The 142,242-nt window shown below is 40.7% G+C and overlaps 2 protein-coding genes across 2 annotated transcripts; one reads left to right on the top strand and one right to left on the bottom strand.

Moving 5' to 3' along the window:
* Window positions 1-35,070: 35,070 nt before the first annotated feature.
* LOC124622890 lies at window positions 35,071-131,348 on the top strand. Its single transcript, XM_047148679.1, has 6 exons — window positions 35,071-35,253; window positions 87,832-87,937; window positions 100,976-101,160; window positions 102,040-102,150; window positions 108,967-109,151; window positions 131,070-131,348. Exons 1-6 carry the CDS (start codon window positions 35,071-35,073, stop codon window positions 131,185-131,187), a joined length of 888 nt encoding a protein of 295 aa, XP_047004635.1. The 3' UTR covers window positions 131,188-131,348.
* A 3,615-nt stretch (window positions 131,349-134,963) lies between these two features.
* On the bottom strand, window positions 134,964-135,485 carry LOC124622889. The gene has a single exon (XM_047148678.1). The coding sequence runs from the start codon at window positions 135,483-135,485 to the stop codon at window positions 134,964-134,966; it is 522 nt and encodes a 173-aa protein (XP_047004634.1).
* Between the last annotated feature and the right edge of the window lie 6,757 nt (window positions 135,486-142,242).

Below are 142,242 nucleotides of genomic sequence, written 5' to 3'. Positions count from 1 at the left end.
TAATATACGGAATATCTTATTTTTGTTATTGTTTGTGTGGCTGGAAATTTAAAGTGACAACATATCATGCGTCCTTGAAGAGGTATTTAGACCTAAAAGACCTTTCAAGTCAGTTAACAATATGGGCACTCAAATTGAGTGAGTTTGATTATGAATTCAGATACCCGAAGTGGAAAGTAGTGGTATTATGGGCATTAGATAGGAGTCAAGCAGATTGGAGAAAAGCACAGGCAGCTGACAGAGAATGTCAACTGTTTAAAACACATCCTCAGTTTGTAAGACAATTGATAAACAAGTAACAGAAAAGCTTTGGCAGAAAACACAGTGTAGTGATGTAGAGAAGTACATCAAAAACTGCATCTTGTGTGCACAAAGAACAGATTTAAGTCATCAACAAATATTGTTACAAATGTTACCAGAAGCTGGAAAACCATATCAGATGTTCTGAGACCTTTCAACAGAACTGCAGCTGCTAACAAATATGTATCATAATGATATATGTCTTTTTAAGATATCTAATAATGGCCACAGTTCTAATCAGGAACCTAATAAGTCACATAGGCAATGGTAAACAACTTGTTACTAAAATTTGGCGTACTAGAGTTCATAATCACAGGTCAGGGGACTAACTTTGTGTCTGATTTGATGAAACAGTTATGCCATTCACTGTGAATCAATGAGTTACATACCGTACACAAGCAAATGGATGAAAGGAAAGAGTTCACTGCACGGTATTCAAAATGCTAACCTATTACATGAATAGCCAGCATGTAGACTGGGTTGCCTGTTTAAATTTTGCAGTGAGTGCACATAATTTGAAAGTTCACACAGGAACAGGTCTTTCACCATGCAAAGTAGTGTATGGGTGGAAAACACCATCACCTTTTGATGTGATTCAATCAAAATGAGAGGCAAAAGATGAACCAGTAAAACAGCTTGCTAAACGGTTAAGAGCAGTTTGGCAAAGAGGAAATTATGCAACCACTAAGGATTTGGAAGATCAAGAATTTTGATGGACCAAGTGTTTGTAAACTACTGCAGTACAGGATAGAGCAGTGGGTATTGTTAGCAAGCCCTTACACCCCAAAGGGCAAAACAAAAATGTTTTTAATGAAGTATCAGGGCCCATACCAGTATGCTGAAATGATTTTGCCAGTAAATCTACAGGGTGATTGTCGTTAAAGTTAAACTTTCAAACTGCTGTAGAAATAACACCACTGGTCAGAATGACGTCAAATTGCAACAGAATATTATCCAAGAAGTGGGAAAATGTATGGCAGGAGAAAAATAAATAGTTACAAAATGTAGCAATAGATAACACTGTAAGCATCACAGTTTAATAGTGATAGACTAGAAATGACAAATGACTCATACAACAGTGCCTAAGGTGTTCGTTTGATGTTGAACAAACTGTACTACTCAGTGTGTGTGGGTGTACAGGTGTGATACTGTTAGTTGCTTAAGCCCATCCACCACAGCAAGGCAGTGGCGGATTTACATACAGGCCTATTACGCACAGACCTCGGGGCGGCACCTTAAGGGGAGTGGCGTTTTTTGCTCTGTACTCATTTTAACCTTTTACGTTTTGAAATAATCGCGCTTACAAACGACAAAAAATTTTAATATTGTTAAGCAACTTGCTAGTTAAAATAAGCCTTAAGAACAAAGTCTGACAATACAAGCTTGGAAATGCACTTAGTTTACTTGGTGACTGAATAGAAATTTAACATTGGGTTTTTGTCTGGTATAATCTTCACGATTGTTCAAAATATTTTGCAGTAAGCTGTCAGAACGGCAATCTACAATACAATGTTTGAAACGTTATTACTCCGAGAATGTTGTCGGCTTCTACTTAACCATACCATATTTTCCCCATGAAAATACTGGGACCCCTGAAAAGCTGGATAAACCAATCAGCTGTTTCTTATATACTGTCATATGTGTGTACAGTATATAAAACTCGAGTCTACTTAAATTTCTTGTAGAAATTACGGGGAGTATCAAGACAAACCTCCATTACTGTAATTAATGTGAAAGCTCTGTAATCTTCAATATCTGAGCTTTGGTTTAATGAATGACACCCGTTTAACAAAACGTGTTGATACTGGGAATGTTTTAAACACATGCTTCTACGAAAACAACATAAGAAGAGTATCTAATAATGTGTGAAACACACTTCACAACAGTTTAAAAATTTTATTTATTTATTTACTTAGTTACTTTTTGGCGAAAAAAGAAGAAGAAACCAACTTTCGCTTGTCTCATGTCTTGCGCTGCAGTATGCACGATACCAAAGTTCCCATTCTGTGCAACCGAATAGTACGTGGCACTGCAAATTTTATATTAAACTTCTTAAATAAGCTTTTTTTTCGAGGAAAGGTTATTTTTATGTTATGTTGGAAGAAAAGATGCATTTGAGTGCAGACATAAGACCAGTGATCACACAAACGACAACGCACCACATCAACTTCCAACACTACTTACACTCTGTAGTCTGTCTTCTCTGCCCACAGAAACCGCTAAAATGTTATAAGAATAAGTGGAATAAGAGTCGCTCCAGCACACCTCTCTACAAGGAATTGCAAAAATTATTTGCTTTTTGAATTAGTAAGACAGTGTCGAGAATATTCAGAATACATTTGCGTCCGGCGACGCGGGAAACAGAAGCCAAGAAAGGGACTGTCCCGTTCTCTTTAAGAGACGAATTCCGGCCGGCAGGTGTGCTTCTACTGTTCACTGACAACAGAGAAACAGGCATCAACGAAATTAAATTATTCTGCAGTGTCGTTCTTACATAGCACAGCTACGTCGGGTAATCCGAGTTGTCTTATTTATTATTTATTGATTTTATTTATCCATCCGTTGACAACAAATATTGTATGGATGTTGTCAAGGGTACATGTAAGCCATTTCAAAGAAATGGAACACAAACAATATATACGTAAAAAAGTAAAAAACAAAATAATACAATGAAATTAATAATAATACAATGAAATTAATATAGCTTATATACATCCCTACTTGTTAATTTCAATGCATAGTCCGTTTTTCATAAGGCTTTAGTTTTGTCCTCCCTAAACGGCAAGTCCTTATATACACAACACTGCTTAACTATATATTTACATCACACAACAGCTGTCCTTTAAGTATGTAAATGTAATGAATGATTAGGTACAGATAGAGTATTTTCAATTTTGCCTTTATAAATATCATCAGAAAAAATTTATTGACCTACATATTCATTTACAGAATAAAAACATTGTTCTACTAGAAATTTTTTAAATTCTGTTTTAAATTTGTTATCATCTTCTAACTCTCTGATGTTGACTGGCAGTGCGTTGTACAGTTTTGCACGGTATGGCTCACATGCCTTTGTGTATCCGTTCTTTTTGTTCGCTGAGTAAGGAGTGCTGCGCTAATACGGGTATTGTAGTTATGAAAGTCGGCATTTGTCTGAAAATCTGCAATGTTGGTCCTGACATGCAATACACATTTGTATATGTATAATGATGGGATAGTAAGTATTCTAAGCTTTTTGAATACGGGTTTGCAGTGTGTCTGTGGATGACTGTGAGTTATTATTCGGATGGCCCTCTTCTGCAACAAAAAAATTTGTTTTAGGCGCCCTGTTGTGGAACTCCAAAATATTATTCCTTTTGTGGCAGTTCATTGCTCCGTGTTTAAAGGAAAAATCTTTGTGCTCGTGCGCTGTGTTTAAAGTAAAAAGCTTTGTGCTCATGTGCGGTGTGGTACGATTGGAACTGGATACGGTCTTTCTTTCTTCCCTTTTACAATTTTTTTCTTTTGTTTTGACTAGTGGTTGACAATTTTGTAAGTGCCTTAACATGAATAACAGTGAAAAAAGCAAACATGCAAAATGAAGTGGGACGGCATTTCGGAAATTATCGAAGGAAAGGCGACAACGAGAAGCCAATGTTCTAAAAACGCTTGGCAGAGTAAATAAAGTTTTCGCAAAAATGTAGCTGGTTCGAAATTGGAAATTTGTGGCAAGTTCTATGGGACCAAACTGCTGAGGTCATCGGTCCGTAGGCTTACACACTACTTAATCTAACTTAGACTAACACACACACACACATGCCCAAGGGAGGACTCGAACCACCGACGGGGGGAAGCCGCACGAACCGTGGCAAGGCGCCTAGACCGGATGGCTACCCCGGGCGGCTTGTTGGTTCGACTTCAAGTAGTAGGGATGATATTTCTGGCACTGCGGCCGCTGTGACCAAGCGATTCTAATCGCGTCAGTCCGGAACTGCGCTGCTGCTACAGTCGCAGGCTCGAATCGTGCCTCGGGCATGGATGTGTGTGGTGTCCTTAGGTTAGTTAGGTTTAAGCAGTTCTAAGTCTAGGGGACTGATAACCGCAGATGTTAAGTCTAATAGTGCTTAGAGCCATTTGAACCATCTGGCACTGCAGCTGATGTAAAAGAAATAAATACAGACGAAACAAAAGTTAAAAACGAAGAAAAGCAAGTTGTTCCTAATTTCGAGTTTCACGAAAAACTAAGTGTCGAGTCAGACATTACATTAGTGATGATCCCGCAGAATGGTGTGTCAATGAATCAGCAATCGACATTCTCTTACAACGTTGCATTAATCAGAATTGTAATGGCGATTTCCTCTAATTCAAGAAGATCAATAGGAGATGAAACCAGATATTTGAACAAAAATTTATTTTACCGTAAACTTTTAAATGGTGAATCAACTTTGTGATTTTCTAGTATACTCCTGTAGCACTAGTGCTGTTTTTTGTGCACCAAGTAAACTTTTTGGAGGTAAGGCCACGGTTGCTACTAATGGTATTGCAGATTGGAAAAATATCTCTAATATTTTATCCCATCATGAGAATTCACTTGAACACAAAAATTCTGAGTTATCAATCTTAACAACAAAAAAGTCACTTGGAACAATAGATAACCGTTTCAAGTCATATGTTGAGACAGAGAAAATGTACTGGCGCAGTGTGTTAAAACGGTGTTTGCAGTAGTGAAGAAGCTAACAAGTCGTGGACCTTCCCCACGTGGACACACTGAAAGAGTCCATTCATTACATAATTTATGATATATCTTGAACTTATTGCCGAGTTTGATCCTTTTCTCGCAGAGCACATTGAACAATATGGAAATCCAGGGCAGGGACATACAAGTTATCTTTCTTCAACAATCTGTGATGAAATAATAGAGCTTCTTTCTGAACGGATAAAAAGAATTATCATCAAATAAAACAGGCCAAATATTTCTCTAAAATAGTATATTCTACTGTGGACATTTCACTTGCTGATAAATTATCTTTCGTATTAAGAACGAGAATGGTAAACCTGTTGAATGTTTCTTCTGTTTTTACCAAACCTGAGCCCGTACTAAAAGTCGTGTCTACGAATTCCACTGATGTTACCGACTGTAGAGGCCAGTCACATGACAACGCGAGCAATATCTCAGGAACCTACACTGTTTTGCAGGCACGTATTAGAGAACAAAACCCGAAAGCGCATTATGTGCCTTGTGCAGCACATTCGTTGAATTGCAGTAGTGCTGCAAGCTGTTGTCGGGAAGCATGTTCAATTATCAATGTAGTGCAAAAGCTTTATAATTTTTCTCTGCTTCTACACAGTTCTAGGATAAACTTCTTTTTTTTTTCAACCAGGAAGCAAAATGGTAAATTTTTTATCAAAAACACGTTGGTCAGCAAGAGAGAAAGCATGTGTAAGTCTACATGAAAATTGTGAGGGCTTTATCAGTGCCTTCACACATATTACCAATAATACGTTTGAAAAAGCACTTGTGCGAAATGAGGCTTCAGCTTTAATGAATCAATTCAGCAGACTAGAAACAGTATTCATGATGACAGTTATAAGGACCTACTCCAGAGATTAATAGTGTAAATCTGAAACTGCAAAGTGTAAATATTGATACTGAAATAGTGCATGAATTATATGAATCACTTGTTTTGTTTATTTAGGCCACAATTAATCGGCAACAAAGGTCACGATAATTATAATTTATAGGCAATATGGCGCCCTTGGTTTATGTTTACTCAGCTGTTCAATGCTTTTAGCTTATAATGCCACTGTCATTTTTAGTCATGGTAATTTATGACCCAAAATAATGACCCCCCCCCCCCTCTGTGCTAATATTGGTTGTTCCCCTACGAATGCCTCGCTGCTCCTTAGCGTCCCCGAGATTGTAATTCTTAATGTGAACCTTCTTCGAGCGATATTATCACCACCAAGACGTATCAGTAAACTCAGGTGATACTGCAAATTTCCAACATAATATAGCACAGTCTTGGCCTAGTTTTCGTGAATATTCGGCACCCAATGCTACACTACTGGCCATTAAAATTGATACACCAAGAAGAAATGCAGATGTTAAACGGGTGTTCATTGGACAAATATGTTATACTAGAACTGACATGTGACAACATTTTCACGCAATTTGGGTGCATAGACCCTGAGAAATCAGTACCCAGAACAATCACCTCTGGCCGTAATAACGCCCTTGATACGCCTGGGCATTGAGTCAAACAGAGCTTGGATGGCGTCTACAGGTACAGCTGCCCATGCAGCTTCAACACGTTACCACAGTTCATCAAGAGTAGTGACTGGCGTATTGTGACGAGCCAGTTGCTCGACCACCATTGACCAGACGTTTTCAATTGGTGAGAGATCTGGAGAATGTGCTGGCCAGGGCAGCAGTAGAACATTTTCTGTATCCACAAAGGCCCTTACAGGACCTGCAACATGCGGTCGTGCATTATCCTGCTGAAATGTAGGGTTTCGCAGTGATCGAATGAAGGGTACAGCCACGGGTCGTAACACATCTGAAATGTAACTTGCACTGTTCAAAGTACCGTCAATGCGAACAAGAGGTGACCAGGACGTGTAACCAATGGCACCCTATACCATCACGCCGGGTGATACGCCAGTATGGCGACTATGAATACACGGAAATGTGCGTTCACCGAGATGTCGCCAAACACGGATGCGACCATCATGATGCCGTAAACAGAACCTGGATTCGTCCGAAAAATAACGTTTTGCCATAAGTGCACCCAGGTTCGTCATTGAGTACACCATCGCAGGCACTCCTGTCTGTGATGCAGCGTCAAGGGTAACCGCAGCCATGGTCTCCGAGCTGATAGTCCATGCTGCTGCAAACGTCGTCGAACTGTTCGTGCAGATGGTTGTTGTCTTGCAAACGTCCCCATCTGTTGACTCAGGGATCGAGACGTGGTTGCACGATCCGTTACAGCCATGTGGGTATGATGCCTGTCATCTCGACTGCTAGTGATACGAGGCCGTTGGGATCCAGCACGGCGTTCCGTATTACGCTCGTGAACCCATCTATTCCATATTCTGTTAACAGCCATTGGATCTCGACCAAAGCGAGAAGCAATGTCGCGATACGATGAATATGCAATCGCGAGAGGCTACAATCCGAACTTTATCAAAGTCGGAAACGTGATGGTACGTATTTCTCCTCCTTACACGGGGCATCACAACAACGTTTCACCAGGCAACGCCGGTCAACTGCTGTTTGTGTATGAGAAATCGGTTGGAAACTTTCCTCGTGTCAGCACGTTGTAGGTGTCGCCACCGGCGCCAACCTTATGTGAATGCTCTGAAAAGATAATCATTTGCATATCACAGCATCTTCTTACTGTTGATTTTTTAAGAAAATGCACATTTCATTGCCATTTTAATGATTTCCCCCCGTTTGTACAGAAAATACACGTAAATATGGGTTTCATTGCTATTTTCTTTCACTTTAGGAGGAGATACACATAAATATTGATTTCGTGACGGTTTCCATCGATTTCTTAAGAAGTCCCTCCTTTCATTGCTACTGTACAGATTTTTCCCCGCTTTTTAAGTTGGTGCATGTAAATATGCCTTTCGTGACTAATTTGGCCGATTTATCAAGAAAATGAACGCAACTGCTTGTTTTGTGGATATTTTACCGATTTTTTACGAAGACATATAAATATGAGTTTGCAAATGCCACCACAATTCATGCCCCAAAAGCAACTGGGTGTGTTTGGTAATGTTTACCGTTTTGAGGTAATTTTACCTACTCTTCGAGAAGACGCACGGTTTTAAAGTTTTTTTCCCAGTGTTCCACAAATAGCGACCTCCTTGAGGAAGACACACGTAAAATTATCAGTCTAACAACCACCACACTGTGGTAATCTAACAAGTTACACGGGTATTAGCCTTAGAAACATTTTTATTTAACAATAAAATACGAAAAGATGCACCAGGATTATTTTCACTTGAAACAAACTATCCACCACACTAGCGGCTTCCCTAACGCTATATGATTATACTGGACTTGTGAAAATGCAATGGCTGGAACGCTTCTACAGAGAAAGGTAGATGCAGCTGCACAGTGATCCCTATCGTACTGCAGAACTGTATCTTCACCGCACTGCACATCCCAGAGTACCACGAACAGATGTGGACTCACATGAGTGATTGACAGCGACTACATAGTATTGAGCTGTTGAGTTGATGTTACTGTTCAGTAGTAGGTTTCGTTTGACCATATACGGGTGTATGAGGGTTAATGTCGGGACAGCAGATGGGAGGCGGTGACCGCAAAGTTACAGTGGAGATTGAGAATGTGCGGTGAGATATGAAGGTTGGGTTCGTTCAGTTAGAGTGGAAGTATGTCGAGGGGCAGCTGACGGATGAGTACAGCTCATTCTGTTTCGGGATTCCTGTCTTCGACAGCAGCACTGTTATTGTATCAATACTCATAGTGCTTGGTGTTGCTACGTTAAAATTAACAGCTCGAGAGCCATCGCAGAGCATATTCCTAAAGCTTCAAAGTGTCATGCACATACATACAGCAGTATGTGCTGCAGTTTAGCGAGAGTAGATCTGTGGTACTGTCTTGCTTGAGACAGCGGGAGGATTGAGATGGAGATATGTTATTTGTGATTTCGGTCGCTCAATCAGTCTAAGATCAACTTAAGTTCAATGCAAAGTGATATACCTACCCAACATGTTTTGTATGCAATAAATGTAGAATTCAAAGTAAACAAAAACATTTATTATCGGCCGGCCGGAGTGGCCGTGCGGTTCTAGGTGCTACAGTCTGTAGCCGAGCGAATTCTGCCTCGGGCATGGATGTGTGTGATGTCCTTAGGTTAGTTAGGTTTAATTAGTTCTAAGTTCTAGGCGACTGATGACCTCAGAAGTTAAGTCGCATAGTGCTCAGAGCCACTTGAACCAGTTATTAAGGAAATACTGTCGTATAGTTGCCAAGCATCTGTCAGGCTCCAAGCACTATGGGACTTAACATCTGAGGTCATCAGTCCCCTAGACTTGGAACTACTTAAACCTATCTAACCTAAGGGCATCACACACATCCACGCCCGAGGCAGGATTCGAACTTGCGACCGTGGCAGCAGCAGCACGGTTCCGGACTGAAGCGCCTAGAACCGCTCGGTCACACCGGACGGCCGCCTGATACTGTGTAGAATACTGCTTGCCTTCAGTAACAAATGTTCCATTAAGACCAGAGTCTTCCAGAACGGTGCTATTATTGTCAGTTCTATATTTCGACTCTAAAAAAAAAAAAAAAGAATCACGGTTGTTCAACGCAGGTCAAGATTTGTTAAGATCACAATGTTATCACAGCTGTCATCCAGTTACGGCAAAAAATCGCAGCACCAAAAAATAATTAAATTACAAATGTAATGTATTGCGAATACATAGAAAGAAGGATCCTTTATTGTATGATTATATGATAGCGGAACAAACACTGGTAGCAGTTACTTCTGTAAAATATATGGGAGTATGCGTGCGGAACGATTTGAAGTGGAATGATCATGTAAAATTAATTGTTGGTAAGGCGGGTACCAGGTTGAGATTCATTTGGAGAGTCCTTAGAAAATGTAGTCCATCAACAAAGGAGGTGGCTTACAAAACACTCATTCGGCGTATACTTGAGTATTGCTCATCAGTGTGGAATCCGTACCAGGTAGGGTTGACGGAGGAGATAGAGAAGATCCAAAGAAGAGCGGCGCGTTTCGTCACAGGGTTATTTGGTAACCGTGATAGCGTTACAGAGATGTTTAACAAACTCAAGTGGCAGACTCTGCAAGAGAGGCGCTCTGCATCGCGGTGTAGCTTGCTCTCCAGGTTTCGAGAGGGTGCGTTTCTAGATGAGGTATCGAAATTATTCCTTTCCCCTACTTATACCTCCCGAGGAGATCACGAATGTAAAATTAGCGATATTAGAGCGCGCACGAAGGCTTTCAGACAGTCGTTCTTCCCGCGAACCGTACGCGACTGGAACAGAAAAGGGAGGTAATGACAGTGGCACGTAAAGTGCCCTCCGCCACACACCGTTGGGTGTAGAATTAATGTAGAATAAATGAAATTTCTGGAATACATTTGTCTAGGTAACATAATTCAATGATTAACATTGTAAGATCACAGGATAAAGTCAGTGCGAGATAAGCCATTGCAAATGTGAAATGCTGGTACATTAACAACCGGAGTAACCGCCGGAATGTTGAATGCAAGCAAGCAAACGTGCTATGCCTGTTGCACTTGGTCGGTCAGTACAGGGTCAGTTAACGCGGTTTGCGGATGATGCTGGAGTTGTCCGATGGTGTTCCATATGTGCTCGATTGGAGGCATATCTGGTGACTGAGAAGGCCAAGGCAACATGTCGACACACTGTAGAGCATGTTGGCTTACAGCAGCGGTATGTGAGCGAACGTTATCCAGTTGAAAAACAACCCCTGGAATGTAGTCCATGAATGGCAGCACAGCAGGTCGAGTCATCAGATTGGCGTACAAATTTGCAGTCAGTGTGTATGGGATGACCGCGATAGTCCTCCTGCTATCATACGAAATCGTACGACAGACCATAATTCAGATGCAGATCCAGTGTGTCTAGCACACAGGTTGGTTGCAGGCCCTCAACTGGCCTCCTACTAACCAACACACGGCCATCACTGTACCAAGGCAGAACCAGCTTTCATCAGAAAACACGTCCGCCCCGGTAGCTGAATGGCCGCCGGCACGGTAGCTCAGCGTGTTCAGTCAGAGGGTAATGTGCCCTATGTAATAAAAAAACTGAGTTAATGGATCAACAACGAACTTAAACGGATGCCTGACGACTTCCACCCCGAGCAGATGCAACGAAAAAAAAAAAAAAAAAAAAAAGTGGTCAGCGCGACAGAATGTCAATCCTAAGGGCTTGGGTTCGACTCCTGGCTGGGTAGGAGGTTTTCTCCGCTCAGGAGCTGAGTGTTGTGTTATCCTAATCATCATCATTTCATCCCCATCGACGTGCAAGTCGCCGACGTGGCATCAAATCGAAAGACTTGCACCCGGCGAACGGTGTACACGACGGGCGGCCCTAGTCACACGACATTTATTTATTTTTATCAGAAAACACAACAGACCTCCAACCTGCCCTCCAGTGAGCTCTCGCTTGGCACCAATGAAATCGAAAAAGACGGTGGTACTGGGCAGGGCCGGCGCAAGGCACGTGCGAAACGTGCGGCCGCAAGGGGCGACACTTTCCGAGGAGCGGCAAATCTGCCGCCCCCCCCCCCCCCCTCCTTATTTTTTTTTTCTTTTAAGGACATACTCAACATTCATGCCAAAGAGGGGGATTCGAAACCAGACTTCCGAGGGAGCGGCTTCGGGAACTGTGGCATTGCGCCACGACTACCTGCCGGCCGCCCCTGTTGAACAAGTGAGGGAGGAGGACTAATTTCTTCCTCGCCACTGTGGCAGCAACGTCGTGTTTCAACCGGAGGAACAGAGAGGGGGAAGCAGTCTGGCTTACACGCTAGTATTCTTATGAGTGAGCGCTGCTAGCCTGTTACGCGCCGTACGTTTACTAACAAATAATTTTGCAGAAGATGAAATCTAATTTGGAAATTCGAATGTAATGTTCCATACTGCGGTTATATATTAAGCCTGAAGCAATTTTGCTAAGCCCTTCAATTGCAAGTGTTTTATTCTTCCCGCATTATGGAAAAAATGGTTGAACATTACTACATACAATCAAACATGTCCAACACCTACAATGGCTAGAAGTATTCCGAGTGGGTAAATACGCTGCGAGTAATTACAAGGGATAAAGACATTGGTAATAAGCCTGGCATAAGTTGACTTTAGACGTATTTTTGAATATTTTTGCTATCCGTTTCTGAGTGATAGTCTGACGTTTTGGTTTTTGAGCCATGAAACACCTATCTCCGCCTGCATGATCAACAATTAAACTCCGACCGGCACTTTTGTTTGAAAATACTACTCGCACACTATCACTTAGCCAACATTTATTTACTGTATAATGCGTGTGAATCCATGTTTCATCTCAGTAAACTACTGGTCGCTTTGATTTTGATGAAAACCTGAGAAAGTATGGTCTTTTAGCAACAATGCCCTCTCGTCTGCACAAAACAAAACGTTAATTTTGACACCTTCTAAAACGAAAATCCATAGACAGAACATTGCTTCTAAGCGTTTCCTTGCTAACTTTGAAGCTCATTTCTGTCTGACAAAAGTTGTGCAGTTCTCGCAAAGTTCGTATTTCTTTCTATTGTTCGTAATGCCATAGAAATTGGTGCCTGATAATACATTTATCCATATCATCGGTCACATACTTATTTGTGAGCTTCTTGCTTCTTCTTCTTGGGCGCCAGTTTAACCGAAGCCTCGCTGTACCTCGTCACGTGACCTAGTTCCAGGCAATACGTATTGTTGCGTTCTCTACAGCGAAAACTACAGAATTCGTTTGGGTAGTTGGCCGAGGGAGTCAGGACTGGTCACAAGCACTTCCATTGCGTTTCGTAAGAACAGAAGAATTGGTGTGTCCGAATTTCTTGCAACCTGGGATGTAATAGGTAAGTGCTTTACATATAACATACAATTAGTATTGCTCATGCACGTTACTCATAAGTTAGAATTTTTCTCCTTCAAGATTGCAGAATAGGAAAATTTACTTTTCTTATGATCTGTTACTTCAAAATTGGCAAGTCGGAAAATAAGCACCCGTCGTCCCAATAGCTAGAATGAAAATAAAGCAAAGGAAAGTGAAGTGATACGGTGATGACTAATTTGTTACCCCTTATTCCCTAATCAGACAGGAAAGAAATGACACATGGAAATTACGACAGATGTCGAGTGTCAGTTCTTTGAAATGAACAGCCACAGTGCGGTGAGTTAATATATTTCGACTAGCATTAGTACCTGTCGATGTCCGGGTGTGTATTTATTGCATTTTATGTTACTCCATCTCCTTATTCTTCCTCTCTCCAATGTCTTCCGCCCTACTCTTTGACCTTTTTACCTGCGTCTGTATTGAAATTCGGCCTGAAATTCAATTTCACACGGCTCAATTCTTATGACGTCATCTCCTGAATTGTGTATACTACAGGTACATAAAAAAATGTTTGTGAAATCTTATGGGACTTAACTGCTAAGGTCATCAGTCCCTAAGCTAACTCACTACTTAACATAAATTATCCTAAGGACAAACACAAACACCCATGCCCGAGGGAGGACTCGAACCTCCGCCGGGAGCAGCTGCACATGACTGCAGGACCCTAGACTGCTCGGCTAAACCCGCGCGGCACAGTAATATAATTTTCCGTTTACGTGCAGTGGAATATCAGGAAATTGTCTGTGAAGTGTGATACAAATAATGTTAGTATACTGACACAAACAGTTAGTTTCACGTAATCGTTCTTTGCAGGCTTGATCGAAACATGTCTGAAGGTAGAAAAAGACTGTCTGGCAGTGAATATAGCAAAAGACGGGCGCTGAAGGGAGATGACTATAAGAAGCAAAAGGATGCACTGCAACGATATTTCAAGCCAAAGAGAGAACGACCTAGCAGCGGCGAGGGTGGAAAATAGATCCTGAAAGTACAGAAACTAGTGGAGCTACTGCAGCTACATCTTTATCTTCAGGACATGACCAGAAAGTTGACCAACACAGTACTGCGACCACGGTATACAGTAGCAATGCTGACGGTGGGCCACCCTCAACATGTTCAACAGACCTCGTCTGGGCTCAAGACCTGCTTTGTGACGAAAGCTCCGAGATTAAAACATCAGGCAGAACTGTAATTAGGCGACCCGATCCGGAAGATACCGGAGGAATATCAGCCGAGGTACTCACGACCGGAGAAGGGATTGAAGGCGAGCCTAAACTGGAAGACACAATTGACTCAGATCCTGGAAGATGGCCAGAAATTATTACCGACTGCATTCGAACGACTTTGGTCATGCGATGTCCTACAACCGGCGTTTCAGCCCTGTGCACTACAGCTATTCTTTGAAGAATTTAGAAGAAGCAGATAGACGTTGGTTGGTGTACTCAAAGAGTGTGTTCTGCTTTTGTTGCAAACTTTTTTCGTCGTCTACAGTAAAAATTGCAAAGAACGGTATAAGCGACTGGCGGCATCTTTCTTCGTATCCCGAAAGTCACGGGAAGTCTACCGAGCATTTGAATTCACATAAAAAGTGGATCGTGTTTTCCGAGGGACTGAAAAAGTCACGAACTGTCGACGCCCATCATCAAAGGCTTCTGAATACTGAAAACGAACATGGGGAAAATGCGCTTAATAGCAATAATTCATTTCCTTGGTCGGCAAAGTCTGCCTTTTAGAGGAAGTGAAGATACACTCTTTCAGCCTGACAACGGAAACTTCTTGAAACTCGTTGAATTATTCGGAAAATTCGACACTGTGATGATGGAGCACCTGCGCAGAACCAAGCAAGGTGAGAACAAGGATCATCATTATCTTGGAAAAGAAACACAGAATGAACTAATTATATAACCAACAACATTTTATTAATGATGAAATCTGCAAAGTATTACAGTATAATTCTGGACTGCACACCAGATATTTCAAAGGTTGAGCAGATGACAGTTGTGGTACGTTTCGTCCAGGAGACACGACTCGACGGGGTATACGATGTCTGAATTCTGGAGCATTTCATGGGATTTCTTCCAGTGCCCGATTCTTCAAGCTCCACTTTGACGCAGGCCGTACTCAAGTTCTTGCAAGATAAAAAAATCCTATTGTGTAATATGAGAGGGCAAGGATACGACAATGGAGCAAACATGAAAGGAAAGAAGTCTGGTCTCTAGAAAAGAATTTAAGATATGAACAAGAGAGCATTTTATGTACCATGTAGCAGTCAAACATTGAATCTTGTTGTAAACGATGCCGCTATGTCTTCCAAATATGCTGTTTCCGTGAAAAGCTTGTATGACGTCTTCTCGTCCTCCGTTCGACGTTGGGATGTCTTGAAGAAGTATCTGCCTAACCTGTCGCTGAAGCCACTGAGCGATACTAGGTGGGAAGTCGCATCGATGCACTTACCTGAGGTTTCAAATTGGAGGCGGTTATGATGCACTGGTTCAGATATCAGAAGAATTCAATGGCATGACCGCTCACGAACCAACGTCACTTGCGAATCAAATAAAAAATTACACCTTTCTCACTTCTCTGGTGCCCGCATCTCGTGGTCGTGCGGTAGCGTTCTCGCTTCCCACGCCCGGGTTCCCGGGTTCGATTCCCGGCGGGGTCAGGGATTTTCTCTGCCTCGTGATGGCTGGGTGTTGTGTGCTGTCCTTAGGTTAGTTAGGTTTAAGTAGTTCTAAGTTCTAGGGGACTGATGACCATAGATGTTAAGTCCCATAGTGCTCAGAGCCATTATTTCACTTCTCTGGTAATCTGCTTCACGTCAGTGTAGACAGTAAGACCCTCCTGACCATTGGCATAAATGTTTCTGAGGCCGTGGAAATGCTTGAAAGTACGAAAGCATATTTTGAGACCTGCAGAACAGAAGAAAAGTTTGTGTCTTTCTTGACGGATTCCAAAGAATTGGCTACAGAATTAAAGCTAGATGATCTAACTTTACCACGGATAAGTGTTTCCTGGCGACGAAGTAAGAAGCCAATACACTTTACCTATGAAGGAAGGGATGAGACAATAGATGACCCAACAAAACGTTACAAGACTAAATTCTACTATTATCTTTTTGATATAGTAACCACATCTTTGGATGAGAGATTCAATCAACTGAAATCTCATTGTGATTATTTTGATTTTCTCTACGGCGAGCTGAAGAATGCACTTCCTGACAGCCTGGACACAAAGTGTAGAAACCTCGCAGCGATTTTGCAAGATCATGAGTCAAGCGACGTTGATGCACTGGAGTTAAGGGAAGAACTAAATGTGCTTTCAACATTGCTGAAACCTGGAATAAGTCCTAAAGAGACTCTGAAGTGTATAGGAAGACATAATTTTTGCCCTAATGTTAACATTGCTCTGAGAATTCTCCTAACACTCCCAGTGACAGTTACGAGTGGAGAGAGGAGTTTCCCAAAACTGAAATTGATAAAGACATACCTCCGATCAACGATGAGCCAAACTCGTTTGAATGATCTTGCAACAGTATCGATAGAGCACGAGCTTGCAGAGGACTTACATTACACAGATCCTGTGAAAGAGTTTGCACAAGCAAAAGCCAGGAAGGTTCGATTTGTCTAGCTTATTTTTTAAATTTTATGTTATGATCAGTGTCTTGGTTATTTACTGTGTTGTTTCTTATTTTGTTCAACATTAAATACTTATTGTAAATATTATTGTTCAAACCAAATTATCGTTAAATTGTAAATATATTTTGTTTTCCGTTGAATATATTATCTGTTCACAACCATTGAAAAATGTTTATTAACGTTAACTGTAAGTTCATGCCGCCCGGGATTAGCTGAGCGGTCTCAGGCGCTGCAGTCAAGGACTGTGGTGCTGGTCCCGGCGGAGGTTCGAGTCCTCCCTCGGGCATGGGTGTGTGTGTTTGTCCTTAGGATAATTTAGGTTAAGTAGTGTGTAAGTTTAGGGACTGATGACCTTAGCAGTTAAGTCCCATAAGATTTCACAAAGATTTGAACATTTTTGTAAATTCACAAGGCTACATTTATTCAATCGGGTTTGACTCCATTTTTGAGCTGGTGCCCGGCGACTGTTCTGTACAAATCTGTAGAGAATGTCACCAATCAGTCGCAATTTTTGTTTTTATTTTCCAGATATACGTAGTTTTCGGGCACAGTGTGGCTATTCTCAATGCTTTGAGTTATGTTTACATTCATACCGTCATGCTGAACGTAACTGTCAACATGACGATTTAGATGTAAGCACATATTAAGAGCTTTGAGACTGGCCACTCAGTGGCCGAAACCTATATAGATCTGGAAAGTAAAAACAAAAATTGCTATTGATTGCTGACATTTCCTATAGATTTGTTTAAATAAAATTCCACAAACGTTTTGTAAAAAAAAAAAAAAAAAAAAAAATTGCGCCGGCCCTGGAATTGGGTCAGTGGGATGCACGCTACAGAGCATCTGTCTCGGAGCTGTCCTTGAAGTAACCGCTTGTAACAGTTCGTAGAGTCACTATGGTGCCAACTGCTGCACAGATTGTTGTTGCAGATGCAGTACTATGCACCAGAGGCATACACCAAACACGATGGTCTTCCTTCTCAGAAGTACCTCGTGCCTGTCCTGAGCCCGTTCTTCTTGCACTGTACATTCTCATAACCACCACTGCCAGCTATCACGGACAGTGGTTACATTCCTGCCAAGTCTTTCTGCAGTATCGCAGAAGGAACATCCAGCTTCTACTAGCCCTATTACACGACCACGTTCAAACTCAGTGACATGCTGATAATGGTGTCTTTGTCGCCTTAAAGGCATTCTTGACTTATATCAATTCACCACGTCCAGTCACATACTAATGCTCACGACCGTTACAGCATGTATTTAAAGCAAACCGAATTTTCCCTCCTCATAGCGCCACTCTCATGAGGCTGGCGCCAAATTTGAATAGACATCATCTTTCAGATGTAGACACCTACCAACTTTCGTTTACGTCCCTCAATTCCTTCTTGGTGTTACGATTTTTTTCCGCCATTGTATTAATGTGCTTGATGTAGGAAAAGACAAGAAAATAATGTATTTTAACGACAATGCTTTATTCTTCACCATATGGGTTACCAATGTATAATAAATATATCATAAAATAATAGTATCTCTTAAAACAATGTTGGTTTCGTCAAAAATGCTCTTCTTGTGGCTAAAACAGGTCTCTGGCATACAGAACACGAGGAAAGGGTATGTATACATTAAACACAAGCAGCAGTATGTCTGCAGGGAGAGTAACACTCCCATTACTTCCTGGAATCAGATTTTACACAGGTGAGCATTATCAGAAGCTCTCATAGTCACACGGTGTTCTGGAGTTGATGGAGTTTTAACATGAACTGTACCCTCTGCAGTAATTTTTTGCATCATTATTCTGTCAGATCTTATTCACAAAATCATTACCCTTCGCAAGAGTCACATACAAGAACTTCGAAAACCACGCAGCATGTTCAGCCCATTTGTTGTTTGTCTCTTCTGAATATTTCAACCCTCCTCAACAATGGAAACACACGTTTTCATATCAGTCACCGGTATAAAAGAATCCAGCTTCGCTTTTTTTGTCAGGACGTTGCTTAAAAGTTTGAAAGATTATAGCCTTGCATTGGATGTCCTGTATTTAGGGTAAGCTAATATACTCCACTTGACATGTTGAACTGCATAATGATGTTGATTTACGAGATGAATGTGGGAGTATCTACATTCTACATAGGTAACAAGTATCGTGCAAAAGAAGTAGTTTGACTTGCCACAGATACGACTTCACAAAAACAACGCTACTGCAGTGCATGTATTGTTCAGAAGTACACTGCAATGTTCCTTTGTTCATGTATAGATGTCCAAAGGAACGGGCACTGTGGCGATATAGCTGTCATGAAATACATGAAATGTATTCACAGCTGTTAATATGGAAAACTATCAGCTGCATAATGGAACGATGACAATGAAAATTTTGTGTTAGACCAGGACTTGAACCAGGATTTCTTGCTTATCGTGAGCCGTCACCTTACCATTTTTTTTTGTTATAATTTTGTTTAGTATTGTCCGTTTCGTTTGTTCTGGGTGGATGTCATATCACATCCGTTCAAGTTGTACGTTGATTCCTTTACTCAGTTTTCTTTATTACAGAGGACTATCGGCCCTCTGGCCGAGCACATCGAGCTACCGTGCCGGCATTATCAGGCTATTCTAGTACGCTTCACAGGCGGACCCAAGCTCCCACATGTCGACAACCATGAGTATACAACCTGCACTCGTACATTCATTATGTACTTGCCGGAACAACATTGTGTCATAATTCTGAACGACACAGGCATTGCAATATCGTATTTATTCGCCAACATCTGGTAAGTGACTTTCAATTAAAAAATGTCCCCCCTGCACAGGAATATACATAGTGGATGGACAAGTGGAGGTTGTAAACACACGATTGATGACATATAGAAGTTTGGGGCTGGACGTGAATGTGTTCAGATACCCTAATGATCGCACTCGCTACTTCAGTACACAACTAAAACTGGGACGACATAGAGAAGATTATAGCCGGCACAGTAGCTCAGCGTCTTTGGTCAGAAGCCTGGTTGTCCTCTGTAACGACGGATTTGAATGAGTGTCATGTGACGCTCGCCCCGTCTAAATGCAAAGAAAAAAATGGTAATAATGCGACCTCCCGCAGTAAGCAGGATATCGAGGTTCGAGTCTCAGTCCGGCACAAATTCTCATTGTTGTCATTCCATTATACAGATGATGATTGTTGTTCACATTCGTAACTGTGAATACGTTTTACTTTATTTTACAATTATTCAGGTATTACATTATGGTCTCCTTCAAAGTAACCGCCCTGAGACGCGATACACTTCTGCCAACGCCGTTTCTACTGTTGATAACATTGCTGAAAGTCTTCAGTTGTGATGTTGTTCAGTTGCCGTGTCGTTTCCGCCTTGATGGCTTTCACATCTCCCAAGCGCCGCCCCCGAAGCACCATTTTGCATTTCGGGAACATGAAGAAGCCACACGGGGCTAAATCGGGTGAATAAGGCGGGTGGTCTGTCACGGCGATTGAGCTTCTGGCCAAAAACTCGCGCACAACGAGCGACGTTGAGCGCGCGCATTGTCGTGATGAAGGATCCACCTGCCCCCTTTTGCCAACTCCGGTCGAACTCGGGCCACACGAGCTCTGAGACGTGTCAGTACTTCAACGTAAAAATTTCCGTTCACTCTCTGGCCGGGAGGGACAAATTCCTTGTGAACAATGCCCTTAGAATCAAAGAAAACAATCAACATTGTCTTCACATTGGACCTTGATTTTCGCGACTTTTTTGTTCTCGGTTCTCCTGCTAGTTTCCATTCCTTGCTTTGAGATTTGAGCTCCACATCGAATTCGTAAAACCAGCACTCGTCTTCAGTGATGACTCGGTTGAGAAAGTCGCCTCGTTCCTCTGCTTCCAACCAATCCTCAGAGCACTCAACCCTCTTTGCTTTCTGTTCTGGCGTCAAGAGCTTCGGTACGATTTTCGCACACAATTTCTTCATTTCAAGTTTTTGTGTCAGGATTTCGTAAACGATTGTTTTGGGGATTGACAGCTCGTCAGCAATCATTCTGACTGTCAATCTACGGTCTTTAAGTACACAAGCCCGAATTCGTTCAACATTTGCATCGGAACTCGATGTTGACGGGCGTCCTGGGCGAGGGTCATCGTTCACTTCTTCTCAGTCATCCCGAAACCTTTTTAACCACTTTTTCACGGTTGGTTCCTTCAGAGAATTGTCTCCGTAAACCTGTTTCAAACACTCAAAAATCTCACAGCCATTCTTGCCTAGCTTTGCAAGAAACTTGATGTTGACGCCCTGTCCTGGATGTAACACGTGGTGGATATACCTTTGAGTTGTATCCCAGACTTTCCCTGCACTAGCTCCCCCCCCCCCCCCCCCCCGCCCCCGCTCCCCTACCCATCAGCCCCCACCCACCCTGGGAAACCGATGCACGCACATACATAACAATAACGCGTTTGCGCTAGGTATTTACCGTTACAAGCAAATTTAGTGTGACTCACTAAACTCAGCTGGCGGCTACACGGGTAGCGGAGGCTGTGTGGCGTGGACTGGGCGGTTTTTTAGTTTAGAAGGCCTCGGGAAAGTACAGGGTGGGCTGCAATCTCAAAGGGTGCATGGCAAATACAGGACGTGCTTGGATCAAGGAACAGTCGGAATTGTAGCTGTAAATTGTTGTAGTTGTGCTGGGAAAGTCCCTGAGCTTCAAGCGCTAATAGAAAGCACAGAAGCTGAAATCGTTATAGGCGCAGAAAGCTGGCTAAAGCCTGAAATAAGTTCTGCAGAAATTTTTACGAAGTCTCAGACGGTGTTCAGGAAAGATAGATTAGGCAGAATTGGTGGTGGAGTGTTTGTGTCTGTCAGTAGTGGTTTATCTTGTAGTGAAGTCGAAGTAGATACTCCGTGCGAATTGGTATGGGTGGAGGTTATACTTAACAGCCGAACTAAGTTAATAATTGGCTCCTTCTGCCGACCCCCAGACTCCGATGATATAGTCGCGGAACAGTTCAGAGAAAATTTGAATCTCGTAACAAATAAATACCCCACTCATACGGTTAAAGTTGGTGGGGACTTCAACCTTCCCTCGATATGTTGGCAAAAATACTTGTTCAAAACCGATGGTAGGCCGAAAACATCTTCCGAGATTGTCCTAAATGCTTTATCCGAAAATTATTTCGAGCAGTTAGTCCACGAACCCACGCGAATTGTAAATGGTTGCGAAAACACACTTGACCTCTTAGCCACAAACAATCCAGAGCTGATAGAGAGCATCATGACTGATACAGGGATTAGTGATCACAAGGTCGTTGTAGCTAGGCTCAATACCGTTTCTTCCAAATCCACCAGAAACAAGCGCAAAATAATTTTATTTAAAAAAGCGGATAAAGTGTCACTAGAAGCCTTCCTAAGAGACAATCTCCATTCCTTCCGAACTGACTTTGCAAATGTAGACGAGATGTGCTCAAATTCAAAGAAATAGTAGCAACAGCAATTGAGAGATTCATACCTCATAAATTGGTAAGAGATGGAACTGATCCCCCGTGGTACACAAAACAGGTCCGAACTCTGTTGCAGAGGCAACGGAAAAAGCATGCGAAGTTCAGAAGAACGCGAAATCCCGAAGATTGGCTAAAATTTACAGACGCGCGAAATTTGGCACAGACTTCAATGCGAGATGCCTTTAACAGGTTCCACAACGAAACATTGTCTCGAAATTTGGTAGAAAATCCTAAGAAATTCTGGTCGTATGTAAAGTACACAAGCGGCAAGACGCAGTGAATACCTACGCTGCGCAGTGCCAATGGTACTGTTACCGACGACTGTGCCGCTAAAGCGGAGTTATTGAACGCAGTTTTCCTTCACCAGGGAAGATGAATAGAATATTCCAGAATTTGAAACACGAACAGCTGCTAGGATGAGTTTCTTAGAAGTAGATATCTTAGGGGTTTCGAAGCAACTCAAATCGGTTGATACGGGCAAGTCTTTAGGTCCAGATTGTACACCGATTAGGTTTCTTTCAGATTACGCTGATACAATAGCTCCCTACTTAGCATTCATATACAGCCGCTCGCTCACCGATAGATCTGTACCTACAGATTGGAAAATTGCTCAAGTCGCACCAGTGTTTAAGAAGGGTAGTAGGAGTAATCCATCTAACTACAGACCTATATCATTGATGTCGGTTTGCAGTAGGGTTTTGGAGCATATACTGTATTCAAACATTATGAATCACATCAAAGGGAACGATCTATTGATACGTAATTAGCATGGTTTCAGAAAACATTGTTCTTGTGCAACGCACGAAGTAATGGCCGCTATCGACAGGGGATCTCAAGTTGGTTCCGTATTTCTAGATTTCCGGAAAGCTTTTGACACCGTTCCTCACAAGCGACTTCTAATCAAGCTGCGGGCCTATGGGGTATCGTCTCAGTTGTGCGACTGGATTCGTGATTTCCTGTCAGGAAGGTCGCAGTTCGTAGTAATAGACGGCAAATCATCGAGTAAAACTGAAGTGATATCAGGTGTTCCCCAGGGAAGCATCCTGGGACCTCTGCTGTTCCTGATCTGTATAAATGACCTGGGTGACAATCTGAGCAGTTCTCTTAGGCTGTTCGCAGATGATGCTGTAATTTACCGTCTAGTAAGGTCATACGAAGACCAGTATCAGTTGCAAAGCGATTTAGAAAGATTGCTGTATGGTGTGGTAGGTGGCTGTTGACGCTAAATAACGAAAAGTGTGAGGTGATCCACATGAGTTCCAAAAGAAATCCGTTGGAATTCGATTACTCGATAAATAGTACAATTCTCAAGGCTGTCAATTCAACTAAGTACCTGGGTGTTAAAATTACGAACAACTTCAGTTGGAAAGACCACGTAGATAATATTGTGGGGAAGGCGAGCCAAAGGTTGCGTTTCATTGGCAGGACACTTAGAAGATGCAACAAGTCCACTAAAGAGACAGCTTACACTACACTCGTTCGTCCTCTGTTAGAATATTGCTGCGCGGTGTGGGATCCTTACCAGGTGGGATTGACGGAGGACATCGAAAGGGTGCAAAAAAGGGCAGTTCGTTTTGTATTATCACGTAGTAGGGGAGAGAGTGTGGCAGATATGATACGCGAATTGGGATGGAAGTCATTACAGCAAAGACGTTTTTCGTCACGGCGAGATCTATTTTGTTGAGCCCAACCTACATAGGTAGGAATGATCATCAAAATAAAATAAGAGAAATCAGAGCTCGAACAGAAAGGTTTAGGTGTTCGTTTTTCCCGCGCGCTGTTCGGGAGTGGAATGGTAGAGAGATAGTATGATTGTGGTTCGACGAACCCTCTGCCAAGCACTTAAATGTGAATTGCAGAGTAGTCATGTAGATGTAGATGTAGTGTACGTGACCAGAAGTGACGTCATGGTCACATGAGCAGTATCGGCATCTTGGACCTTTAGGGTGGCCTATATATAAAGGGAGCTTTGACAGCAGGTCGCTCTGTAACATAGTGGATGTCTGACGGTGTTGGGGAGGTGAAATTGTATCTGTGGTGGGTCGAACTGTTTCTTTTGTACAATACTTGTAACCTGTGCAGGGTGGAGATACTCTCGTATACATCTCTTGAATCAGCGTCGTTATGCAGTTCAGCATGTGATGTGCGGGAGATTAGGTTAGCTCGCCCTAAGTATAGAACATAACGATGCGAGGCTGGCATCTTCCAAAGGTTGGCCCTTAGCTTTTAAGCCACGTCCTGGCTAACTAAGTGAGCTGAACTCTTCTGCACTGGTGACAGAGATGAAACCGTGTGTGGTCAGTTTGGAGGAGGGTTCAAACGAACAACCCATGGGTTGAACACGCTCTGTGATTTTCCAAGTTCTTGTTTGTGCTTCTTGCTAAGGGCAAGTGTGTGTGTGTAACATCTGTCAGAATGCAGATGCAAAAAGTACTTCAAAGGATGCAACTAATATTAAATCTACATGAAACCTTCTGAAAGCAGCAACAGAACACCAAGCAGTGGCATCTCCTAATTTGTATCTTAAGACGTTGGAAAACAAAAAAATTCTCCATTATGCTTTACACATTAGCCCTCTTTTTGTGAAAATCAGAGGAAACTCATTTGTGAGGCCAAATGACGTTAAATGCTGGGAAGCTCCCAGTGCTGTGTCGGTAAGCGCAATACTTGTTCCCGAGTCATGACCCAGCGTAGGTCACGGAAGGGAGGACATGTTTATAACTAAATTAAATGGACGCGGTGGTGTTTCGATCCTTGGAGGCATGTATAAAGAACAATGAGTTTAACTAAGAAATCCATATGTCAGGCCCTTTTAATGCCGTAATGCAGATCGTCACTGTATAATTAATAAAATAAAACAAAGAAAACGGTTTCCAAGAGAGTTGAACATACAGGATGGGCTCTATATGTATCGAGGACATACTCTCAGAACAAATAAATAAATAAAATGAAATAAATGCATAGAAACAACCAAACCCTTATAGACAACAAATTTCGCAACACTGGAACAAAATGGCTCTGAGCACTATGGGACTTAACATCTATGGTCATCAGTCCCCTAGAACTTAGAACTACTTAAACCTAACTAACCTAAGGACAGCACACAACACCCAGCCATCACGAAGCAGAGAAAATCCCTGACCCCGCCGGGAATCGAACCCGGGAACCCGGGCGTGGGAAGCGAGAACGCTACCGCACGACCACGAGATGCGGGCGCAACACTGGAACGCAAGATTATTGTTCTTAGGTCTAAACTTACGCCTACAGTAAGACTACAAAAATTAATTATGTTTGGTGGGAGACAACAATAACGTGTGGACATCGATGCTCTCTCTCTCTTTCTCTTGCGATAAATAAATATTGAAAACAGTTGAACTCCCAAAAAATTATTATTTAAAAAAGATGATTTTACATAACTGAGAGAATTATTTAAATGAACTGAGGACATAGCTGTGAAGCTTTTTGGTGAATGTGAGTTGTCAGCTCTACAATCAAGCCAAAATACGATATAACACGTGTCAGCAGTCTTCTTAGTCAGGTGAAGGCGACGCAGCGAGGGAGGAACCTGCAGCAACTGTACCGCGGCGTGTAACGAGATGTCGACGATGAGTGTGCGAATGGGTGCTGCTAAGTGTCGTATTCTTCCTACAGCAACAGCTAAGTACACAGCTCTCAGGATTGGCTATAACGAACATCGGCTGGTCAGTTGGCGTCGCTATTGGGCCGCCCACCATCTTTTCATTGGAAGTGCCATTGTGAGCGTGTGTCCATCTCCGCAGTTGAGGTGAACGTCACCAGAATTTTATTTTGATGCTGGATACCACATCGACTACAGAATGTGTGTCACCTTGTCCAGTGGGTGTGTTGACTGCAGGGGTGGACGGGCAAACCAAGGGTGTATAGTGGTGCCATGTGTGTCCCATAGCTAGCGGCATATAAAACATATATGTGGAGGTCTTACAGTGTTCGTAATAATTTTGAAATATTATCAATGAAGAAGAATTAAACCAAAAAAGTCGATGTAATTTTAACAGCTAAAATAAATGAAGAAACCAAAAGCACTGAAGAAGTCTAAATGACGTTATTTGAGTCCGCAGCTCGTGGTCGTGCGGTAGCGTTCTCGCTTCCCGCGCCCGGGTTCCCGGGTTCGATTGCCGGCGGGGTCAGGGATTTTCTCTGCCTCGTGATGACTGGGTGTTGTGTGATGTCCTTAGGTTAGTTGGGTTTAAGTAATTCTAAGTTCTAGGGGACTGATGACCATAGATGTTAAGTCCCGTAGTGCTCAGAGCCATTTGAACCATTTTTTAACATTATTTGAACTCAAAATCCATCCATCTTTCCTTCTGCATAAATTTCTTAGGTACTGCTTCACGGAAGCTGGATTTGTCCTCACGTAAGTTGGCAAATAATTATTTCTCGTTGGACATAAGACTTAAGTTATTCATCCGGTTCTGTGTTTGAGAAGATTGGCAGTGGGTGTGTACCCTCTTCACTGATGAGAATGATCTCTCGACAGATGATGCTGTGGAAGGAATTGTTGAGACAATCAATACTCATTTGTATATTTCTGTAAATTCACTCATTAAATTAATCTCCAATAGATAATTTACAATCGGAATTGGTGTTTTGTCGAACTCTTCGTTAGAAACATACCATACACGAAGTTCGTTCTGGAGATTGAAAACACTGCCATAAATATTGTTCACTTTATACAATAACTCGTTGGACAATTCTCTCTTTTTTCAATGCATTTATCCAATTGAGATACTCCAGCTTTCCAAACTCTGCAAATCTAATCTTTAATTGATTGTTGGTGTTATCAATAATTTCGTAATAAATTCACCTGAAATTACAATGAAATGAACGCCCTTAGCTGCTTACAGGCATTGACACACGTCAACGGGGACAGATGAAAATGTGTGCTCCAACCGGGATTCGAAGCCGGGATCTCTTGCTTACATGTCAGGCGCTCTATCCATCTGAGCCACCGAGGACACAGAGAATAGCGCGACTGCAGGGATTTATCTCTAGCACGCCTCCCGCGAAACCAACATTCTCAACGTATTGTCCCGCGCTACATTCGTAGTGCCCCCGCCCATTATACTCATTACTCGCGGCGCGTTGCCGATTCCCGTGAGTGTTCGGGCACTGTTTGTGCATTCGCACAGAAGTAGAAGATGGTCAAGTGGCCGGTGAGCCTTAACTATATATATACTAAGATGGTATCTGTTCTTTCGGACATGTCCGGAAGAACAGATACCATCTTAGTATAAATTCACCTGAAATTAGCTTGCTGTGCTTCAATGTTCAGTTTTCTCTTTTTTATTTGAATCACCTCATTTTCCACAGTTAACATACGAGGACCACACTGCTTCGAAATTCTTTCTTGCCTTTTGCATTTCCTTTTGAAATTCTGTAATTTCGTAGTGGCATACAAAATGTGAATGCTTTTGGATTGAAATCTACTAAACGAAACATCTGAATGAACAAGTAAGTTGGATAAAACCTATATTAGAAATATGTTCTGGAAATCCTTCAGGAAGCTACAAAATCCATTTGTGGTCATTGCAATAACATGGCCAAACTTTCTACTTTCATTAACATATTCTAAGAACATTATCAATGCTCCTCTGTTTTCGTAGACTGTATGGATAAGTCTAGAGATGGACAATGATGGTAGTCTTCGGGACATGAACGTTGAAATCTCATGTAACCTCTTAGAAGAACGAGGAAAAATGTAGGCAGTGATTTAAGACCACAAAAAATGCCTTGAGGTCCTTCGTACATTCTTATGATTTTTGAAGTACCAGGTTCATTACATGAGAATAGTAGTGCATAAACAGAGCCGCAGGATCTTTTTCCAAAACTTTACTTTGGGGTCCATCGAGGTGGCTATTCATGATAGCAGCGTCATCATAGGTTCGGGCAATTAGTTTATCCCTACAGTTATATTGTTCCATTATTGTGCACTACTTTTTTCTGTGAAACTGAAAGATAACTGAACGCAATTAATAACTGTGATTTTTATTGCTTCCATCTGGTGTTTGATGAAGCATAATAGCCACAAAATCCGTATTTTTAATTTGGTTACGGATTTCATCTCTCAAAACATCAACTACTTCATTTATTAAATAATTTTGAATGCTTGTCTATGTGCCATGGAAAACCGTAGACGTTACTAAATAATCTTTCAGTGAAGGATGAAACTCGACATTTTCAAGAAGAATTTCCATGTAATTTCAAGAAATTCCATGTAATTTCCTTTGTTCGTACATTGTAAATTTTCATCATGGCCTCGAAAGGGTAGTTTCTGTTCCGCTAAATAGCAAACAACGTTAATTAATCTGTTCAGAATTACCCTGTTCTTTCTTACTTTCTCATTGTGCAGTTCTACTTCTATCCTTCGTTGAGATGGTCAGATCTAAGAGGGGGTGCAATAAAAAAGTGGAAAGATGAAATTCAGGCTCATCACGTTTTGCAGTGTTAAGATTTAAATCAGAATACCCTTGATTATTGCAAATAGATTTCTTTGTAGCAAATAACAGACAGGTCCAATAACGAAATCCCTCGAAACCAGTCTGATAACTCGTACAACTCCTTACGAAAATGATTCGCAGATCCCTTTCCAGTGAAACTATATTTTGCCTGTACACGCGTTGATACTGTCAAGTTAGGTCATGGTCTGCCGTTGTCAATAACTTGTTTCTTCTCTGTGTAAGGTAGTAATGGAGAAGGACTGAGTAATAGTTTTTGCAGAATTTTTCACAAAGTGTATCAAAACTACAGCAATCTACACGTACGCAAGAAACACAAGACGTACACAACACAACGTCCTGGCTGCGGAGTGGGGAACCAGTGGACGGAGCTAACGCATGCGCAGGGATATAGCGGCGAAGCCGTGCTAACGTCTTAGCTCATGTTTTAGCGTGTAGCACACTGCCAGGGGCTTTGCAGGCGATGGACAGCTGAGTTGAAGTGTTATCCAGCAAAATCACAGACATAGCTCGTAGTCTTGCGATGGCGTTCTCGCATCTCGCGCACGGCTTCTCGGGTTCGATTCCCAGCAGCGTCATGAATTTTCCCTGCCTCATGATAACTGGGTATTGTGTGTTCTTCATCATCATTGACTCGCAAGTCGCCAAAGTGGCGTCAAATAAATAGGACTTGTAATACGGCGGTCGAACTTCCCGTCATGGGGCCTCCCGGCCAACAATGCTATACGATCATTTCATTTCACAGACGTAATGTACTTTATACTAGATAAAAATAATATCATAATTTCTTAAGTTTATTCAGACGTTGACGCACGAACCTCTCACCTACAGGAGACGCCACGGAAGCAAATACCAGTTAATGGTACAAATGGAACAAAAGCCTTCAGTACGTCGTAATATCAGTAATAATGGTGATCGTGGCATGTGGTCATTACGACCGTGTCAATAAAGATGTCGAGTTACAGTACCAAAGAAAACAAGTTCGCGTCCAGCTGCATGCTTTTTTTTTTGTCGCCTTTTGTAACATATTGTGGGACCAACAACCACATTGTATTCGTCTTTGTGCTAAGCTAACACACCATATTTGTTGAATTACGTATTACGAAAATACGCAGTTTCAGTGATACACCACATTATAGATCTCTCCAAAACGCGTCATTTTTAGTACGATTTGATCTACAAAAGTGAAGGGAAATGCACGTAAACGTGAGAGGTGTGGAGGTAGTGCACTGAGCAGTGAATTGAAGTTAGAGCTTGGCATTCGACTATTTAGTTTGACATTTTTTGCTGTCATCTCATTACAAGGAGGAAATTTGAGAGCAGCAACTGGCGACATTTAACGATGTGACTGTTTTGCATTTCAGTAGCTGCTATATATGAGGTAGCGTCTGATGTCTGCAGAGACATATGCGAAGCAATTCAAAGATTTTATGTAAGTAACTTATATATCAAGAAGATAAGGTCAATAAAATATGATTAATCAAATGTGAAACAGACATACAACCCAACACATAGGTTACATGATAAAATCTGTTGTATACTTTTGTGAGGCGGCGGCCTGTTTCAGGCCCTTCTCCTCACGTTTTATCCTATTTGCATAATGAATTTGCATAGGAGACTCTCTTGCTTCATTTACTTTCTGAGTCAGTTTTACTTGTCGACATTCCAACTGTATTGCGTGTTGTTTACATGAGTGGCTAGGAGGTAGCTTTTGGAAATGTAGGTAACCCAAGCCTCTAACATTTCGTTCTTGCAGTAGTTTCTTACATTAAATCGATGTGGTCTTGACCAGGGAATCTCCTTTTCGCTGGGACAGAAACAGGAGAGCGGCCGGGCATTTAAAGTGCAGTTTCCCACGCTGATGTACCACATGCGCAGTCGGATGAGTCTTTGCAGGGATTATCCTTTGTCTAACAATAAGTTTCTGCGAACAATGAGTGGAGAAATGGAAGAATGGTGTCCTCAACAGCTAAACGGGAAACCGGTGGTGGAAGGGGTGAGAACCTAGTTAGTAAACTTCGGGTACGGTCCTCAGATGTCCACATGCTGTTATGCTGCTGTGTGTCATCTCCAGGCACGTTTCATCAAGCAAAATATATAGTCACTAGTGTGCCTGAAATTTTCCGGACTTTTCCCTTCCCATGGGAACGGTGTGGGAGCCCAAAGAATTTCCAACAAACAAGCCTGGACGTGGGAACGGAGCGACACTCATCTCCCATTTCCATATAAACGTATCTCATTGGCAGATAAATTTTAACCTCATGGTGGAAGCTAGGGAACGGACTTACACATCCCTGGTTGGAAGAGCACTTAGGCCTTTTCTGGGACTGGCTAGAAAACACCTAATAGTGCTTTCCGAAGTCTGAAGGAAGGCTACCATAAACTGGGAGGCACTCATAGTCGTGTTAGGATTCGTACGGATATTCTCATTCGAACTTCTGCTTGCTGATGCTACCCTGGACTCTGCGCTCGTATGTCTTTTTCTTGACTTTAGCCCTCTGCCAAGTCTTCGATGTTTCACTTTGAACTTACGTGCGTCCGCGAGTGATTATGAGATACGCGATTCGCAACCTCATCGCATCGGCTCGGCCTAGCGACGGTTTGGTTAGTAGCGGTCGCAGTTTAGCGCAACCCGACCTTTGGGCAACAATCTCTCTGGCAATCACGGTAAATAGCATTTGCAGTGCACACTCCAGACTTCGGATATCGCGATGTATTGAGGGAAGATAAGTTAATTCCTGATTTCCATTTTTTTAGCCTCCCTAACTTGATCAACGCGCTTCAGAGCCCGGTGTGCAAGTTTTTATGCAATCTAATTCTAGCTGCAAAGGTAATTTTTATCGTAACCACTCACGTTTGTTTCGCTCTCGAGTTAACTCATTGAAGCTCTCCTGCCAAGTGATGTTTCTGATTCTTCCTTTGTTCATTAATATGTTATATGCTCTACTCGTGCTCATACATTTTTTGGGTAATTGTAAGGTTTTTCAATCATAGTTGAAAGCATGAAGCATGATTCGTGTCCTTTATGCCATCATGCTGGTGGCGACCCTAGCAAACATTCTTTTTTTTATCATTGTTCAATTTTAATTATGTAAGTTCATCCTCAATTTGCTTTATAACTTGGAAATTTGTATCTTATGTGTAATTTTTACCTACTATTTGAATAAATATTATTTTACTAGATAAAACTCTTATCATTCAGACACCATCAAAGTAAATTATTCAACTGAAATTCCTGAGTCCTCCAACCATAAGCAATAGGCGAGGCCCCTGATGAATTCAGAAACTATCGAAATAACGCTTTCCGATGTGCGCGGCAGCTGATTTTTCAAGTAGCCTATTAGCTTCATGGGGGCTATCTACCATTTTATATGACCTGGGGTAACAGATTCAACATCAGTCTGAACTGCATACCCATGGAGCAAGAGTTCGTGCTGTAGCGGTACCTGGTCATGACATCAAATAAAGTGAACATTTTTATTCGCTGAAATATTTGTGAATATACCCAAAGAGGCGTGCGTAAAAAAAAATGAACTAAAATTAATTTCAGAATATTGTCGATAAGTTCGGCATAGAAATTGTTTAACAATAAAGACACTATTTGTTCTGTGTTTTCAGAAATTTTATTTTTTAATTATTTTACAAGACAAAGAATTTGCTATTATGTTTCTGTTGCTCTGAAATGCGGACAACGGTCGGCCATTGAACATTGTATGTCTGCAATAATTTAAAAGTGTTAAAATATATAACAGAAAGAGCTATTATGTTTCATTAAAGTAACAGTCCTTTATCGTGCAGGAAGTTGTAACTTTTTTAATTTTCAGTGACTGTAGCAGCGTGGGAAGATCGCGCCAATGAAAGTCATTATTGGCCGCCATTGCCAGCAGTAACATCTCTTTTAATATTTTCACAGCTTCTCTCAGACATAAACGCCTGAGCGTGTAAAATAGTTTTCTTTGACAGGCTTAATGTGAATATATTAGTAACCTTAAAGCATTTGCAGTATTTATCGTAACTTGTGGACTATCAGTTCTGTGATTCACATAAGCTGCTTCACGGGATCGATTACCATTTCGCCGACCGCGGTGGTCTAGCGGTTCTAGGCGCGCAGTCGGGAACCGCGCGGCTGCTACGGTCGCAGGTTCGAATCCTGCCTCGGGCATGGATGTGTGTGATGTCCTTAGGTTAGTTAGGTGTAAGTAGTTCTAAGTTCTAGAGGACTGATGACCACAGATGTTAAGTCCCATAGTGCTCAGAGCCATTTTTTGATTACCATTTCAAAAACAATATTTTTAGGTAAAAAATAATAAATAATTTAGGTTTCCTCCCGAAGAGACAACATTTCGCCACGCGACATCCACGAATAACAACATTTCCCATGCTTAAGTTTATCAAAAATATCCTGAGCGTTTAGCTTTTCGATACATCACGCAAACGTTTTATGTGTAATATTTTAAGGTGCTTCACATCCGTAACAAGGCTGTGCGCCGTTATTTAAAACAGAAGTTATTTTAATTAAAGAATCATGCAGATTTCAGTATATCGTCGCCCTTTTGTAACTGGAATTCTATCGTTTCCTGTAGAATATATTTCACTACAGTACTTTTCAGTATAATTCCCCCCCCCCCCCCCCCTTAGGATAGATGCCAGAAAATCAGTACATTTTAGCACCAGTACAGTGTCCACAGCACACCAGTTTCTGACAGTTTGTAAACTACTTTTATTTCTCTTCAAAAATCTGTAACATAACAGTGACATATCAGCCCTATTATTACAGATAGCATGAACGTACGAAACAAGAATGATCAGGTCATTCGCTTATTTTTAGTTGTAATCACCATAATAGATTCATATTCTCGGGGAAATTTGATTTGCTTTTCCTTCTTAAGAAAAGCTTGTGGTTATATACTTCGTTTCTGCCTAATGCAAGCATCTATAACGATATATATGGTCTTCCTGACATCCCCAACTGGACTAAATTGCTGCGAGCGAAATATTTAGAAGTTGTTTCTGCGATTTGCGGAGATCACTCTCGCAAGGGACAAGGTGCTCGCGGTGTCAGTGCCAAGCTTAGCTTAGGCTGCAGTCACTGTGGCACAGTGGATTCCGCCGATTACCGACATCGGCCGAAGACGGCAGATCTTGTCAAATCAGTACGCTACTACGTGCGTGGACACATTGTAGCCGATTTCATCGTCCGAACTTCGACACTTCGTTCGGACAACAATCGATGAAATTCAAATCAGTTTATTTTCTTTAGTCAAATCGACCGACGTTCTTACACAGTAAGTATGCACTGTGAGAAGCTGACAAGTTTATCACAAGAAAGAGTGAGTTTGTGGCATCCTGAGGATGAAAAATATCATAATCAGGATATAGTTCGGAATCTATGGACTGAAATCGCAGGGTTATTGGGAACCACAAATACGCAAAATCTAAGTAATTATAGCCCCAAAAATAATTCGTTCAAGTGAGAAGCGTGGCGCACCGCTTTAGTTAATGTGGTGTATCTTCTTTGGGCTGTAGTAGGTGCGCAATAGCTGTCTACAGATTATTACTTCTGCTTCTCAGCGTTTTAATACCAGTAAAGTGGTGACTGTTATACGACGTGATTTGCATACATGGTGTTTGTGTTTCCACATTTCAGTGCTTCAGATGTTCTGAGTATCTTATTCTAAATTTTATGCTTGTCTTCCATACGTTGTGGAATGGCAGTGAAGGTTAATTGAAGTACATCTGCACAATTTCAAATAAATACAGCAAAACCTTGCTTTTCAAAGGTCATCATGAATCGTCTCGAATATGTAACGGAACTCTATGCGCTACAGTCCGGAACCGCGCGACCGCTACGGTCGCAGGTTCGAATCCTGCCTCGGGCATGGATGTTTGCGATGTCCTTGGGTTAGTTAAGTTTAAGTAGTTCTAAGTTCTAGGGGACTGATGACCTCAGCTGTTAAGTCCTATAGTGCTCAGAGCCATTTGAATCATTTTTGTAATGCAACGTTTCTCCCTTAATCTCATGTATTCGAAACGCTTGTCTGTTTTTTATTCCAATAACTGAGGGCAGAGTGTACGCTACTTGTCACTTCATTTTCGAGACAGATGTAGCAAAGTAAGGTGCATTCGGTGTCTTTTTAATAGCAAAAACTCGGATGCAAAAGCAGCAATTAAGCGCTCTTCTCCAACCACAGAGGTGTCGTGGTACCCATACCACCCATGGACGGTAGACCCTAACCTAATTTTTACAGAAAATGGATTCTAACCTAATCCAACCTAATGTCCTTGATACCGCCAGAAACTGGCGTAAGGGATCGGATGTACTGTCGGCCGATGACAGCGGACGACCTCTGGTGACAGCGTCCAGCAACTGTAATCGGAGCCACTGTAAACTCAGCCGTACTCAAAATGCGCTGTTGGACACGTACACGTCATTTTGACGTCACTTCCGGGTCTCCAGAGTCTCGCAAGCTCTGAGGTCATGTCTGTTTGTTTGCTGGTGCGCCGTGGCTGATGTTCAGTAGCTCTCCGACAGTCGGCCAGTGAAGATGGTGGCAGCTGAGTCCAGGGCAGCGTTCTGCGTGGCGACGGCGCTGCTATTGCTGATGCAGATGGTGGACGCGGCAGAGTTCGCCAGGCAGGGCTACAGCAGACGGCGCGGAATCAAGATACCGCGCATCGCCACCACGTCGACGACGAACACCCAGGCTCCAGAACACCCGCCAATGCAGGTATGCAAGCGCTAAAGGCCGCGCCCATCAGTATATGCGTTGACCTGTCAGAAAATTATGACCACCGACCTATTATCGATACAAACCGGTCCAGGCGATAGCAGCGTCACCTTCCGCGTAATGAGTGCCACTGAGATACACGTACGATGCATGTAATACACTACTGGCCATTAAAATTGCTACACCAAGAATAAATGCAGATGACAAACGTATTCATTGGACAAATATATTATACTAGAACTGACATGTGACTACATTTTCACGCAATTTGGTTGCATAGATCCTGACAAATCAGTACCCAGAACAACCACCTCTGGCCGTAATAACGCCCTTGATACGTCCGGGCATTGAGTCAAACAGAGCTTGGTTGGCGTGTACAGGTACAGCTGCCCATGCAGCTTCAACACGATACCACAGTTAATCAAGAGTAGTGACTGGTGTATTGTGACGAGCCAGTTGCTCTGCCACCATTGACCAGACGTTTTCAATTGGTGAGATATCTAGAGTATGTGCTGGCCAAGGCAGCAGTCGATCATTTTCTGTATCCAGAAAGGCCCGTACATGACCTGCAACATGCGGTCGTGTATTATCCTGCTGCAATGTAGGGTTTCGCAGTGATCGAATGAAGGGTAGAGCCACGGATAGTAAAACATCTGAAATGCATCGTCCACTGTTCAAAGTGTCGTCAATGCGAAAAAGAGATGACCGAGACTTGTAACCAATGGCACGGCATAATAACATGCCGGGTGATACGCCAGTATGGCGATGACTAATACAGGCTTCCAATGTCCGTTCACCGCGATGTCGCCAAACACGGATGCGACCATCACGATGCTGTAAACAGAACCTAGATTCATCTGAAAAAATGACGTTTTGGCATTCGTGCACCCAGGTTCGTCGTTGAGTACACCACCGCAGGCGCACCTGTCTGTGATGCAGCGTCAAGGCTAACCGCAGCCATGGTCTCCGAGCTGATAGTCCATGCTACTGCAAACGTCGTCGAACTGTTCGTGCACATGGTCGTTGTCTTGCAAACGTCCCCATTTGTTGACTCGGGGATCGAGACGTGGCTGCACGATCCGTTACAGTCGTGCGGACAAAATGCCTGTCATCTCGACTGCTAGTGATACGAGGCCGTTGGGATCCAGCACGGCGTTCCGTATTACCCTCCTGAACCCAACGATTCCATATTCTGCTAACAGTCATTGGATCTCGACCAACGCGAGCAGGAATGTCGCGATACGATAAATCGCAACCGCGATAGTCTACAATCCCACCTTTATCAAAGTCGGAAACGTGATGGTACGCATTTCTCTTCCTTACACGAGGTATCACAACAACGTTTCACCATGCAACGCCGGTCAACTGCTGTTTGTGTATGAGAAATTGGTTGGAAACTTTCCTCGTGTCAGCACGTTGTAGGTGTACAGGTGTGTCTGAACACACAGTGCACCTAACACTCCTAACGACGGGCCTGCGGCGCCGGTGACTCACGCATGTGCCTATGTTGACACCACGACATATCGGTAACTACGACTGAATGGGAACGTGGCCATCGGCACTGGATGTTGGCGCAGTGGTGGAGCGTTGCATGGTATGATTAATCCCGATACCTTCTTCGTCTTGCCACGGGACGGGGCGAATCCGTCGTCTTCTAGGGGAACAGCTGCTTGACACCTGTTCTGCGGGACGGAGACAAACCGGCGGCGTCTCCTTTATGCTCTGTGGAACCATCAAGTGGCCAGCCATGGGTTCAGCGGAGCTCGTGCAAGGCACCATGACGGCCAAGGAGATCGCGCTTTGGTTGCAGACCACGTACACCCCTTCATGGCGATCATGTTTCCCGACGGTAGTGGCATTTTTCAACATGATAGTGCTTTCTGTCACAAGGCAAGGAGTGTGATGGAGTGGTTCGAGGAACACATTGACGAGTTCCAGTTGATATGCTGCCCCCCCCCCCCCCCCCACCCAGCCCCAAACTCGAGGGATCTGAACCCGATCGAACACATTTGGGATGGAACTGAAAGTGGTGTCGGAGCTCATTGTCCCCCTTCCAGAAATGTACAGGAATTGAGTGACTTGTGTGTTCAGATGTGGTGCCGACTCCCTCCAGCGACCTACTAAGGCCTCACTGCTTCCATACCGCGACGCTGCTGTTACCGCGCCAAAGGTGGACATACTGTTGTTAGGAGTGTATTTTCTGCTCCATTTCCACTCGATTGCCGCATTCGAAAGCGGCGCTTCGACAGATGCGGTTACTGTCGTGGTTATCGTTCACGCTTTTCGGTTAGGCCTACGTCCTTCACGTTTACAGCTGTTTACATTACGCTGGCCCCCTCCCTCTAAAGTCTTAGTTGTGGTGACGGAGAGGCCTGTTAACTCAAGGTCTAGGCTAGGCTGAAATGGGACATAAAACACGAGTGGATAAAAATTCTATGTCGAGTCCGTAAATTTTCTTTACTGATTGTCTGTGTCGGCTATTGCCGTTTTCGGCTTATTACCAACCCATCTTCAGATCTAAAAGTACACAAAATTGTGCATAAAAATGTTCAATAAAAATACCTTCAGCACTCGAATTTCCATTTGCAACACATACAAATCTAAAATGTGACATTCATTACACAACCTCGTATTTTTAGAGTTATGTCGCCCTACTTAAATAAAAAATCCTATAGGCATAACGGGAAAATATTAAAACGTGACACAATAGAAATGGAAAATTATGTGGTGAGTAATATAATGTACCTTACCCAAAGTGGAAATCTTAGTTGCTTAATTAAACTGACAACGTTAATCACCAGCACATTTCTAATAAATAAATACTCAAATCACTGAAAAGTGATAATTTTGTTGATGAGTTGGCAAAGCCGACAAATGTGACTTTGAAGTGAAGATTGTGCTAGCGGATTGATCTATAGTTTAAGATGTCAAATTCCGCTCTGACATTTGTAGAAGGTATTTAAAATCTGTGCATACAAATACTAAAAAATTTACTTATGTTTTCATACATGTTTCATTTTGCTGACTTAAAACGTTGTCAGTGGTAGAATTTTTGTCACATTTCCGCTTACTTCCGGAAGTGTCGTCTGTCTGCATATTTTCTAAGTATTTCTGCTTTTGTCAAGGCTGTTTTTGGTAAATATCACGTACGCCAGCACTACAAATTTCATGATATTCTTGTACTACAAAATATAGCGCCAATGGTGTTTACGTTCTCCTTGCTAAACGTATGTCTGTGTGTTTAGTCTTGCCAACTTAATAGCTAGTTTTTGGCCACTATAATCACGCAAATGAAGAAATCACTGTGACATGTTTACCTCAGCTGTCGCTTTAAAAACTGAACCGCAACACAAATTTAGAAAGGCTGTATTACACATACGCAAATCTCAGAGTATTTTGGTGGGTCTTATGTAGATACACCGTACGTAAACGATGAAAATTTGCAAGATTGGAGGAGAGCTATGTAGCTTCTATCTTCATAAGTTGTTTCGAGAGCGTGTGTTGAACTTGACTTGAGAAAGTAGTGACAGTTTAGGCAGATTCATTTACAAAAGCACTGTTTCATGAATCTTTCATGCGGAAACAAACAGGGTAATTTGGGAAAACTCTTGTAATCGATATAATTATATCGAAGGTTCTCGAGATATCGATTGTAAGAATCACAAATAATGTGCGGCGAAGCGAGCGGCTTTCGCAATACGAGATGATGGTAGTATCTTGTGTTAATATCGAAAGACAATAATAATTGCGTAGGTCTGATATATTTAAAGTAGACATGGCTTTTATAATGTTCGAGTATTTTTAATTATTTTTACAAAGTATCCGAGCGGTCTAAGACGCTGCAGTCATGGACTGTGCGGTTGGTCCCGGCGGAGGTTCGAGTCCTCCCTCGGGCATGGGTGTGTGTATTTGTCTTTAGGATAATTTAGGTTAAGTAGTGTGTAAGCTTAGGGACTGATGACCTTAGCAGTTAAGTCCCATTAGATTTCACACACCTTTGAACATTTTTTTACAAAGTACGGCGGCATAATTAACTCCGGCCGGCCGGAGTTGCCGAGCGGTTCTAGGCGCTACAGTCTGGAACCGCGCGACCGCTACAGTCGCGGGTTCGAACCCTGCCTCGGGCATGGATGTGTGTGATGTCCTTAGGTTAGTTAGGTTTAAGTAGTTCTAAGTTCTAGGGACTGATGACCTCAGATGTTAAGTCCCATAGTGCTCAGAGCCATTTGAACGAACTCCGAAAGACAAGCACTTGTGCATTTGTAATAAACTTCTATACTCCATACGTACAATGAAGACCACGCGGCTCTCTATCACGCAGTCTTTATTTCCAGTGATCAATGTTTCAGATGATTCTGTAGGTGGCGGAGTGAAGGTAAGTGGATCAGTTTTTACTGACAAAAGAAATAATACATCCGTAGGAGAAGCAATACTGTAAATATGATTACTGATCGTTTCAGTGGCAGCAATTAAAGCTGTGCTATAAGGTTCCTGCCTAACCGCTTCCTCGTAAATCATGGCATACTGCTGCAACTGAAAATCATATTTACATAGTTTTGCTTCTGCTCTTAATTTGCTATTACTTTTGACTAAAACTGATCCACTTACCCTCAGTCATCCACCCACTTATCCCTATGATTTAATTTTAAAAAATAACAAAATCATCCGAAACGTTTATCATTTGTAATGGAGATTGCTAGGAAGCTATACACAAAATCCATATCATTCATCTTTTCTCGCTGTAGTTGTCATCGCTGTGAAATCGATATCTGGCTCCGTGACAGCCGCCTCTTCGATATAATTTTTTATTCTATGTTCAAAATGTTTCAAATGGCTCTGAGCACTATGGGACTTAACTTCTGAGGTCATCAGTCCCCTAGAACTTAGAACTATTTAAACCTAACTAACTTCAGGACATCACACACATCCATGCCCGAGGTAGGATTCGAACCTGCGACCTTACCGGTCGCGCGGCAGACATCACACACATCCATGCCCGAGGCAGGATGCGAACCTGCGACCGTACCGGTCGCGCGGTTCCAGACTGTAGCGCCTAGAACTGCTCGGACACCCCGGCCGGCTGTTCTATGTTCCTTGGATATAATTATATCACTTACAAGAGTTCTTCCGAATTACCACAGATAGATTGATGGAATATATTTTTACTTTTTTCGTGGGCGTCAAAGGCATAGCGCTCTTAGTCGAAAATTCTTGGTGTATGAATGAGTGAAAGAGTTCTCACTCCACATTGATTAGAATGAGTCGAGCATACAAAGAACACACGTAACGTCATCACTAATGGCAAGTGATTCGCTATCGCTAGCTATAAAAATGGAAACAAGTTTTACTAAATGTAGTGTGAGTATAGGTAATCGTTTAAAAAAGCTATGTACCGGGACGGGACTTGAACCAATAAAAGCTGCCTCTCCCCGAGTATTCTACTGCAAACCTACCACGGTCCGCAAAAACTAGGTTTTGAGCTGCCTGATTTGGCCCTTTTTTTTGTTGTCGCATAAAATAAGCGCTTCCTAGGAGTAAAAGGAAAGTGTCAGCATTTATTTTCAAAACTGATCAATAGATACAAATAAACATGAGTGCGTTGCAATGCATCTCTTAATATGGATGATGTGTATTTTGGTAAATAACTTGGAAAATTCATTATCACAATATTGTGTTAAATGTGCTTAGAATGTAAACGTAAGTTCTAGCCACAAATAGGTGAAATAATTTACTTTTCGCACTACTGGAGTAGTGTGCTTCACGGTGCCGGCTCCACAAGGTACACTGTCTCCCGTCACCCAACCCCCTCCCTTCGACCCACGAAAAAAGATCAGTCTAACAATTCACACCTTCTGCCCAAAACAAAGCTCTAAACTCTAATATTACTCGTATACTAATCGGAAGAAATTACAACATAATACATGATAAGTTAATTCGGTGACAGGAAGTGAGATTTAATTATAAAAAAGAACAGTAAAAAAATAACTATGTTAGAACCACGAAAAGTCAAGAAACAATCATACAAGAAATTAATTAATTCGAACCGGGTACCGTGTGAAGATACAGTGGTCATTTTCTCAGAATTTTAATTTTGACTCTGTGCCACTAGTTATACTGCCGGCCTGAGTGGACGAGCGGTTCTAGGCGCTACAGTCTGGAACCGCGCAACCGCTACGGTCGCAGGTTCGAATCCTGCCTCGCGCATGGATGGGTGTGATGTCCTTAGGTTAGTTAGGACTAAGTAGTTCTAAGTTCTAGGGGACTGATGACCTCAGAAGTTAAGTCCCATAGTGCTCAGAGCCATTTTTTGAACTAGTTATACTGTAAGTTCGGCTGCGAAATCTGAGGTTTTATGCTTTTCTGGAGACATTTTTTGTGTGGCATGGCGTGCGAAGGATTTCGAGTTCGAAGAAAAATGTATTGGTGCTAGACGTCAATTGGGCTTTAACAACTGAACTTAGATACCAGAGGCCGACACTCGGACAACTCATCCAACAGTACCAGGGGAGAAGCAGATAACAACGTAAGTTTACAAAGCAATCTGCAGTAATTTCCCCAATTTCTGCCTGAATTTCGGTGCCCTACGCGGCTGGCTAACTGCAAACTACATATAAAGCGTTCGTGTGGAATCAGTGCTCGAGTTAGGTATGTTGAATTTGCAGCTCAAATTTTTTTCTGTGTTCCACATGATTATTTTTGATTATGCTAAGTTTATTTGCAACAATACACATGGGCGAACCAGAACAGCATATTTGACAACCTTTGTGTGCGTTTTAAGGCGGATAAATAATGTGAACTTGTGTTTCCATAAGGGTCTGATTTGACTATTTGTTTTAGCGTATCTTTTCCACTGTCAGCAACATGTTTAAGACTCGTATGACAATAACTTTTTCTATAGTGTTTTGATCTTACAATCCAAACAGTCTCAGAATCGATGGAATCTTGTTGTCAATGATGTACACCCATCCTAAATATCAAAATGTCCTCTAGGGCCGACATTCGATTATGTGCTTCTGCAAACTGGAGATGTGATGAGAAATGTGCGCTTATCCTGTGGGCAAATTCAGCTGTCGAATGTTTAAACAGAAGCATCACTCTCTTCTACATCGTCGAAGCACTATTAGTCTGAATTGTATGTGACAGATCGTTGGTAGCGATCGTCCTAAAGCGTTTCTTTTGCCGTAATGATTTTGTACATAGAATCTGTTACTCTGCTCCAAGCTGGCCTCAGGACAATCTTAATTCAGACAACGCTTATTTATTTAAGTTTTTAATTTCATTGGACCTAGGTCAACAACACATGAGGATCAAACGTCATTACACGTCCAGAATTTTAAAACTGAATGACCAGAACAATAAAACGATGGAGAACCTCTTGTCGAAACGAAAATAGCATTGTACTAACAAACACAACAGCAACGATAATGTTTGAAATGATTAGGGAAAATCTCAGTTGAGGGTGAGTGGATCAAGTAAGCAATTTTTAATTCGCTTTGCCTTTTTCCCTCTGCTTTTCATTTTCTATTCAGCATAACGCAATCAGATAGACGTAAGTTGCCTACATCGTTTGTGTCCTAAACCGTACATCCCTATAAATATTGATATTTTATCACACGTTATCAACATTACACTTTCAACATCATCGTGGGCTACGGCGAATACGTGATTTCTACGCTCCTCCTACAGCAATGAACTCTTTGTCACCAATGAAGTAACATTTTATTTCTCAGTTTTTGTTCTGTCTCCGCAGAAGCGAAGGAGGAATGTAAAAGTTAATGTAAGAATGGGTAGCCATTATACAGTCTTCTTGAAATGCGGTCTCGGAATGTACTATTATCTGCTTCCGTTGCAACATTGGGACCTTCATGGAAATATTTATCCGATCTGTATCGTATACAGTGATCGGCTCTTACTAGTCACGCCGGGCGCCTGAAATCTGGTCCTCAACTGTTTGTAGTCCCTATCTTCTGTCGATATTTGCTGTGTCTGAGTCATTCCTCTGAACTGGGCGAGAGGGGCTAAGCAGCACCGGTTTACTGACCTCGTGGTGTACTCCACTCAAATTTAAGCCTAAATTGCAGCCTTTGATAATGAGTTACAGTTACGAAAACAAATAAATGCGTTTTTGCGGAAACAGGCGAAATACACCAATTTTCACCTAGCGGTCGACCCCCAACGTTCGCTGGAAGGAAAAATCCTAAATAGTGAAATTTGTAGGAAATTTTATGAACTTTCAGTTTGAATGGGGAGTTATTTATGACAAGCTGATCGATTTCGAGTTGTAAACAGAAAAAAGATAAAAATGGCAATATTAGTAGGGACGACCCTCATTATAATTCCAAGATCATTCGACGAAAATTCTACGTAAGCAGTCTCTTGTCCTTATCAAACTGAAAGAAGCAAGGAAAGCTAAACTCACTGCCGTAAGGAAATCATTAAAAACGTAGCACATGCTCGGATTTAGACAAGCTTGGGGCAGGAAAATCGATTTTTGTCTTCATAAATCAACCATCTCCTTAGTCGCCCCAAGTGATCCAAAGGAAACGTGGAAATCCTTAATGTGTCCGGCCAGACGGATATCTGGAACTCGTTCCTGTGCCGACTGCCACTCCAGAGATTTTTTTTCTTTTTTTGTTTTTATTCATTGACACATCTTTCTTGTTTCGAGGTCACATTTGTGTGTGATCATTGTCAGCTCAAGTGAGACAACACAATTCCTTCTGTTTGCCGAGAGAGTCGTGAGGAATATGCGATATAAGAAAACCACGAAATGAAGGTAGCCGTAAGTGGATTTTAATCATGTTTGTCCAGAAAAAAAGGTTGTTTTACCAAACCCGAGGAAACATTTTGTGTAAGGACCTTCCAAGAGGATAAAACACACAGACACACACACACACACACACACACACACACACACAGACTTAATCACTATGAGAGCCAAAATGGCACAGACGATTATCTGCCTCAAGCACACATTCAAAGATGTTGCGAAGTTTTCTTCTCGTTCCGAAAAGAGACGACTTCGGGGTCTGCTATCAGCAGATCATTAGCGTCCCTGCTAGCGGCGCTAAATGCAGACGGTGCCAGCAGCCGGGGTGAACACGAATATCAGTTTGCCCCGGGACAGAAGGTATTTGGCTCTCGCCCGCAGCTGCCTAATCTCGACTGCAGCTGACCAACCCTTTCAACAAAAGACACAGAACGCCGTGAGCCGGACTCTTTTCAAATCTGCGTTACTGACCTTTGGTAAAAATGGAAATGAGCGTATGGCATCGGTGGCCGGGAGGCCCCATCCGGGAAAGTTCGGCCGCCAAGTGCAAGTCTTATTTCAGTCGACGCCACATGAGCGACTTGCGCGTCGGTGATGAGAATGAAATGATGATGAGGACAACACAACAGCCAGTCCTCGAGCGGAGAAAATCTCCAACCCGGCCGGGAATCGCACCCGGACCCGCTTGCATGGGAAGCGAGCACGTTACTACCCAGCTAAGCAGGCGGATACTGACAGTTGGTGGGAGGAGCGAATGTAGTGACCCTGTCAGGCAATCCTGCTTTTCCCACATCACCACAGCGTGGATTCATAAACAGCATATTGCCGCTTTGTTTCCTCTGTCTTTATGATACGAAAGTTGACGAGATGTAAAATTCTAGCGTTCCTGGCATTTCCATTTCATAACATCGTATGAAATATTCCGGAGGACTATATGAAGGTATAAGAGGTGGTATCAAAATGTTCCCGAAATGTACTAGTTGAAATTAGCAAGTCTTACGTAGCCGTTATCCTGCACTATCATTTTCAAACATAGTTCCCTTGGGAGTGGATACACCATTCGCTACTTTTCTGTCACTTTTGAAGTGCAACATGGAAGTATTTCTTTGTTAGTTTGCTTAGTACCCTCTGCATCTCCACTTCTCCTCTGTATTAAATCTCCGCCCCTTTCACCTACTGTTCATCTTGGGAAAAGGAAAGAAGTCACACAGAACACAGACTGGTGAATACAGTAGTTGTCTAGTAATTACTATCTTGTTTTCATCAAAAATTCCTGAGTACTCTAGATCATATTAATCATGCATCGTTATGAAGTACCGGTACCCACTAGTTTGTACGTCACTTCTGTCAATATATATATATATATATATATATATATATATATATATATGTGTGTGTGTGTGTGTGTGTGTGTGTGTGTGTGTGTGTGTGTGAGAGAGAGAGAGAGGTCAACACCGTCATATATATATATATATATATATATATATATATATATATATATATATATGTGTGTGTGTGAGAGAGAGAGGTCAACACCGTCCGCCGGACTTAACGCTCTTCTTGGATGGCGTTGAGAGAGTCCTCCAGTGCGACGATTGTTGCGTGTGGTTCAATGGTAAAGCGGTAGACCAAATATGAAAAGTTGTTGAGTTCGTCCCGAATAAAAAAACCTAGGATTTTTATCCCTAATTCATCACTTATATCTCACCTAACAACATATTTTAGCCTGAAAAATTCCGAGTTGCCCTGTGGTTCGGATATCTGTTAAACTGTATGTCGCACTGTAACTGGAGCAAGAAGGCAGCAGCATGCCACCTCCAAAAGGGACTTGCCAAGTAAACTACCGTAATTTTCAAACCAACCTTCGTATCGATGACACGATTACCTTTAGCCATAAACAGAATTTTCGTAGTGATAGCCTTTGGAAGAAAGCCTGGATCGCCTTGAAGCAGTTGTTTAAGTTGGCTGCAGTGTTCCACACCACCTCGTTTCTGTTCATTCTGAAGCAGTCATGCCACAGACATCGCCGCAGTCTCTACCGCGTTAAATTCTTCTGAGAGAATACATTCACGTGTACGTTAACTTGTTCCCAAGGTCGGACCTAAAGCGTTGTCTCCAAGAGCTTCCTTCAACATTTCACGCGTTTCTGCAGCGGTTTTTGCAAGTTTAAAATGAAAACTTATAAGAAACGCTGTTCTTTCAGGTAGCCATCGGAAAACCGTAGAGTCGCAAAACATGACAACAGGAATAAGTTCACCATCTAACCAAGCCACTCGACCTGCAGATGATTGGATACGCAGGTGCAAGATGGATATGCCTATTTCGGTGTATTTGTTAACCATTTACTTTGAAATTTCAAAATTGGTAAGGTTTTGGATACCACGTCGAATGTAGAAATGAGGCTTCGTCAGTACGTCCAGCCTGCATAGCTGTAATCTGTCCTATAGTGACATGTTCCCTCTTGAAAGCGAAAGCTAGCTGATCCGGTTGGCATAACTGCATCTGTGCTTTTCGGCATTCAGTAACAGGTCAAATGATTGGCGAAAGCTGCGGATGATGGTTTTTACCGATCTGGCGTCCTCCTTTGCCAAAATTACCTTAAAATATGTTCTAACAATTCTGAATTCTAACTTAAGCATCATCAAGTTTAAGAAGTACAGTATACTGCATACAGGATTTTTGAACCGTTGGTAATCGATGCAAGAAAAAGACAAGTCTGCTAAATTCGCTTCGGTGAAAGCACGAGGTGGGATTACCAGTGATGAAGTTGTGGACATCTTTCGAAAGAGCAGAGGACGTAACTTGGACTGAAATAACAAGTAAGGTTGTATGAAAGCGTATCTTTTCGGCTATATATACTGATTAAATTCTCTCAGGCTTCATCCATTTCAGGTGGTTTAAAATCCGCAAGCTTTCGACCGAGTACTTCTCGGCCATTGTCTACTGGTGACTTCATACCACTTGACTATGGTCAAGGAATATTCAATCGAAAGCTCGTGGATTTTAAAGCACTTGATGCGTCCGGAAGCCCGAAAGAATTTTATCAACAAGTAAGCATTGTATTATATGCATATAGGCAACCGACAACTTACAAATGGAACAACTATCCAACACGTCACACGACTGACCCCGTCCGTAAAATACCTTCCACGTTCAGGCTCTTAGATGCCTAGCCTTTTTAATGCCTAAACTGTGACACTTTTCTGTTCTTCAAGACACAAATCACCTTTTTTCTTGACTCTGCCAAAAGACAAAGAATTATGGCAGTTCTTACATAACAACATGAAGCTTGATCACCAGCTGCCAGTCTGTGTGAACAGTTCTCCCATAGCAACGAAAGATCACAGGATTTACGAAGGGCTCCTCAGATACACTCTGTTGCTGCCGACATCCACGACTAATATTGACTTATTGCAGCCAACAGTCTGGGAAAAAAGGTTTAATAATATTTTAGTCTGCCTTCCAGGGAGCCCTCACTGTAGCGAGCGAGGTGGCGCTTCTTAAGCCCCTGTACTCATTTTCGAGAGGGTGGAGGTTCAAATCCACCGTCCGAATCATCAGTGGTTTTCGTAAACCGCTTAGGGCGAACGCTAGGATGGTGCTTTTGGAAGATAACGACGAATTTTCTTCCCCAATCCGAGCTTTAGCTCTGTCTGCACTGACCTCATCGTCGATGGAAAATTAGACCTAGTCTTCTAATTAACCTCTGATTGTATTTCTTGGTTAGTCCAGACACGTACGCCTGTGTAACTGCTCGAGAACGTGCGTGCGTGCGCGTGTACTATACCACTTATGAAAGAACTTCAAATTTAGCGAGAAATCGTGATCCAGGAGCGACTTCGAATATTAGGTAGATGACAAAGCACCTGGGAACGACACTTTTGAAGTGCTAACCGAACACAAGGCAAACTGATCTACCGATACACAATAAAATTCTTTAAATTGATTTCTTTAAGTGCCACTCAAGGGTTTCAAAAACTATGGTAATACCACCTAGTTCACCTCATCACATACTCTTTTTCACACTGATTGTTCTCAGTGTCAGTGTAACTGATCACTAAAGTATTTTTGTGTTTCAAGTAGATCTTTTCATGAGATACAAAAATGTAGTTTACTCCTTATAGAAGCAATAGTATTTAGTTAAAAAGTTGATAATGATAGTGATGATAGTGCCAATACTGCTGATATCAATCTCCTTTTACTGAGGTAACGCGCTTGCCTTTATAAAAGGGTAAATGCATACTGGTAAACACTGACCACACCTTTTATCTGCGCTCTAAACAACGTTTGCTTGCCTTCACTAACAATGGGACCGCGCATACTCGCTATCACCGATTTCGTCCAAATTTATGCTATGTGCAGGGATTGGCCAGAAATGAAAGGCACAGAAGTGGGAGCTCCAGACGGCTAACAGTTTAGAAAACACAGCATTTTTGGCGCGTGTCAGACATTGCATGAGCCGTTTACGCTAGCGTGGTTTCCAGGAGGAAGTTGGCTCAGTGGAAACAGTACAGAACGGTATTCCCAGGGTTGCAGGGTCGAATCTCTATGCGGAAACATTTCATGTTTTCAAATTTTACGTTAGTTACATTGCAAGAAACCGTAATAATGCTCAGTATATTTGTTTAATTAATAATTTCTTAACACTCACTAAAAATAAAGGCAAAGAAAAATTTGGAATTGCAGATAAATTTCCAGGAAGGAATTCTACGGCGTACACGAGAATGTTGTATACACCATTAGATACTTTTATTACTTTACCGTTGATTTACACGTGTTGGGGTGATATTCATGGTAAAAACAGGGGAAGTAGTCATTTTCTGGGCATCTTGTACATGTTATAAACTCCGTATTTTAACAATTACATGATTGTTTTAATCTATACAAAAACAAACATTGTTTACATTCATAGAGGGTTGTCGCACAGTTCGGCGGCAAACGACGCACGAGTCATTTTACCGAATTATTGGGGAGGATAGTTGGTGATTTTGGCACGGTTTTCTAGGGATATGATTTCTTTGTCCCCTACAACGAGAGAAGAAAAGTTTTGAAGCTTTGTGATCAAATTCTTTACCCGGCAACAAAAACAGACGTCGTAGGAATGCACTAGCGGAAAGCATTTGGGGGAATCGCTTTAATAGTAAACGAAGGCAAACCTCCTACATCTTGAAAATCACGTCGTATAACTGTGGTATTGATTATGCTCCCCATGAGTCCATTGGCAGAAAACATCTGTTTACCTGCACGTAGGGCTTCATCGCATCAGTCAATTTTATATATATGAGGCTGTTGTAAGTTTCCCAGATTTTGATGAACTGATGATGACATTAGTTTGGCGCGCTCTCAACCGCCGTTTCTTAAATTCTCGGGCCAAGAGAGCCAAAACTCTCTTGTAGGAATACGAACCAGCTCCGTAGCCAGTCCCAACGTCCAATTGGCCGATGTTAGCTGCACAGGGAAGCTATTATTCGGGTGGCACTGCCGAAAGCTGCGCGAAGGTCGAAACGGCAGCGGTTGGGGTAGCTATCAGAGGTTCCCCGGTCAAACCGATGCACCAGCACCACAAATCCTACCGCCGACCCATCGCCCACACAGCGCCCGCGCAGACACAGGTGAAGGGTCGGGACAGTCTCCTCAATGGACTGCTGGTCGGCCTGTGTCATGAGGCCTTAACAAAACACAAAGTCTTGTATGCTCTAATCACAATCCTGGCACGGAAATTTATTTGCAAATCCAAATATTCACTCGCGTTTCCTTTTCATGTCTTTTACGAAAATATCAACAAATACAACATACGGGGCATTATTTCGCTTTATTTGCAACGTAAGTAACGTAAAAACTGAAAACAAAAAGGAAAAAAAAGGTTTTGCAGAGAGGCTCGACGTCACAACCATTGATTATTCTGCATTCTTTCCGTTGTGGCAGCCGCTGACTGGAAGCTACGTCAACACTGATGGCTGATCTCTCGCTCGACCCCCGCCAAAAAAATTTTTTTTTTTTTAAATGCTTGGCCGTCTGGAGCTCCCACTTCTGTCACTTTCATTTCAGGTCATTTCTTGCATATACCATAGATCTGGACGAAATTGGTGATGCCGAGCAGGTGTGGTCGCCTTGTAAGAACCGAAAATATTTATTTATTTATTTAACCTGATCAGATTAGGGCCATCAGGCCCTCTCTGACATCGGACCAGTGTTCCACACATGCAGCATTTCACACATCAGAGTTACTTCATGACAATAGTTTAAATAAGAAAATTAGATTACTCTAGTGACAATATGAATAAAGAATAATGACTAAGACCTAATAAAGTAAGTGATGGCAGTATTTTTACAACAGGTGCTATACATACAAATTATGATAAAAGCAATAATAATAACAGTAAAAAAACAAAATCAAATAATAATGATAAACATGAGAAAAATTGGCAATAGTAATGAAGATTTGTGCAGATGTACATTAATATCTTGGTGTGTACAGTAGATGTTTACTAGTATAGCGAGTTTTGGGAAAGGGAGATTTAAGGAGGGGGAAAGAGGGAAGTAATGAGGTGAAGCGCATTCATGTACAGAGGAAGGCATTACTGTTGCTTAAGTAGATACGTCATTAACTGTTTTTTGAAGCCGGACATGTTTTTAAGTTCTCTAACATAACGAGGGAGGTTATTCCAGAGTCGGGTTCCCGCTACTGTAAAGGACTTGGAGAAGGTGATTGAGCGATGCACTGGAACAGAGAGGATTTTATTATGAGGGAATGTCTGTTTCTGTCATGTTGTTCCGACATAAGCGTTAAGGACGAGGAGAGATATGAAGGACAGTGTACATTTATGAGGCAGTAGATGAGACAGAGTGTATGGAAATCTCTGCGTTTGTCTGCACACAGCCAGGACAATTTTGCATATGCTGGTGAAATGTGATCAAAAAGTCGAACGTCACAGATATATCGGACGCAGGCATTCATGACTAGTTCCAGACGTTGTGAATTTTCTTGAGAGAGGCCTTGTTGGATAATATCGCTGTAGTCAATGATTGGGAGTATAAGCTTTTGTACTAATTTCATTTTCAGATCGAAAGGGAAGAGTTTTTTATATTTTTGTAGGACATTAAGGGATGCTGATGCTTTTTTGCACACTGCAGTTACTTGCTCTGTCCAATTTAGATTTTCGTCTATTATTATTGGCTCTGAGCACTATGGGACTCAACTGCTGAGGTCATTAGTCCTCTATTATTATTCCCAAACTCTTTGCTGAGGGAGAGAAGTTAATATTTGTCCCATTTAGGATAAGAGATGGTACGGATTCCCGATGTTTTGGGCTAATGAGCTTAGAGTGACCAACAAGTACCGCTTGGGTTTTAGATGGGTTTAGTTTTAGTCCTATGTCCTGTGCCCATTTTTATAGTGTATCTAGGTCAGTATTGAAATTTTCAATAGCTTTCTTAAGATTCCTTGGTTTCACACTTAGATACAACTGAAGGTCATCAACATAATATGATATTTGCAATAGGTCAGAACCGATGACACGTCATTGACATACAGAGAGAAGAGTATAGGACCTAATACTGAGCCTTGGTGAACGCCTGACACTACCTGCCGCCATTGCGACTTTATATCCCCGGACAGGACGCTTTGGTGACGAGACATTATGTATGAGCGAAACCATTGCACTGCACTTGGTGAGAAATTTAGACCGATAAGTTTGGCTAGTAAGATGCCGAAGTCGACAGTATCAAATGCTTTGCTGAAATCTAAGAAGCAAATGATAGTCGCTTCTTGTCTGTCCATGGCAAGTTTCAGATCATCTGTCATCTTTATCAGTGCGGATGTTGTGCTTCGATGTTTACGGAAACCTGATTGGTATTCGTCTAGTAGGTTGTTAGTAGTTAGGTAGTTGGTGAGCTGGTCGTGGACTATATATTCTAACAAGGGAACCTCCCCATCGCACCCCCCTCAGATTTAGTTATAAGTTGGCACAGTGGATACGCCTTGAAAATCTGAACACAGATCAATCGAGAAAACAGGAAGAAGTCGTGTGGCACTATGAAAAAAATAAGCAAAATATACAAACTGAGTAGTCCATGTGCAAGATAGCCAACATCAAGAACAACATGAGCTCAGGAGCGCCTTGGTTCCGTGGTTAGCGTGAGCAGCTGTGGAATGAGAGGTCCTTGGTTAAAGTCTTCCTTCGAGTAAAAAGATTTAATTTTTTATTTTCAGACACTTATTATCTATCCGCCCGTCCGTCCGATGCGAGGTAACTGCGCCGTAGTATGGGGGCGTTAAAAACATATGTTTTGACAGAGCACAGAGAAAACTGTGCGACTGTTAAACTGTTGCATTCATTTGTTGCAGTTTGTGTGACAAACTCTTATGTTTTCATCACTTTATTGGGAGTGATTATCACATCCAAAAGAAAACCTAAATCGGGCAAGGTAGAAGAATCTTGTCACCCATTCGCCAAGTGTAAAAGTTAAGTAGGTCGACAACATATTCCTGTCATGTGACGCACATGCCGTCACCAGTGTCGTATACAATATATCAGACGTGTTTTCCTGTGGAGGAATCGGTTGACCTATGAGCTTGCGATCAAATGTTTTCGGTTCCCATTGGAGAGGCACGTCCTTTCGTCTACGGTTTTGCGGTGCGGTCGCAAAACACAGACACTAAACTTATTGCAGTGAACAGAGACGTCAGTGAACGAACGGACAGATCATAACTTTGGGAAAATAAAGAAAGTAAAATTTTCAGTCGAGCGAAGACTTGAACCAAGGACCTTTCGCTCTGCAGCTACTCACGCTAACCACGAGACCACGGCGCTCCTGAGCTCAAATTTTCCTTTGATGTTGCCTATCTTGCACATGAACTACTCAGTTTCTATATTTTTCTAATTTTTTTCACAGTTCCACACAACTTCTTCCTGTTTTCTCGATTGATCTGTGTTCAGTTTTTCAAGGCCTATCCACTGTGGCAACTTATAACTAAATATGAGGGGGGTGTGATGGGGAGGTTCCCTTGTAAGGCCTTTGATAGTGCAGGAAGAAGGCAGATGGGGCGGTAGTCAGAGGGTGCTGTGGCGAAGTCCTTTTTAGGCTGTGGCTTAATTTGTCCCAGTTTCCAGGCCTTAGGGAAAACACTTGTGATGGCTGTTACAGAGGGCAGTAGTTGATCAATAATAAGTTTTACCATCTGGATAGTGATGCCATCATGTCCAGTAGATGCTGATCTAATCCGCATTATGGCTTTCTTGACAGTATTGCAAGTGACGTGCTGTAGATAGAACTTTTCTTTGCTACAGTCGTTCATCCCCATGAAGTAATCAATGATTCTTTTTTTTTCGGTTCAGTTGTGGTTGTAGGTAATGTGAAGAATCGGTTTAGTTCTTCAGCTGGGACCATGGGATTTTCTGCAACTTTTATTTTTCCTAAACCGAGACTACGGAGATTTTTCCACAGCATAGATGGTCTACATCTATTGTCAGCTAATGTACGGGCATGCCTGAGCTTAGCGTTTATCACCGCTTGACTGACTTTGTTTCGTTTCTGCTTGTAAACAGTATGATTTTCAGGTGTAGGGTGTATCTTGTATGCTCGATGTGCAGCGTCTCTGAGATTCATGAGCTTTTTTAGTTTATCAGTCAGCCAAGGCGCAGGTTTTCGTTTTACTTTTCTGGTCTTTATTGGAGCATATTTGTGATATAGTTTGGTAATTTTGTTAGTGAAATCCTGAAGTTTGTCGTTTATGTCCATGAGGGGAGTAGAGGCCGTCGCCCAAACTATTTCTTGTGCCTCAGTTTCGAGTTCAGGCAAATTTATGCGTTTGAAGTCTCGATATGTAGACAGTTTTTGTTTCTTTCTAGGACATTCTAGTGAATACGTCATGAAAATGATGTCATGCGCAGACATGCCAGGTGCAGATATTTGAGAGGTGCGGATTATTCTGTTTGGAGATTTCGTTGCGAATATATCTATGAAAGTGTGACTGGTAGTCGTGTGATGAATAGGTGCCAGCTGAAGTAGCGTCATATTTGAGGAAGAAAGCAGCCTCTTAAATTTCCCAGTGGAAGGACTATTGCGCAGAACATTAATGTTAGTGTCACCTGCTATAATTACATGTTCATATGACGATTAGAGACTAGAGAGGGTAGTTTCGAAGCAGGCGAACCCACCTACTTTAGGAGGTTTGTAAAGGACACATATTAAGCACTTTCTGTTAAGGGATTTGATCTCTATGAATATATATTCCTCTTGTTTATCTACATTGTTGTCGGATGTATGTAGTACAGTAGGTGATAAATCAGAGCCTGAGAAAGATGTAGCCATCTAGGTTTACGGAAGTTGTAGGAATACTTGGTTTGAGCCAAGTCTCTGACAGAAGAAGTATTACGTGTACACCAGTAGTTTGAAATATATATTTGAACTCGTCGAAGTGAGCTGGCAAAGACTGGACATTTGCATGTACAATATGCAGCTTGGTGCGCTCGGGTGTTGATTGCCCGAGGAGGCTGTCGAGTGCCGACAGATGTTTGCGGGTCGTGGTTAGCGGTGAGAAGAGGGTCTGGCATGAGGAATGCGGATGGCGTGTGAAGGAGGGTGAGGGGGGGGGGGGGGGGTGAGGGAGTGTCCTCCCAGTTCTGTGGAGTGAAAGCGGCCGTAGGGGGAGGGGGTGGGTCCCTGGGGAGGCAACGGGATCTGCGGCCAAGGTCAGCGAGGTCTGCAACGGTTCTGGAAGTAGCCGTGGGCTGGCAGGGGAAGGAATTTCGCTAAACACAACGGGAGTAATCTGCACGTTACGGTGGAGTGTGGTATTAATTGCACGTATGAGGATAACAAGTAAAGTATGATGGTGGGTTGCTAGTTAAGGATGGAAGTGAGACTACCTTATGTAATAATTAACAAAATTACATGAGACAAGCAATTTTGAAGATGAAAATAGTTATGTGGAGAAACGAAAAGTTGATAACTCAAATAATAACAAAACTACAAGAGAAAATAATTAGAGATAAAAAAATAGTTATGTAGAGAAACGAACAATTTGATAATACATTAGTTAAGTTACGCTTGACAGTGTAAACAATATAAACATACATGTTTGTGGCAGCAAGATTATACATGATAACGCTTCTAAAGCACAGGCTTTCGAATTCATTAACACTGCAAATTGTTCTCTTTCCGTTTTCGGTCTTAACCATTATCCTGCCGTCATTTGTCCATACGTTCAGTAGCCCAAATTTCGAAATCGCTCTCTTCAAAATGTTTAGTCTTTCAGAGGTCAGATCCTCGCGTACTGTCAGACCCGACTTCGCGAAATTCTTCTTTGCTCTGAAGATTTCAGATCTTTTCCTATATGACACAAATTTCACTATTATAGGTCTTGGTTTTGTAGAACCTGGCGACCTACAACCCACTCTATGACTTCTGCCAATGTCACTCAGAGTCACCTGCACGCCTAGCTTTTCTTGGACAAGGTTTATCACTAGTTCATCTGTGTTCTCTCTGCTGCTCTCTGGAATGCCGAACAGTCTGAGATTATTGCGTCTCTGATATTGTTCGAGCTCGTCCGACTTCTCGATCAATTTCTGTTCGAGCAGTCGTGCTTTCTCCTCACTTGTTTTTAACGATGTGTTCAGTGCACGGATCTCGCTCGCATTCGCCTCCAGAGTCTTCTGTATTTTTTTCCGTCACTGCTGCAGTGACAATATCAGTGATGGTTTGAACAACGAGCCCGAGCGGCACTACCATAGCAAGACGTCTTTAGTTATTAGACTGCTAAAACGTGATATTTCCAGTATTAACGCACACGTGATTTTGAACACTAATGACTTCTCACATAATTTTATTCCCCAAATCAAACACCTGAAGTACATTGAATTCTCAGTCTTTCTTCCAATTACTTTTTAGATAAGGATATCATAGGAAGGAATCGTGTCACACCCATATTGTTCACGCTTTCTCTTCCTCAGTCGAACAAAACTAGAAAGACAACAACAAAAATAATAATATAGTACATAATAAAGTAAACCGTATGAAATACTTTCGATAGGAGCCCTTTTCTTATCAGGCAGAGCATTTTATCTGTTCTAGGTGTAACTGAAGCAGCAATGAAATTTTTAAGCGAATTACACTGTTTTATAATTTTTTATTTTGAAATTATCTTTCATTCCGTGTCAGATGGAGGGCGAAGTCCTTTTCTGCCAATTGTTTTTGATACTTTTAGCGCTTTTTATTTTGGAGAAGGGAAAGTTATAATGTTTGTCACGCTGTCCAACATTTATGATGTCTGAAGAGTAACATGTTACTTTGTTTAATTAAGAAAAGTCTGCTCAGAAAATTTCATCTAATTCTTAAACTGTGGTAATATGTAGGCCTCCATATGTATACTACTGTAGATTTTATAATTTTAAATTGGAAGAGTTTACTGGATTTAAAATACAATCTTTTTCTACACAATCATTAAATATTTGGTTTTGTACTTGTTTCAAAGTCTCTTTTATGATCCTAGAAAAAAGTATGTCGGTTGCAAATATGAGAATTTTACGCAGTTCGTTATTTCCTTCGATGCTGTTGGTTTACTGTCATTACCCTCTCCAGAGATACAGTGCAACTCCAATGCAGTTTGGTGTTCTTCCTTCCGCTCCTCTCTGAAGGTGTCCACTGTCTTATATCGTCTAGCATCGGTCATACTTAGCTTATCCATTGTTTCCTCTTGCATACCGAACCACCCCCACAATGTGTTTGGGAGCCAGGCTGACGGTATCCCATATGTTGACGGAATGTCGCTTTCTTTTGGCCCTTCGTACTAGGTATAGGCTTGCGGATTCCTTGTCATCAACATTAGCAGACGATTGACGGATGGTTGAACTGGTGCTCTGTTTCCTACGTGAAAGTGGTTTTTATTTTCAGTTATAAGGTTTTGCTTTACGTCTAGAGCAGGGGCAGGGTCGTTGTAGTTGGGGCCTCTCTTGTTTTCTAGGTCTGGGATCCATGAACACTCCCCCGTGCAACGACGGCTTTTTTATCCTTCTGTTTTTCCAGTTTTTTAGATTCAGCATTCTCTTTTATTTATGCCTCTACTGTGTGTGTTTTAACTTCCTCGCTTTCACAGTTACACCCCTCCGCACTATCTTACGCAAGTAACTTTTGAATCGCGCAACTGATGACCTCGCCGTTTAGTCCCCTCTGATGCCCGCCCCCCTCTGACAAAATATGAAAAGAAAAATAATTATCGTTTACGTTAATTTTAGCCTCATGTACGACGTTTTCATTTTTATACTTCTTTACTACTAACTGTATTTGCTATCGCAACACACTTTGCATAAAGTGTTCACATATACCACTGAATGTACCTGAAAATTATATCGTAGTGCGACACGTACTTTAGGATATATCAGTGATTAACACTGAGATGCGTGAAAAACTGTTGCATCATATTTATTATTTATTTTTACGAACCCGATGAACTGATTTACCTTGAATTTGGTAACGAGATAGCTTGAATTCTGTGTTTCCTAATCTCTTCTGTCATACTTTCCCTTCTATAATCTACATTCAATTAGTTTATGTTTTCATGTTGTGTCTATATACGGGGTGAGTCACCTAACGTTACCGCTGGATGTATTTCGTAAACCACATCAAATACTGACGAACCGATTCCACAGACCGAACGTGAGGAGAGGGGCTAGTGTAATTGTTTAATACAAACCATACAAAAATGCACGGAAGTATATTTTTTAACACAAACCTACGTTTTTTAAATGGAACCACGTTAGTTTTGTTAGTACATCTGAACATATAAACAAATACGTAATCAGTGCCGTTTGTTGCATTGTAAAATGTTAATTACATCCGGAGATATTGTAACCTAAAGTTGACGCTTGAAACCTCCGACGTTTAGTTGCGTGTTGTAACAAACACGGGCCACGGTCGGCGAGCAGCATCTGCATGGACATGTTTACGATGGCCACCGTGTTTACGAGTGTGGCTGTAGTGCACTGTTGTGGTTTGGTCTAGCTGTCGCAGTGTCCGCATGTAGTGCTTGCTGCTATTGTTATTCTGCATTCGTCTCCGCACGCAGACCAACTGTAGTACACCGTGTTACCAGACGTCTGTGATAGCGTAGTGTTGTAGGAACTGTGACCATGGTGTATTCGAACTCTGAAAAGGCGGAGATGATACTCATCTATGGCGAGTGTCGACGAAATGCAGCTGAAGCCTGCAGGGTGTATGCAGAACGGTACCCGGACAGAGAGCATCCAACGTGCCGCACATTGCAAAACATCTACCGCCGACTGTATGCAACAGGTATGGTCGTAGCACGCAAACGGGTCCGTAACAGGCCCGTCACAGGAGAAGCGGGTGCAGTTGGTGTGTTAGCTGCTGTTGCCATGAACCCACACATGAGTACACGGGACATTGCGAGAGCCGGTGGACTGAGTCAAAGTAGTGTCATGCGCATACTGCATCGTCACCGCTTTCACCCGTTTCATGTGTCGCTACATCAGCAATTACATGGTGATGACTTTAATCATCGAGTGCAATTCTGTCAATGGGCATTAACAGACAATGCGTTGCAGTTCTACCTGTTTACCGATGAAGCGGGTTTCACAAACCACGGGGCAGTGAATCTACGGAACATGCATTACTGGTCCGTGGACAATCCTCGCTGGCTCAGACAGGTAGAGCGACAGCGACCGTGGACTGTAAATGTATGGTGCGGAATCATTGGCGACCACCTCATTGGTCCTCACTTCATTGCAGGGGCCCAAACAGCTGCAACATACATCGCGTTTCTACAGAATGATCTGCCAACGTTGCTCGAAAATGTCCCACTGGAAACGCGTCGACGTATGTGGTATCAGCATGATGGTGCACCTGCGCATTCCACAATTAACACTAGGCTGACCCTTGACAGGATGTTCGACGGGCGTTTCCCAGGACGTGAAGGACGCATAAATTGGCCAGCCCGTTCTCCTGATCTTACACCTCTGGGCTTCTTTATGTGGGGTACGTTAAAGGAGAATGTGTACCGTGATGTGCCTACAACCCCAGAGGATATGAAACAACGTATTGTGGCAGCCTGCGGCGACATTACACCAGATGTACTGCGGCGTGTTCGACATTCATTACGCCAGAGATTGCAATGGTGTACAGCAAATGATGGCCACCACATTGAACATCTATTGGCCTGACATGTCGGGACGCACTCTATTCCACTCCGTAATTGAAAACGGAAACCACGTGTGTACGTGTACCTCACCCCTCATGGTAATGTACATGTGCGTCAGTGAAAAAGACCAACAAAAAGGTGTTAGCATGTGGACGTAATGTGCTGTTCCAGTCTCTTCTGTACCTAAGGTCCATCACCGTTCCCTTTGGATCCCTACGTAATTCGGTGCTCTCCGATACACACGATCGAACAGCGGAGGAGTGGTACTCAAGCGTCAACTTTAGGTTACAATATCTCCGGATGTAATTAACATTTTACAATGCAACAAACGGCACTGATTACGTATTTGTTTATATGTTCAGATGTGCTAACAAAACTAACGGGGTTCCATTTAAAAAAAACGTAGGTTTATGTTAAAAAACATACTTCCGTGCATTTTTGTATGGTTTGTATTAACCAATTACACTAGCCTCTCTCCTCACGTTCAGTCTGTGGAATCGATTCGTCAGTATCTGATGTGGTTTACGAAATACATCCAGCGATAATGTTACGTGACTCACCCTGTATATCTGCCGAGTGAGGTGGCGTAGTGTTCAGCACACTGGACTCGCATTCGCGAGGACGACGGTTTAGTCCCGTGTACGGCCATCCTGATTTACGTTTTCAGTGATTTCCCTAAATCGCTTCAGGCAAATGCCGGGATGGGTCCTTTAACAGGGCACTACCGGCATCCTTTCCTAATTCGATGAGACCGATTACCTCGCTGTTTGTCCTATATACACTACTGGCCATTAAAATCGCTACACCACGAAGATGATGGGCTACAGACACAAAATTTAAACGACAGGAAGAAGACGCTGTGATATGCAAATGATTAGCTTTTCAGAGCATTCACAAAAGGTTGGCGCCGGTGGCGACACCTACAACGTGCTGACATGAGGAAAGTTTCCAACTGATTTCTCATACACAGACAGCAGTTAACCGGCGTTGCCTGGTGAAACGTTGTTCTGATGCTTGGTGTAAGGAGGAGAAATGCGTACCATCACGTTTCCGACTTTGATAAAGGTCGGATTGTAACCTATCGCGATTGGGGTTTATCGTATCACGACATTGGTGCTCACGATGGTCGAGATTCAATGACTGTTAGCAGAATATGGAATCGGTGGGTTCGGGAGGGTAATACGGAACGCCGTGTTGGATCCCAACGGCCTAGTATCACTAGCAGTCGAGATGACGGGCATCTTATCCGCATGGCTGTAACGGATTGCGCAGCCACGTCTCGACCCCTAAATCAACAGATAGGGACGTTTGCAAGACAACAACCATCTGCACGAACAGTTCGACGACGTTTGCAGCAGCATGGACTCTCAGCTCGGAGACCATGGCTGCGGTTACCCTTGACGCTGCATCACAGACAGGAGCACTTGCGATGGTGTACTCAACGACGAACCTGGGTGCACGAAGGGCAAAACGTTATTTTTTCAGATGAATCCAGGTTCTGTTTACAGTATCATGATGGTCGCTTCCGTGTTTGGCGATATCGCGGTGAACGCACATTGGAAGCGTGTATTCGTCATCTCCAGATTGGCGTATCACCCGGCGTGATGGTATGGGGTGCCATTGGTTACACGTCTCGGTCACCTCCTGTTCGCATTGACGGCACTTTGAACAGTGCACGTTACATTTCAGATGTGTTACGACCCGTGGCTCTACCCTTCATTCGATCCCTGCGAAACCCTACATTTCAGCAGGATAATGCACGATCGCATGTTGCAGGTCCTGTACAGGCCTTTCTGGATACAGAAAATGTTCGACTGCTTCCCTGGCCAGCACATTCTCCAGATCTCTCACCAATTGGAAACGTCTGGTCATTGGTGGTCGAGCAACTGGCTCGTCACAATACGCCAGTCACTACTCTTACTGAACTGTGGCATTGTGTTGAAGCTGCATGGGCAGCTGTACCTGTATACGCCATCCAAGCTCTGTTTGACTCAATGCCCAGGCGTATCAAGGGCGTTATTACGGCCAGAGGTGGTTGTTCTGGGTACTGATTTGTCAGGATCTATGCACCCAAATTGCGTGAAAATGTAATCACATGTCAGTTCTAGTATAATATATTTGTCCAATGAATACCCGTTTAACATCTGCGTTTCTTCTTGGTGTAGCAATTTTAATGGCCAGTTGTGCATAATAACCGTGACAGCTCTCATATGTCGGATGACAGTTGACAAACCCCAAACTGGGATACAGATATAATAACAGTATACCCCAGAGTGGGGTTTGTCATCTTTCATCCGATATGTGAGAGCTGTCACGGTTGCTGTACATATATGGAAACATGAGCTAACTGAATGTAGTATACAGAAGGGAAAATATGACAGAAAAGAGGTTAGAAAGCAATTTAATAACGTTAAACAAACTGCTTAAAGTACTTTGTTACAAGAGTTGGAAGATTTTTTACAATCACAGCACTTGAATACTATTGATTGTAGCACTTTAAATAATTACAAAGATGTATTTATAGCTGCAGTTTTTTTAAGCAGCTCAGCCTGTAGTTTAACGAGACCAGAATGATAACACTGACGTTTTCAGTGTCACCCCAAAAATCCACAGCTCTTGGGTTCGATCACCAGTCTGTCATTTATCACCACTAGGAGCAATCTGCTAATGTGAAAACAGAACCACACCTAGTAAAGTACTATGTTTTCAAGAAAAAACTTTCAGGTTGGTGACAGCTTTACCGCTGATTGTTGTCCTCTTCCTGTTTTAAGCTGGCGAATAGTTTACAGATGATGTCACTTTCTGGTGTGCTGGTGCAACCACAGTACGGGGTTGCTTCAGTTAGGGTGCTGAGGATGAGTCACGAAACCACTATTGTCAGATCTCACACGGTAGATAACCGATACCAGACGTTTGAGATGACGCACATAGTCAAAGTCTGAGTGAGATAATAATGGACCGCATGTTGGCATACAAACTGTCTGTGACTAGCTTAAGAGACGTCGTACCACTGACATCGTTGGTAGACATTCCGATTAACAAGGCGACACATTACATAAGCTGAAAGTCCTCCGTCGATTAGTGTTTAAGTTTTTGTGACTTCTTAAGATCGACTTTCTGTGTAATCCCACAGCACTTCTGACGGCAGACTTCGGATTTCACACACACTTCCTTTGCAAATCATACAGTACGCTTTCAACATACACCAGTGGCGGCAACATGGTAAACATCCAACGATTCTTACCTTTTCCGTGATACTCGTCCCCAGTCAAAAATGGTTCAAATGGCTCTGAGCACTATGGGACTTAACATCTATGGTCATCAGTCCCTTAGAACTTAGAACTACTTAAACCTAACTAACCTAAGGACATCACACACGTCCATGCCCGAGGCAGGATTCGAACCTCCGACCATAGCAGTCGCGCGGCTCCGGACTGAGCGCCTAGAACCGGTAGACTACCGCGGCCGGCCGGCCCCAGTCCTCAGGCAATAACTCACCCTCAAACATCCGCCAACGGTTCATATGCTTTTCTAGTCCTTCACACATAGAGTCGAATTCATTTGTCACATACATCTACAGCATCAAAAGATCACTGTCGAAGTATCGCCAAGGACGTCACAGTACAAAAGATGGTAGACTGCGTGATCGACGAACGGTGAGAATTCAGCCGTAACTAAACTTTATGTTCTGCTAATATTCCGCCAGTAAACAAACGGTTCAGCCATTTTTGTAGCTAGCCGTAAAGACTAACAGTAAAGCATTCAAATGGCTCTGAGCACTATGGGACTTAACATCTATGGTCATCAGTCCCCTAGAACTTAGAACTACTTAAACCTAACTAACCTAAGGACATCACACAACACCCAGTCATCACGAGGCAGAGAAAATCCAGTAAAGCATTCCCGTCCACCTTAGATATCGACAGGGTGAGCAAATAGCGCAGGCGTACACGGCAGATGTATGTGTTACCGTGATGCCCTCTGTTAATAATGTTACAAATTCCGGTCGCGACGGAACAGTAGGCCTACCGCTGTCCATGAGCGTCGAACTATTGTCAGTTGCTGATCCCACATTTTATCAAGGTTGAAACCATCATCACGATTGATTAATTGATACAACGGCATCCCATGAAACCGAATCCAAGAAGGATGATATCGATGTTAAAAACTGGACGTCAAAATGTCTCTGAGCACTATGCGACTTAACTTCTGAGGTCATCACTCCCCTAAAACTTAGAACTACTTAAACCAAACTAACTTAAGGACATCACACACATCCATGCCTGAGGCAGGATTCGAACCTGCGACCGTAGTGGTCGCGCGGTTCCAGACTGTAGCGCCTAGAACCGCGCGGCCACTCCGGCCGGCAACTGGACGTCCTTATAGTTCATAGCGTGACCTGCCTGAATACAGTGATCGGCCATTGCAGATCTATTAGCTTATAGCAGCGCCGATGTTCCACGCAGCGTTCTTGAACTGTGCATAAGATGCATCCGAAATATGTCACACCACATTGACGTGAAATTTTATACACGCCTGCCTTCCATAAAATCAAGTAATCCATCGTAGAGATGGCTTTGGCAGAAAAATAATCTTGGCTTTGTATTTAGAGAGGACGATTAACCCGTACCCTGAGTGTTTAAATAACTGAACACCTCATATGCAAATACTTTTGACGACATATCTCTTGTTCAATTGTGTGTAGGAAAATGATATAATTTAGGAGGTACATTCTGTGGTTTCTGTGGGTACTGTCTGCAAAAAGAGACTCGAATAGTTAGAAGTAATGAAGTAATAATTTAAAACATCATGCCTGATGCTGAAGTTTAACTGCACGAACAGAAAAAAAGTAGCAAACGATAAACGTTTTTTCCTTTCATTTTTTAATTTGATGTGTCAGCGAGAAAGTTGCGAGAAGTTTTGAAATTATGTGTAAAATTTGTTGGTAGTCGCTAAGTGCTCTCATTCCCAAATATGGGATGACTGTAGTCTGGGTGATTTGAGCGCCGTGACTTACGCTGCATCAAAGTGTTATTAACTTAAATACTTGACTTAATGTGTTAAACCGTTAGCGAAAGATTTTATCTTTTGGAGTAGCTTATGACAGCTTTTAAAATTTTTAAATTCGGTCAATAACTGAATGAAATGCTGAAAACCATTCTTGTTCCCCTGGAAGCTGTTAGATAGGCAACATGCAACTGGGAACGAGTTCACATTTTAGCCGTTTAGTAATACAGAAATGACCTATTTTAGGAGACAGGTTCACTACGAATGGTAGGAAGTCTATGGACTTGAACCTTACCTTTCCAGCTTCTTCGAGATGGGACACTCAATTTCAGTTTGAACTGCGTAGTCTTACTGATCTTCTGTGGTGTATAGCCGTTAGCTCCGAAAACCTTTTTGAGGTGTCAGAGTCCTTCCCACAGATAGTCGTTATCAGAGATCGTTTTTGCCCTGTGTACAAGTGTTAATGACACCACCAGTCTGCTCGGGATGGTGGTAGAGGTCCACTAGCAGGTACAGATCCGCATGTGTCGGCTCGCGAAAAACACCATATTCCAGGGTGCCATCGGTTTCTCCGGTGAATGGAGGCAGCCAAGAAAGGGAGGCATCTGTCCTTTTCCAGCTCCATGGCAAATAGGATTTTCCCATGAATGGAATTCAGATGGTCCAAGAATTAATGAAGTTTGTCCTCGCCATGGAGCCGTAGTGCAGTTGTGTCAGTCACGTGCCTCCAAAAGATGATGTTTAAAAATTGTAGATTATAACACCTCCACCTCAAAATCCGCAAAAAACAGGAATCTGACAGTGCCGTAGTTAGGTCTCCTATGCAACGGTACTGTTCCCCTGTCGACCGGAAGTAGAGCAAATCCTTTACACAGGGCGTCACATTAGCGTATACCTGTCGTCCTTGTGGTACTGCGTTCACTATTATCTTGCGTGTTGTGGATGACCGTCAGTGAGTTCGGTATTTAGTGAGTAAGTATAACTCTGTAGCATTACTTCTTCTTGTTTGAGGACATGTGTAGCCATTTTGCCTGCCGGTGTGGCCGAGCGGTTCTAGGCGCTACAGTCTGGAAGCGCGCGACCGCTGCGGTCGCAGGTTCGAATCCTGCCTCGGGCATGCCTGTGTGTGATGTCCTTAGGTTAGTTAGGTTTAAGTAGTTCTAAGTTCTAGGGGACTGATGACCTCAGAAGTTAAGTCCCATAGTGCTCAGAGCCATTTTTGTAGCCATTTTACTACATTCGTTCCTACTAATTTTCGTACGGGCGCTGCCAATCTTGCCGCTGAGCGCCCGTAAGCTACAAACACGCACACGCACAATCACGCGCATGCGCACTGGTTCGCACTACCGATGTACGAAGTGGACGGCTGCGCTTTAACCTTCGGTCTGAAAACCCAAATGTAGAGGCTTCTCTTTAGCCCCGCCATCTCATTCATCTGTTAGGTACACGTTATCCCGACGCTTGAGATAAGACCTTTCTCCACACTCAGACATCTAGGCGCTAACAGATTGCAGACAACAGTCGGACATCATACGGAAACAAAACATAGAAGTTAATCATTAAGCCGTTCTGGAAGCCAGACGGGCATAGCCCTGTGGTGCTTTCACGATATAAAACTAGACACAGAGGCGTTACCGTCAGTCTTTACTGCTCACTCCGAGACGGCTGAATTGTCAACAGCCGAAATATTAGCAGGGGACAAAGTCTGATTGGGGCTGAATTCCAGCAGTTTTATGGATCAACTAATACGCCGCGAGACTATGAAGATTCAAATTTAGACAACGGTATTAATCACCAGTCGACCACGAGGTCATTACAGACAGAGCATGGGCTGCGATTGAACAAGTAAGGGGAAGGAGTTGGCAGTGACACCTCAAAAAGGTTTTCGAAGCTAACGGCTATCCACCACAGAAGATCAGTAAGACTATGCAGTTCAAATTGAAATTGAGTGTCCCATCTCGAAGAAGCTGGAGAGGTAAGGTTCAAGTCCATAGACTTCCTACCATTCGTAGTGAACCTGTCTCCTAAAATAGGTCGTATCTGTATTCCTTTGCAGAGGAACCATCCCTGCATTCACCTTAAGCGGCTTACGGAAACCGTGGGAAACCCACATCTGGGTAGACAGATCGGGATTTGTACCTCACCTACACGCGAATGAGAGCTTAGCCTATAAACGAATGCACCAATTCGATCGGTGCCTGTCACAATATTATCGCTGCCCAGTGTGAGAATACTGTTTCACCTATCTTCCACGCTCATAAATCATCGTTTTAAAGTATTGTTTTGCCATCGCCTTGCTCTCATTGGCATCCGAAGCACATTCTTATAATAGAAATGCTTCTGTCTACGTAACTCGATGACATAGTGCTATTTTTCTGTATTCAGTTGCACAGTGACGCGCTGCAAAAGCTAAGCAATAGTCGGACATCATACGAGCGGTGAAAACGGTATAGTCAAATGATAGGTGAAAAGAGCGAAAATGAAAAACGTTTGTTGCCTTGTTCCTTTGGTTCAGCAAAATAGATATCACGGGCTCCCTATAATGGTGTAAAATAAATTTCATAGTGGATATGTTCTACTCTTCAACAAACCGATTTCGGGTGTTTGATGGCGTTCCCATGTTGTTTTCCAGTCCAACATTTCGGCACCTGTTGCAGGATGACGCGCCTCTTATCCAATTTTTACTTTGTACTGACGATTACGACAGCTGTGGAGGCCTATACATGTATATACGAGTATTGTCCTCTGTCGAGATCTCGTCAGCAGGTAACTAGACAGAAGAAAGGTGTCAGCTGTAATGCATGGCGGAGTGCTGTAGTGAAGATCAGCATTCAATGAAACTGCGATTTGCATTGTGTTGTGTATTGCTGTCGTTAGCAGCTTCGGAAAGGACATTAAACTTGTACGATCATACATTATACTCGCAAGAGTTAAGATGACATACTCTGAGATCTCTCATGCATCGTTGAAATAGAGTTTATCACTGTTCCAGTATCTGGCTCTCATCTGTTTCGCCTCATAGGTTCAACACACTGAAGAGAGTGGCAAATTCTGTTGCATTTCGTCATCACGGATGTAGCAGCAAACATCACATGCGTAGAGAGGCAACACAGAGCCGCAAGAACAATGGCTTCATACGATGTGTTTCGTTTTCACCTAAAGCGTGGTAATTATCCTTCCTGGAGACTTCACAAAAACCGTCTGCACTCACTATAACACTGAATGTGGTCCATTGTAATCGCATCCTTTTATTGAATGAGCAGGTTAATTTTATAATGGAGACATAAATAAAAAAAGTGTTTAGTTATGGTTCACACTGCAATGGGGAAATAGAACGGAGGTTGAATGAGTTTTTCATCATGTAGCTTTCTGTCCACTGAAGTGGGATTGGGTTGTTTGGGGGAGAAGACCAGACAGCGAGGTCATCAGACTCATCGGATTAGGGAAGGATGGGGAAGGAAGTCGGCTGTGCCCTTCCAAGGGAACCATCCCGGCATTTGCCTGGAGTGATTTAGGGAAATCACGGAAAACCTAAATTAGGATGGCTGAACGCGGGATTGAACCGTCGTCCTCCCGAATGCGAGTCCAGTGTGCTACCCACTGTGCCATCTCACTCGGTCAACCCAAGTGCAATGGAGAGTTTGTGGGACAAACGTTTTGATGTGAAATATGCCAGTTCAACAAACACGGGGGACATTTTTAAAAATGAAAAACTACTTGCCTACATTCCTGCCATTTAAGTTATTTTTTTTATAAATGACTAATTGTACCATACACAGAAGAATGGGAAAGAAAATTGAGAATGTGTTTAATGACAATCAGTTTGACTTTAGGAAAGGTAAAGGCACCAGAGAGACATTTCTGATGTTGCAGTTGATAATGGAAGGAAGACTAAAGAAAAATCAAGACACATTTGTTGGCCTGGAAAAAATGTTCGACAATTTCAAATGGTGCAAGATGTTTGGAATTCTGAGAAAAGTGGGGGTAAACTATAGGGAAAGACAGGTAATATACCACATGTAAAAGAGCCAAGAGGGAACAATAAGAGTGGAAGACCAAGAGATAAGATTAAAAATAATGTAAGACATTGATATTTAATTTATCTTCTATCTATATTCTGAGGAAGCAATGACAGAAATATAAGATAGGTGGAAGAGTGGAATTCAGGATGCAAGAATATAATGATAAGATTCACTGACGACATTGACATCCCCAGCGAGAGTGAAGAAGAATTACATGATCTGTTGAAAGGAATGAACAGTGTAATGAGCAAAGAATATGGATTGAGAGTAAATCGAAGAAAGACGAAAGTAATGAGAAGTAGCAGAAATGGCAACAGTGAGAAACTAAACATCAGGGTTGATCATCATGAAGTAGATGAAGTTTAGGGATTCTGCTATCTAGGCAGCAAAATAATGCATGATGGGTGGAACAAGGAGGACATCAAAAGCAGACTAGCACTGGCAAAAATGGCATTCCTGGCCAAGAGAAGTCTACTAATATCAAATACCGGCCTTAATTTGAGGAAGAGATTTCTGAGGATGTACGTCTGGAGTACAGCATTGTATGGTAGTGAAACATGGACTGTGGGAAAAATGGAACAGAACGAATCAAAGCATTTGAGATGTGGTGCTACAGAAGAATGCCAAAAATTAGGTGGACTGATGAGCTAAGGAATGAGGACATTTTCTGGAGAGTTGGCAAGGAAAAGAATATGTGGAAAATGCTGACAAGAAGAAGGGACAATATGGTAGCACATCTGTTAAGGCATAAGGGAACAGCTTCCATGGTACTAGAGAGAGCTTTAGAGGATAAAAACTGTAGAGGAAGACAGAGACTGGAATACATCCAGCAAATAATTGAGGATGTAGGTTGAAAGTTCTACTCTGAAATGAAGAGGTTGGCACAGTAGAGGAATTTGTGATGGGCCACATCAAACTCAAAAAAATTCAATCCAAATTTGCTGTTATTAGTTGATGATCACTGTTTGTAATGTATCTGTTCAGCACAGAAACATCTTTAACACTTTGAGGCCTGTTGGGAAGAATGAATTCTGTTTCATTTTCACTTTAAAGTTAGGATCTCTCCAAGCTCATTAGTGACTAGGAAGCTTCTTGAAGAACATATTTGTAACAGGTGTTTTCATGCATTCTAGAAACTGAACCAATCTCTCACCTCTGTCGTTTCTTTCATCTGTTAAATGTCTGCCAGTAACTGAATTGACATCCTTGTACATTCCAACTTTGGAATGAAAGTCACCAATTATAAATTTATAAAAACAGTCTCTTCCTTTTTCGCAGGTCTCTTTCAGGCACTCACAGAAGAAAAAACTATTTTGATTTTATGCCTTTCTGACATTTTAAGGTCCAAGCATGCAATTCTGTTTGACGTTCCTTCTAATACTGCTGTCTTGCCTGCTATGGTTTTATTTACTAAAATCCTGAGTCCATTTAGTTTTTCATCTGGTTCACCACAGTAATAGAAGAGAGTTCCTGAATTTGGTCTAGAGCTCCATAGCAGTATTCAATTGGATGATGTACTTAACTTAGGCCAACAATGCTCCAATCACTTTTTTTTTCTGTCAATCTGTCATCTCCCACTAGCAAATGGCAATTAAAATTGCGTAAGTGAAAGCATTACTTCTTTCATTTTGTAGGCTTAGGATTTTGTTACACTGATAGAGCTCCCATCTGGAGATCGAAATGTGGGGCTAGGGAGGGATCAACCAATTGCAGCTCTTATTCATTCCCTACACTGCAATTTTACTCTCTATATCTTTCCTCTGACCTATTCTCTAGGACAGATTCCTTGCTGACAACTAGTTTGCTTGTAGGATGAAGATTCTGGCATTTCCCACTTCATTTCTTAATATTTCAGCACATACTTCAGGTAATCTATGTTCAGACCTCTCATCTAGTTTTGACCTCCAGATTTTTGAAATTTTATACACATTGAGTAGGCCATGTATGGAAAATCATCCACTACCAAAAATGGTAGCCAGCCCATGCTGGGTGTGGGGAAGGAGGGGGGTTACCAGGTAGCCCTGTGACTACACGAAGATCACACTGTTGATGTCTGATCTTTCACCTGCACTGCATGTCAAGAAGTAGGTGCCTGTCCATTTGGGGCACTGGAACTCTGGACACATGCTATCACACCAGATGGCCTTTGCGTTGGCTGGGCGGTGACGAAGGGGAAGCCCTCGTTCGGAGTAGGTGGCATCATGGCAGATATTTGATGCCATGAAACTACCAAAGTTATTGGCTGGTGGCTACAAGTTTCCAGCAGTCTCCATATATGGGCCACAGTTTAGTGCTGATTCTTGCAACAATAACAACTTTTCCTCTTTGGTTATGCCATGGATAGAAAACAAAACCACGTGATTTGTGGACAGTTACTCCCCACAGTTCCAGGTTTACACTTTAGGATCTTTTCTCTACTAGGCAATTGGTTTTTTAGGAGTATATTGAAAACATGTTTAGTGAACTCTCTTCCCTCAGAAAATTGCAAAGTTGATCCAGCTTAATGAATACAGCAAGCCTTACACAGTCTTGGATGTTACTCTCTTGTGAATAAGTTGATATTCCTATTGCCATCACACCCCATAACAATCTCAACATGTACAGTGATTAATTTTTTACCAGGAGTTAATCCTGCAGACAGACAATGAACTACATGAACATTTTGTATTTCATATACACTGAGGACAGACAAAGATTGAGGTAGCCACCAATACATTCATACGCAGGTCTGAATGGGCTTCACTTCCAGAGAGGGTCACAATCATATCACTGCTGAGAGGTTAAGCCATATTTCCCACCCAATTGCAGCGTTTTCAATGCCAACATTTTGAGCATAGGTCTTCACTGTGTACATGCAACCATATTTGTGGAGTTGTGGCCAGTCATTTCATGAAAATTCATGATGGAGACTACAACCTGTCAATGTCAAGTATGGGAATGACTATCCTCCCAAAGTGTAAAACACAAAATCTAAGAACTGAAAGTCATAAGACCACATATTTTGAACCTTGAAAAAGAAAAATCTCAATCATTAATACCCAGTCTCTGCAATATCAACTTCTGGTAGTGCTACAGCCAGGTCAGTTGCAGGACCTGGTGTATTTACTGCCTAAAGATTGACCTCTGTTAGTTATGCAGATAAACTTCACCATGGAGGTGACAGGCTCTACCATTGTTGGGAACCACATTCCTCATCTGCCTGGAGAAGTTGCTTCTTCCTCTCACTTCTACTGGTGGCAGGGCTCTCTCTCAGTAAATATCTCCCAGAAATCCTCAGATCAGAGGCCAGGTATCAGCTAGCCACAGACTGTGGGTCCCAAGCCTACCCACTATTATTCATTCCTACACCCACAGTGGATAAGCCCTTACAAGAACCTTGATCACCAAATGCTGTGAAAGAGATAAAGTTATCTTAGGAGAAGGCTACTCCGGTGACCTTGGAGGTGCCGCCCCCCCCCCCCACCCCCCCCCTCCCCACTCGAGCCATTAGACTGTAAACCAATGTTTATTGATGTTGTTCCAATGCCACTAATGACAATGATTCTGGGGCTTGACCTATCCTCCTGGGTCTTCAGCACCTATCCAGGATACCTTCAACATGATGATCCAATGGAACTGCAATGGGCATTACTGTCACCCGCTGGAACTATGACAGCTAATTTCCTCTTGTTTTATGATGTGTTATTCTCCAACAAACACATTTCACTAATGACCACTCCTCACCTATTGGAGGTTACCGTGCATTCTCTCAGAACTCTGCCAGCACCAAGACAGAATCTGGAAGGATCTATACATTGGTTTGCACATCATTAGTGACTGCAGTCCCCTCCATACCACATTGGAGGCAAAAGCAGTGAGAATGCAGATTATCCCAGCAATCACTCTTCACAATATTTACCTCCAGGCAGGGAACTTTCAAACCTTGAGATGACCACATTGACCACATTAATCCAAAAACTCTCCCCCTTCCCCGTTTTTTGCTACTTGAGGATTTCAGTGCACACCATGTGTTGTGCGGAAATACCACTCTATCTGGCAGGAGCTTTCTGATTTACCAGTTTACTTCCAGTCTCTGTCTCTCCTCAATGATGGCAGCCCTTCCCACAAGAGTGCCCCCCCCCCCCCCACCCCACCCTCTGTCACTTTCTCAGGTAGCAATCTTCTACCCCCAGTCTTATAGTTTAGTTACAAACTTTGCTAAACAATGATCTTTGTGATGATTAGCTCTTTCCAGTGATCCCGTCACTTCCTTGTCACTGCCTCATAGATGAATTGCTGCATTTGCCTCTTCAAAGAGCCAACTGGCATTGTATGCCTTTGCTGTCACCATCACCTCTTATCTGTCAGACAACATCAATGAGGTTTTGGGACATGTTTCTGATGAGGTCATCTGCATCAACTATTGCCCTGCCTACAGACCCCCTCCAGAATTGGCCAGTGCCATGGTAGACCAAAGACAATGACAATCCTACATTCTTCACAGATCACCCTCTTCTCTTTTAAGAGGCATTGTGATAGACCCCCTCCAGAATTGGCCAGTGCCATGGTAGACTAAAGACAATGACAATCCTACATTGTTTACAGATCACCCTCTTCTCTTTTAAGTGGGATTGTGATAAGGCTCACTATCTAATTCAACACATTAAGAACAAATGCTAGGAGCGTCAAGTCTAATCCTTAAGAACATTTGTGTCCTCATACCAGGTGTGGGCCAAGCTCGGTAGCCTTATGGATCACCAAAGATAACTGTTTCAAGTCTCTTCCTGTAGGGTGGTATTTGTACCAATGCATGTGTTCTTGTGACCCAGTTTATGGCAGTGTCTTACTTGGCTACCTTTAAAATGAATAAGACAAATTGAAGACAGTCCTCTTTCATTCTCTGCTCACTTCACCAAATTATACAATGAACCTTTCACTGACTGGTAACTGCTTCAGGCTCTTGACTCATCACACAATACAGGTCGAGGCCCATATTCAATTCATAATCAGATTATACAAAATTAGAATGTTAACCAAAGACTCAATCTACTATGGGTCTTCAACTATATTTGGCTAGAAGGTGTTTTCCCTCTGCAGTGGTTAGATAGTATCATCAAACCAATCCTTAAACCAGGTGAAAACCCAATGTCCATCAACACTTACCAATCAGTCTTCTCATCAATGACCTCTATCAAGTACTTGAAAGGATGACAGCCCAATTATTATGCTGGCTTCTCAAATCATGGGGCCAGTCTGGCTTCAGGAAAGGATTCACAACTGACCATCTGATTAGTTCGGAAACACCAATCCCTTAAGCTTTTTCTAAATGTCAACACTTCATTGCAGTTTTTCTTTTTATCTGTATAAGCCATACATTGCAGCTTGATGCTATTACATTTTACTTGCTTTCAAGGCTCCCTATCCACATTAGTTAGCCAGTTTTTATCCCAACAGTTGTTTCAGGTTGGAGATGGTACATCATGCAGCTCACAGGGCTCCGTGCTGATTGTTCCCCTCTTCCTCATTACCATCGATGGACTAATGGCCTCTGCAGGACCATTGGTCACCAACCACACTGTGTCAGCAAGTTGCATTTACTATAGCTCACAATTTGCAGCTTCGGCAGAATGCCACCTGAAGGGTCTCCACTTGGACTCTTTTCCACAGCTTGCAATTATCTTTCATGAAACCATGAGACATGCATTTCTGTCACTTTCTATAATCCGGCCTGACCCAGATCTCTACTTGGGTACCCAGCACTTGGACATTGTGAATGTTTAACACTCTCTGCCTCCTTGTCTGCATCTCTTTGTGTGTAGATCACACTATTCTCCGCCACACCCTAGTTTCTTCCCAATGGGGCTATGGTAGGCAAGTTTACAGCTCATTGGTACCACCACCTTAGAAATTTTTGCAACCCAGTCCATCATTTTGGAGTAGGACTAACCAGTGGTGTCTTCTGGAATAAACCACAGACAGCATCATTGGCAAATTATTCAGTTTTGGCAGTACCAACTCTTGCTCATTTATGCAGTCACCAACCAACAACTTCCTAGTCATCCAACATACCAATTTGTCTTGCATATGCAGGAGAGTAACACCCAATGCCTAGCCTGGGTTGGACTACCAGTTGAATGGGCCTCAAGGCACTTTGCTGGAACATCAGCCTAATCTCTTTATTTACATTCTTCCCATGTTTAGCCACACCCACCCATCTTTATCAGTACCCAGACCACTTATTATGACCTGTTTGTTTCAAGGGCATAGTTTCAGTGGACTTCCAGTGTCTTTCCTCTCAGTTCTTCAGAGATACTACCATCATTTACACTAATAGCTCCAAAACCAAAGATAGGACAGGATATGCTTTTCCACCTCCAGCCGGTCAGAAACATTTGTTGCCAGGAATGTACAGTATTGCTTTTTCTTTTTTATGTGATGTGTTGGTTTTTCCAAATATGTCCAGAAGAACAGATACCATTCAAGCTCCTGCAATCATGTATACAAGGAGAAAGAGAAATTCCAACACAGCTGCAACTGGCCACCGAAATAAATGCAATGGGGACAAGTGAAAATTTAAGCCAGACCAGAACTCAAACTCAGATTTCCTGATTATCTAAAGTGGTCATTGCCCTATCCACTTCAGCTATCTGAGCATACTTTCTGTCTAGATTAACCCATTGTTTTATTTTCTATAATAAGCCACTGCCATATTATGGATGTGGAACCTTACAGGTGGTAGCTCATACCCTGGTGGAATGTTCTTTCCTTCTGACTCTCCATGCTAAACATGATCTACTAGATTCTTTGCCTCTAACATTAGTTGACAACTCACAGACAGTTGAACTAGCTCTCTGTTTCCTTGTGAAAGTTCTTCTTACATAACACTTTAAACTTTTGTCAAGGCAGGGTGGGTTGGTTGGGATGTCTTCAAGCCTTGATCCTACCTCATTTGCTAGTTGCCTCAGTGATCTCTCTTTTGCTGTTCTAATTGCTTTTAGATAAAGTTAATCCCCTTGCCTGCTGTATACTATTTTCCATTTTATGGGTAGCACTTCAATGAATTGTGGATGCTGTTCCCCTCTTTAAAGCATGAATTATGGCACATTCAAATACCCATCCAATTGCTAGGAGTGTTGAATCATATGTGGCACTGCATTTACCTAGAGGGCTGGTTGATGTGAGATAGCTTGGGCTGGTGGGAGGAGAATCTGACCATTACACCAGCTGGATGAGCCTTGGATTGACCTGCAGGTGAACCAAGCAAAGTATTTGAGTCTTGGATAGTTAGTGTCAGCACGTCGTGCACTTCATTCTGGAGACCAAATGGGATGGCAGCCTTGAGCTGTTGTACAGGCAGCAGGAGCTGTTCCTGGTGCTGTAAGCAGGGCCGTCCATGCAGTCTGGAGTTTGCTTGGAAAGCAGCTGGAGGAAGGACATCTGTTGGTGGAGAGCCAGCGAGGAAGAAAGAAAGTTGGGAAACCAATGTAGGTGCTTGGGCAGTACAGATGAAGCTGCAAGTTGAGTGCCTAGCAGAGGGGCAGCCCAGTGTGGAGGCCAGGTCTGAGCTAGTGTCAGCTTATTATCAACACAATGACATTGGTTTCTGTCCTGAACGGGCAAACAGTGCCCAGCCTTCCTGTGAAGGCTGGACTGATTGTGGACAAGTGAATTCAACCCATAGTGTGCATCCGTGTGCATCCCTGCATAGTGGCACATTGAGGTGTCCCAGTGGTGTTAGACAGGGACATCAGCTGTGCACTTAGGCTGCGGTCTTCTTTAATTTTGTCTCATCCAGTGCTTCTGTGTATGATTGGCTTAGGGGCAATTCCTTTGCAAGTTCAAGGAGGGCTGTCTTGAAATACACCTCTGTCCTAGAGTGTGCTATGTTAAGCAAACACTGCTAAGCTTGAGTTCGGTGGCTGGATTTCATACATTTAGTCTGTGATCCAGTGTTCCTGCAACTACTGAACCTTTTTGTTATCTCCATATTCCAGCAACATATAGGCCTTCTCTGCACTGCTTGACATTTATTGTTCCTACACTACATTTAGGCTGCATAATTATTTAAGCTTTTGGGAATTTCTGTGTGTGTGCTGCTTTAGTTTTGAAATAGTTTTCCTGAGCTTGGACATAGCAGCCTTTCTTTATCATTGTCTTTTACAGTTGTACATTAATCAGTCATAGGTCTGCTGATTAACTGTGTTTCTCATGTTAATGCAAGGCAACATCTATTGTTTGTAAAGTTCTCAGCAAGAAGGCTGTCTCTTTTTTGTAAATCAATGCTAGGTTTATGATTTTCTCAAATGATGGCTGCAAAATTTGGATGCAGCTCATTTTCTCTGTTGCTGATGAGATGCTGTGATTAATGGTTGTGTCATTAGTAGATTATAATAAGGTCCATAATTATTTACACCCTCACAACCCCCAGACACTTATTATTCCCAACAATTCCTGTGCCAAAAACATATTGGGGGTGATGAGATGGTTGCATGAATGATGGTCCCCATCACATGCAGAGCCACAGTAACTGCCTCTGGCTCCTGCTGACCTCATTATTTCTCTCCCTTTGAGTTTTATTGTTGATGGTCCAACAAATGTCCATTAAGTTTTTAGTATCCTTACTTTTACTATTGTGACTCTCCTAGTTAAAAGCATTCTTCATTCTGTCACAGTCTACACCCTTCTTAACTGGGTTGGTGTGAAGTCAGATGTGGTAGTGTTTTTCTTGCCACAGATGAGCCCTGAGAGACCCCTTGTCTACACTAACCTACATAATTTTACTTCCCTTTAAGTTACTTCTCAGCTCTGCTATCAATCTACATCTACATCTACATCCATACTCTGCAAGCCACCTGACGGTGTGTGGCGGAGAGTACCTTTAGTACCTCTATTGGTTCTCCCTTCTATTCCAGCATTTCAGTACAATTTTCCATTGTTACAACCTCTCAGTATACTACAGCATCATCCGCAAAAAGCCTCAGCGAACTTTGGATGTTATGTATATTGTGAATAGCAACGGTCCTATGACACTCCCCTGCAGCACACCTGAAATCACCCTTACTTGGGAATGCCATGCTGCATTCTGTTATCTAGGAACTCTTCAATCCAATCACACAATTGGTCTGATAGTCCATATGCTCTTACTTTGTTCATTAAACGCCTGTAGGGAACTGTATCAAACGCCTTGCGGAAGTCAAGAAACATGGCATCTACCTGGGAATCCGTGTCTATGGCCCTCTGAGTCTCGAGGACGAATAGCGCGAGCTGGGTTTCACACAATTGTCTTTTTCGAAACCCTTGCTGATTCCTACAGAGTAGATTTCTAGTTTCCAGAAAAGTCATTATACTCGAACATAATACGTGTTCCAAAATTCTACAACTGATCAACGTTGGAGATATAGGTCTATAGTTCTGCACATCTGTTTGACATCCCTTCTTGAAAATGGGTATGACCTGTGCCCTTTTCTGATCCTTTGGAATGCTACGCTCTTCTAGAGACCTATGGTACACCACTGCAAGAAGGGGGGAAAGTTCCTTCGCGTACTCTGTGTAAAATCGAACTGGTATCCCATCAGGTCCAGCGGCCTTTCCCCTTTTGAGCGATTTTAATTGTTTCTCTATCCCTCTGTTGTCTATTTCAATATCTATCATTTTGTCATCTGTGCGACAATCTAGAGAAGGAACTACAGTGCCGTCTTCCTCTGTGAAACAGCTTTGGAAAAAGGCATTTAGTATTTCAGCCTTTAGTTTGTTATCCTCTGTTTCAGTACCCCATTGTACGCCTCTTGCGTGGCCCTCCTCACATTACATTTCGCTTCACGTAATTTTTGTTTGTCTGCAAGGTGTTGGCTATGTTTATGTTTGCTGTGAAGTTCTCTTTGCTTCCGCAGCAGTTTTCTAACTTGTTTGTTGTACCACGGTGGATCTTTTCCATCTCTTACGATCTTGCTTGGCACATACTCATTTAATGCATATTGTACGATGGTTTTGAACTTTGTCCACTGATCCTCAACACTATCTGTACTTAAAACAAAACTTTTGTGTTGAGCCATCAGGTACTCTGAAATCTGCTTTTTGTCACTTTTGCTAAACAGAAAAATCTTCCTACCTTTTTTAATATTTCTATTTATGGATGAAATCATCAATGCAGTAACCGATTTATGATCACTGATTCCCTGTTCTGCGTTAACTGTTTTAAATAGTTCGGGTCTGTTTGTCTCCAGAAGGTCTAACATGTTATCGCCATGAGTCGGTTCTCTGTTTAACTGCTCAAGGTAGTTTTCAGATAAAGCACTTAAAAAAATTTCACTGGATTCTTTGTCCCTGCCACATGTTATGAACGTTTGAGTCTCCCAGTCTATATCTGACAAATTAAAATCTCCACCCAGAACTATAACATGGTGGGGAAATCTACTCGAAATATTTTCCAAATTATCCTTCAGGTGCTCAGCCACAACAGCTTCTGAGCCAGGGGGCCTATAGAGACATCCAATTACCATGTCTGAGCCTGCTTTAACCATGACCTTCACCCAAATTATTTCACATTTCAGATCTCCGTCAATTTCCTTCAATACTATTGCACTTCTTATCACTATAAACATGCCTCCCCCCTCACAGTCCAGCCTGTCTCTGCGGTATTCATTCCAATCTGAGTTTAGAATTTCATTACTGTTTACATCTGGTTTCAACCAACTTTATGCCCCTAGTACTATGTGGGCATTGTGACCGTTTATTAACGAGAGCAGTTCTGGGACCTTTCTATAGACGCTCCTGCAGTTTACTATTACCACATTAATATTGTTATTCCATGTTGCATTTTGCCTACTCCTACCTTGCTGCGTCTCAGGAGGCAATGTAATCAGTGCAATTTTGACTCTTACATGCTTTCATAATCTGATCTACTTTGTGGTGGACACCACTAACTGCAAACGAATGCTGTTGACCAAGGGGCTGGTGACTTCACTGATTAGGTTCTCAACCACCAACAACCAATTTCAATACCAGTTACAACCATGACAGGAACCTTAAAAAATGTTACATTGTATGCAATTATACAAAAGCATTAACTGACACATCAATATTCCTCACATGCACTGTCTCATGGACTCTTCTAAATATGGATTTCTAGAACATGAGAACAGTAAGGTGAAGAAAGATATTGCCAGTATTAAACTTTATGCAACAGAGTACACTGAAATGTAGAGGCACTTAATTTCAAAACATTTACTTTGTAACTCAAACAACACTACTCGTTTCAAGGTACTACACAAATGTTACATTACAGACTTCATCAGCACAACCTGTGCCTTAAATGCACCAGATTTACAAAGTATCAGACATACCAAGCTTCAATATTGCTGCACATCTCACCCTTAAATCTTGTGCTTAAATCAGCTGACTCCTGAACTCCAGAAGACAACTCATTCTATGCCAGTATATAACATAAATAATGTTGTCTTACAACAAGGGCAAGCATGTCTCACACTTCACAGTTAGTCAACTTTTGAGCACTGATGGCCAATAAAACAGTAAAATCACTGACATTTACACAAAATACCTTTAAGGCACAAGTTGCCCTGATGAAGTTTGTAGTGTAACATTTCTGCAGTGTCTTGAAACTTGCAGATTTGTTCATGACACAATGTACCTGTTTCGAAATTTCACTTTGAATAGCTGGCCAGCAGTGCATATTTAAAAGAGTCCATGAAACAGTGCTCATGTGAGGAATGTTGATGTTTCAAACAGCTCTTTTGAAAAGAATCTAGATCAAAGATGTTTGAATGATCTTGTCAGGGTTGTGATTGGCATCAAAATTAATTTAGATTGATAGATCAGTTTTAGTGTGATTATACATAATGCTAAAATATTCTTCAGTGGGAAATTCCATGTGGAAAAAGTCACATCCTACCTATGTGTACCTTGTAGCAGAGATGGAGCTATTCCTATTGGTTGGAGCTGTTTATCATGTTATGGGATGTCTCCAATACAAGGTGTCCCAAAATGAATGACCCAATTTTAAATATAATTATTTATGAGGAAGAAAGGCTTAACACCAACGAATTGCATACTAAATTACTCAGAAAAGTTATAACACCCCAATTACAGAAACTCTAATAAACAACCCTTTGTTGTAAAAGAAGTAGGAAAATTAGTCATCCTGACAGTGACAGCAGCTACTGATGACAAAATTTACACTTGTGATAATTTGATCAACAGGAATGTCATGTGAATTAATAATATGTATCATGATATAGAGACTGAATGAAAGAATATGATAGGATACACAACAAAAACATCAAAGAAAGAACTGCAAAATAATTAATAGCGAAGTTTAAAGTCCATATGGTAAATTGGCCAAAGATAGTATTTACCACAGAAGAGAGTTATAGCTGCATTGAATAGGAAGTTAAATGTGAGTACAATGTAACACGAAAATGGAAATGTTAGCTTCAATTGCTATCTAGTTGCTCTCTAGTACTATTGCAATAGCAGCACGCATGTAACTGCTACTAGATTGTTTTAAGCTAATCGGAAGTTTGAAAGTTTTGCATTATTGACTGAGTATTCAGAAGTCATACTAAAGCAAAGTCATCTTTACCGTTAGCAAGATAATGGGATATGGAAACTTGCAAGGAAATTAAATCATGTGAGATTTGTGATGGGACTTAGCCTTTGTGATACTGAATAAGCGAGAATATTCAAGGATATTGAAAAAGAAAGATCACCGACAGAAAAACAATTATTAGTCAGGAGTAGGTAACAAACGCAAACACGAAGAATGTACAATTGCACCGAGTTGTCAGAAGTTGTCGTCAATGACAGGATTACTGATGCAAATGGAAGCAATTCCCTGAGTGAGAAATTGGTGTGCGTGCTCAGCATAGGGCAATTAATTACAAGGAACAATAAAATTGGATTCAAAATTTAATTCTTCATGTTGCCTACATAATTGAATAGACATTTCATGTGTATTAGTGAAAATTAATTCACTATTAGATTATTATCAAGTGAAAAGTGAATTCATGCTTATTTAACAGTGAACAGTCATTGATTTGTCCCAAGATTACGACACATTCTGAACATTGCTTAAGTATATGTTATCTCTAGAATTACATCATGTAGTTATTGAACACATGATGTAGCGATGTCTTGATGACAGAATAACAATTTATTAGCTTAACATCCTCACAATATCATAATGTGGCCACGACTTGGGTGATGGATTGAAGATTCAAGACTTTATATTATTAATATTTAACATCCATTGCCTAACTGGGTATAATAAAAAGAAGAACTACAATTAGCCTGTTCGCACAAGTTGAGAGTCTGTCGCGGACTCACAACAAAAGAAAACTGGTGGTCATCATTTCAGGTCAAGGGAGTCATCGCGACATCGAGTGGTGCAATTGCCACATTTATCAGTGAAGCAGCAAGAGCAGCTAGCACATTCTGATGCACTGCTCTTTCAAAATATTGACATTAATCATAAAAGACAGTATCTGAAATGTGACCAAACCACACGTGGAGTTTGTGTTTTCTTGCTAGCTACAGGGTGCCGTTGTTGTGAGCGACAGATGCTGTTCCACGTCATACTGACTGGGACAACCATCACCACTGAGTCGTGTCAACTCTAAGGAGATGCTGACTCCACAAAGTTTATAACAATCCATCGTATATGTTCAATATGTCCCCCATTGGCTGCATGGACAACATCTAGCCAGTAGCTGAGTTCATCCCAGACTTAGCGTAAGGTGTCTTCTGTCACTGAAGCTACAGCATCTGATATTCTGGTTTTTAATTAATCAATGTCACGAGATAAGGGAGGAATGCAAACACATTGTTTAACATATCCCCACAGGAAGAAATCACATGGTGTTAAGTTAGGGGACATAGGAGGCCAAGAGTGTAAAGCCTGGTCTCATAGTCCTGTACCCCTATCCAATGTTGAGGCAAGTCAGCATTGAGGAAATTGCATACGTTGTTGTGCCAGTGTGGTGGTGCTCCATCTTGCTGATAGAGGAAATTGTCAGAGTCAAGTTGTGGGAATAACCAGTTTCGCAGCATTGCAAGATATGATTGTCCTGTTATGGTTTCTTCCTCAAAAAAGTAGGGTCCATAAACCTTGCTTTGCGAAAAAGCAAAAAAACATTAATTTTTGGTGAATCACGTTCATGTTCAATTGTTTCATGAGGGTTTTTGAGCCCCCATATACGCATGTGAAAAGCGATCACTGATTGAGTACAAATAAATTCAGTAACACAATATGCCTTCTGTTGCGCAGATGCCATATTGCACGAGACTGGGTGCATGCTACAGGTCAGCGCTCATAGTGACATCTAGTGGATTTTTGCTGAAACTCTAGACCATGACGATCACATCTAGTGCTGTTTCAGTTACCTAGTGACATTTGTCTCAATATTATTACAAGTTAAAATCGGGTTATTCTTTTTGGGGCACCCTATATAATAAAATATTATACAGGTCACTTTTCCAAACATGAGTGGTTCCTAATGTAACATGAACAACTTAAACTATGAGTATTGTTTTACTGGTCAGTTGCTGAAGAGAATGTTTCACATTTAAATTAACTGCATACATAAACATATACATTTTTGAGCTATTCAGTTACATGCATACGTAAATATAAACATTTTTAAGATATACTGTTATATAAATTAGACATCGTTCATAGATAGGCATCACTCTTGTAATATATTCACATACAGTCATCGGATAAAGATTGCAGAGAATAATACCTGTAAACAATATTTACATTATGTTATCATATGTGCAGATAAGACATAACAAGGAACCAACAGTTACATCTGTTAAGTGAGGCAAATACGTCAAGTGAAAGTGAAATGGTAACACACATATTAAAGTACAACACACAAATTATTTTAGCTTAGTATTCATAAATTCATCTCCAGAACAGAAGCAGTGTATCTTTATCATTGATTTTATTTTGAATCTGAATCTTTTCTGCTGAGACTTTACATTTTTTGGTATCTCCTTGTGCAGAAGAACTTCCTTGTGCCTTGCACTACTGTGCCCTTTATGTAGCCATTGATCAACTATTAATATGCAATTGGATTGCTGAGCATTGTGGTGGTAAACATCTTTATTCTTTGTAAACATATGGAAATTTTCATGGATGAAACACACTGTTTCATGGATACAGATACAAGGTACTGGCAAGATATTGAGCTCCTTAAAGAAATGTCTAGTGGTGAAGGATAGGGGCACTTGTTGTATTGCCTTAATTATTCGTTTCTGCATAATAAATATCTTCTTGTGTGAGGAGCTCCAAAAAGGAAAGCAGTGTGTAATTATTGAGTGCAACAATGCGAAGTAGGCATATTTTAGTGTTTCCATGTCACAGACATTACTTAGAATACTAAAAGTATAACAGAGACTGCTCATCCTGTTCAATAATTTATCTTCATGTGTATCCAACTGTAGTGTGTCATCTGTCCTCACTACAAAGCATTTTGGGTTATTTCTCTATCCTGATATCATCTATCAGAGATGATATCTTTTGTGTTCAGTGATATATTTATTTAGGATAAGTTTGGTTTTGTTTACCCATTTTACCAGATTACAGTTTTTGGTGTTGAGTTGATGAGGACATTGATTATAAACCAGTATGTTGGCGTCATCAGCAAATATTACTGTGGGACATTCCTGAATGCTTTGGAGCAGATCATTGATAAATATGAGAAATAAAAGGGGACCAAGTGTGGAACCTTGGGGAATGCCTCATCTTACTACTTGCTCCACTGGTTGAGCACTTTCAACATTTATGAGGTGATCACTAATTTCTGTACTCTGTCTGAAAGATGGACCTAAAGCAGTCAATTTCATAATGTAGTAGTTTCTCCAACAGTAATTCATGGCTGACTAAATCAAAAGCTTTTGTCAGATCAAGGAACACATGTGTTATGTATGTGTGTGTGTGTGTGTGTGTGTGTGTGTGTGTGTCTTTTTCATTTAGTGCACTGTAGATTTCATTTAAAATGAATATTGTGCTCCATTTATTGGTCTCCCTTTCTGAAAGTCAACCTTGTGGAGACTCAGCATGCAATTACTATCCAAGAAATTAATAGCACAGTCATGTACTAAATTCTCAAGGACTTTTGATATGCTTGAAAAGATGGAGACAGGTGTGTAGTTGTTTACATCACTCCTTTCACCTTTTTTAAACAGAGGAACAACTTCTGCTGTTTTAAAAATTCTAAAAAATTGACCTGACAATAAGGATTATTTTATTCTATTTGACAGTGGGTCATAAACAGGATGTTAGATTTGTTTTAAATGGGAATAAAATACACCAGGAATGTTTCTGTGGTTTCTGCTTTATAATATTACATATTTCACTTGGTGTGACTGGACCAAGAAAAAATGATTGTAGGAGCATCACTGACATTGAGTGACAAATAAATGCAGGTATCTTGATTAAAGAAAAGAGTTTGTTGCCAATGTTAATGAAGTGAGTATTGAATATTTCACATAACTGTTTATTGTCAGTGATAACACCATCTTCATTTTTAATGCATGTTAATGAGTGTCATGCCTTTTTTGCTAACTGTTTTGTTAATCAGTTTCCACATATCTTTTGATTTATTACAAGTTAATGATGAACTGCCAATTATACATTTTCTTTGCTTCATGAATTGCCTTGTTTAGAACAATTTTATACTGTTTGAAATAGTTATGGAATAATTTGCTGTCTGCAGTTTTACTGTAGGCATATAGTAATCTCTTATTTCAGAAAGAGGTTTATATTCCTGATTTAGCCATTTATTATTAGACATTCTGCATGTCTATTGTTGAGCTACAACTTTGATGTGGAATGCCACTTCATAGCAGTGTTGCAAAACACTCATAAATTCTTGAATCTTACTGTCAATATTGCTATCACAATAGACATCCTTCCAGTCAACTTTATGGAGGAGATGTGTGAGATATGCTACATTGTTTTTGTTGCCAGTTGGTCTTTCATATGTGTGTTGGAAAGCTTCTGTCTGCTTATTTTTATCTTGTGTGGTCATACTCAGTAGAAAGAAATAGTGATCTGATTTACCATTAGTGATATTGTCTTCTAGTATGTGAGCACATCACCTGTCAGCAGTAAATTAGTTGTTGTTGTAGGTTTGTTGTTTATATTTATTATGTTATAGCATTGCAAACATTTTGACTATTTTTTGGGAAGCAGTGGGTTGTATTAAGAATCCATATTAAAATCTCCACAGAAAATAATATTGTGGTATTTTGAACTTTAGTGTTGTAGTAGCATGTTGAGTTTGGAGGTGAAAATTGTTATGTTACCATCAGGTGGTCTGTAGAAGCATGTAACTAAAATCTTAAGAGATTTAATATCTACAGTGACATGTTCAAAATACTTTTCACAATTCATACACTTGGTTTTAAGTAATGGAATACATTCTACATTATCTCTAGAAAGTATTAGACAGCCACCTCACATTTTGTTAGTTCTACAAAATTGATTAACCACCTGAAAGCCTGTAAAGTAAAAATAGGCAGCTTTACCATCTTTAACCCAATGCTCAGAAATACAAAGCAAATCTATAATTCCTGTGAGGCTTTCTAAAATATTTGTAGTTCTAAACTTCTGTTCCTTAAGCTTTGCATATTCTGAAATAAAATACAAAATTTTGATCTTTTGAATGAATGCACTGGTTTTGGTTGATGATTTTTCTGCTTGCAATTACTTGCCATGTTGTTTTCATATGCTTGGCTGGCCAGTGGAGTTTCCATCCTGAAAAGTTTTTGTCATCAGAGTATTTTTGGTAGCCTAACATTGTCTTAGTTGTAATAGGATATAAGATGGATCTTTTTAGTTTCTTAAAGTACTTACTGCGACACAAGCTGCTTTCCAAGACCATTCCAATGGAGTGTATAGTGTGGAATCTGGGACACATCCACACTGATGTCTACAGTTCTGACATTTTTAAAATGTTTACATGCACTTGGCTAATGTTCATTAGCATAATTAATTCCTTGTTTATGCAGGACTAGCATGGTAGGTCATTATGGAGTGGAATGTTCACAAACAGAACGTTTGTATGAGTCAGATGACCCAGCCACTTCTTTAATTCCTAGTACGCTATGAGTGTTTCATTTTTATGTATATACCATTAGAGGCACCAACCAGGGCTACGAATTGTTTGATGACAACTTAGCAGTTTCTTCTGAGTGTATATGCGTACTTATTTCTGAGAGGGAGGCCCCAGCCTTAATAAAACTCATGGATCTCACAGTTGATGCTTCATTAATATGTGAGGCCATTCCATGTCCATAGCTATCAGCAAAACTCATGTGCCCATAAACAATGAGAACTCTTCGCTGTGGCATACGGTATCTGTTTAACTTTATTTAGATGTGTCTTCAAGCAATATGATTTTTCAGAGACTCATTGACACTTGTGAGCATTTTGTACTGCAGCATTTCTTGGTGATGTCCCTTCATTAGATTTTGGAGAAGTACTTTTATCACTGGCAAAATAAGCACCTAATTTTGGTTTCTTGAAGGAATATTAGGCCTGTTGCTTGATATATTTCTATGTGTATCACATTTCCATTCCATCACAAAGTTTCTGTCCACTCTCAGTGATGAATCTACCTTTCCACATCGAAAGAGCAACTTTGCTTCACACTTGATACGGGTCATGCTGCTTTTTGTTGTTTTCTTGCACTTTCCACAAATACTGCTGATAAAGCTTTTATTTTCGTGACTCCAGGTGTCCATTAGAATCTGTGATATACTGTCCACTTACTTCCTTTGTTCACTTGTTTTGTTACACAAAGCATACAGTTTTACACCACTATCATTTCGTTGCTTAAATAATATTCTTTTTTGTTTTAAATAGATGATGTCATCAATTAAAACATGCAATCTATGTTTGTTAATTATTGATATAAGTCATCACATTTGGCACATACCTGGTTTTCTGTTTGGGGTCAGTGCTTACACCACTACTGTGGTACCCTGTCTTGCATTTGAACCACGTAATACCCTTCATCACACTTTTTTTTTTTTTTTTTTTTTTTTTTTTTTTTTTACATGAACAAAAGTTTTCTCATGTTTCTTGCATGTATTCATAGTAAGAAGGACAAGCTCTGCTTCCCATGTTATTGATGGGTCTTACAGTTTTCTCCTTGCATTTTTCAGTCACTTTTGACACACAGCATGTAAGACACCCATTATCTCAGTAAATGATACAATTTTTTGCAAACATAACACTTTTTATCAGTACTATTCATAATATTTAGTGAACTCCTGAACTTGCGATTGGCAAACAGCACCACCTTGGCTTGACATGTTACACCAAGATTACATGGCCTTCATAGGACTCAGTTTTCCATTTCACCCCACAGTTAGCAACAGTATCTGGCCCTGCATGACTGATACAAGTAATCTGATTTTGCTCCATCAAAATAAACTTGCTCTGAATAAGAAAAAATGATGAACTTGCTACTTTACTATAAACATATGAGTAGATGGAACATAAATGGTTCCCTGATTATAGGATCATCTCCCCCCCCCCTCCCCCACCCCCTATCCATTTCATATTGCTGAAACTGAATAGATATAACACCAATTTTATGTTTGTTTTCTTACAGACGCTTTTCGGCTTCAGGAGGAGGATGAGTGAAATTGAAAATGTCACAGAGCTCCCCAAGCCTTTGGTTGAGAGAAAATCAATTTCAGAAGATGACAAAGTTGCAAGTGAGTAAAATGCAAAATGTTTCAAAAAGTGATAGATTTTTTTATTACATTGTTATTAACACTTTTTCTGTGAGGTAAAAGATGCATGACAATACCACCTTCTTAAACTTTTTTTCACCACAGCTGAACGTTGAATGCTGCTTTCTCTTCTCTCCTTAGATCCTTGTAACTTCTGTTATTGTCATATATTTCATGCAAATTGCCTCATTGTTGTGCATTTAAGCTGGTCATCAAGTACATGATCTGGTCGTGTTTATTACATGATTACAAACAACATTAGACCCTACTAGAGTGTCTTTCTGGATGTTAATATATAAAAGTCTTAGAATCAATAGTCCAGCTAATAATCAGAATCATGCAGTAACATTTTCCTCCATTTAGAATTGTTGCACAATGTTACATTAATCTCAGTGGACAAGGAAAGTTACTTGGTACTGCCCAAGATAAAATAAATCTGAAGCACCAAAATGAAAACGTTTTAACATTCATTTCACTATGTGACAAAGCAAGCTGGGATATTTTTTCTTCCCCTCTTGTTTTCCTGTCTGCCTCCTAAAAATTCATTTTTTCACTTTAAACTAGTTACCATTAACATACTTGAGTATAATCTGCATTTTGATAAAAGAGAAAGGTTGGCCCTCAGTTTTAAAGAATATAACACCAGATCTAATTTTGTGCTTGGTGTTAGGTATGTAATTGATTTTTGTTATAACGTCAAGTTTAACACATATATTTCAGAACGACACAACACATATAAGTCACAGAGTAAGTTGACAAGCAAGACATGTGTACACGTTAGCATTCGAATGAGCACTGAGTCCCAGTCTAGCGGCTGCTGCTCGGCTGGCTGCTTAGGTGGCGCAGCTGCTGCATGGCTGGCAGACAGCGCCGCACATAGAGGACGTGCGTAATAGCACGGCGGCGCTTTGAGTGATCGTCGAGCCACAACACTTTTCCCCCCTTTGAAATTGGTGCACTGGTCTTGATAGAGGTGTCCTGGAGATGGCTAATGTCCATAGGCATTGTTTGACTCACCGTAAAGTCTCGAGGAGCAGGCTTCCTGTACGGACGGAAGTGTCCCCGATGATAACGGGTCGAGATGACAGGAGATGTAGGGGTCAAATCTGCTGGGGCCCCATGCACCAATCTGCCCGTTGCGGCAAGTCCAGTTGATATGACAGGAGATATGGGCGATGTGTCGGCGTCTGTTGGAGGAGGAGGCGAGTAGATTTGCTCTGACAGAGGATGGTCATCCGGTTCCTGCATGGGCACTTCTCCTGGTGGCGTCCGTTCTTGTGCTGGCATCGCGATGATGGTGAGAGGGCTGCATCTACATCATCTACATCTATACTCCGCTAGCCACCTTACGGTGTGTGGCAGAGGGTACTTATTGTACCACTATCTGATCCCCCCTTCCCTGTTCCATTCACGAATTGTGCGTGGGAAGAACGACTGCTTGTAAGTCTCCGTATTTGCTCTAATTTCTCGGATCTTTTCGTTGTGATCATTACGCGAGATATATGAGGGCGGTAGTAATATGTTGCCCATCTCTTCCCGGAATGTGCTCTCTCGTAATTTCGATAATAAACCTCTCCGTATTGCCTAACGCCTTTCTTGAAGTGTCCGCCACTGGAGCTTGTTCAGCATCTCCGTAACGCTCTCGCGCTGACTAAATGTCCCCATGACGAATCGCGCTCCTTTTCGCTGGATCATGTCTATCTCTTCTATTAATCCAACCTGGTGAGGGTCCCATACTGATGAGCAATACTCAAGAATCTGACGAACAAGCGTTTTGTAAGCTACTTCTTTCGTCGATGAGTCACATTTTCTTAGAATTCTTCCTATGAATCTCAACCTGGCGCCTGCTTTTCCCACTATTTGTTTTATGTGATCATTCCACTTCAGATCGCTCCGGATAGTAACTCCTAAGTATTTTACGGTCGTTACCGCTTCCAATGATTTACCACCTATGGCATAATCGTACTGGAATGGATTTCTGCCCCTATGTATGCGCATTATATTACATTTATCTACGTTTAGGGAAAGCTGCCAGCTGTCGCACCATGCATTAATCCTCTGCAGGTCCACCTGGAGTACGTACGAGTCTTCTGATGTTGCTACTTTCTTGTAGACAACCGTGTCATCTGCAAATAGCCTCACGGAGCTACCGATGTTGTCAACTAAGTCATTTATGTATATTGTAAACAATAAAGGTCCTATCACGCTTCCCTGCGGTACTCCCGAAATTACCTCTACATCTGCAGATTTTGAACCGTTAAGAATGACATGTTGTGTTCTTTCTTCTAGGAAATCCTGAATCCAATCACAAACCTGGTCCGATATTCCGTAAGCTCGTATTTTTTTCACTAAACGTAAGTGCGGAACCGTATCAAATGCCTTCCTGAAGTCCAGGAATACGGCATCAATCTGCTCGCCAGTGTCTACGGCACTGTGAATTTCTTGGGCAAATAGGGCGAGCTGAGTTTCACATGATCTCTGTTTGCGGAATCCATGTTGGTTATGATGAAGGAGATTTGTATTATCTAAGAACGTCATAATACGAGAACACAAAACATGTTCCATTATTCTACAACAGATTGACGTAAGCGAAATAGGCCTATAATTATTCGCATCTGATTTATGACCCTTCTTGAAAATGGGAACGACCTGCGCTTTCTTCCAGTCGCTAGGTACTTTACGTTCTTCCAGCGATCTACGATAAATTGCTGATAGAAAGGGGGCAAGTTCTTTAGCATAATCACTGTAGAATCTTAAGGGTATCTCGTCTGGTCCGGATGCTTTTCCGCTACTAAGTGATAGCAGTTGTTTTTCAATTCCGATATCGTTTATTTCAATATTTTCCATTTTGGCGTCCGTGCGACGGCTGAAGTCAGGGACCGTGTTACGATTTTCCGCAGTGAAACAGTTTCGGAACACTGAACTCAGTATTTCTGCCTTTCTTCGGTCGTCCTCTGTTTCGGTGCTATCGTGGTCAACGAGTGACTGAATAGGGGATTTAGATCCGCTTACCGATTTTACATATGACCAAAACTTTTTAGGGTTCTTGTTTAGATTGTTTGCCAATGTTTTATGTTCGAATTCGTTGAATGCTTCTCTCATTTCTCTCTTTACGCTCTTTTTCGCTTCGTTCAGCTTTTCCTTATCAGCTATGATTCGACTACTCTTAAACCTATGATGAAGCTTTCTTTGTTTCCGTAGTACCTTTCGTACATGATTGTTATACCACGGTGGATCTTTCCCCTCGCTTTGGACCTTAGTCGGTACGAACTTATCTAAGGCGTACTGGACGATGTTTCTGAATTTTTTCCATTTTTGTTCCACATCCTCTTCCTCAGAAATGAACGTTTGATGGTGGTCACTCAGATATTCTGCGATTTGTGCCCTATCACTCTTGTTAAGCAAATATATTTTCCTTCCTTTCTTGGCATTTCTTACTACACTTGTAGTCATTGATGCAACCACTGACTTATGATCACTGATACCCTCTTCTACATTCACGGAGTCGAAAAGTTCCGGTCTATTTGTTGCTATGAGGTCTAAAACGTTAGCTTCACGAGTTGGTTCTCTAACTATCTGCTCGAAGTAATTCTCGGACAAGGGAGTCAGGATAATGTCACAAGAGTCTCTGTCCCTGGCTCCAGTTCTGATTGTGTGACTATCCCATTCTATACCTGGTAGATTGAAGTCTCCCCCTATTACAATAGTATGATCACGAAACTTCTTCACGACGTTCTGCAGGTTCTCTCTGAGGCGCTCAACTACTACGGTTGCTGATGCAGGTGGTCTATAGAAGCATCCGACTATCATATCTGACCCACCTTTGATACTTAACCCAGATTATTTCACATTCGCATTCGCTAATAACTTCACTGGATATTATTGAATTCTTTACTGCTATAAATACTCCTCCACCATTGGCGTTTATCCTATCCTTGCGGTATATATTCCATTCTGTGTCTAGGATTTCGTTACTGTTCACTTCCGGTTTTAACCAACTTTCCGTTCCTAATACTATATGCGCACTATTTCCTTCAATAAGAGATACTAATTCAGGAACCTTGCCCTGGATACTCCTGCAGTTTACCAATATTACGTTAACTTTTCCTGTTTTTGGTCTCTGAGGACGGACGTTCTTTATCAACGATGATAATGTCCTCTCTGGTGAGCCGTCAGCTATTTTATTGTTTCGCCCAAGGGGGGGTCCCTCTAACCTAAAAAAGCTCCGTGTGCACGCCACACGTACTCTGCTACCCTAGTAGCTGCTTCCGGTGTGTAGTGCACGCCTGACCTGTCTAGATGGGCCCTACAGTTCTCCACCCAATAACGGAGGTCGATGAATTTGCAACCATTATAGTCGCAGAGTCGTCTGAGCCTCTGGTTTAGACCCTCCACACGGCTCCAAACCAGAGGACCGCGATCGACTCTGGGCACTATGCTGCAGATATTAAGCTCAGCTTGCACTCCGCGTGCGATGCTGGTTGTCTTCACCAAATCAGCCAGCCGCCGAAAGGAACCAAGGATGGCCTCAGAACCCAAGCGGCAGGCGTCATTCGTTCCGACATGTGCTACTATCTGCAGCCGGTCACACCCAGTGTGTTCAATAGCTGCCGGAAGGGCCTCCTCCACATTACGGACGAGACCCCCCGGCAAGCACACCGAGTGCACACTGGCATTCTTCCCCGACCTACCCGCTATTTTCCTGAGGGGCTCCATAACCCGCCTAACGTTGGAGCTCCCTATAACTAATAGGCCCGCCCTCTGTGACTGTCGGGACCTTGCCGGAGAATCGGCCACTGGCCCAACAGGCGAGGCATCCTGTGGTGGCTCGGAAACGATGTCATCACCACTAGGAAGCACCCCGTACCTGTTGGAAAGGGGTAAGGCAGCTGCCACGCGGCCAGATCCCACCTTCGCCTTTCGGCCAGGCACGCGCGAGCCCACCACTGTCCGCCATTCACCCTGGAGTGATGGCTGACCGGTAAGATGCTCACTGCTGGAAGACGCAGCGACATCAGGGGTTCCATGTGATTCCAAGGCCACCGAAGTAGGCATAGGTCTCACCACAGTTGCCCCAACGCTACTACGAGCCGACGCCTGCGCCTCGAGCTCGATGAGCCTAACAGACAAAGCCTCCACCTGCCCCCGAAGAGTGGCCAATTCTCCTTGCGTCCGCTCACAACAACCACAGTCCCTACACATGACTATGTTTACCCTACTCTATACGGTGACAAATTCCCAAGATAATCTTCTGATGAGCTACTCTGATAATCAAGAAACACTCACTGAAATACAAGACGCGAAAACTACGCTAGGTTTTCCCAGAAAAACTATTTAAAAGCTAAGCGCAGCAAATAAGTACAAAAACGCTTTATACAAACAGTACTCGCTGCTGCTGGTGCTGTCGCTCTGGCTGTCACAAGACAACTGCTGATTCAAGTGACTAGTGGCTAACGGCCGCGAAACAAACAAAAGACGGTTTTAGGGCACTTTCTGTTCCAAACGATCAAGAAAACACTAAGAAATCTAACACGAAAACTACGTAAAGTTTTATCAAGAACTGTTAGTTACTATGCAGAGCAGATAAACACAAATAGAATCCCTTCCTTAGTGGAAGGTCGTAAACAAAATGCAAAATAAACGCTTTATACAAACAGTACTCGCTGCTGCTGGTGCTCTCGCTCTGGCTGTCACAAGACAACTGCTGATTCAAGTGACTAGTGGCTAACGGCCGCGAAACAAACAAAAGACGGTTTTAGGGCAATTTCTGTTCTAAACGATCAAGAAAACACTAAGAAATCTAACACGAAAACTACGTAAAGTTTTATCAAGAACTGTTAGTTACTATGCAGAGCAGATAAACACAAATAGAATCCCTTCCTTAGTGGAAGGTCGTAAACAAAATGCAAAATAAACGCTTTATACAAACAGTACTCGCTGCTGCTGGTGCTCTCGCTCTGGCTGTCACAAGACAAGCATTGTGAGTATTGAGAGATGCCAAGATCCTGAGCATCAGGTAGAGCCAAAGGTGGTGTAGCGGCATTCAGAACAGGCGTTGCCGGCACACGAGGCCAAAACTGGTCCGAATGACGCACTGCAACACCCGTGTCCGTCTGGATTTCATACAGGCGTCAGCCACGGTGTCGTAAGATGTGGCCCGGGCTCTAATTCGGCCGCCTCCCATATCCCTGTACCCAGACAAGGTTGTCGGCAGTGAACCGGCCAAGTGGAGGCACCCGTGGCTGTGAGGTGGAAGGCCACCGAAGATGAAGTAGCGTGCGGGGCTGTCGGCCATGTAAGAGCTCAGCCAGGCTGTGGTCGCCCATGGGGGTGAAACGGTAAGACGCCAGAAACTGGAGAAGTGCATCATCAGCAGCAGAAGAAGTCAGAAGTTTCCGCATCTGAGCCTTAAATGTGCGGACCAGTCGTTCAGCCTCACCGTTGGATTGTGGATGGAACGGCGGGGCCGTGACATGCATAACGCTGTGACGAGCAGAAAAATCTGCAAATTCGGAAGAGGCTAATTGCGGACCATTATCAGTAACAAGAGTAGAGGGGAGGCCTTCCAAAGAAAAAATGCGGGCGAGAGCACTGGTGGTTGCCGCAGTGGTAGGCGACGTGCAACGGACAATGAAAGGAAAGTTACAGTAGGCGTCAATTACAAGGAGCCAATTGCGACAACAACCGATACATTTGAGGTGAGATCCAGGAAAGGAACAGAGACTTATAAGGTTGTTCGTCCATGACATGAAATGCCAAGAAGTGCTGTCGAAGACGTTTTTCATAATCAGACCAGTCTTCCGCCGCCTCGTCGTAAGGAGGAAAAGGAGGTATAGCCAACGGCAAGAAACACCCCGCATTTGACGCCGCAATGAAATTGCGAATCGCCGCTGTTAGAAGCATTTGCTGTTGAAGGAGATTTTGCAATAGTTGCTCGACAGTAGCCATGGAAACCTGTGGGTCAACGGTGAAAAGGAAAAATCCCATCCTCGTCGCCAATTGTTATAATGTCAAGTTTAACACATATATTTCAGAACCACACAACACATATAAGTCACAGAGTAAGTTGACAAGCAAGACATGTGTACACGTTAGCATTCAAATGAGCACTGAGTCCCAGTCTAGCGGCCGCTGCTTAGCTGGCCGCTTAGGTGGTGCAGCTGCTGCATGGCTGGCAGACAGCGCCGCACGTAGAGGACACACGTAATTGCGCGGCGGCGCTTTGAATGATTGGCGAGTCACAACAATTTTCTAATTTATTTTGACTATTCCTGGTTAGTATCTTTCACTATAGGGCAAAATCAGTAATTGTTTTGTAACTTAAATTCTATTGTTGACTTATAAACAAATATAAATTATAAACGTTTGAAAGATGAAACACTATCATTCTTAAGTGTTTATTTGGCTCTATTCGAAAACATGTTAGCAAAGCCAGCCCTTAATGAATTCCAAAGTAATTAACAGTTTTGTCAAAAGTATTGTTTGTGTAACTATAGCTGTTAACTTCACCATTTAAACAAATAATTTGGCTTAACCCTTGTAGTAGAAGAAACTGTTAAAAAGATGGAATCTTTTGATGTATTCAGTTAATTTAATGAGTTAAGTTTTAATTGTAATTTCTGTAAATTTAACTTCAAACAATGCGTAGGTTCAGTACCTATTATTGTGAGGATATATAACGGCCCAATTTTTCGTCCTGAGACAGTCAGTCCATGGCCGAGTTTCAGACGAGGGACCTGTATTGGTTAGATCAACAACAATGCATCCGTGAAATAAGTGTAACACAATTAGGCCATGTGTTAAAACAATGACAGTGTCTGCCCCATACATACCTTTCTATTCTTCAAGAATTGTGAACTTTGTGGTTAGGTTTTTACTGCTCGTAGATGTTCAATAGTAAACTATTGCAGCAGTATGTGGAGCTTTGCCTGCAAACTATTAATGAGTCTTATGGAAAGTTAAAACAATAGTGGACTGGCCACATATTACTGTGTATTACTGGGGGGCTTGTGAACAGTGAAAGTAAAGTACTGTGAAATGCAAATGTGCACCTGTTGGCTACATCATTTAAAGTAGTCAGTGTTGTACTTCCACAATCCATTTTTCAGTCAGTGTAGCAACACTGTATGTTGACACCGAGGACAACAAACAAAGAATTAAAGAAGGCAAACCATCGCAAGTAGTACAAATTGTGTTGTCACTGCTCTGACAGTAAGTAATTGCAGCAGATTGCATGGGCTATAAACTTTATAATTATTAACAATATTTCTTTTCAGATTATTTCATCAGTTTGTATAGGAACTACTCTATGCTTCAAGTTTTATTTCAGTCACAGTGTTTAAAATATTTGTAGGTAATTCTTTCTGTTGTTAGCCTATAGTGTGAGCATGCATAATCAAACAGCATGCAATGGAAATGCCTCCACTGCAAGCATAGAGAGATCGCCACACAACCTGAACAGACAGCACAGCAAGTGCTGTGCCATTGACACAACAACCCAATATAATCCCATTGTGTTGGAACCTGTGCAACACTTATATTGACTTTCTTACAGTATGTTCACCCAGGAGGCTGTATATTAATGTGTTCTATAACTAGTGTTCTATACTTCAGTGTTATTGTGAATCTCTCCTTGTGGAAGCAGAATAAAACTTGGTTGGTTTTTAGCTCTGACACTGTGGCTGCACAATGTTACAACATACAGTACTTGGTGATGGGTGCGGTATTGTACTCCAAGTGTTCTGTTCCTTTGATATTAATAATAATAATTTTATTGTTATTTGGCCGTTACTGCCATTGCTCTCTTCTGGATTTTGAATGTGCTCAGGGCAGTTGGAGAATTTGCTCAGAATATCACACCATATTTTAGGTGGGCTTGTATGTAAGCACAGTATGTGCTGGTTACTGTTTTCAGGCTAGCACATGATTTCAGTACACTCAATGCATAACAGCCAGTACTGGCATTTACCTTTCCTGTATGTGTATTCCATTTCAGGTTATCTTGAACCCACACACCCAGGAATTTAAAAACAGTGTCAGTATCTATTGGCTGGTTATTTACAGTGACAAGTGGCTGAGAGGAATTTGCATTTTGTGTTGTGTGAAAGTTCATGGAAGCTGTCTTTCTGTTCCCAGCTTTTTGCACAGCCTCTGTGTTCTCTCCTTTGAGGAATACAGTTGTGTCATCAGCAAATATTATTATTTTGTGTGCATCTACATTCAGGCTCAAGTCATTAATATACAGGAGAAAAAGTAGAGGTCCCAATACTGAGCCCTGTGATACACATTGCTTTACAGTTTTATTATTGTACACAGCAGTAATGGCTTTCTGCAAAGAAAATCAGTTATACTTGTCTCCAGTTTCGGCTTTAGGTCTAGCATAATAGGTTTAGAAGCCATGATACTGAACTGCTACAAAAGACACAATTTCAAACAGGTATAGCATTATTTAAGATTATAATTAACTAACAACATTTTTGCACATGAGAATTCATTACTGCAAGCGTCATTTCTGCTTGAGGGACTAGAGGCTTGCGCCATATTACAGATAGACCGGACTGCTGAGGTCCAGATTAGCAAGAATGTAGCATAGTTCTCTATGTCTCCTTGCCTCTTTCATACCTACTAAGAGGCACTCACTGGGTACTGTTTATAAGTTTCTTTACATTCTTGTACACATACTGTGGGGAATTTCTTACCTGTATGGTAAAATGGAAGCTTAGGCTCACTTTCTGAAAGCTTATCCTCTTCTTTAGAGAATCCAACTTTGAGTCTTGTTTCTTTAAGACCATGTAAACATTGTTTTCTCAGCTTTCAAATTTCTGGCCTTCTCTGAATTTTAACATAACAATCTGGTTCAACTGATATCCATTTGAAATGATAATTAAATCAAGACCCTAAGCTGTTGACAGGCATTGATATACATCAACAGGGGCAGTTGAAAATGTGTGCCCCAACTGGGACTTGAACCTAGGATAGGGTGACTGCAGAGATTTATCCCTTGTATGCTCTCTGTGAGACTTACATTCGCAACTTAATGTCCACACACTACATTCGTAGTGCCCCTGCCCACTACACTCTTTACTTGAGGCAGACAATCTTACCGAGTCCCATAAGAGTTCGGGCAATGCGTATGCATCCAGCACAGAAGAAGAAGGTCAATGGCCAGTTAGCCTTAACTATATGAAGATGAACAGATACCATCTCCTTATAGGTACCAATTTGTGTTCATATGAGTCTCTTGCTGAAAAAAAATCAGTAGCAATGTTTCTTCAAAACTAGTACAGTATTACATCATCTGATAGATGGCACATTCGAGGCTCATGACGATTATCAGGGAGATCACAATAATTATTAAGAATAGAATATTGGTTAATGCGCAAAATGGTTTCCGTAAAAATAAATCAACTGAAACAGCTATCTTCAATTTTTTGCAACTTGTTCTAAATTCCATAAACAGAAAGGAATTAAATTGTGGATTGTTTTTAGACTTATCAAAGACCTTTGATGTCATCGACCATAAGTTACTGCTTAGGAAGTTATATGCCTATGGGATACGTGGAGTTGCCCACAAATGGTTTGAATCATATGTCAGACAGGTATCAGAAGGTGGAGATAAACCAGGCAGATAGGACATATTCATCAAGATTCGAGAGAGTTTTGTATGGAGTACCCCAGGGATCTGTATTAGGGCCATTACTGTTTTTAATATTTATCAATGACCTACCAAGTCATCTATCTGAAGCAGAGGCAGTACTGTTTGCTGATGATACAAGTTTGTTTGTTAAAGCAAATAGTGAAGCTGACTTACAGGAAAAAGTCACATTAGCAACAGACAAAGCAGACAGATGGTTTAATGAAAACAGACTCATTGTGAATGCCAAAAAAACAACGTGGATCAACTTCAGACATATTACAAATAAAATAAAAACTAACCTTACAGTAGAACTGGTTAAGTGTAAGATTGAACAAGCATCATACACTAAATTCTTGGGAGTATGGTTTGATGAACACTTAAGATGGGAAAAGCATGTAATATCATTGAACAAAAAATTAAGTCAAACATGTTATATACTTAGAATGCTTAAAAGCTCATGTAATATTAAAACAGTGTTATGTGTTTATTTCTCATTCATGCACAGTTTATTAAGATACGGCGTACAGTTTTGGGGGAACATCAGTCTAACAAAACACTCATTTAGACTACGAAAGAAGGCAGTCAGAATAATAAAAGGTATAGGATATAGAGACTCTTGTAGGCAAGCTTTCAAAGAATTAAAAATCATGACACTACCATCTTTATACATATATGAAAACATATGTTTCTTAAAAGAACACGAGGAATTTTCTACATTAAACAGAGAATTTCACAACTACAAAACAAGGAATAGGAATGATTTCCACAGAGAAATTCATAAAACAGCTATGTATCACAAAAGTGTACTATACCAACCCAAAATCCTCTACAGTGCTCTCCCCAAAGAACTAGAAATAATACCAAAACTGTACATATTTAAAAGAGAATTAAAAAACATGTTATTGAGCAATAGTTTTTACAGTATTGAAGAGTTTGTGAATCGTTGACAATAAAAGCGCAGTTAATATTTCCCTGACATACTAAATATGTGTAATTGCTCACATTTAAATACTTGCTGTTTCTATGAAAGTGTGAAACTGTTAATGTAAGAATGTAAATAATCTTTGATGTGAGAATCACTTTTTTTTTTTTTTGTACATTGTTATCCTACTTGTGTATTTTTATGTTAATGTTCTAAAAGTTCTATTAAAATTGTAATGTCTAAGTGACATGTAAATTCAATTACAAATTTTCATGTATATGTATTTTAAATTGTAATGTTTGTTGACAAGTCCTATATCATTTCGATGATGTACTACAAGGACGCTAATAAATTGAACTGAATTGAATTAATAATAAACATCTGCATACTGTTTGATTTTTAAAATTAGACTAGAATTATGTATTGGTGATACATAATGAAGTGACAGTTGTCTATATAAATCAGGCGACAGTGTAGTTCAGCGCCCCATCCGCGACCGTGTGTCGCTAGTGTCGCCATAGGAGAGAGAGAGAGAGAGAGAGAGAGAGAGAGAGAGAGAGAGAGAGAGAGAGAGACCGAGACTGAGACTGAGACCGCACAGCACTGCTCTGCGCTGGACTGTCCCATGATCAGATCTAACGTAAACAAAATATTCTATTTTAGAATTAATTTTATGTAAGGGATATAGAGTCTCATTCTTACTGTTAGTAGTTACAAGTAAGTATTTTTTGTTTTACTTCATGCTACAATTTTTTGTATCCCTTTTCAGAGTTTAGAAATCGGATTCTTAGTTTACTGTTTTTTACATAATAATTTTAACTGACAAAGTTTGAAAACTTATTAAAATAGAATTAAGGTTATAAAGTTCTTTTATTCTTTCAGTCAACATTGTTAAAGAAGACAATTAACATTTTACACATTTTTCTTTTTCAAGGAAACGATTTTGTCTAGGCTTGGTACAATATTCCGTGAGACTGCTAACTTTAGGAATTGGTCAAATTTTTATCGCCAAGGAATGAACGGTTCTTAGCTTTAGGAAGTTACACATAAGAAAGCGGCCCTTCAGGTGGATATGGCATTGTAGGTCGATCAGCTGTAGCTGAAGCATTTGTGAGACGTCCTCTGCCCAAAGGGAAAAAGGGGAAACAAGTATATCTATCGGCTGGTGTTTGGGCGGTCTGCACGGCCAGCTAAGTGGCACGGCTCGGCCACTGCAGCAACATACAAATTCGCCGGGGCACTGGCCACGGGCGCTAGCGCCCCAGGGGCACAGTTCAGATGAGCCTGATATAAATATTAAAAATATTGATTTCTTAATAAAATCATGTAAATTTAGGGAGTACAAATATAATAAGTGATTTATGTTTAATTACTGTAGTATTAAGGCTATCTCTCTCTCATTATGCAAGTTTTCTATTTTTGGAATTTAATTCATGCTAAGGAATAAATTTTCTTTTTACAGAGGCAATACAGCATGCTAAACTAGCAGTGTGTGAACCTGAGCTCCAGATAGTGCAGCTCTACCAGAATAACAATCCATTTGAGATCGTTCACACATCATGTACGCGGATTGAAAGATGTGGAGGGTGTTGCAGACACAGCTTGCTCAGCTGCCAACCAACAGACAGTGAAATAGTAAATTTTCAGGTGAAAAAAAGTTAACTGAATTATAATTGTCAATAATGAGATAGTGGTGAGTAAATAAGACCAAAATTGACACTGGTGCATCAGATATTGTTATGTACACAAAGAAGTAATACATGTGATGGAAGACATTTAACATAAACTATAAATTCCTGTTAGATGTCACAAAAATGTAGAAAAGGAAAATACGTGGCCCAGAATGTAAAATTTTGAATGCATTGTGTTTTCAAGTGACTTGACCTGCTTTTTAACTGAGACAATTAATAACACAAAAGACTTTTAATGAAAAATTCACAAATAGCTATAAGCTCCTGGAGGGTAATGAAATGGGACCTGCTTAATATTCAGCCTTTGTCAACAAGTATAAATTAAGTGACCAGAGGTTTGTGATCTCCACCCATCTCACTTAGAATAAAACTGAAAGAATTTAGTATGGGACATTGGCAGAACTTGTTCAAAATTTGCAAAAAATTAAAAAGAATGTCAAGACTTAAGATTATAACTTATCTATGCAAGTTGATATATAATAATCCACAAGTGAAATGAAAAGTACATAAAAAACAAAGGTGTGATACAACCTACAGCAAATGAAAGCTTAGACTGAATCTTACTTGCTTACAGTTTGTACCAAAAAAATCGTATCGCAACTGAAGTTGCCAAGTAATTAACAACAAATTCTGAAATGAAGTATTGCTCCACTGCAACATACAGAATACTTGTTTGATTTTTTCTGAAATTTAATCACAAACAAGTGGCAAAGAAATAAAACAATTGTTGTATTCTGAGCCTGCTGCATAGCTCTTGTCCCACAAAGAGTTTGTTTTACAGCAAATATGTAATGACTGACAAATAAAAATCTATATAAATATTCTATCATTACAGGTCTACATTACAGAATTCAGAGGTGGAAAATTTTTACAGCAGCACCGTAAAGAAGTTGTTGCTGTGGAACGGCACCTTAAATGCAAGTGCAGCTGTATAATTAAAGAGAAGGTATGAATAAAATAAAATCCAATTCATACTGTTATTTGAAATCTGTAAAATAAGTTACTTTAAGGGACTGTTATCTGTCTTGATATAAATATACACTGAAGTGCCAAAGAAACTGGTATAGGCAAGCGCATTCAAATACAGATAAACAGGCAGAATATGGTGCTGTGGTTGGCACCACCTATATCTGACAACAAGTGTCTGGTGTAGTTGTTAGACCATTTACTGTTGTTACAATGGCAGGTTATCAAGATTTAAGGCAGTTTGAACATGCTTTTATAGTCAGCATGTGAGTGATGGGACACAGTATCTCCGAGGTAGCGCTGAAGTGGGGATTTTTAAGTGTATCATGAATATCAGGAATCTGGTAAAACATCAAATCTCAAACATCGCAGCATCCAGAAAAAAAATCCTGCAAGAACAGACCAACGATGACTGAAGGGAATCATTCAGCATGACAGAAGTGCAACTCTTCTGCAAATTGCTGCACATTTCAATGCTGGGCCATCAGAAAGTGGCAGTAAGTTAACCATTCAACAATATATCATCAATATGGGCTTTCAGAGCTGAAGGCCCACTCATGTACCCTTGATGACTGCATGACACAAAGCTTTGCATCTTGCCTGGGCCTGTCAACACTGACATAGAAGTGTTGATGACTGGAAACATGTTGTCTGCTCATAGGAGCCTCACTTCAAGTTGTGTTGAGTAGCTGGACGTGTATGGGTATGGAGACAACCACATGAATGCATGTCAGCAAGGGACTGTTCAAGCTGGTGGAGGCTCTGTAACGGTGTGGGGCGTGTGCAGTTGGAGTGATATGGGACCTCTCATATGTCTAGATATGACTCTGACAGGTGACATGTATGTAAGCATATTGTCTGATCACCTGCATCCATTCATGTTCATTGTGCATTCTGATGGCCTTGAGCAATTCCAGCAGGACAATGCTCACACATCTAGAATTGCTACAGAGTGGCTCCAGGGATGCGCTTCTGAGTTTAAACATTTCCGCTGGCCTCCAAACACAGGAGACATGAACATTATTGAGCATATCTCGGATGCCTTGCAATGTGCTGTTCACAAGAGATTCCATCCCCTTGCACTCTTCTGGTTTTATGGACAGCCCTGCATGATTCATGGCATCTATTTTCTCCAGCACTACTTCAGACATTACTTGAGTCCATGCCACATTGTGTTGCAGCAGTTCTGCATGCTTACTGGGGCCTACATGATATTAGGCCCTTCAGTGTAGCTCCAGCATGGGATAAAAAGAAAAAAGGGGAGATAATTAGGTAGAGAGAGAGAAAGATAGAGAGAGAGAAAGATAGAGAGAGAGAGAGAGAGGGGGGGGGGGAGGGAGGGAAAAAAAATATATATCTAAAAACAAAGATGATGTGACTTACCGAACGAAAGCGCTGGCAGGTCGATAGACACACAAACAAACAAACACAAACATACACACAAAATTCAAGCATTCGCAACAAACTGTTGCCTCATCAGGAAAGAGGGAAGGAGAGGGAAAGACGAAAGGATGTGGGTTTTAAGGGAGAGGGTAAGGAGTCATTCCAATCCCGGGAGCAGAAAGACTTACCTTAGGGGGGAAAAAAGGATGGGTATACACTCGCACACACACACACATATACAGACACAAGCAGACATTTGTGTCTGTATATGTGTGGATGGATATGTGTGTGTGTGCGAGTGTATACCCGTCCTTTTTTCCCCCTAAGGTAAGTCTTTCCGCTCCCTGAATTGGAATGACTCCTTACCCTCTCCCTTAAAACCCACATCCTTTTATCTTTCCCTCTCCTTCCCTCTTTCCTGATGAGGCAACAGTTTGTTGCAAAAGCTTGAATTTTGTGTGTATGTTTGTGTTTGTTTGTGTGTCTATCGACCTGCCAGCGCTTTCGTTCGGTAAGTCACATCATCTTTGTTTTTAGATACATTTTTACCACGTGGAATGTTTCCCTCTATTTTATGCGAAAGCGCTGGCAGGTCGATAGAAACACAAACAGACACATACATACACACAAAATTCAAGCTTTCGCAACAAACTGTTGCCTCATCAGGAAAGAGGGAAGGAGAGGGAAAGACGAAAGGAAGTGGGTTTTAAGGGAGAGGGTAAGGAGTCATTCCAATCCCGGGAGCAGAAAGACTTACCTTAGGGGGAAAAAAGGACAGGTATACACTCACACACACACACACACACACACACATATCCATCCACACATATACAGACACAAGTAGACATATTTAAAGACAAAGAGTTTGGGCAGAGATGTCAGTCGACGCGGAAGTGCAGAGGCAAAGATGATGTTGAATGACAGGTGAGGTATGAGTGGCGGCAACTTGAAATTAGCGGAGATTGAGGCCTGGTGGGTAACGGGAAGAGAGGATATATTGAAGAGCAAGTTCCCATCTCCGGAGTTCGGATAGGTTGGTGTTGGTGGGAAGTATCCAGATAACCTGGACGGTGTAACACTGTGCCAAGATGTGCTGGCCGTGCACCAAGGCATGTTTAGCCACAGGGTGATCCTCATTACCAACAAACACTGTCTGTCTGTGTCCATTCATGCGAATGGACAGTTTGTTGCTGGTCATTCCCACATAGAATGCATCACAGTGTAGGCAGGTCAGTTGGTAAATCACGTGGGTGCTTTCACACGTGGCTCTGCCTTTGATCGTGTACACCTTCCGAGTTACAGGACTGGAGTAGGTGGTGGTGGGAGGGTGCATGGGACAGGTTTTACACTGGGGGCGGTTACAAGGATAGGAGCCAGAGGGTAGGGAAGGTGGTTTGGGGATTTCATAGGGATGAACTAACATGTTACGAAGGTTAGGTGGATGGCGGAAAGACACTCTCGGTGGAGTGGGGAGGATTTCATGAAGGATGGATCTCATTTCAGGGCAGGATTTGTGGAAGTCATATCCCTGCTGGAGAGCCACATTCAGAGTCTGGTCCAGTCCCGGAAAGTATCCTGTCACAAGTGGGGCACTTTTGTGGTTCTTCTGTGGGAGGTTCTGGGTTTGAGGGGATGAGGAAGTGGCTCTGGTTATTAGCTTCTGTACCAGGTCGGGAGGGTAGTTACGGGATGCGAAAGCTGTTGTCAGGTTGTTGGTGTAATGGTTCAGGGATTCCGGACTGGAGCAGATTTGTTTGCCATGAAGACCTAGGCTGTAGGGAAGGGACCGTTTGATGTGGAATGGGTGGCAGCTGTCATAATGGAGGTACTGTTGCTTGTTGGTGGGTTTGATGTGCACGGACATGTGAAGCTGGCTATTGGACAGGTGGAGGTCAATGTCAAGGAAAGTGGCGTGGGATTTGGAGTAGGACCAGGTGAATCTGATGGAACCAAAGGAGTTGAGGTTGGAGAGGAAATTCTGGAGTTCTTCTTCACTGTGAGTCCAGATCATGAAGATGTCATCAATAAATCTGTACCAAACTTTGGGTTGGCAGGCCTGGGTAACCAAGGAGGCTTCCTCTAGGCGACCCATGAATAGGTTGGCGTACGAGGGGGCCATCCTAGTACCCATGGCTGTTCCTTTTAATTGTTGGTATGTCTGGCCTTCAAAAGTGAATAAGTTGTGGGTCAGGATTCCAGGCGTTCGAGAAAGTGGTTGGTGTCTTTGATGAAGGATGGGAGACTGCATGTAATGGGTTGAAGGTGTTGATCTACGTAGGCAGAGATACGTTCTGTGGGGGCTTGGTAACCAGCTACAATGGGGCGGCCGGGATGATTGGGTTTGTGAATTTTAGGAAGAAGGTAGAAGGTAGGGGTGCGGAGTGTCGGTGGGGTCAGGAGGTTGATGCAGTCAGGTGAAAGGTTTTGCAGGGGGCCTAAGGTTCTGAGGATTCCTTGAAGCTCCGCCTGGACATCGGGAATGGGATTACCTTGGCAAACTTTGTATGTGGTGTTGTCTGAAAGTTGACGCAGTCCCTCAGCCACATACTCCCGATGATCAAGTACCACGGTTGTAGAACCCTTGTCCGCCGGAAGAATGACGATGGATCGGTCAGCCTTCAGATCATGGATAGCCTGGGCTTCAGCAGTGGTGATGTTGGGAGTAGGATTAAGGTTTTTTAAGAAGGATTGAGATGCAAGGCTGGAAGTCAGAAATTCCTGGAAGGTTTGGAGAGGGTGATTTTGAGGAAGAGGAGGTGGGTCCCGCTGTGACGGAGGACGGAACTGTTCCAGGCAGGGTTCAATTTGGATAGTGTCCTGGGGAGTTGGATCATTAGGAGTACGATTAGGATCATTTTTCTTCGTGGCAAAGTGATATTTCCAGCAGAGAGTACGAGAGTAGGACAGTAAATCTTTGACGAGGGCTGTTTGGTTGAATCTGGGAGTGGGGCTGAAGGCGAGGCCTTTGGATAGGACAGAGGTTTCCGTATGGGAGAGAGGTTTGGAGGAAAGGTTAACTACTGAATTAGGGTGTTGTGGTTCCAGATTGTGTTGATCGGAATTTTGAGGTTTTGGAGGGAGTCGAGCTGGAAGTGGGAGATTGAGTAGATGGGAGAGACTGGGTTTGTGTGCAATGAGAGGAGGTTGAGGTTTGCTGGAAAGGTTGTGAAGGGTGAGTGAGTTGCCTTTCCGGAGGTGGGAAACCAGGAGATTGGATAGTTTTTTGAGGTGGAGGGTGGCATGCTGTTCTAATTTATGGTTGGCCTGTAGGAGGATGCTCTGAACAGCCGGTGTGGATGTGGGAGAGGAAAGATTAAGGACTTTTATTAAGGATAGGAGTTGACGGGTGTGTTCATTGGCTGAGTTGATGTGTAGGTGAAGGATTAGGTGGGTGAGGGCAATGGATTGTTCAGTTTGGAACTGGTATAGGGACTGATGAAAAGAAGGGTTGCAGCCAGAGATGGGAACTTTAAGTGTGAGGCCTTTGGGGGTAATGCCAAATGTTAGACAAGCCTGAGAAAATAGAATATGGGAGCGTAATCTGGCTAGGGCGAAGGCATGTTTGCGGAGGGAATGTAAATAAAACTTAATGGGGTCGTTGTGGGGATGTTGTGAGGGTGACATGGTATCAGAAGGTGGAAAGTGTAACATGAGGCTGAAATGAAAATGAAAATAAAAATATATGGGGAGAGATAAAGGTGAACAAAACCACTACTTTCAGTACATTACACACAGTTTTTTCGAAATTTTCCCGAATTTCTCCGTCCTTTAACGTGTTTTGGCGGCAACACAACCACCTAACCTTTGTGCACATCATTGTCTACCAACCCAAGACCAACATAGCCCAGCTGTAACCAACACCTTTTCGCCTTTTTCACACCAGATCTCCAGTTGCTTTCCAGTTCACCTGTTAGTTCATCCCTATGAAATCCCCAAACCATCTTCCCTACCCTCTGGCTCCTATCCTTGTAACCGCCCCCAGTGTAAAACCTGTCCCATGCACCCTCCCACCACCACCTACTCCAGTCCTGTAACCCGGAAGGTGTACACGATCAAAGGCAGAGCCACGTGTGAAAGCACCCACGTGATTTACCAACTGACCTGCCTACACTGTGATGCATTCTATGTGGGAATGACCAGCAACAAACTGTCCATTCGCATGAATGGACACAGGCATACAGTGTTTGTTGGTAATGAGGATCACCCTGTGGCTAAACATGCCTTGGTGCACGGCCAGCACATCTTGGCACAGTGTTACACCGTCCGGGTTATCTGGATACTTCCCACCAACACCAACCTATTCGAACTCCGGAGATGGGAACTTGCTCTTCAATATATCCTCTCTTCCCGTTACCCACCAGGCCTCAATCTCCGCTAATTTCAAGTTGCCGCCACTCATACCTCACCTGTCTTTCAACAACATCTTTGCCTCTGCACTTCCGCATCGACTGACATCTCTGCCCAAACTCTTTGTCTTTAAATATGTCTGCTTGTGTCTGTATATGTGTGGATGGATATGTGAGTGTGTGCGCGAGTGTATACCCGTCCTTTTTTCCCCCCTAAGGTAAGTCTTTCCGCTCCCAGGATTGGAATGACTCCTTACCCTCTCCCTTAAAACCCACATCCTTTCGTCTTTCCCTCTCCTTCCCTCTTTCCTGATGAGCAACAGTTTGTTGCGAAAGCTTGAATTTCGTGTGTATGTTTGTGTTTGTCTGTGTGTCTATCAACCTGCCAGCACTTTCGTTCGGTAAGTCACATCATCTGTGTTTTTATATATATATATATATATATGTTGGCAGAACAACAGTCATGAATCTGCTCAAGTTTTGCTTTAAGTTACATAAATAGAAACAAAGTTATTCAAAGGTACTCTCCTAATTTCATTATAATATTTTAACTTTTGCAGAAAGAAAATATTTGGAAACCATTTTCAACTGTAGCATTAATTGTAACAATTGCGTATAAAATAACAAATTCCACATTTAATGTTCATTATAGTTATTTTGTGAAGAGCAAGTTGTGGTCTTTCCTGGCAGAACACAACTACTGCCATACAGGAGGATTAAGAATCATTATCTGGTAGGACAGGGGTAATTTATGTGAATTCTATTCATGGGTGTTTTTTCCACTTGTTATGTCAGTTAATAATTCAGTATAGTGTTAATGTCTTTAGTGGAAAATAAAAATTACCTAGGCATGTCGGCATGTCTGCATGTGGGTTGGCATACTTTTAAACCTTGTGAAACTGTCTGTACGTGTTCCTTGTGACATGGTGTGGTTGAGAGAGTTGAGACTTAACTGCTCACTCTTCACTTTCAAACAGACTATATTACCTTGGCATGTTTGTAATGGCCTGTCTTTTGTTAACTAAAGTTGATGTAACAAATATTCATTGTATTTTCTATGCTTCTAGGACTGCAACAAATTACAGAAATATGTACCCAATGAATGTGCCTGTGTATGCCAAAATACAGATGAGGAAAACAAATGTAAGAGTCAGCAGAATATCAAAGCATGGGATTCACATGAATGCTCATACAAATGTAGAAATACTAGAGAATGTTCCACAGGATTATTCTTTGACCCTGACTTCTGCAGGTAATGCACCACTTCTTTATACAACAATTACACTAAGGTCAGCTTTTATTGGAAGTGTGACTGCAGGGTGGACAGAGAAACTTCAGCCTCGGTGAATTTGTTTCACAGTCCCTACCTTCCTTTTCAGAAAATTTAATATGCCTTTAATTTCAGCTCTGGATTAAGATTTAAATGGAATAAAATATTCTCTTTTATTCTGATTGTCTCTGATCACATGTTCGATGTAGACAACAAATAACAAACACACAATTACAAAGAAAGGAAATAAAATGTACATGATAGAAAAGGGAAGTGCAATGTGTTCTAAGTATATACTCTGGAATTTCAACATTTTGAATCCCAAAGCTGTTAAAAAAAATTCTTCAACATCCTTGTGTGCAGTGAGACAGTTACATCTTTTGATCAAATCTACCATTCACACAAGTAATACATGCACATTACAAGTAACTCATTGTCATCTTTACCAGGGCATATAATGTCTCATTCAAGTTTGAGGATGGATAGCAGTGAAACAGATTGCTAGTCACCTCGTAGAAATTGAGTCTCATAGGTATTCTGTGGCTGACGGGAGATTTTAAAGTATTCAAAAGTAGACCAAACTATTGGATAAAGTACTTCCTCATACTTAGGAAGACACATAAACACTGTCATCTGTGGGCTTAATCGAGTTGGGCTACAGAACACAACTGCTTAGGCTACTTGGGAATGTACTTTAAATGTGTCCATCTGCCATTCAATGCCTCCTACGTGGTGAGTAATAGTCTGTTCTTTTTAATGGGATAGGACGTCAAAAATTAAAAAAAAATTGATTTTCCAAAACTATGCCTGAATAGTTTGATGTATAAAACATACATATTTGAGAGATTATAAGGCATGTTATTTGGTCTTCAGTGTACCAAGATGTAGTGCCACACCCCTTTGCACAGCATTCCTCTGTCATGTGTAAGAGTATTTCACTCTGTAGAATTTGAATGTTTATGTGTGTGCCAGAGATTGTAATGTGTGAAACAAAGGACTGTTGATATTGATACTTTCCCTGCTGCTATTAATTTGCATTGTTTTGATCACTGTTTTTGTTTCTTCTCTGTTTTGAAAGGCCTGCAGTGTGGTGTTGTGAATTTCGAAATGATTTTCATTTGTCTGTATTGTTTTGTGTTCTTTTGTGGCATATTATTACACAAGATGCCTAGAATTTGTTGCTTCAACCATAAACAATGTCACCAGGGCATCAGATACACAGTAAAGGGTGCTACAACAAATGTTACACCAGTGGCTCAAGACTGCAACCTCTTAGAGCCAGTAAACAAACCACCGCTGAGTGCTTCAAGAAGGAAATGTCTTTTTTGGTGGTAATGAAAATGGAGACTGTGAATCTGAAGGTTCATGTAATATTATTGCTGATGTCAACACACTGTCACAATTAATATTGGACAAAGTTTTTTGCAAGCATTGCTTTGGTGTGCAGTGTGTTTCTGTGGTGGAAGATGAGAGTGCCAGGAAAGGCTATGAACTTATATGTGATATGCAGCAAATGCAATGTTGGTGTGTCTTGCATGACGTCTAAAAACAAAGGTTATGATGTGAATTTGAGGGTGGCATATAGCATGCGCTGTATTGGTAGGGGACAGGAGGCAGTAAAAATGCTTTGTCCAATGAAGAATCTTCCACCGCCTCCAGCAAAATTTGAGAGATGTTATGGCTTACTGAGTGTAACTATAGCTGTTAACTTCACCATTTAAACAAATAATTCAGCCTAACTGTTGCAGTAGAAGAAAATGATAAAAAGAACCAATTTTTTGATGTATTTAGTTAATTTAATGAGTTAAGTTTTAATTGTAATTTCTGTAAATTAAACTTCAAACATTGTGTACTTTCAGTGCCTATCATTGTGAGGACATGTAGGCCTGATTTTTGGTCCCGTGACAGTCAGTCCATGGCTGAGATTCAGACTAGAACCTGTGTTGGTTAGAACAACAACAATGCATCAAATTAACTGTGAAATAAGTGTAACACAGTTAGGTCGTGTGCTAAAACAATGACGGTGTCTGTTCAATTCATACCGCAATATTCTGCAAGACTTGTGAACTGTGTTGTTAGGTTTTTACTGCTCGTAGATGTACAACAGTAAACTATTGAAGCAGTTTGTGGATGTTCGCTTGCAACCTATTTATGAGACTTAACAAAAGTTAAACAGTAGTGCACTGGCCATGTAACTGTATTATTAGGGGTTGTGAACAATGAAAGTAAACATCTGTGAAACACAAATGTGCACCTGTCAGGTACATCATTTAAAGTAGTCTGTGTTTGACTTCCACCCCCCAATTTTTCAGCCAGTATAGCAACACAGTACATTGACACTGAGGACAACAAACAAAGAAATAAAGTGGGTGGACTGTCACAAAATGATGAGCAAATTTTGTCATAGTTGTGTGAAAGGGATTCCAGATCATGAATGTAACATGAACTACAAAGCCTCAATTGGTGGTATGGAAGAGCAGGGAGTTTTCAGCAAAACAACAAACATACAAAAAGATACAAAACAGAATTCATTAAATATATAAAAAATTTCTACATAACTGCATATAGTTAATACAAAGTTTAGAGGGAAAACAGATATTGTACATATAACAGCAGATTTCTTTGAGTGTTAATACAAAATTTCATGTTTTAATTTGGAGAAAAATTGCAAGCACATTTCTTTGTTAACAAGATGGATAATTCTATCTAAATGCTATTTCCCTTTTTGCATCACAAAACTCTTCTAATGTATAAACAGACATATTTAACAAATATTCCTTTAGTTTTGCTTTAAAAAGAGATTCATTTTCTCTTAAACATTTCATCTGGTCAGGGAGATGGTTAAAAATTTTTGTTCCTGACCATTTGACACCACTTCATAGTGGTTAAATCTCCAATGGAAGACATCATTCTGATAGCATACATAGCCGAGCTCAATTTTTTTAGGGTCTGTTGTATATGGAAGGACCAGTTCATTTTGCTATCAATATGTACTCCAAGAAATTTAGACACTTCCATTCTTTCTATTGGTTGTAGCAACAAGCAGCCAAGGTAACATGTAGTTGCTTGTTGCTACTGCTGATACAGCTAACAGCCAGGAGGAGGAGAAGGTGCCACTCATACACGACTCAACTGTGCATGCACATGAGCCCACTGGCAGGAGCTCAAACGAATGTAATGTAACGAGTTATAATGTCACACTCATCGGATTCAGTTTGTTACTATGAAGTATTGCAGTTGTCGTCCGAAAGTCTTTGACACATTTTGCTGTTGGCTGACACTTGTTATACACTGTGTTTTGTTGCTGTAAATGGTGCATTTCCTTTGCAACTTAAGTTTTCTTTTCTTTTTTCTCTCATTTATGTTTTATTGCTGCAGTATTACTCCACAGTAGTGGGATACAGTATAATTGTTTGTTATAGTACCAGTTCTTACCAGTCAAAAGTGCAAAAATTTAACTGAAAACTAAAACACTGAAAAATTCATATAATTCTACAAAATTAATGTGTTTTTCCCAGTTTTCTCCCAAATGAAAAGATTCCTGGGTTTTTCCCAGATTTCCCAGGGCGTATGCACCCTGAATTGAGTATCAAAAGAGAGGATTGCCACATTCACATGATTTAATTTGGCTTAAAGAGAAAATCCATCCAAATCAAATTCATAATGCTATCAGAATTGAATTCCCAAATTCATCTGAGGATCCTGTACTGTATGAAATCAATCAGTATCAACTACTGACAGAAAACTAAAACCCGAGTGAGGCAAGTTATTATTAGCTAGTGTAAAATTATTGTAAGTAATATATAAAAGCAAACAGAATCAGTACTAAGCGTGACAATAATGATAGCAAAGTAAGACAGTTCTTTCATTGAAAAAAAGATATTTTCATACGTAATAAAAAAAAAAATCAGTTTATTAGTAGAAGTGATAGTTCTGATCATTTATGTACATTGCCTCTTTGTTAGTCAAAGTAAATTCATTAATTCTGTTCCATATTTGAGTAAAACTTTTATGGATATATTAATTTTTTTGGGTTATATGTAATGAAACTTGCCTCCACTGATGAGGTATTTAAATAGTAAATAGGCATAATGATAATTATAGTAATTTTTGTGAACTAGCCTCTGCCATGGAGGACTTTGAAAATACTATGAAATATTCAAAAATTAACAAAATACACTATGAATGTGGCCATGAACCTGCCTCTTTTGATAAGGACTTTAAGCAATGTTGATATATATACTGTCATGAGTGAAACATAATTTATGATCTTGCCTCTGTTGTAGAGGACTTTAAAGCGATCATGACACACTGAAAAAGATAAAATATAGTACAAACATGACATACAAAATTAGCCTCTTTTGATGAAGACTTTAAGTAATGCTAATATATATTGAACTGAATGGAATATAATTTAAACATGACATATGAAATCAGCCCCTTTTGAAGAGGACTTTAAATGATAAAGCTGTAAGTGAAAAATATAAGTGGTACTAATGGTTTTCAAAGATAAAGCTGACACCAAAGGAACTGCAAAAGGATGTCTGAAGAGAGTGTAGGATTAGAACTAGGGTATCAAAGCACGAATGTCACTCAGTCAAGAGGGAGTAGAGTCAGTGTATGTGAAACGTATTGTAACAGAGCTATTAAAGATTACTGATTGATCTGTAATTGTAATACTTTTATCAAGAACAAAGGAATGACATAAAAAATTAATTAGATTCCTATTACTAACTTTGCAAATGTTCTTTTTGGTTGGATGCGGTGCCCCAAATCTGGAGGATATAATCCTTGCCAGATATCACAAGGGACCAAGTCAGAATGTGTGTGTGTGAAGAAATCTGTAACTATAAATAGTTTTAAAGGGTAGATATAGATGAGTGGATCAGAAAAGGATAAATGATATCACTCAGGTAAGGAAGCACTTATTGCCAGTTGGTGTATTCACTAAAGAGTACTGATTCTTCTACCTTTTTTATTTATTTATTTATTTACATTTTCTTCGCATAGAGCCATCGTAATGATGGCTTTTGCAAACATCAGACTTAATACTATGGTTATATTTATACTTATAAAATACACTATATTCTGTAGATGTTGCTTCTTATGTCTATTTTTTACATTTATCACATTACAACTGGTATGCTAATGCGTCGTGTTACAATCACTATCTTAAAATTCATTGAAAGAATATAAACATTTTTCTATTAGAAAAGATTTTAATTTTGGTTGAAAAACATTTCCCGTGTACATTCTTAGAGAGTTTGGTAGCTTGTTATACCAAATAAAACCACTGGTATATGGACTTCTATCAGTTATTTTTAACATTGCTCTGTTACGGAAATAGTTACACTTTGTTCTAGTGTTGTGATCGTGTACATCACTACCCTTGATAGCTTCTGTTCGTTGACTTATAAAAATACAACTATTTTGAAGATGTACAGAGAATATATTGTCAGATATTCATGCTGCACAAACACTTCACAACATGAATCTCTATGTCACATCCCATGTATAAGTCTTATTGCTCTTTTCTGTAGTAGTAGTATTCTTTTTAAATGTACATCAGCTGCACAGCCCCATAGTTCAGTTCTGTAATTGAGAAAGGGATAAAGTGCTCCATAATATACTAATTTCAGTGCTTGACTAGGAACTATCTTTGTGAGCTGGCTGAGGAGATATATGGCACTACTGACTTTTCCGCATACGAAATTAATGTGGTACGTCCACCGCAAATTTTCATCAACATATACACCCAGGAATTTACAGTTACCATTTTCTGTTGCAGAGGTATTACACACACTATTCATATTGTTGTGATGAAAACTGCCTGTTTTAAATGTCGGTAGTTGAGATTTGGTGACATTCACCTTGAGTCCCTGATCATTGAAGTATTTTGTTACTTCTGTTACACCACTAGTAGCAAGAGATTCTAGCTCTTTAGATTCACTCCCATAGAATAAGATTGACATGTCATCTGCATAGCTTACAATATGGGAGTTAATGGGTTGTACGATGTCGTTAATATATATAAGGAAGAGAAAGGGTCCAAGGATTGAGCCCTGTGGTACACCTTGTAATACAGGTTCACTGGTGGACTGGGAGTTCATGACTTTATTATCTAGTTTGTATGACAATTTAGTGCTTTGCTTACGATTCAACAGGTACATGGTTAGAAGATTCATGGCTTGATCCCCAATACAATAAGATTTTAGCTTTTTAAGAAGTACTACCCTATGGTTTACCATATCAAATGCTCTTGTCAGGTCCAAAAATATACCTTCAGTCTGCGTCTTCTGGTCCAACAGACAGTAAACTTCATGGATGAACTGTGTAACTGCTGTGGTTGTACTTAGCTCTTTTCTGAAGCCATGCTGCGAATCTACAAGCAGTTTATGTTTTGTGAAAAAGGCACTTAGCTGAGAAAGGATAATGCTTTCGAATATCTTACTAAAAGTGTGAATTAATGATATTGGTCTATAGTTGGAGACTTCTTCCTTACTTCCCTTTTTATACACTGGTTTCACTACACTCATTTTTAGAACCGTTGGATACTTGTTTTCTCTAATGCTGCAATTAATCAGGTGAGTAAGAGGTTTAGAAATTTATTTTAAGCATGCTTTAGTAATAGCACTGGATACACCATCCCATCCAGATGAAAATTTTTTCTTTAGCATGTATATTGCCCTGCAAACCTCCTGCTCATTCACTTCCACAAATTCAGATTCGGTACACTGGGTGAGATGGCACCGGATCTCTATCAGTGAATCTGTAATATGCAGTGATTGTTCACCAGAAATATAGTAGTTATTAAAAATATTACATGTAGTATCTGGGTTTTTTATAATGTTACCATCATGTCTTATACTGAGTGGTTCCATGTTCATCTTGTTGGGACCTTTTCGGTATTTGTCAATCAGCTTCCAAGATGCTTTGCTTATGTTGTCAGACTGTTCTATTGTTTTGCCGTTAATCTACTTCCTTAGATTGACAATTTCAGTTTTAAAAGTTTGCTTGGCCCTATTGTATGTTTCCTTGAAAACCTGCACAGTAGTAGCTTTATGAAGCTGCTTTAGATCATGTAGTTGCTGCCTGAGCCTAATCAGATTTGTTGGGAGTTTTAGTCTAGGATTACTTCCATTTTGACAGTGTATAACTGCCTTCTGGATTTCTCTGACTGGACAACTATATTCATAGTGATGCAATAGGGTTGAGTAGAATTCATTCCATTTCTTATCCGACCCTTTTTCCTGGTACACAGAATCCCATTTCTCATTCACTAGTTTGTCTTTAAGAGCATTAATATTTAAGGTATTCAGCATTCGTTTCTGTAGCACAATTTTTATTATTTTAGGCACAACAGAATTTTTGTATTCTATCAACTGACAGAAGTGGTCAGAATAAAGAAAATCTAAGTTACTGTAATTTACGTTATCTATAACATCTTTGTTGATTATAGCATAATCTATACTTGTGGAACATGTGTCCATCACAGTGGTATCAGAGTTCACTATATTTACAAGGTTGTATGAAGTCAGTACATCACTGAGTTTCAAGTTTACTATACTATTTGAGTTTGCATCTATATTAAAGTCACCTAACATAGAAAGGTCATTAGAACCAGCCTGACCAGCAACACTACTAAGTTTATCCATAAACAGCATTACATCAGCCTTTGGTGGCCTATAGACTCCAATCACTTTATGCTTTGGTAACTTAAGATCATTACTATGGAGTACAATACCTGTCATTTCAATCTATCCTTCTTTGGTGTGGTGTTCAAGAAAGGAAATTTTTTTTAGCTTCTACATCCTTATTAACATAAATTGCCACACCACCACCTTTATGGTTTTGCCTACAATAATTACTTGCTAGTAAGTAACCTTCTAATCTATAGTATATTATTTCACTGCATTTTAGCCCATGTTCCATTGTTACTAGTACATGTGGCAAGTGTTCCTCTATGAATATTTGTAGAATGTCTAGTTTGTTTCTGAGATATTGCACATTTAAGTGCATTAATTTTAAGGGTGTTATCCCTTCTTGTTTATTTACCATTTTGCACAAATCAAAATTGTTTGAGTTACACTTTTTATGACGTTTTACAAACACTGGTTTTTTGGAACTGACCTGCAATGACTGAGCCCTTACTTCACAGACTGGCTTGCCTGGCTTTTCTTTGCATGCACGGGACTCAGTCATATCCAAAATACATCCCTGAAAACTATTATTATGGTCCATTATTCTAAAAAAGTCTCACTGTTGTAGCCCAGAGCAATTGGAGCTTTCTCCACACCGTCTTTCTCACACAGTTTGCTTATGTGGGAAACTAGCTTGGCCTTCCCTTTCCTGTTTAAGTGGAATCCGTGTTTTGTATGTTCATCATGACTCATCTTACTTAAATCTATCAAATGTACATGGCTAAATTTATCACACAGTTTCTTTAGCTTGGATGACATTATGACTCTTTAGTAATTCTTCTATTCTATGAGTAAAATTAATGTCTTGAATCTTATTGAGTTCAATTTTGGTTAATTCTTTTAGTATTATATGTCCTACAGGAATCACATAAGGTTTTAAATCAATTTAATTTTCAGTCCAAACAACTTACCTGATTTCACATCATTTTTAATCATTATTATGAGACACTCTGATGACTTTAAAGGGACTATGTACACATGTAAGAACTTTGTAATTTTATCATTCACTTTGCTTAATTTTTCTTTTGTTTTTACCATTACTCAATCATGAGATTTGTAACTAACAGGTTTTACAGTATTGTAAAGTCTCATTTTTCTTTCTGCTGCTTTCTTTTTCATCATTTATTTATCTGTCTTTGTTGTTTCATCTTGTGATATTTACTTAACAGCAGAGAATCAGTTTCTTCCTAAATTATATTAGAAGGTTTTTTCCCCAAACATTAATTTGCATGGTGCAAAACCACAAATTATTAATGATGTCCCAAACTGACAGCCCAAGCAGAGTATTTCTTACTACGATAGGTGTGACACAGTTTGTTGATTTCCTTCATTACTCTTGCTCATATAGCCTTGAGTGAGGCATGTAGGTATTTTTATATGTTTAGTTTTGTATTGGACTGTGAATTGCAAAAATCTTTCTGAAGTAAAGTGAGGTCTGTTATTTCAAAGCAACACAGTTGCAATACCTACTTTTGAAAAATAATCAGTTTCAAATTTTTCAGTAATACTGATGGTGTTGGCACTTTTGATAGGATAAAATTTCACATTTGGCAAAAATATCCAAAACTACAAATATATATTTGCACTCCCCTGTAGAAGTAGGTAAAGGTCCTAGAAAATTGACTGCTATTAATTCTGTTGGTTCATAAGGTAACACTGAATGCCTTAAACCTTTTAATGGAATATTACTATTTTTTACCTTTTGACATGTATCACATATGGCTAATCTTCTTTTTACTCACCTCCATGTATCACCAAAAGCTTTGTTTCTTGTATTTTAGTAATCAGTTTTCTTGTTCCATAATGATTATAAATTTTATGGAAGCAATCAATCAAAATATCCACATGCTACTCTGGGAAACATATTTTACATTCCTGATTATCTACAGACTTCTAAAATGGAACCCTTGGTGAATCAGATAATATTGTATTATTTTTGGAAAATTATCATAATTGTAATATTTTTAATGAGTTTTATCTAGGGGTCTTCATTTTGGTCATTTGCAAATTTTTCTAATAGATGTTACTTCCCTTAACCCTTGCTTATAGAATATTTTGATGATTCTGAATGTTACCCATTCTTCTTTCTGATAAATGGGACAATGCTTCAGCAATAATATTATCCTTTCCTTTTATTTATATCACCTCTATGTCAAATTGTTGCAAATACATGGCCCACAAAGTCAACCTGTTCTGGTTCAGCCTACTCTCTTGCAATTAACTCAAAGCAATGTTATCAATATAAACAGTTGTTTTCTATCCCCAAAATTTCTGAAAACCAAATATAATAGATAATGCTTCTAGCTGTGAAACCCCTTAATTTTTCCCATGAGAATGCAATGTTCACCTGGCAAAGGCTATGGTTCTATGTTCAATTCCATTTTCTCTTTCGATGATTTGAAAATTTCTACCCCCAGCCTACAATAATTACCATCAGTACTCACACAGAATGGCAAAGAAAAGTCTGAATGATACAATATTTTACTGTTAACCAATTCATCTCTTAATTTTTGAAAAGCTTCTACACATTCATCCATCTAGTTCCAAACTACATTTTCTTTAATAAATTTAGACTGATCACTTGCAAACTTCTGGCAGAAACTGAACAAGCCCAACATGGCTTTCAATTCCTTTTCATTCCCAGGAGCTGGAAAATCTTCTATAGTCTTTAATTTCTTGGGGTCTGGATAGATTTCCTTTTCATTTACTATATGTCCCAAAAATGCAATTTCCTCTTTACCCAACTCTGATTTGGTGACATTTGATTTCGTGCCCCCTTTGTAAATAGCCTGTAAAATTTCATTCATTAAGCTACAATACTCAAACCAGCTTGAAATTGCAACAAGTTAAATTAATATTCTAATACCCACATGTGACATCAGAAGGAGTTAAAAGTTTAACACTATGGAATCTTTGTAGAATTTCATCTACATAAGCAGGCCTGTCATTTTGCTCTTAACACTATTTCATTTAGTCTTCTGGCATCCAATAGTAATCTGACATGCCCATTCTTTTTGCCAACTACTGCTACCGCTACTCTACTGGTTCATTTTCATACTGAATTAGCACTTACTTTGGTTCTTCCACTTTCCTTTCTGATATACAAGGTACTTTCTTTTGATATCTATATTTTTGAGGGTATATATTGTGTTTATCTTTATAAAAATGTACAATTCCACTACCTTTTGGTAAATAACCAGTATTGCATTTGGAATTGTACGGCTCTTTGCAACCTTGTGTTCAAGTTCAAGCCTCAACTGGTCCAAATCTTAGTTTGTCTGATCCTGATTTGTATAACCATTTCTCCTTTCATTCCTGTTTCCTGAGCTTCTATCTTCATCCCTACCTCTTCTGTTACTATTACTTCTCCAACTATCCCTGTGATTATTTCAGTTATCTGATCTGCCAATCCTATTCATTTAGTAATTATTCCTACTCCCATTTTGCAATGGTGAAGTGGGTTCCTGTTCCCCAAAATTAGGTTTAACTCTTTCTACTCTTCCCAAATACATTAAAAAATCATTTAAATTTCCTCTGGGGACAGTAAACAGTAATTCTTTCAGATTAAAACTGTGTGCTGGGACAAGACTTGAACTTGGGACCTTTGCCTTTCACGGGCAAGTGCTCTACCAACTGAGCAGAGGAGCAGAAGAGCTTCTGTTAAGTTTGGATTGTAGGAGACGAGGCACTGGCAGAAGTAAGGCTGTGAGGATATGGCAGGAGTCATGCTTGGGTAGCTCAGTTGGTAGAGCACTTGCCTGTGAAAGGCAAAGGTCCCGAGTTCGAGTCTTGGCCCGGCACACAGTTTTAATCTGCCAGGAAGTTTCATATCAGCGCACACTCCGCTGCAGAGTGAAAATCTCATTCTAGTAATTCTTTCACTCTTTGAGACAGTTTGTTTTCTGACCACAAGATAATTGTTTCACTACCCAAATCCTGAGCAGGATATTTGAGTTTGTTTATCCAATAATGACAAAATTGTTTTTTTGTGCCTCTCTTATGGTCATATATTTCTCCCCTCAAAAACTCACTCAAGATGTTCTGTTATTCTACTTTGGACCATGTAATCTAACCCTCCCACACATCACCAGTAGTTTTTCAGTCTCTTCAAAAAGATTAACTGCTTTGTTTCAAATGCTTCAAGAGGAGTAAGATGTACAAATAATTTTTTTGCTTATCTTCATTTTCTCATTGTTGGGTGCTGTTCATAGTGTCTAGGGGTACATTCTTGAGGCTGAGATTGTTTAACTTTGTGGGTTCCAGTTGACATCATAACTGATTGAGAAATTTCTGTTTCTATGACTTTTTCATTTTATCCCATTCTTTTGTGTCACACTGTCTTTACAATCTCCACTTTAAAACACAAATTCACATTGTTATTGCCAAACATAAAAACATGTCCAATTCCATCACAGCCATGCCCACTACTCTAACTCATTCTGCGGTACTAACAATATTCTGAAGAGTTTACATAACAAAGAGTTTATGAACTTTCTTGACAAAATAAGAATCTTCACCAGGTTACATTATTATTTTGTAAATGAATCCAGAAATAAATTTAATAATTATTCTCAGATTGCCTAATTAATAATAGGAAATGTAAGTATGCCAAATATTTTGTAATTTCAATTATTACTAAAAGGAGAGTAATTTTAACTGTACATACAGAGTTATTACATATCGATTGTAATGAATTAATTTCTTTTTATACGTTTTAGCCTGAAATATAATACATTGTATACAAAATCTAATGAATGCTTTTAGAGAAACAGCTGAGATAATTTTAACCTGTACAAGATTCAAAAATATTTCTGATGTTCACTATTTCTATAAAGAAAGATAATGTTAGAGACAGGAGTCCCATTACAATATACCACTCACAAAATTTGGAAACAATGTGTTTACAATATTTTGTGATAGACTATAAGATTTGCCAATCGGTATAGAAAATGATGCCGAAAGATAGTTTATAGATGTATAGAAGTATCTGATACATAACATATTACAGGAAACTTAAAAAAATATCTACTATACAAGTGATAATCTATACTTACATCAGAACATTCTGATTTTCTGATCTATGGAGCATACTGTCATAAGACAAATAATACAAAGTCTACAACACTGCAACACGAAACTATAGAAATAATTACAGAGACAATGTATGTTACTAGAATTACAAATTGTGAGCTTACATCCATAAAATCACTCATTCAAAATCTTCAAAAGAGAAGAGAAAAATTTCCAAGCCTAAGTGTACGATGAGTGAATCAACTCGAAAAACTCACAAGGAAGGGCACAAACCAGAAGAATATACTCAGTCATGAGTAGGAATCAATCAGCCATGTAGACCATATTATTTAAGGATATCTCTAAAAACAAAGATGATGTAACTTACCAAACAAAAGCGATGGCATGTTGATAGAGACACTAACAAACACAAACACACACACACAAAATTCAAGCTTTCGCAACCCACGGTTGCTTCATCAGGAAAGAGGGAAGGAGAGGGAAAGATGAAAGGAGTTAAATGCAATGAAAAAAAAAAAATCAATTAAAAAGGTGATACACACAGATATACTAAGACACTATTCCTAATTTTTACAGTACAAATTATGAACATTGTCCCATTTCAAACTTATAAAAAGATCTACTAATTTAGTCTCATGGCATATATGTATCTAATTCTAAAGCACAAATCTATTACAGAACATAATTATATAGTGTATCATAGATTTTAACTCAGTCAATAGATAAGACAAAACTCTAGAAATCACATCGTCTTACATACTACATTCCTGACCAACGAAACAGAATTGTATAGTCTTATGAGTCTGTAAATAGATTTAATCTCAGTCAATGGATAAGATAGAACTTGAAAAATTACATGATCTTACATACTACATTCATGACACGCAAAACATAATTATATAATCTTATAAATCTACAGATATAGTGAATATTTTCTTTTAGACTAGGCGTCATTGAGCATGCATGTTCATAGGTCTTGTCCTCTATACTAAATGTTAACAGTACTTGACATTTTACATACTTATTTTGCATACCAGTAGCTCCTCTTATCTTTAGAAGTGCAATGGACATTTCCAAAAAATTGTTACCATACTTAATCCTGTCTGTGAATTGTTCATATATACCGCAAACTGGGCTAACTGTATCAATCAAACAATTCTCTTCCCACTGAACAATCTTAATCTTAATGTAAGGACATCCGAAATCCAAATCATCATCACTTCATGTAAAAGATCACATTTGATTACGTAAAATGCTACATCCACACTCCACACTGTCTTCACAGGGTTTTACCAACTTTACTGGTATCATAGCATTACTTTAGTTTCTCATGTTGTCAAGTAAAGATTGAACAAACTGAATGGGTTCCATAGCACAACTAACATAACTTATTACAAAATAAACACATCAAAACAAGTTTTGCATCACCTCGGTTAGAAGAGTTCTGGAACTTGTACAGAAAATTGGAATAGAGATCAACATAAACATCATTTCCATCCTTTTTATTGCTCATGAAAAACACACATTGCATGTTGTACCACCATACAGTGAGACCCTCAGAGGTGGTGGTCCAGATTGCTGTACACACTGGTACCTCTAATGCCCAGTAGCATGTCCTCTTGCATTGTAAATGTAAATGTCTCGTGACTAGGGCCTCCTGTCGGGTAGACAGTTCGCCAGGTGCAAGTCTTTCGATTTGACACCACTTTGGCCACTTGTGCATCAATGGGGATGAAATGATGATGATTAGGACAACAAAACACCCAGTCCCTGAGTGCAGAAAATCTCTGACCCAGCCGGGTATCGAACCCGGGCCCTTAGGATTGACATTCTGTTCTGCTGACAACTCAGCTATGGCAGGCAGACATCTTGCATTGATGCAAGGCTGTATTTGCTGTGGCATACTATCCATAAGTTCATCAAGGCACTGCTGGTACAGATTGTGCCACTCCTCAATGGCGATTCAGTGTAGATCCCTCAGATTGGCTGGTGGGTCAAGTCGTCCATAAACAGCCTGTTTCAATCTATCACAGGCATGTTTGATAGGGCTCATGTCTGGAGAATATGCTGGCCACTCTAGTCAAGTGATGTCGTTATCCTGAAGGAAGTCACTCACAAGATGCGCATGATGGGGGCGTCAAATGTCGTCAATAAAGACGCATACCTCGCAAATATGCTGCAGATATGGTTGCACTATCAGTTGGAGGATGGCATTCATGTATCGTACAGCCATTGCAGCACTTTCCACGACCACCAGTGGCATACATCGGCCCCACATAATGCCACCCCAAAGCAGCAGGGAACCTCCACCTCACTGCACTCAATGGACAGTGTGTCTAAGGCATTCAGCCTGACTGGGTTGCCTCCAAACACATCTCTGACAATTGTCTTATTGAAGGCATATGCCTTCACATTCATCGATGAAGAGAATGTGATGCCAATCCTAAGCAGTCCATTGGGCATGTTGTTGGACCCATATGTACCGTGCTGCATGGTGTCGTGGTTGCAAAGATGGACCTCGCAATGGATGTGGGGAGTGAAGTTCCACATCATGCAGCCTATTGCACAGTTTGAGTCATAACACGACATCCTGTGGCTGCACGAATAGTGTTATTCGATACGGTGTCATTGCTGTCTGGGTTCCTCCAAACCATAATCCATATGTAGCAGTCGTTCACTGCAGTAGCAGCTGCTGGGCAACTTGAGCAAGGCATGTCATCGACAGTTCCTGTCTCTCTGTATCTCCTCCATGTCTGAACAACATTGCTTTGTTTCACTCCAACGTGCCTGGACACTTGCCTTGCTTCCTGGCACAAAGTAACAATGTGGATGTGATCAAACCAGGTATTGACCATCTGGGTATGGCTGAACTACAGACAACACGAGCCGTGTACCTCCTTCCTGGTGGAACGACTGGAAGTGATTGGCTGTTGGAGCCCCTCCTACTAATAGGCGCTGCTCATACATGGTTGTTTACTTTGTGGGCAGGTTTAGTGACATCTCTGAACAGTCAAAGGGACTGTGCTTGTGATGTAATATCCACAGTCAACAACTGTCTTCTGGAGTTCTGGGAACCAGAGTGATGCAAAACTTTTTTTGATGTGCGTATATTACTGTCAAAATTACACTTCCTGCTTTGATTCTCTTTCACTTCATTCCACAAACTGGGGCACAAATTCTGACTAACCACAGCTAACTTATCCCAGAATGAACCTTTATCTAAGTTATCATCAATCTTGTCCCAAACAAACTTCAAAAAGTTTTCACCTTTATTCTCCAGGCTCACAGATACCTCACCTTCACTATCTGGATCATTACTCTGCATGAGATTAATGAAAAACTGTTTTGAGTGGACTGTATTGTCAACATCATTTACAAATAACTCTGAAACTTCAGTATTCTTAAACTCCGCAAATACTTCAAACTCATCACCACATATTCCTCCAAAATTACTTCATCAACATCACTGGCATATAAGTCTCATATCCATAAAAGTCACTTATCTTACTCACCTTTATTTTCAGTAAGCCTCAGACTTAGCAACCTCTGTTACCTCACAGGTCTCATTAACATCTACATAAAAAACATCAACTAGTCCAGATCCTATACAGTCATCACCTGATTTACATACATCAACAATACTGTTTTTCACCCATGAGAAGAAATCATTATTACATACTACACCAAAATTCTCACTACTGTCACATTCTGGTTTGTGATTAGCACTTAAATCACCATAATTAAACATAGTGTCCCAAAACTTTTCATCAAAATATAAATGAGAAATCTGATATTCCTTCTGTTCAATTTCAGATAAGTGTGCCACATCACAAACGCTGTTATTGCTGTCTAATAGCAAGTATAACTTATGGGTCCTGTGCTTGTTATGTTTCCTCATCCCAAAACTGTGGACCTTCATTGAGGCAAAGTGCCATTTCCCGAGTAGTTACTTCTATGATTGTTTCTTCTGTTAAAATGCCAGTGGTTATTGCCATTATTCCTTTCCTGTTGCTGTTCAGAATTCTCCCTCTATTGACACTTTGATCCTGATGAAAGTTACCATTCCCTCTGTTTCTGTGATTACTCCCATTGTGATTTCTATCATTTCTATTATTATGGTACATAATTCTTTCTACTGCCCTATCCAGCTTGTCAACATATTGTAAAAATTGTTCAAGACAATTGTGTGGTCCCTGTACTAAATCCCACTGCAATCTTCCTGGTAATCTCCTTTCAAGTGCATCAATCACGGTCAGTTTGTCAAATGGTTTGTCAAGATGTGCTAATTTTTTAAGGTGGTTATTAAAAAACTCTTTCAAAGTGTCATCCCTATTCCTATAAATAGCACCATTCAAAAATTCACTTTTGATTCTCCCCTGTTTTGCTTCCAACCAAAATTTGTTTAAAAAACTTTTCTCAAAACTCTGATATGTTTCCCACTGACTTAAATTTAAATTTACCTATGACAGAGCTTTGACCTCAAGAAATCTTTTAATAAATTTAATTTTTTGATTGTCTTTCATGCCTGACACAAAGCTGTCTCTGCGGTGGTGCAGAAAATCCACTGGATGTAAATTATCTGATGGAAAACATTAGATAGGAGTGTTGGGTTATGTAATACCATTGTTTGCACTCAGCTTTTGGTTAATACAAACTTCCTAAACTGCTGAAATTGTTGACCTAAAACAGTTACATTAGTTTGAATATTGTTTTCTACATTTAAAATTTTTTTGTCTAAACTGGTGACATTTTGTTGGGTTGCAGCTCTTGAGTCACACAGTTTTTCCGCAACAGCCTTCTGTTCAACTCTGATTTCGTCAACATTCTCTGAGTGTTTCACTGACTCAACAATAAACTCATTTTCTGAAACAATAAATTAAGTTTCTAAAACATCAACTTTTCTTTATTCACACTTTTTAACCCCTCTGACAACCCATTTTTTTTTAAACTCTGAAACTTGATTACTAAGTTGACATATCTGATCTTATACTCTGTCCATTTTGCTATTGCTTTCAATTCTTATTTCAGTTAACTAATCATTAACTGCATTAATTTGCAATTGTTATCTGTCTTGATTTCCTATACTTTTGCCAAAATTAACTGCAAAATATCAGTCTTTCCTGTTTCTTTGCTGACTACGATTTCACTCAGCTCAAACATTTCCTGATTGGATCCTGCAGCTTTCATTTCTACCTCACTTTTGCTTTCATCACTAGTCATTTTGTTAACAACCATATGAGTCAACAAACAAATTAATTTCAAAGATAGTTTATACTTATCTTTCCTTTTTGATGTCTCAGGTTGTAATTATAAAGTCCTCTTCACTTTCATTCAATCCAGTCCATCATTATTGGTAGTACATTATCACTGTTGGTATAAAGATCCTTTCTTAGACAGCCTTCAGTCTTGCTCCATGTGATTGAAAATTGATTCATCCATACAGTTTAAAAACCAACAAAATAAAACAATATCTGCAACCGACAAAACCTCATTATTAGTCAATTAACCACAGATGATGCCCTCACTTGTAATCTCCCCCCTCCCTCCATTTTTGCAGCTATTGTCCACATTAAACTAAGTATTTTATGAATATTTGAGAGGAGCAAAGATTACAATATACTTTATAGTTTACTTAGCTTGTCATGTTGACTTGGCTCCAGTTCTCCTTGTCTAGGGGTCTGATTCTTGGAGCTGAAATTCTCACATTTTGGGTCCTCACAGTTGAACTGAACTAAATAAATTAGAAGATTGTTGTTGCAGAATTTTTGTTTTTACATAAATGTATTTTGTCACTTTTTAGTATGCCAGTCTTGTGATTTTCCCTGTTAACAAAGCCGAAATTAAATTGTTCACACAAAAATACAAAGAAATACATCTGATCACATCAGAGGCATACTTATGATTCTTACACTCTGTGGAAATAGCAATACTCTGAAGGGTTTACAGTTTTTCTTGACAAGTGAATTTCTACTAGTTTCTGTTACATTATTACTTTTGATTATTATTTCATAAGCAAATCCAGAAATTAACATAGTAAACAGTACAGTATTGTGTAATTAATAATAGAAATTTTAAGTGTGTCAAAAAAATAATTTTAATTGTACATTCAGAACTAGTACTTACCGATTAAAACATCAAGACTACAAAATTTTACATAAATTTTAGCTCAAACTATAACATACAGTGTATAAAATTATGTGAAAGTTTTCAAAAAAGCAACCAAGATTATACTGACCTTTTCAAAAACTTCAAAAATAATATTGGTATCGACAACTACTACTAGAGGAGGATGTCCTGTTAGACTTATTAGCTTTAAAATGATTGGCTTCTTCCTCCAATTTAGAATCTATTCCTACACAAGCCTCTCTCAATTGGCTCTCACAATTACTTTCTACTTCAGCAACCCTTTGGTTATATTTTGTTAAATTTTCACTCACAAACCTCAGCTCTTTCTTCATACTACCAATACTCCCTTTTATTTCACCTAATTTTAAATTTAATTCTCCTTTCTGTTCATCCATATTTGTAATTACTAAGCAAAGCTATTACTATTTCTGTGGTATTATCCATACCACTATTTTGTTCTGTTTTAACTTTACCAAACGGCAAGAGGCCATTGACAGGTTCTTGCTTGACATTAGAAGGTTGTATCAATTCATAGTAACTTTCAACATTACTTACATTTTTACCATTAGTGGCTGAAGCATTTGCAATTTATTTCTAAATATTACTATTTGTTTGACTGTCTTCAGAACTTATTTCATTACCTACCTCAGTATCGTTTAAAATTTCTGACTTAATGAGAAAACTAGGTACAACCACTATACTATTGTACCAGTTTCCTTTATCATGAACAACAATTTGCTTATCACTAACACTTTTTTCCTTATCAGACATTTTTATAGAGTTAAATTGAACACCAAATTAAACAAGTTACTGAAATAGTTTTTAAATACATTTACCTGATGAGTTCAGTGATGCCACCACTAGATTCTTTTGATACTGTCTGGTATCGTCTGTTATGCCACCTGTTACAGCACACCAAACACAGGATTGGTCCAGTTTTCAAGATGGTTGCCCTCTCAGCCGCTCCAATATTCAACATTCCTTCTTCTGTAGACCGTTCTGGTTATTCATAATTTCCATGGTCCTCATCTGTTGTTCTACCTCACAATCCAGTTGCACTTATCTTCCAAAACTGTCGTGTAGTTCCAGCCACTGTTCATTTTACTCAGTCACATTCTTGTTCTCCACATGAGTGTACACTCCACTAACACTCACTTGAATGTTTCATAAGTTCCCATCTAAAGTGCCTTAGCAAAGTGTTTCTTACACAATAAGTCATCAATGTAAACTTACACTAATATTCCACTTTGTTACATTATGTTTTCAGCACTCGCTTGTTCATAAACACTATTTCAGTTTTTGTATTACTCCTTACTCATCTAAAGAAACATATGTAAATACCACTAGTGTCACTTTCCATTAAAACTCACCTCTGCACACTGTTCGTAGTACTTGCGAGTCCACAAACAAATGCTGTATCAAGTCTGATATTGTTCCTCAAACAGATCACCAGATGTAAGGATACAAGGGGGACCTACCTGTAGATTAATGTTGCTTCTTGGTAGCTGTGACACTGGTCTTTTAGATAAAAACATTTGTGACAGGATTGTATCTCTTAATAAATAAAAAGTCCAGTAGTGCTTTTAAATGTTCACACAGAATTGTTTCACATATTTATTTATGGAATTTGATTCCTATCAACCAGGCCCCATTACAGGTCAAAAATGTTTATACAGGCCTCTTTGTTCTCGTATATGATGTATAATTTTAAATTATATTCCACCAAAAGAATGAGAATAATGAATTAATAGGTGCAAAAAGTAATTTTTCCTGTAGCAGATAAAGAAATTGTCTACAAGCACACGGAATGATGATAATAGTTCATTAAGGTACAGTGGCATGCTTACAAATGTTACTTAAGAAGTCTATCGCTGATTGTAATAGTCATTGCTCATATTGTTGAATAAGCCTGAGGCCTGTTCAGACAACAACAGTGGAACACACAGTGTAGAGAATACTGAAATCCTGGAGCAAGTTACATACTGACCAAGAATTAACTCCAAGAAGAACTAGAAGCATAATGGTAGAATTGCATGCATTTGGTCCTTATACTGTTGCGTGCTAGAATATTATGTGATTTTGGTTATTTGATTATTATTTGAAATTTCCCTAGGTCAAATTATTCCTTTTTAAATAGATGTAATAATTACTGCCAGACTTTGTTTATCAGATTATCTATATGAGCAATAGCTATTAAAATATACAGAACCAAGCTATGCTTATACTATGAGAGTTACTGACTATTAGGTATGGCAGTGATAGTGATTATTAAAATTTGAATATTAAATGTCATGCAGTTCTTAATTATGGCAATTACGTATTTGTTATTGATGTCACTGGGTTCAGAAAATTTAGCCCATCATCATTGTGTTAACATATTCCAGAAATTTATAGTGGTTTTGCCACAATACAAGATGAAAGTTTGGGCTAGTTGAAATCTTTAGTAATTACATCTCCTGAATTAATTAGCTTTGAGCTAAAATAAACATATCTTTGAACTGAGCAAAACTTGGTCTACAGTTCAGAGGTAATCAACTTTTCTGAATCTATTTATCAGCTCACTAGATTTCTATGGATGCTGTCTAGAACAAAAACTTTTGAAACATATATTTTCCAGCAAAACTTTTTAATACAAAATGTTCACAACAGTGAACTGCATAATCTGAACTAATAGGTTCCACAGAGGAAATTAATTTACATTAGTTTGTAAATTCATATAATGTGTACTCAGATAATGGATTCTGTCATCAAAATTTTTTGGAAGAATAACAACAAGAAAAGAAAAATAACTAGTATTGATCCCAGCTATAATTAGGACTATAAAAGACAAGGTAGGATGGTGGGGGCCAAACTGCTTTGTCACATGGTGAACAGCATTCCTCTCAACAAAACAATCACTCCAACAATCTCAAGACAAGACAGCTAATAAAAAACAAGTTGGTCAGAAATGTTAGTGTTCCAGAGAAAGTGACATTTAATGCCTATATCAATGTACTGCAGCCACTTATTTGGATTTTTAATCAATTTTTTTTAATTTTTGCAGCTGCCAACTATCAATGCAAACATCTGGAGACAAGTTTCCTGTTTCAAGTGTTGTAACCAAAAATCATTCCAGTGTAATTAAAAGGCCTATGGGAACTGTTGCAATAGGCACAAATTAACAGGACCAAAGAGACAAATCCTCATTTACAGCTCAGACTGCTCGTATGAAATAGTTTTCTTCTGATTTGAATGAATAATATGGGTGATAAACTTAGAATACAGTTACTGAAGAGGAAAATGTTGAATTGACATTAATAAATTGTAATTTACATACTGAAACGTCAAATTTAACCACTTTTTAAATTGAAATTCATTTGAACTTAATGTATAATTATGTAAGATGTGAATTATTCACAAAAACATGTAAAGCAATCCCATGTGTACTTATTTTATAAATACTTGTTAATATATTAAATTGGTGAGTATTAAAACATTGAAATAAAAAAATTTTTCCATGTGTAGGTGATGACTGTGGAATAAAGTTTTAATACACCTTTGTCCTACATAATACTAATACTCAATATAAAATTCCTTCATCCCACTGTAACTTTGCATGTTCTGCCTAGAATCTGCAATGGCAAGTCAAAACTTCTTTGCAAGCACTGTCACTGTTTATTCACTGAAAATTTAAATGCAAAACATCTAAAAGTTGATGATAATAATACAACAAGTTATTTGATAGTTGTACTTTTGCATGCATATTGATTTCTTGTCAATGCATAAGAACAAATATCAATTTTTAAAAATTCCAAATTATTGGGAAATCACTTGGATTAAAAACAGCTGTGGAGGTAACTGGGGGTAGCTGTTACATAGGGCATCCTGTTATGTGTAAAGTTTGAATTAACCACTTGTAGCAGCAGTCTTTGATTTCACTAGATGGTAGCACCTCATAGTACAGTTCTCACACTGACTGTTGAAGGGAAAGGTGTCAGTATTAAAGACAGTGAGAGGAACTGTTGTTTCTATGTTTTTAATTTTTTCTTCTCCGAATATTCTTTTACACTTATTGTGAACCAGAAAGAGATGTTAAGTGAAATGCATGTTACTATCAAAAGGGTAATGCATGGAACCTTTAGTACTTAGACGGCCTATTGAAAGGTCTCTCACAAAACCCAAAGCAAGTTCAGTTATCTTTAATGAAGTAATATCTGAAAAAATTGCGCAGATTCCCCATCAGAGCTTGGGAAGATTACAGACACGTGCAACTTGTTTTAAATGTACTCTATGAATACAGTATTAATGACCTGTGGTTAATAATTTGTCAGGTTGTGAAATGGGGTGATCATATAGCTTGAGTTGTAGGTAAGGCAGGTGGAAGACATCAGTTCATTGGTAAGGTAATAGGAAATTGCAGGCAGTCTACAAAGGAAACTGCCTGTAAAATACTTGTACAACCCATGCTAGAATGTGGTTCAACATGGGATATTCAACATATACAAAGAATGGGAGCACAGGTGGTCACAGGTTTATTTTACTCTCAGAAATGCTGGTAGACACTTTAGGACAAACCATGTCCTTCACCAGGGCATTGACTATCATCATACCCAAAAACGAGCGACATCCTGGCCCACAACTCGTAAAGTAGTATTCTACCACCCACTCAACCTATATCTACACATATATCTATATCTTGCAAACGACCATGAAGTGCTTGGGAGGGAGTATGTCGCATTGTACCAGTTATTAGGATATCTTCCTGTTCCACCGACGTATGGAGTGCAGAAAGAGTGATTGTTTGAATGCCTTTGTGGATGCTGTAATTATTCTAATCTTGTCCACATGATCCCTATGGAACAATACATATGGGTTTGCAGTATATTCCTAGGGTCATAATTTAAAACTGGTTCTTGATACTCTGTAAGCAAGCTTTTCAGTATGTCTTCAAGAGTCTGTCAGTTCAATTTCTTCAACTTGTCTGTAACACTTTCCCATGGGTCAAACAAGCCTGTGACTATTAATGCTGCTCTTCTTTGTAAACATTCAATATATCCCCATTAGTCCTATTTGGTGAGGGTCCCACACACTGGAGCAATATTCTAGAAGGCATCCCATGAGTGATTTGTAAGCAATCTCTTTTTTATACTGATTGCATTTCCCCAGTATTCTACCAATAAACCGAAGTCTACCACCTGGTTTACCCATGACTGAGCCTTTGTGATCAATGTGAATTGTGGTTTATTTAATGAATTCTTCTCGGGTTATCAGCCGAGAGGTGGCGTCATTTTGTCGCAATGTTTCAATTAGTTTTGTACTCATCATCCTCTGGCGAGGTGTCAGGATGCTGTGTTCTGCATATCTGTTAAGCTGCTTGGCAGTCGTCGGCTACTGTAGGCCAGTCAATCACATTCATCCAGAAAGGGATACTGGGTAGGTAGTGGTGGGGGGGGGGTGGGGGGGGGGGTGGGGGGGGGTGGGGGGGGGGGGTGGGGAGAAGGCTGTGGTGCAGACTGGTGTTGAGACCCGGTGGCCATCCAATCTGTCTGCAGACGCCACTGCCTTCAGACTGGAGTGTTCCTGATGTATTTTGTCAATTGTGGAATTCTACGCTGCACTGAAATGAAAACCACTATCCCTGTTTACTAAATTGTTGTGCAGACGTATCTCCACTTCCTCTTTGAAGATCGAGTTGCAGAAACTGTTGTTGGTGCACAGCTTCTTCGTTTTTTTTTTTTAATTTGAAGGTGTGTCCCTCGATAATGCTATGTTCTGCTACCACGGATTTGTTTGTCTGTCCTAGTCATATGTTTCTGATGTGTTCAGTACAGCACTGGGAGATACATCGTTGTGTCTCCCCTATATATTCCATCCCACATTCACGCTCAATACTGTAAATGCCTGATGTCTGCAGCCCCAGTTGGTCTTTGGTTGAGCCAAGTAAATCTTTGACTTTTTTTGGTGCACGAAAGATGGTCGTTATTTCGTGCTTCTTTAATATTCTTGCGATCTTGGCTGTTGGCAATCCAGCAAACAGCAGATACACCATACGTTTTGCTTCATCTTCTTCTGGTTTCTCCTCCTGCTTCTTGTCTACACACAAGGCATGTGTCATTTGTGTCTTGGTGTAGCCATTCTTATGGAAGGTTTCCCGCAGATGTGCTAACTCACATGGCAAACTCTCGCTGTCACAGACGAATCTGGCTCTTTGTGCTAAGGTGTTCAGTACTGAGCTATGTTGTGCTGGATGGTGGCAGCTCCAAGCATTGAGATATAAGTCCATGTGCGTCTTCTTCCTGTAGACCGAGTGTCCCAACGTACCATACAGATTTTTCTTGATCAAAATATCCAAGAAGGGAAGGCAGCCATTCTCTTCTGCCTCCATGGTGAATTTGATGCTGTAATGTATGCCATTGATATGGCATGGGAACTCCTGTAGATTTTCCTTGCCATGGGGTCACACTACAAAAGCGTCATCTACATATCTGTAGAACACCTTTGGTTTATGGTGGGCGGTGTTCAGTGCCACATCTTCAAAATGTTCCATGTACAAGTTGGCAATACTTGGGGTCAGGGAGGAACTCATGGAAACACCATCTGTTTGTTCATAGAATTTCCCACCACATTTGAAGTATGTTGTGGTTAACATGAGAAAAAAGAGTCTGAGTGTGTCCTCATTGAAGTGATCTACAAGTAGAGCTAAGGAATCATCCAGTGGCACCCGGGTAAAAAGAGAAGTGACATCAAAGCTGACTAGTAGATCCTTCTTGTCCAGGCATAACCCTTGGAGTACCTTAACAAATTTTGTGAAGTTCTTGACATGGTGAAGGCAGTGACCCACAAGTGGTTTTAACAGCTGCACTAGGTGCTTCGCTACACCATACGTCAGAGAATTTATGGTCTTCAATATAGGACATAGTGGGACATCCTCCTTATGGATTTTCGGGAGGCCATACAGTCACGGTGGAGCTGGTGCCCGAGGGTAAAGCTTCCTGATGGTGTTTCTGTCAAGTACTGAGCTGTTGAGAAGATTGATGGTCTTGTGCATAACAGAAGCAGTTGTGTCTTTCCCCACTTCTTTGTATGCTGGATCTGGTAGTAAGAAGTCGATCTTCTGCCAGTAATCTTCTGACTTCAGTAGGACAGTCACATTCCCTTTGTCTGCTGCTAAGACCACTATACCCTTGTCACTGTGAAGGTTCAACTGTGCCTTGTGCTCTTCTGCCATAATGTTGTTCTTTGGCATTGTTGTTTTTTCAAGTACCCTGCTGGTCTCCCCCCTGGCTTCCTCAGCTGCTCTCAGTGGGAGTATACGTATGGCTTGTTCTACATTGCTGATGGTGTCACGTTTTGGTAACATTCTTGGAGTCAGAGCAAACTTCAGGCCTTTCGACAGCACGGAGATTGTTGGCTCATCCAGTGCTCTCTCTGTCAGGTTGATGATGGTCTTAGTATTGCTGGTTTCTCCTCCTGTTGACATCTGCCTGGAAGTCTGAGGAACTTCTGGCACTGTCTGTTGGTGGCTTTCTTCTTGTGGAGTTCACTGCTGGTGTGCATGTTGCCGTCCAGCCACGCCCAGGTGTGTGCTGGGAGAGTGGAAGCCAGGTACAGGTGGTGAGTGGGCAAATCCTTCGAGTATTTGTTGAGTTCCATTCTGGTAACACGTATGTGTTCCCATACTAAGACTGAACCAGCCTGTCATAATATGCATTTTGCCCTCGCCGTGTTGACAAGATGCCGCAAGTTCGCAAACTGCGGCATCACTTCCTTATCCCGACATCTTAGCAAGATGGCTAGTCTGCTGAGCAGCTTTCCCTTCTTGATTTGTAGATTCTGCAGCATCTTGCAGCTGCGCTGGAGGTAGAGGTGTGATGTATGCAATTGCAGTCTTTCTCAGCATATTCCACTGATGAATTCTTCTCAGGTTATCAGCTGAGTGGTGGTGTCATTTTGTCGCAGGCAAAATGTTGGGATGCTGTGTTCTGCATATCTATATAGGTGCTTGGCCGTCGTCCGCTACTCTAGGCTGGCCTCTGGAAGGGGGTACTGCATTGGTAGTGGTATGGGGGGGGGGGGGGGGGGGGGGGCATGCACATTGGCGTCAAGACCTGGTGGCTATCCAATTGGTCTGCGGACCCCACTGCCTTCAGATCAGAGCAATCCTGACGCATTTTGTGAGTTGTGGGATTTCATGCTGCACTGAGCTGAAAACCACTATCCCTGTTTACTAAATTGTTGTGTAGACGTATCTCCACTTCCTCTTTGAAGATCGAGTCCCAGAAACTGTTGTCGCTGCACAGCTTCTTCGTTTCTTTTTTTTTTTTTTTTAATTTGAAGGTGTGTCCCTCGATAATGCTATGTTCTGCTGCTGCGGACTTGTTTGTCTGTCCTAGTCGTACATTCCTGATGTGTTCAGTACAGTCCTGGGAAATACATAATTGTGTCTGCCTGATATATTCCATCCCACATTCACACTCAATACTGTAAATGCCCAGCGTCTGCAGCCCCAGTTGGTCTTTGGTTGAGCCAAGTATATCTTTGAATTTTTTTGGTGCCCGATAGATGGTCATTATTTCATGCTACTAGTGAACTTACACCAAAGAGTTGCTCCAGTGTGCAAAACAGACTAAGTCTCTTGCTGCCACTTCCTACTCCACCTCTTACAATGTGAGGGAATTTCAGGAAGTCCAATGAGTGAAGCCATACTAGTGACTGTTGCACACCATTTTGTAACATGAGGGTGGCCATTCATAAGACTACTGAGGGTGAATTACTGATGAAAGTTAAATATTTTTAAAGGAGTAAAGATTTTTCAGGCACAGCTGCTTTTATGTGTGTTCAATTGTACCCTCCAGATATACTGGTGCTGTTTGATAGTTTGGATGTATATTATTATTACTATTATTAAAGTTATCTTCATGGTCCATCAATCATAATTGTGACCTCTTGCTGTGATATGAAGTGAGTCAGTTTTATAATAGTACATCTTCCCAGTGAAAAATATGGATGGGAACAAGCTGAACAGTTACATGATTTTTAAGTGCTCTCCCTCTCTCTCTATAACCCCCCTCCTCCCTAGTTTCTAAAAAATGGCTCATCTCAAGGTGTGTGGTACCACTGGACAAAGCAGGTTTTGGAATGCATCAGATGTTACTAAATTTGAAGAACTAGGGACGTTGCTGCTTTCAATGCACGATCATGTAGTGTTGACATGCTGAAGGTCCTGTAATTGTACATTTCTTAAATGTGCTGTCACAACTTTATCAGGTGTAGAAGTATGAAACTGGAATTTGGTTGCAATAAACACACATATGCTGCTTGCAACTGATAAACAATAATTTATTCAAAATAATCTCCATTTCTATTTATACATTTCTCCCACCTCTCCAGCGGTCTATGAATGCCACTCCAAAAAAACCTTCTTTTGAAGCGAACCAGTCAGCGATTCATTTTAGTACATTTTCGTATGAATTGAAGTGTTTTTCAGTGAGAGAATGTCCCACTGATGCAAATAGATGGTAATTGGACAGATCCACCCTGGAGAATAAGCCACATGCCCTAGTATTTCCCAACAGAATGCCTCTATTGCTTCAGTGACCAGTTTTTCTGTGTATGATGGGCTGTTATCTTGGAGCAATATGACTTTGTGTTAACTTTTTCCTTATTCCAGTCATTTTTCATATAATGCTTGATTTAAATCAATCATTTGCTATTGGTAGTGATCAGCATTAACAGTTTCACCAGGTTTTAGCAGCTCATAATAGATGACATCCTTCTGGACCCACCAAACACAGAGCAATGTCTTCTTTCCAAAGTGATTTGGTCTTGCAGTGGATATCAATAGTTTTCTTAGATTCACCCATGATTTACAATGCTTGGATTCTCAGAATATATTCAGTTTTCATCACCTTTCACTATTTGGTGGAGAAATGACTTTCTTTTCTGTCTGGTGAGCAGTATTTCACAAGAGGTCTTTCTATTTGCTTTCATTTACTTCATGTGGGACCAATTTTCCCACTTTCTGAACTTTTTCCATAGCTTTCAACCAAAGAGAAACGGCTTTCTTCATCACATTCAATTATTCCACGAGGTCCCGTTGAGTTTGAGTATCATCTTCATCCAATACGGCCTGCAATTCAATGTCTTTGAACTTTTTTGGTGGTTTCCCATGCTCTTTGCTTCTCACATCAAAATCACCACTTTTAAATTTTGTGAACCACTCAAAACACTATTTTTTCTTAAGAGCATGTTCACTGAAAGCTTCAACAAGCATTTGATGTGATTCTGCAGCCGTTTTCTTCAAAAGATAACAGAAAACCAATGCTGTCGACAAATCGTAGTTCGTAGGTGCAAAAACTGACATGTCTATGAGTTTGAAACAGATACCAATGTGTGGAACTTGGGTTACTGCATTTTGACATTTGTTGTCAGCCATTACAGGAACCAGGTGGTGCTGCACATGGAATCTCATGGGCCCTACACTGATGGCTATCACCATCTATAGGGAAATTCCAGTTTCATACTTCTACACCTGGTATCAAAATCATTACCAACTGAAAGAGCACTTATATGTGAAAGGAAATCAACTACAACAATGTCAGCACCATGCAAATGTTGGACATCAGTTGTGCACTGTACAATTAAGTTCAAATTGCAGAAGCACCGAGGACAACTATATTTTCCATGATTTCAGATATAACCCACTGGGAAGTACTGATCCATATAAACTGTTAATGGTATGCCCTCAATGTCATCTTGAAAGTACCGTATTGTTTTGTACACCACCGACAGTTCTCTATTGTAGGCTGACCACTTACGCTTTGAGTGTGTCAGCTTTCAGGAAAAGAAACACAGTGGTTGTTGTGCACCTGCTATTGACTATTGGAAGACAGCACCAATCACAAAATCACTCACATCTGTGGTGAAAGTGAGTTGGTAAGTATGCCGTGTGGTAGCCATGGTTACACCCTGTGAAAGCCAGTCTTTGAATTTTGTCAAATGTTTGTTGCATCTGTGGCGTTCAGTGAACAGTCTTTTTGCCTGAGGTGTGCTTGCCTTTTAACATGTCTGTAAGAGGTGCCTGTGTGGTAGCTGGATTAGGCACATTTCTACAGTAGACATTTATCATGCTGAGAAATCGGTGAAAGTCATAAAAGGTTTGTGGTTACAGCAGGCGCTGTATCAATTTGACATGTTGAGGTGTGGACCACGTACCACTGCCAGAAACCAAATGACCTAGGACAGTAACTCGAGATTGTCTCTACTGACGTTTACCATACTTTATGATGACTCAAGTTGCCAGGTTTGTGCTACATTTTTAAGTCCATATGGTGTATAAAGAAATTCATACAGTCTGAAAGGGATGATGACAGCTGTCTTTTGAATGTCGCCAGGGTTCATAGGGATCTGGTAAAAATGCTTTCTGACAATATAATACATCAAAACTGAGGCACCTGCCAAATACTGTGCAAATTATTTGGGACAGATGTATTGTGTGGTACTTGAGTGCCCAATGGTCACCACACAGTCTAAAAATCCCGTCCTCCTTTGGTGTGAGCTGCATGGGTGAGGCCCAAGGACTATTGGAGTGTCTAACAATCCCACCTTGCCATAACTCCAATATTATCAACTTAGCCATGTGGAGTCTGTCAGGAGTCAGCCTGCATGTTTTGTGCCAGACTTGAGGAACTGGTGTGGTGTTCATTATATGAACTGCACCATTACTGATAGCTTTCTGATGGAACTTCACATGGGGATTATATGAGGCAGAAAAAACACAGGTCAGTCAAGTGCATTCCTCTTCTGGTGCTTGTGTACTTGCTGAGCTGATGAAGCTGTTGCAGGCTGCTCCAGTGGTATGTGAATGTCTATGTCTGCTGTCATCTGCCCCCCCCCCCACCCCCTCTCTCACTGACTTATTCGTGAAGAGAGAAGTAGGATGGTGAGGCCACACCTCACTGAGCTGTTTCAGGTATCTATGCACAGTAGCAAGCTTGTCTGTTGATGAGCAAATTTTGTCACATATTGTGATGTTTTATTCACAAAAGCAAAGCGTTTCCTGTCATATGTCGAACTATCGCTGGATAGTACATTGTAATTTCAGTGTCAATGAGAGGCAGTATTGAAGTCTCTGTCAATAGTGTTTGCATGTGTCAAATGAATTGACTATCTGCAAGCTGAGGTCCACAGTCATTAGTTGCATGCTGGATGTAGGGGAGCAGATAAATCCATTGAAAAAACATCTGTTGCTGTGTTGAAAAAGAGTTCCAAGAGATAAATTAGGACAGAAGTGGAAACATCTTAGAAAGTCAGCCCCTAATATTGGTTTGTTGACATCAGTGATGAAAAATTTCCAAACAACTTGTCTTCTAAACCAAAGGCTAAGGTTTGATGTGTGGTTCCATATCCTACAACATGTCAATAATTTGCCATGTGGAGTTGGAAGGCAAATAAAATTTTTCGTGCCAATGATAGATCAACTGAAATAACATTCACCTCAGACCTCATGACAGTGAGAAAATATTGATAGGATGTGCAGTCCAGCACTATGAAGATAAGATGGACTCACATGTTGAGGCAACAGGCAACTTGAATTGGTGGGATGATTGTTCTTCCTGTTTGGATAATCATAGGATGTCATACAGTTGTGAGCTTTATTGCCAAAACGTGTGTGAAACCGAGAGTGGTGTGGTCATGTTGTTTTTTAAGCAGGTGGAATGTTGTTGCCAACCAGCTGTCTATTTGTTTTGGCCAAGTGAAGGTGTTTGTCCATGCAGATGGGAATGACAACATTTCCAGAGCTGTATGCAAGTGCTCAGTGCCATTTGGCTGTTAGCTGCTGTGAGTCATGGTCTGTACCTTGGATAAGGCATAGCAGATTACTGTTTTCCATTGAATTAATGCATTGTCAATGCTGCAATACTGTGAGCAGTCAGTCTGCCAAAATTAATCTTCTATCCAATGCTACGGTATGTTGATGATTTTTCACTTATGGACCGTCTGACAGCAACTGAATAAAACACAATTTTAGTGCCATACGCGTTTCGCCTTTATTTTCTGCAAGGCATCATCAGTGGCATATTACGCTCCTGTTGCATTTTTGGTCTTGTTTTTTAAAAAAAAGCGTTCAGTGCATAGTGCTGTGGAATGCAGAAAAAACAGCAAATTGGCGCTCATCGGATGAAGAACAAGACCAAAAATGCAACAGGAGCGTAATATGCCACTGATGATGCCTTGCAGAAAATAAAGGCGAAACGCGTATGGCACTAAAATTGTGTTTTATTCAGTTGCTGTCAGACGGTCCATAAGTGAAAATCATCAACATACCGTAGTATTACGTGCAACTGAGGAGGACAGGACCAAAAAATTGAAGATTCTATCCAATGGTTCATGCTCATGTAAGCTCACTGCTATTGTAACTGAGAAGATAATTTCATAATCCATAGAGTGCACAATGTGTGATCTGATATGTGTGTCACATCAGTTAATTGTCATCATCTTCAGAGTCGACAAGGCTCTTTTGTGTGTAAACATTCACCACAGACAGCTTGATGCAGTTGTTGTCCTTCCACACTAAGGCTGAGTGATGAATAGTGTCAATGATTCCTCTTTCTAGTATTATACTTATGAGCATTACTGTTGTTTTCAAAGTGTGATTGAGTTATTATTGTTATTATTATTATTATTATTATTATTATTTTCTTCTTCTTCTTCTACTCCTACTTTTACAGCTTTTTTCTTTTTTTAAATGCAGGTTCTAGTTATTCTTCTCTCTACTTTTAAGATTTTGTTGATTCTCTTTTTCTGAGTGACTGAAAACAGTTTCACTTCCTTATGTCGCCTCTGGTTGAGCCGCTGCCTAGTAATGTATTAATTCAGTTTTAAATGACAGATTTTTTATTGTATGTAGACCATGTTAATTTTTGAGCTTTTATCATTTTGTTAGTTCTTTCTTGCCATGCAGTTTTGTCATCCAAGTTGTATTTTATAATTTCTCCTAGGTATCTAATATGTTTCACTATTTTTACTTTCGTGTTACTTCCTGTCTTGTGGTTGATTACTAGTGGATCTGCTACCATTATCTCAGTCTTTCTGAATGATATCTGGGTTCTATTTCTTGTGCTATATTTTGTAGACCTGTTATTGATTTCTGTCTTCTTAAATTTTGTTAGCTAGTAACACTAAGTCATCTGTGAATCCCAAGCAATTTAAGTTTAATTGGTCTTTCTTGGTTCCAA

Source organism: Schistocerca americana, chromosome 7, assembly GCF_021461395.2.
Source record: "Schistocerca americana isolate TAMUIC-IGC-003095 chromosome 7, iqSchAmer2.1, whole genome shotgun sequence".
NCBI classification, from domain to species: Eukaryota; Metazoa; Arthropoda; class Insecta; order Orthoptera; family Acrididae; genus Schistocerca; species Schistocerca americana.
The sequence above is the reverse complement of the archived record's forward strand: the minus strand, read 5'-3'. Positions and strand labels throughout refer to the sequence as shown.

Excerpts from the sequence above, each read along its gene's own strand:
- LOC124622890 (XM_047148679.1), top strand. The coding sequence starts at position 35,071 with ATGGTGGCAGCTGAGTCCAGGGCAGCGTTCTGCGTGGCGACGGCGCTG. Across the intron at positions 87,938-100,975 it reads AGAAGATGACAAAGTTGCAA|AGGCAATACAGCATGCTAAA; the intron begins GTGAGTAAAATG and ends TTCTTTTTACAG. Across the intron at positions 101,161-102,039 it reads GTGAAATAGTAAATTTTCAG|GTCTACATTACAGAATTCAG; the intron begins GTGAAAAAAAGT and ends CTATCATTACAG.
- LOC124622889 (XM_047148678.1), bottom strand. The coding sequence starts at position 135,485 with ATGTCAACAGGAGGAGAAACCAGCAATACTAAGACCATCATCAACCTG.